General features: G+C 44.1%; 1 long non-coding RNA gene across 1 annotated transcript; it reads right to left on the minus strand.

Moving 5' to 3' along the window:
• Positions 1 to 7,019: 7,019 nt before the first annotated feature.
• Positions 7,020 to 111,366, minus strand: LOC140104347 (uncharacterized). The gene is made up of 3 exons (XR_011850298.1): positions 111,058 to 111,366; positions 80,284 to 80,399; positions 7,020 to 7,223 (listed from the first exon to the last, which is right to left on the minus strand). It is a non-coding gene; the product is annotated as an uncharacterized lncRNA (long non-coding RNA).
• Positions 111,367 to 144,179: the final 32,813 nt, after the last annotated feature.

Consider the following 144,179-nt stretch of genomic DNA (forward strand, 5'->3'; position numbering starts at 1 on the left):
GGATTTGTATAAGGGCAGAACTATGTCTTTATCATGAGAATCTATTCCTCTCTTGATACATCCCATTATTTTATTTGCTTTAGCAGCAGCCGCCTGGCTCTGGTCACTAAAATTAAGTTTACCATCCACCAATACGCCCAAGTCCTTTTCAGCTTCAGTTTTTGACCGTTTAGTAATTGACCGTTTAGAACATAATTATACTTTTTGTTTCCATGGCCCAAGTGCATAACTTTACATGTATCTACATTAAACCTCATCAACCATTTCTCTGCCCATCCCTCAAGCTTCCACAAATCCCTCTGTAATGCTAAACTATCGACCTCAGTATTTATTACTTTACATAGCTTAGTATCATCTGCAAATATTGAAACTTGACTGTGTAAACCCACTGCAAGGTCATTAATAAAAATATTAAAAAGAAGTGGCCCCAATACTGACCCCTGTGGCACTCCACTGGTAACGTCAACCTAATCTGAGAATGTGCCATTAATGACCACCCTCTGTTTTCTATCACTAAGCCAATTATTTACCCAGATACACAGATTTTCTCCTATTCCCAGCAGTCTCATTTTATATACCAACCTTTTATGTGGCATGGTGTCAAATGCCTTTGAAAAGTCCAGATATACAACATCCACAGCGTCCTCCAGATCCAGTCTTGAACTTACCTCCTCGTAGAAACCAATCAGATTAGTCTGACAGGACCGATCTCTCATAAACCCATGCTGACGCTGGGTTATAAGGTTGTGCACAGTGAGATACTCCAGGATAGCATCTCTAATAAACCCCTCAAATATTTTCCCCACCACAGCAGTTAGACTTACGGGTCTGTAGTTTCCAGGATCGCTATTTGATCCTTTTTTGTATATTGGTACCACATTTGCTATGCGCCATTCCTGTGGAACATAACCAGTCCTCAGTGAATCTTCAAATATTGAAAATAACGGTCTGTCTATCACCGTACATAATTCATGCAGAACCCGGGGGTGTATGCCATCTGGCCCAGGTGATTTATCTATCTTAGTGGTTGCGAGGCGGCGCCGTACCTCTTCCTGGGTTAAACTGTTGACATTATAAAAAGAATTTACATTATTCCTCATTGTGTCTTCCACCAGGGGATTTTCCTGGGTAAAGACAGTTGAGAAGGCGACATTCAGTAGATTGGCCCTTTCCTCATCTCCTTCCACCATGACCCCCATGTTATTTCTAAGGGGACCCACACTCTCTGTTTTTAGTTTCTTATCATTTATATACTTGAAGTGAAACTTCTGTGGCGAGGGCTAGATTTTTTGAAGTCTGGAGGTTCTTTAAAGAAACACCGGATGACCGACGGACTGTGGTGTGAAACCTGTGCCAAACCAGGATCAGCAGGGGTTCCACCACTACCAGCTTAACCACCACCAGTATGCGCAGGCATATGAATGCTTCCCAGGCATATGAAAACACCCCACTCAATGGAACCAAGGCCGTTCACCTCCGACCGGGCACACCACTGCTCCTTCCCCTGTTTCATTTGCTGCCTCTGCTAGTCAGCCCCTGTCCAGGACCCCGGCACAAACACCTCCCGCTCAAAAACCACACCTTCGCCTCCTAGATGCTTCACAGCGTCCATCAATATCTCCATGCGCAGCGTTAAGCTGTCTATACCCCAGACGCTGGAGCGCAAGAGGAAATACAGTTCCATACACCCAAGCCCTCAATGTCCACATCTCCAAATTACTGAGCACGGCGATGCTGCCCTATAGGCTGGTAGAGACCGAGGCCTTTCGCAACCTCTTGGCGGTGGACGCCACCCCTCGTTTTTCGGTCCCCAGGCGCAACTACTTTTCCCAATGTGCCATCCCAGCCCTGCACCAGCACGTGTCAGACAACATCATCCGAGCCCTGACCAACGCCATTTCAGACAAGGTCCACCTAACCACAGACACGTGGATGAGTGCTGCCGGGCAGGGCCACTATGTATCGCTGACAGAACATTGGATTAACTTGGTGGAGGCTGAGACCAAGTCTGACCTTGGGGCTGCTCATATACTGCCGACGCCAAGGATTGAGGGACCTACCTCGGTCACGGTCTCTCAGGCCTACTATGCCTCCTCCTCCTCCTCCCACCCCTCTTCCACCTCCTCCTCCGAATTACCTTCCGTGGGCATGGCGTCATCAGTCGGTAGCTCTAGGCCAAGCAGCAGTGCCGTTGCTAAGCGACAGCAGGCGGTGCTCAAACTGCTGAGTCTAGGCGATAGAAGGCACACTGCCCAAGAGCTATTACAGGGCATCATGGCGCAGACCGATCTGTGGCTGGCACCGCTGACCCTGAAGCCAGGCATGGTTGTGTGTGACAACGGCGGTAACCTGGTGGCGGCTCTGCAAATCAGCAGACTGAGACATGTGCCATGTCTGGCCCATGTGTTCAATCTGATTGTTTGATTGTTCAGCGGTTCCTCAAGACATACCCCAATCTGTCTGATTTGCTCATAAAGGTGCGCCGCATCTGTGCACATTTCAGAAAGTCGACCACAGATGCCGCCACTCTCAGGGCAGTGCAGCGCCGCCTCCAACTGCCCACTCACCGACTGTTGTGCGACATGCCCACGAGATGGAATTCCACATTAACCATGTTATCCAGAGTTTACCAGCAGCGCAGAGCGATTGTAGACTGCCAGATGTCAACTTCCACCAGAACTGCTAGTCAGGTCAGTCAGCTTCCTAAAGTCTCCAATGAGGAGTGGACGCGGATGTCTGATATCTATCAGGTGCTGAGTAACTTTGAGGAGTCAACACAGGTGGTCAGTGGCAATGCCGCCATCATCAGCCTCACCATCCCGCTGCTTGGCCTGTTGAAAAACTCTCTGGCCAGCATGAAGTCGGAAGCTTTGCACTCGTCACATGAGACAGGGGAAGAAGATTCCCTTGTTGATAGCCAGAGGACCCTCCGCTCTGTTTCTATGCGCGTATCGGAGGAGGTGGAAGAGGAGAATGTCGGCGAGATAGAAGAGGGGACCATTGCTCAGTCCTTAACTCTTCAGCGTGTATGGCCCGAAGAAGAGGAGTTGGAGGAGGAGGAAATGGAGAGTCAGGCCAGTGAGGGGAGTTAATTGTTGCGCGTTTGGACTCTGGCACATATGGCAGATTTCATGCTAGGCTGCCTATCCCGTGACCCTCGCGTTCAAAGAATTTTTCCCTGCACCAATTACTGGGTATTCACTCTCCTGAACCCACGATACAAGCAAAATCTTTCCACTCTCATCCCTGGAGAGGAATGGAGTGTGAGTGCATGAATACCAGCAAACCCTGGTGCACAAGCTGAAACAGTCTTTCCCATCTGACAGCGCAAGCGGCAGAGGGCGTACTTCTGCGGGACAAGTAGCGAGGGAGAGTAGGCGAGCAGGCAGCTTGTCCAGCACTGGCAGGGGTACGCTTTACAAGGCCTTTGCCAGTTTTATGTCACCACAGCAAGACACAGTCACCTGTCCCCAGTCTCGGCAAAGTAGGGCTGATCTTTACAGAAAGATGGTGAGGGAGTACGTAGCTGACCATACCATCGTCCTAAATGATCACACAGCTCCCTACAACTACTGGGTTTCAAAGCTGGACATCCGGCCCAAACTAGCGCTGTTCGCCTTGGAGGTTCTTGCTTGCCCTGCCGCTAGCTCATTGTCAGAGCGGGTTTTCAGTGCAGCTGGTGGCATCATCACCGATAAGCGTACACGCCTGTCGACTGACAGCGCTGACGGGCTGACGCTTATCAAGATGAATCAAGCCTGGATTTATCATGATTTCCATTCTCCACCAGGTGACAGCAGCTAAACCTGAATATTTCTCATGTGTGCACTCCTCCTCCTTATTCTCCTCTTTCTCCTCCTCTTTGTACACTAAAGTAGAGGCAACTGGCTATTTTTTGCCAGGGCCAACTGGCTCTAGCTATAGTACTCTATGTACCCTATAGTTGTTAGGATTGGGTAACACAAAAGACAGGGGATAGTGTGCCCTGAGCTTGCCCCAACCTCTGTCCCTTCCTATAGCCCCCCCCACGCTAAACCGTGGGGCGACTACTTGAAGACTCGAAATACACTGATAAGTGTGGGAAGGGAAACACAAACAGACTGACAAACATAAAACACAAAAGAATGGTAAACTAGCCGGAGTCACAACGAGAGGGTACGTTAATAGCAAAATCAGTAGGCAAAGAGTCAATGTCAAAAACGAGCCGAGGTTAACAACGATACAGATACAGATATAGAGCAAGTCAAACCTAACGCTGAGAGCGAGTGGAGAAGGGATTTCAAACACTGGCACAGGTGACTAGTGAAGCTGCAATTTATGCAGCCGGAACCCCACCTCCAGAACCTGATAGGAGCTGGACAGCTTCTGGGAATTAACCCCTCATGGTGCAGAACAACCAGGCACCAAGCAGAGGTAGAACAATTCCCAGCAGTTCCGAACACAACTCCTAGACAGCGCGGGATCTTACCAGCCGCTGCCCGGGACGAGAGGTGGAGTTTGCGCGGATATGCGCCGGGGTTCGGAGAACGCTGCTGGCACCACCAGAAGAACCAGAAGTCCCAGCATTTTCCCTAATGAACCTGACAATAGTACTCTAGTACAAAAAATTTTTGGGAGTGCCACATACAGGTACTCTATGTATTTATTTTTTCTGGAGGGCCACCTACCCGGTCCTCTGTTTTAAAAAATTTTTTCGGAGTGCCACATACCTGCTCCTCTGTTTTAAAAACTTTTTTGGACTGCCACATACAAGCACTATCCAAATGTAATTGTCTCCATGGCAGCCTCACTTGGTCATTCCGCCATGCTGTTGCCCATAATTTTGGCATAATGATGCGATTATGCTGCCTCAGAGGCATCCATGCATGCGGCCCCTGCTGTTTACTGTCCATTTCCGTGGTGTTGCCATCATTCTCTGAGGTTTCCAGGTGTTTGGCCAAGCTTCCCTGTGCAGAGCATTGGTCCCCTTGAAATGCTCGAGTCTCCCATTGACTTCAATGGGGTTCTTTATACGAAACGAGCACTCGAGCATCGAAAAAGTTCGACTCGAGTATCGACGCGTCCGAAAATGCTCGATCTATCAAAATATAATAACTTTTTTTCACTGCGTTTAAGTAGGAGCACATTGCATAAATGTATAATAAAGGGATATTATATTTAGAATAATTAGGACAGGGGTTAAAAAGGTGATCAAATAATTGATTCGGCAGCATTAAATAGGTACATTTAAGGGGCATTAAATAGGTAAATTAATTCATTGAATGGGGCTGTGTATAAAAAAATACACAATCATTAAGGTTGGTAGAGGACCCTGGGTGGAAAATTTGGTGAGGCCTCCTGTTATGATTCATACCAGCAGAACCTCAGAAAACACACCTTGGCTGATGCAGAACCTCATTATACAAACATCAGCTGCTGCAGGACATCATGATAAACACCAGTTGCTGCAGAATTTCTTTATAGAATTTTGTCAGCTGCTGCAGAACCTCCTTATACACAGCTCAGCTTCTGCAGAACATCAGTACACAAACATCAGCTGCTGCAGAACCTCATGATACAAATGTCAGGTGCTGCAGAAGTTCCTAATACATACCTCAGCTGCTACAGAACTTCATTATACAAATGTCAGCTGCTACAGAACCTCCTTATACACAACTCAGCTGCTGCAGAATCTCATACAAACGTCAGCTAATGTAGAACCTCATGGTATTCACCTCAGCTGCTCTGCCCGTATACACTCACCGGCCACTTTATTAGGTACACCATGCTAGTAACGGGTTGGACCCCCTTTTGCCTTCAGAACTGCCTTAATTCTTCGTGGCATAGATTCAACAAGGTGCTGGAAGCATTCCTCAGAGATTTTGGTCCATATTGACATGATGGCATCCAGGGCCGGATTAAAGGAGGGGCTCCTGGGGCTCTAGCCCCGGGGCCCCCACCACTTTCACTTTTTAAGTGGCCCCCACCAGTTTCCAACAGTCAGCGACTCAGCGGACTGTCTCTGTGTGCAATGCACAGCGGCCTGTGGCCGCCCCCATCACACGTAGGGGTCTAGGATGTCAACTGTGTCAGTGAGACACAGCTGCCATCACTGGGGGAGTTCACTGATGCGCTGTTTTGTCGGCAGCAGGTTGTGATGGGACGCCGGCGGCGAGTGATGATGTCACGCTGTCAGCATCCGATCACTACAAGCTGCTGCCAAAACAGTGCATCGGCGATGTCCCCCAGCGATAGCAGCTGTGTCTTCAGTGGCCGGCGGCTGCCTGAAGAGCGAGGAAGAGCCTGCAGCATCATGGGATCACTGGATGGGAAGGTGCGGGTAAGTATGAAGTTTATTATTTTGTGGCCATTTACTACAGGGGACTGGCAGCTAAATTCTACAGGGGGCTTGTGGCTGTATACTACAGGGGCTGGCAGGCCATACACTACAGGGGGCTGGTGGCTGTATACTACAGGGGGCTGGTGGCTGTACACTACAGGGGGCTGCAGGATATAAACTACAGGGTCTGGCAGGCTGTATACTACAGGGAGCTGTCAGGCTATATACTACAGGGAGCTGTCAGGCTATATACTACAGGGGGCTGGTGGCTGTATACTACAGGGGGCTGTCAGGCTATATACTACAGGGGGCTGCAGGCTATATACTACAGGGTCTGGCAGGCTATATACTACAGGGTCTGGCAGGCTATATACTACAGAGGGCTGGCAGGCTATATACTACAGAAGGCTGGCAGGCTATATACTTCCAAAAACATTGTTGGAAGGGCCCCCACCAGTTTGCGCCCAGGGGCCCCCACCACCCTTAATCCGGCCCTGATGGCATCACACAGTTGCCGCAGATTTGTCGGCTGCACATCCATAATGTGAATCTCTCGTTCCACCACATCCCAAAGATGCTCTATTGGATTGAGATCTGGTGACTGTGGAGGCCATTTGAGTACAGTGTTATAAAGAATATCCCGGCACTCGCCAAATCCGTGCAAGTAAATTTTATTGTAAGTACAACTTACAGCATGCTGTGCAGGGACACATGAAAAAACTGGGAACGCTTTTTCGGCTCGACACGTGAGCCTTTATCAACCACATTGTATCACCGGACATAACAAACTTAAATACAAAGTAGCAAACTAAGTCCTGCCCACTGACGTCACATCCTACCGGAATCCCATCCTCCAGGGTGTGACGTAGTGGCTTCAGGTATTTTCCTCATTCTGGTTGCGCTTCTGAAAGAAAGATTAAGACAGGGTAAGATAATTAATACTGACAAAGAACATTGACAAAAGATATAAGATAATGAGAACATGAAGATATCTCTAATGAACTAAAAATCATGAGAAGTTGCTCAGATCGTAATCGCGATTTAACGCTCGCGGTTCAAGGGTCCCCAGGCCTGTTAAATCACGTATCAATAAACATAAATCAACCATCAGATGCAACAATAGGCTATTACCCATTCCTAAACAAAACCTTAAAGAACTCATGAGTGATATCCGGTCCACATAAACTAGATTACACCATTTAGAATTAAAAACTTCTTTTAATAATCCATGACATTTAAAAACATCAATGTGACAGTATGACTACAATATATTGTCCTCGGGATTCCACTATTGCATCCACGCAACACAAATCAGCAATTTAAGCACTATAAACCCAGGCATCTTGATGTATATACATTGATAGAAAAATCTTATAAAGTGCCTGTGCAAAGGAAGTTATTAGTGATCCAACCTAACATAGAGTTGTAAAGTTATGGTAAAGTGCTAATTGCTTAATCTAACAGGATGATAGCAGGATCAGCTTACCCATGCTGTGTGTAGCGGGGACGCCAGTACCCCGACGCGCGTTTCGCGTTACCGCTTCCTCAGGGTCATCCTGTTAGAATAAGCACTTAGCACTTTACCATAACTTAGAGTTGGTGTTCTGGTATAAGGGTAAAACTGAACTGGAATAGGATGTGGGTATTAAAATGTTAATTGAGTAAATTAACAGGGAATTGAGTAAATTAAAGGTAAAAAAAGTCCTCTGGGCTGGACGGTAAAGTGCTAAAGTTTTGCGCACCTGTGCGAGGGAACTTAGTCCAGTTTACTGGGAATTATTTAATAGAAGATTGTCTACAGCAATGGTGCCCTGGCTCTGGAAGACATCTAGCATAGTGCCTGTTAGGACAGTTAAAGCCCCTAGGGAACATAAAAATTTTAGAGCAATAGCACTTACTCCAATAATAAAATAATGAAGGTGCTTTATTCTACAGCATCCGGCTAGTATAATGAAGCCATATTTTGACCCCCTTCAATTTGATTACCAACCTAGTTTGGAAGTGAATGACGCACTTCTACGCTTGCTTCATAGGGTCTATTGTTACTGGACAAATCGGGGTCACGGATCAGGATAGCGTTTTTTTACTTCAGAAGTGTTTTTAATAGAATAATTCTAGAGAGCTTATGCCATAAAATGCAGAGTATGTTGGTGGAACCTAATTAAATACAGTCAATTTTTGACTACTTAACATCAAGATCACAAAGGGTGCAAATTGGTAACTGTATCTGTCATGCAGACAACAGGAAAGTACCTCGGAGTACCCGGGAGGGAAATCCCCTATGGGAAGAGTCCGGAGGGAGGAGTCTGTGGACCAGTGGACCCTCTGGACCACCACGGGAGATGGTATGATTCCCGCGGTGGCAGCCAAGGTACAGGGTATGCAGGAAACTGTCCAAGCCTGGGATGACAGCAGGAACACGGAGGAACACTGTTGACGCTGGCACAGAGTAAAGATACTGCTGGACTGGAACCCTGGAAGGCACAGCAGGAAGCATATGGGAAAGCTGGAGACAGGAGACTTGGAGGCGTCTGGAAACGCTGGAAGACAGGACACACCAAAAGCATATGGGAACGCTGGAGACATGAGAAATGGAGGCGTCTGGAAACACTGAAAGACAGGAGCATCTGGGAATGCTGGTTGGCAATCACTTCAACAGGAACCGCTGTGGGAAGCGAGGTGTGTAAACCTTGGAAGTTCCATTGGAATGCTGAAGATCCAGCCAGGAAGGAAGGGAGGTACCGGATTATAAAGGGTGAGCCGGATTAGCCAGCGCCAATCATGCTGGCCCTTTAAATCTTGAGAAGTCCGCGCTCCCCTACACACCGGGACCCGGAGCACAGCCAGGAGAGGTAAGTGTGGGCAGGGGGGCGGTGACAGGCATATATAGCGGAGCACGGGTGCACCCGCGATCCGCGACATGGATTGCGGGAGCACCCGTGACAGTAACATTAGGCCTGTAGTTGCTGTGAATAATAATGGAGCCCCACAGGGGACTGTATTAGCTCCATTTTTGTTCACCATTTACTCAGATTTTCAAAAGAACAGTAGTGAGTGCTTCATGCAAAAGTATTCAGATAACACTGCAATTATTGAGTGTATTAAGCGAGGTGAGCTAGAAGAATATAGATCGACTATGGACTTATTTGTGACCTGGTGTGGAGCTAACTGATTAGAATTAAATTTAACAAAAACAAAAGAAATGGTGGGCCCTAAATATGAGGCATGAGCAGATCAGGGATGCTAGCAATAAATATTTGAGAGTGTATCTGGATAACAAATTGTCTTGGCATATCATTTCAGAGAAATTATATAAGAAGGCATCTGGTAGATTCTTTTTTCTTAGATTATTAAGTTCTTTTGATGTGCAGTGCAGGATGCTAATTGCTCTTATCAGTTGGTAGTAGCGAGTGCTGGGGTAACAACTTAAGACTATAGCAGACTCAACGTTTCGATTCTAATGCGAATCTTTTTCAAGCAATGCTTCATGCTTGAAAAAGATTCGCATTAGAATCGAAACGTTGCTCTTTTATGCCTGGATGATGTACCAATAAAGACTACTTCGCATTTTACTCCGTGGTGCTGTGGCTTTCTCCTTCCAATATGCCGTCTTTGAAGCTTTGAACGCCTGAACTTCTGGCTGCGAGCACCAACTTCTAAGAGGAACTACTGTGGATTGCTGTCCTCTTTCTCTATTTTATAGCAGACTCAATAGATTCTATTCTACTCTTCCCCATACCTCCTGTGATTTCACGTGATCAGATACATACGTGGAGTACATTTTTTTAATTTTAGTGGGTAAAGGACTTTAGATGACATCACCCTAGTCACAGACATGAAGTGCTGAATAGTAAAAAGGTGCCATGGGACAAGGGAAGGAGCAACTGAACTCGTCCGAGCAGGACCCACCATCTTTAACTCACAGCTGTATGCCAGGTTGATTATATGTAGACGTGAGGGAAACAATTTTTTGATAAAAGAAGGGTGTCATTTAGTTAATAGGACTTTAGTTAAGGGTGGGTAAATTTGACCTTTAGTTATAAAAGAGTAAAGATAATGAAATACAGAAAATCTTCTCCCTTCCTTGGTACCATGTACAGAATAATAGCTTCTGTCATTAATTTGATATTTATAGTGGAAAAATCTTCTGCTGTGACAATTTTTTTGCCTATAAATAATGGAAGGTATGGCGGAAGCTGCTGTGAGCTTAGTATAACATGTGTTATCAGCAAAATACCTTTCACATCAAGTTCCCTTTATTCTGGTTTCCTAGAGGTAGAGAAACACTATTGGTATGGATCATGAGTGCTATGGAAGCACCACAGGGATCCTAAGTGTGCAGCCAGTGCTTAGCTTCAGTGTGCAAGGAGTCTATTTGATGTGAATTTAAGTTTAATATAGAGTCAGCCACTTATGCCTCATGCTGCTGATTTTAGCATAAAGTATGCAAGGAAGCAAGCGTTCAGTCTGTGAATGTCTATTAAGTACAATACTTTATATTAAGTGGAAGTAGTTTGATCATTATGCTAAGTAAATTTATTTTAAACATGTTCATATCTGTGACAGAGTAAAGCATGACCGCAAATCCCAGGAATTCTTTAGCTCACACAGACTGGAAATAACCTGTACAGGTTAGTAAATTTTAAGGGTGTGTAATAGGTAATAAATAAGTCATTTCCTTTGAATGTAATGAATGACAGCCAACAGTTATAGAAGTCATACTCTTTCTATTCCTAGAAATAGGACATGTATGTATTAAAAGATATGCCGAGGGGTAACTATTGACTGAGTGCAATAAGACGACTTGAACTAGACAAGCTGAGTCACAGTCCGTTCATAGTGATGGTGCATAGAAGAATGAGTAAGGAAAGCCATGCTGATGACGCTGACTTCAGAAACTCTTTATGCTTGCCCAGGGAAGCACAAAGCAATGGGGGAGATTCATTTTCCTTTGCTACTATGCAACTACGTCAAACAAACAAAAACATTCATGCTGCAGAAAACCTGCAAGGGTTGCAAAGGGTTGGGTTCCCTCCTTGTAATCCTACCACTTTAGGTCATAAGACATACTTTATGCTCCAATAAGCACTCATATTGTTGTGGATAATTTTCTCTTGCTCATGGCAACTCCATCAGAACACTTGATATTTACTTGTTTTCTTTTGACTTAATGACCCAGATGCATTAATCTGGCTAAGCCTGTTTTCTGTCTGACTTTGCGCTGAAAAGTCTTTGGAGCTTGCACAGGTATTTATAAAGTGTTTGCACCAGTTTTGTGTCAAAGCTGCACTGTGTCCGACACTTTAGAAATGTGCACCTAAATTAGCGTGTTAGCGGAGTTTGTGACACATTTATTACAGCCAATTTGACAGAAAGCAAAAAGTGTCGCAACAAATGACCATAATCAAAGTTTATTAAGTCATACAAAAATACATAATGCAAAAACACACAAGAATAAAACCACTAACAAGGTGCACACATGATCAGCACCTGCATGAGGACAAAGGAACTACACACATGTCCTACATGAATACTCACCATACCCTGCCTAACTCAATATGGTGGGTAGAGGGTTTGGGGGGAGGGGGAATGAGGGTGTGACTTAGTCCTTCGCTTTAGCCACCATATGGTTGAATTGCCTTTGTGGTTGAATTGCCTTTGCCTTTGGGATGAAGGAGTTGTAGAACCTCCTTGGTACGGAAATACACCTGTCGGTATGGATAGCTTTTGTCGCTCCGTTGCTGTAGTAGTATATAGCATCTATGCACAATGCAGGGATACATATGGCGTCAAAACCTTTTCCAACCCATCAAAAAAATCATCATACATAATCTGGAGGAGTGGACACTCCAAAAGAACAAATACCACTTAAGAATAAAGCATACAATACCAACATGAAGTCATGCTGATGTAGAAAAGTATGATGAAGAGTGTGGAATGGAGATGCGGCTAATAAAGAGGCTCAGGGTGGGGGGAGGCAGACCCCACACGTTTCGTCACGAAGTGTGACATCCTCACGTGTAAGTGAACAAGAAATGGCATGGTTGCACTTTTATAGTGCCCGTGCCTACTCCTCCAGGAGGCAAATCCCTCCCCACCCCACACAAGCAATACCCCTCATACAAAAATAACGCCTTAAGAAATCACCTGCACCTGTAAGGTCATGTAGGTGTCGGCGATTCTCCCACAATCTGAGGATCGAAAAAGGTGATACATCACCGGAACTGACAAACCACAAGTGTTGCTAGGAGATGAGAACGCTGGAAAAAATGATTATATATGCCTGCGCAGTCTTGTCTGTATACCAGCAAAGCCTAAAGAAAGAGGTTAAATGCAAACTGACTTATAGTATTAATATTATAGTTGTGCAAAAACATAAAAGTCGCATTGGCTTAGATAGCCCAATGGGTACGCAGCTTAAATGTTACATAAAGTTACTAGAAGCGGCATAGCTACCTCGGGTAGCAGATTAGCAATGTCCATTTCCTAAAAAGGAATTACATGCTCTCTACAGTATGAGTCCTTTGGTGAGGTAGATCTGTGTCAGCAGAGGTGGGTGCTATCATAGCACAACTGGGGAAAAGTTCAGGACACTTTCTGACTTTATTAAATAAGGTAGAGTCCCAGGAAAGTTTCTGGCTCAATAGCAAGGGTTGGTGGGCTAAGCCTAACTGGGAGTAAATCAGCAAAAATATATACAATAAAGCAGTACCTGTTATGGGCTACAGCCCATCAGGGGATTAGTCTTGCTGTTCAGGAACAATAGCTGCAGACATGGGAGCAGGAACTGCAGCATGGACATCATCAGCCTGTATGCAATCAGCAGTGTTGGGATCTGTCGCCTGGAGACCTCTGGTGGTAGAAAATGGAGCTACAGAGGTAGGTGCTGAAGCAGCAGGGATGTCTTCTGGCGCAGCTGTGGCTGTAGCAAGGCTGCAGGTCGCGGGAACAGATGCTACAGCAGGAACGGATGATGCTGGAACACATTCCGATGCAGCTGGAGGATCACCCTGAGAAACAAACTCTCACCACCTGGAGATAGTCCACTGAAAAGATCGACTTAGCAGGAACCTCAGGAACACTGGTGGGCTCTGGATCTGCTGACAAATAACACCCAGAAGCTGGAACAGCGGGAAGGTCCTCTGCAGCTTTAGGCATCTCAGCGAAGAAGGGAGGCAGGCACTTCGCTGACCATCCTTCAGTAGGTGGGGCGCTGTAGAGCGCATGATGATGACTGCCGGACCTTTAGATTTTTCTTCATGGCTGACAGTTGGAAGAGTGTAATTACCGGACTGACCTGCAGCTGTTAGGGGTGCTGCTGAGCTGGCGGTGGTAACCTCAGTAGCTGGCAAGGCATTCTCACCGGACAGCATGGGTCTCTTGGCAGGTGGTCCAGGGGACTCAGCAGGCTGGTCAGCATCTTTAGAGAAGGGTTAAGGCCCCTTTAAGAGAATCCCTTTTGTAACCAGGCCTCCCAAGGGACAATGGCGGTACTCTGCTCGGAGGCCAGACTGTACCCCAGCCAGGGCTCAGGGAGAGATGGAAACAGTCACTGTGATATGGGGCCTGCGGGCCATGGTACTCGCATCAGGGGTGGTCTTCTGGAGGTCCGTAAATCAGAGCACCGATAACAGAAAGGGTCATCTGTAGGGGTGGATCCAGAGTCCCAGCCGGAGAGGAGCAGTGCGGGTAGAGAGCCACGCCCCATTACTGACCAGAGATAAGGGGTTCTCCTTTCCTTATGCTGAAATCCAAGATGGCCGATTAACCTCTGTTATGCTGGATGGCAGCTGCGCTGGCTCTGAGGTACCTTGTGGACTCTCACTGGTGTTGCAGCGTGGGAGAGTTTCGCACCAGAGGGTGGAGCTTGAGTCCTTCCCGCCAGGAGCTGTGGCGGGCTGAATTTTCTCCTGCGCCACAGAGCTCTGAGGTTGGATTTCTGCCATTCACGCAGGGGGCAGAGATTAGTCCATGCAGACTGCAGATTTTGCCCAGTGAGTATTGGCAGGCTGGAATTTCTTGCTTTGTTTTTTGCAGTGATTAACCCCTTCAGTGCTTCAGCGGCGCTCTTCAGCAGATGTAGCAGAGCTGACAAAGTTCTTTGCAGGGATTAACCTTGTAGGTCTCGGAGCAGAGCTCTACAGCACGTGCCGATGCAATAACACAGCCTATCTTTTAAATCACAATGACTTGGGCCTTAACCCGGATGGCAGCAGGGTTAGGCAGCACAGACTTTTAATAAAAAGACAGTAAAAAGTGCCAGTTTAAGGCACAGAAGTAAATATTCTGTTTGTGACGCCACTTGCCTTTTCTTGTGGCCTGGAGGCAGCCAGGGCCCATAATACTGGGGTGGCTGGCGGTTGCAGCCTAGGGCGCGCTGATGTCACAGTACTTGGAATGGGGACCAGATGGCTGTCCTACAGTCTGGCAGGTCTCCAGCAGGTGGTGTGTGCAAGAAATATGGAGGGAGAGGCTGATGTACTGGTTCTCCCTGGGGCAACCCCTGAGTCTCTGTAAGATAGGTCCCTGGGTAATGGATGGGGAGCCAGTGGTGGTATACAGCCGTATCCAGGGATGAGACGGAGGCAACGTTGTGCAAATGAACTCATCGTTCTTTATTGAACAGGTAGCAGGCAATTGGGCCTAAACAGTCAACACCAGATTCTTGTACTGGAGTGGTCATGGTGAGTGGTACTCAGGAGTAGTGCACCAGCCTGGTAGTAGATGCAAGCTGGGAGAATTTAGATGGAGCTGTGTCCAAACTGTGGAAGCTGTAGCGCTGCATTTGAGTCTCCTGACTCTGGTCCTGGGATTGGATTAAGTGTCAGCACTGAAGGTGAACTGAACACTGTCTCTCTCTTCACTCAGTCCATTTGCTGAGAGACTTGGTGGTAAGAGCATGTGTTCTCCAAGAGAGGTGGTGGTCCAAGAGGCCTGTGCTTCCACTGCACAGGGGTTTTATCCTCCCCTGGTCAGGTGGTAGCACCTCTCCAATCACACTCAATTTTACAATATAGCCAACTCATTTAAACCACTTAACTTAACTGTTCAGGCAGGATCTACAGCTGCTATTACCTAAGATATCCCTGCATTATCCCTTAGGTGAGTTGATCAGACTCACTAGATGGAACCTAACAGGTAGAAGGCCTTATTCGCAAACTACTCCCTTGCCTATACATTGGCAGGAGTGTTGCAGATAGATATATAGATATGGGATAGATATATAGATATGAGATAGATAGATAGATAGATAGATAGATAGATAGATAGATAGATAGATAGATACCGGAGATATAGATACCACCAAACAAGCGAAATCCAGACACACACCGCTGAGAGCAGTGACTCTGGAAAGAAAAACCTAACAGTAAATATTTTGTCAAAAATCCTTACTAATGCACAGTTAGACATTCTCAATAGGGCACTATCATTCTGTCCTAATAGTCATGTTGACTGGTTTCAGCTGGAAATCGAACTTAGTCATTTTTTTTAGGTCACTTAAACTAAAAAGTTGGTTTTAAGGTCAGATACTTCATCTTAGACCTGAACAAAAAACAATCCTAACTTTACAACAATTCGATTTATATGTAAAGAGTCAGTTTACACCATCTACCTCTAGTCCAGGCATTGAGGCATTTATCAATGCTGTCCAGAGGGACATTAGAATTTTGAGAGAAAGAATGTCCAATCAGCCATTTACTCGCCCCAATTTACATTCCAGCGAATTTTCTGCTCTACTTGAACTTGTCCATGACGGCGACCTCACAGTCAAACCCGCTGATAAAGGGGATGCGGTCGTCGTCATGGACACTACTGCATATTTGGAGGAAATTAAGTCTCAACTTGATGATACAGCCGTACATACCAAACTAAATGATTATCCCAAATTTGAGATACTAAGAAAATTGAACGGTATTATCGACAATGCTAGGGACAATAGCCTTATTGATCAAGATCTGTATAATTTTTTGAAGGTGAAAAATCCGGTAACTCAGTGATATATTGCCTTCCTAAGATTCATAAAAATCTTTCTAAGCCTCCTGGAAGGCCTATAGTTGCCAGTACAGAATCCCTACTATCTAATGTTGCTTTCTTCCTGGATAGAGCATTGAGACCATTTGCTACCGAAGGTGCGTCATATGTTCGTGACACATCCGTTTTTTTAACAAAATGAAGTACATTGGATGATGTTGATTTGAGTAATGTCATACTGGTTTCGTTTGATGTTACATCATTATATACTTCCATTTCCCATGAACAGGGTATTAATGCTGTATCAAAAAAATTGGAGGAATTGAGCTATTCAGAAGAGTCACGTACTTTGACTGTGTCATTACTATCCCTTGTGTTATATAATATCTACTTCCTCTTTGGGGATGATTATTATTTGCAGAATTGTGGTACGGCGATGGGGGCGAATATGGCCCCCACATATGCCAACATCTATATGACGGTTTTGGAGGAAGATTTCGTCTATTTGCCCGGTGGTGGCGATACATAGACGAAATCTTCCTCCTATGGAAGGGCACAGAGTTGCAATTGGAAGCATTCTTTCAGTATCTGAATACAATAGACCAAGGGTTTACAATGGTGAAATCGAAGACTGAAATCCAGTTTTTAGATGTGACAGTTGAAATTGACAATACTACATTAAATACTGACTTATACACCAAGCCCACGGATAGGAACCAATTATTAAGATATGAGAGCCACCATCCAAGACCAATGGTTAACTCACTTCCTTTTAGTCAGTTTCTAAGAGTCAAACGGATCGTGAGCAACGAAGAACAATTAGAACTCCAATTAGATAAAATGACAGAAAAATTCTCAGATAGATGCTATCCTCTATCTAATTGATAGTCTTTAATTTTTAATTAACAAACAAAGAGAGGCAACAAACAAACCTAAGCGTATACATTTTATTTCTACCTATACTAATGAAAGTCCTAATATTGCAAAAATTATACGTAAACATTGGCACATACTTGAAAGCTATAACCCTGATGTTGATGAATTTAAGAATCCCCCACTTCTATCCTATAAAAGATCTAAAAATTTTAAAGATTTTTTGGTAAAGGCAGATGTCGGCTCTTTGAAAAAAAACAGACAAAGCACACTTACAGGGAGATCACGTAAGGGTAGTTTCCCCTGTCTGTCCTGTACACTAATGATCAAAGGGGAGAACTTTATACATTCAATGACTAACAAAATTTATCGAATTAATCATTTTCTTAAATGTGACAGCACTTTTGTAATTTATGTACTCTCTTGTCCCTGTAAGCTACTATATGTAGGAGAAACTAAATGGGACTTTAAAACCAGAATAAATCATCACAGATATACTATTCGTAGCAAAAGAAAGGACCTACCCGTCTCTAGACATTTCTTGGAAGCCAAACATACTGAGGGGCAATTGAGATTCTATTAGATCACGTTCCACCAATGAGACGAGGGGATGACAGACAGGCTATTCTAAGACGTAGGGAGCTTGAATGGATCCATAAACTTAACACTTTAAAACCCAACGGATTGAACGTGGATTTTTCATTAACAGGTGTCAGATAGTAGGAATACACCTTCCAGACTTCCAACCGTGTAACAGATTCACTGAGTATGATTTGTGCATTTTTTGAACCATCTTAAATATATTGAATATTAATACATTGCCTTTTTACTCTCTTTTAGAAAAAAAACACTGCTGAAATTGAGAAACACAAAGGCGATCCTGTTCTTTAATTTTATTAATTAAACTTATAAATTTACTGTTTTTCTGTTGATTTTTCCATATATTTAAGAATCTTCATCAGTATGCCTAGCATAAATCGTAACACTCCAGGTACTATGTTACTTTTTAAAGATAATTTCTCTTTTCAATACATTTATTGAGGTGTATCCCATTGGCAGCCATAGCACATATAATGGGTCTCGGAGATTGTTCTGAGCGAATTTTGGTGCTTTTATGCCTGGTAGACTTACCTATTATTAGCTTCTTCTTGCCCTCAAATAATATGGCGCCCGTGTCGTTGGATGGGTACTGCGCATGTCCGGAGCCTAGTCACGTGTCCTGATGTCAGTGGTCACGTGAGGGACCACATGACGGGCCGGGTGTGACGCGGACGGCAGTCCCTCCATGCACAGGTTAGCGACTTGAGGGGAAAGGCGTTGACTTTATTAGGGGCGGTATCGCTCTATGCAGCCCTGTCAGGATTGGATAAATTTACCAGGGGTGTTGTTCGAGCATGCGCAGACCGATTTGGAAGACGCCGCTATACATATGAATTGAACAGGATCGCGATGTGAGATGTATGTTATTGTTTTACACATGCACATTGGATTTTATGGCTTCACTGTAAAAGTATTAACCCCATAGTGCAATAAGACGTACCCTTACGTTTTGCTGCGCATGGGGGAGTATGAAGAGGGCTCACGGGCTGAGCCCTCTTCATACTCACCGGGCATTTGCTTCATGATGAAGCAAACGCCCGTCGCTGACACTGATCGCGGGTGTTAACCCTTCTTTGCTCCGATCGTCACTCCCCGTGACGTCACCGGGGAGCGGCGATCCGTTGTCATGACAGCCTCGGATCACATAAAGATCCGAGGCTGTCATGATCGAGGCTATCTATTACAATGTGCGATCTGCACATTGTAATAGATGGTATGCAAAATCCCCATATACTGCCATACTGTAGTATGGCAGTATATGATAGGATCAATCAGACAACCTAGGGTTAAAGTACCCTAGGGAGTCTGAAAAATAGTAAAAAAAATAAATAAAAGTAAAAAAAAAAAAATTATATTAAAAAAACATAAAAATTCAAATCACCCCCCTTTCCCTAGAACTGATATAAATATAAATAAACAGTAAAAATCCTAAACACATTAGGTATCGCCGCGTCCGAAAGTGCCCGATCTATCAAAATATAATAACCGTTTTTCACTGCGTTTTACCCCGTAGCGGAAAATAGCGCCCGAAATCGCAAATTGCATTTTTTTGCCATTTTGAAAAATAGAAAAAATTCTATAAAAAGTGATCAAAAGGTCGCACAGTCCTAAAAATAAAAGCGTTGAAAATGTCATCAGAAGTCGCAAAAAATTACACCACCAACAGCTCTGTACACTAAAGTATGAAAAAGTTATTAGCACAAGAACACTGTAAAATGAAGAATTTTTTTTCTGTACAGGAGGTTTTAATTTTTGTAAATGTATGAAAACATATAACCTATACAAATTTGGTATCCCCGTGATCGTATTGACCCAATGAATGAAATAGACCTGTCATTTGGGGCGCACATTTAAAGCTGTACAAACCAAGCCCACAAGAAATGGCGCAAATGTGTTTTTTCATCATTTTCACTGCATTTACAATTTTTTTCCCGCTTCCCAGTACACGTCATGGAATATTTAATACCATCACTACGAAGTGCAATTTGTTACGCAGAAAATAAGACATCGCACAGCTCTGTACATGGAAAAGTAAAAACATTATAGATTTTTGAAGGTGGGGAGTGAAAAATAAAAACGCAAAAAAGAAAAAGGGCCTGGTCCTTAAGGGGTTAATTTGACTGCACTTTATAGCTGCATCTTCTGTATTTTGATGCATCCTGTTATTTATATACTATGGATCGTTTTATTCAACATTATGTACAACATGTCACTTAGCTCCACCTTCTATGTATTGACCACTTCCTATATAAACTTGTTGTATGCACTTAGACATTTGCTTGAGAAAGGCTTCGGATGAAGCTGAAACGTAGCAGCTTGGGAATAAACACCACTTGAATTATTCCACCATTTTGGAGTGCCATGTTTTTCTATATTTGGCAGGACGTGGCTGTCTGGTTGCAGCGTGCACCCAGCTCTTATTCTATTGCAGTGCCGCTAAAGAAATCCTCTTTGTTCATAGATAGATAGATAGATAGATAGATAGATAGATAGATAGATAGATAGATACAGTAAGAAAAGATCCAAGCATCAAAACACACCTTGGGTAAACAAGGTCCTTCAGTTATAGAGACAAAGGGAAAAAAGGCAGCACACCAGATTGTAGTAAAAAATACCTTAGTGGATTTATTCCATGTGAAAGAGCAACATTTCGGCTCCAAACAGTGAGCCTTTCTCAAGCTTCAGAACTGGCACTACTAACTTTCTCATACCTTGGTGTACGGAGCTGTGGGTGGTGTCATTTTTTGCGACTTCTGATGAAGTTTTCAATGCTAGCATTTTTAGGCCTGTACGAAATTGTGATCAATTTTATTGAATTTTTTATGTTTTTCAAAATGGCAAAAAAGTGCCATTTTCAAATTTAATGCTATTTTCCGTTACGGAGTTAACGTAGTGAAAAAACATTATTTTATTTTGATAGATCTGGCATTTCAGATGATACCTGATATGGGGGGTGATTTTAATTTTTAGGGTTTTTTTATTATAAACTTTTTAAAACTTTTTTATTTTTACTTTTACTATTTTTCAGACTCCTTATGGTACTTTAACCCTAGGTTGTCTGGTTGATCCTATCATATACTGCCATACTACAGTATGGCAGAATATGGGGATTTCCATCCTCATCCATTACAATGTGCAATTAGCATATTGTAATGAAAAGGTCAAATCCAGACAGCCATCAGGTCTTCGGAAGACCTGAGGCTGTCATGGCAACTGATCGCCACTCCAAGATGACGTCACAGGAAGCGACGATCTCCAACAAGATGGCGGCGCCCATGTGGCACCATCTGTTTGAAGCCACCGGCAGCCTTGCCGGCGTCAATGTGCGGTTTAGCACCCGCGATCCTTGTTAGCAATATGCAGCCAAGACTTACAGGCTATGGAGAGGGCTCAGACCGTGAGCCTTCTACATGCACCTGCAGCCCTGACATGCTATTACGTCATGAGTCATGAAAGGGCTAATAAAAGTTTTGCTGTTTTTCACAATGTGTAGGGAATGTGATAAGTGTATTTTATTAAATTCCTATATTAATGACTTTTGCTTAATTTTATTGGCCCACATTTATTAATTTGTTTGAACCTGTTTTCTGTCTGACTTTGCATTGAAAAGAACATCTTTGGAGCTTTCACAGGTATTAATAAAGTGTTTCCGCCAGTTTGGGTCTGATACTTTAGAAAAATGTGAACCTAAAGGGGCCTGTTACTGCCAAGTCACAGTTTGCAACACATATATTACAGCAACTCAACAGAATTGTGTCGCACATTGTGCACAAAAAAAGGTGAACACTTCCTGAGCTATAGACCAGATAATTGAAGATCTTGTGCCAGTATTCAATTATCTGGCGCACCCGGCACAATCGAGAAGCAAACTGCACAGTTTGCCTCACTTTTGATAAATCTGGGCCAATGAGTATTCTAATTTGCACTCTGATACCTTTACTATAAAAGATGAATTCACGTAAATGCTTTAATTATCCAGAGAATGTGTAGTCGGATTAACTACCGACAGGACCTTTTGTATTTCTATTAAAACACAATAAGTTATATTCCTTTGTTACCTGCTGGTGTTATCATGTAAGTCAGCTGTAGACACATCCCCCCCCCTTCCCAGAAGGCGTGGAATTTCCACGCCGGAAACCCGCATGTGCACACCATTGAATATGCTATTTAATCTTGCTGCGGGTTAGAGTCAGTTAGGTATGACTAAGGACTAACACGCAAAAAAGTCCGAAACGCGTTACCTCTGCCAATTTTTGTGTCTCGCACTGCTTGTTTCCATGTGCCCATGTTCCTGCACAAGCACTTTTTTGTTATCAAGTTTTGGAAATGTTTTAACAGTTGTCTACCTTGGATTCTCTTTTGTATGGATGCCGGATTCCCCTGCTGTTCCCTTTGCTTTTTATGCCTCTTCCCATTACTATGCATCACTGTGAATTTCCGGACCAGTGATAGGGGAAACACCGTGCACCTGGCCTGGATTTACAGACCGAAAAGACTGCAGTTGTCAAGGGGTGAGCTGTTACCAGACTTTTTTCCTTCTTACGTCTACTGTAGTCGGATTATAACTCCCTTCGTTTTCCATGTGTATTTAGGAGTTTACTCCATCTGTAGGTCTGGTCTATAAAGTAGAAGGAGAAGGGAGATGGTGGCTGGTTGGGAAAGATCCTGGAATGTAAGGTTTCCTCCATTAGACTTCCCCAATTAAAGCTGCCTCTTTTGTCCATAGCAAGAGAAGTTGGTTGTTTCATGACTGTAATTTCTAGAATATTGCATATTTACGACATTACAGGACATGATAATGCAAAGAATCTCCGTGGATAATCGTTTCAACAATGCAGCTGAAAATCTTTAATGAGGAGTATTTTGTGTGGACAGAGGTGAACTGGTCAGCAGTTGATTTAAGTGATGAGAGCAAGATTAATTTATTTGAATCTGATGGGAAACATTATGTTTATCAACAAACTTGGGGAAATACTGAACCCAATGTGTAAAAGGAAGTCAGTTAAAGCTTGTGGAAGAAGAGTCATGGTTTGGGGAATATTTAATGCAGTAGGAGTTGGACCTCTCATAGAGCAACATGAGTGAATGCAAGTGTTTATCATAATAATCTTTAACAATAATAGTAAACAACACAAAAACTGTAAATAAGGGGAGGGTGGGTGAATATGTCTTAAACCTGGAGCAGTCCAAAGAGACTTGTGTATAAGCTTATGTAGCCTGAGGATTGTGCTTTCCTGTAGCCAAAGCCACATTCCTGTAACAGGATATCAAAGCAGACATACAAACATCCATTGCGGCCAAAAATAAACAAACAATAGAGGAAAAAAATTTGGGACACCAGTAGAGATGTGCGAATCAATTCTAATGAAATGGAATTCGTTTAGAATTTCAGAAAAACTTTGGTTCCACACCACACCTTCCACACCCTTTGCTGCCAACACCTCCATACTCTGTCATTGTGCCACACTGTGGCCTACCATGTTGCTGTCACCATCAGAATTTGTCATTGTGCCACTCTCTGGCCTCATGCGGCTGCTGCTACTGCTGCCACCCACCCACACACACTGTGATTGCGCACTTTCTGACCTCCTGCTGCCGGCAACTCCACACTTTGTCATTGTGCCACTCTGGGGCCTACTCATGCTGGGCCAAATGACAGCTGTCTCCCTGGAATACCCTGTGATTTCCATAATGCTGTTTTCACCCTCCACCACTCTATGACGTTGCCACTATGTTTGGTTTTCCCCTTCATTTCTTCTGTCAGAAGGAATGAAAAGCTTCAGGATTGCTAGGCAAAAGCTGGAGTCTATCTAGTGATAGATTATTGATCAATTGAAAGGGGACACTGATGGATGAAAAGAAGGCCAAAATGATCAGTGACATCAATGCAAAATAACAGACAACACCCTCTCCACTTTCTTGGGGGGTTTCTACGTGTATCCGCATTTAACAGAACAGGTTGCACTCTTTGATGTTATAGTGGGATCTTGGCCCTCAGCTCAGTCCTTTCGAGCTGGAACAGACGTTACCTTGTCAGACTGCGTTCCCGCTTTACTTATTTGGCCAAGTTGGCCCCTGTAAGTGCACATGGAATTGAAGAGTGAAGTGATTCTAAGAGCGCCGGCTGTCATGTGTTTGTCATACTAAAACACAGCATTGTTTGAAGACCAAACCATGCATAATTGAGTATGACACAATGTTTACAAAAACCTACAGGCTCTCTGCAGCCAGGAAATACCTGTTTTTGAACGTGATTTGATTTGGGTCGAATTTTGTCAGAAAATTCAGCGAACTTGGCGGATCAATTTAAAAAAAAAAAAATTTGCCCTTCTCTAGACACCAGTCATCCAGTGTCGGGTCACTTCTGCAAGCTTTTAGCAGCAAGAGAACTGAAAAATATTTTGTCACATCCTGAAAACCCCACAAATTTTATACAAACAATACCCCTGCCAAAAGCATTCTTCCCACTCCAGCAGACAAACCCTGAGATGGCAGATAAGCTAAATACCAACATGTAGTGTCCTGAGCAGCCAAACTCTTTTCCCCATGCCTTGCCATCATCAATACATGTGCTAGACGATATTAATGACTGCCACAGTACTGCAAAGTCAGATGGACATCAAATTGGAATCGTTATCACCACCAGGAACATGCCTAGCTTTTAACAGCACATTAAGCTGTAAATAGTGGACAACTAATTGATACAATAGTAACAATACTGACAGAGTACTGGAGTACTGGACAGTTCAGACAAGAGCAAGAGCACTACACAGGCTTTGAACATTGTCCTCTTATTCCCCACCTCTTATACCACAATTCCACAGCAACTAAAATAGAGAAAAATTCAAGGAGAGTCAGATTCTTTGTCAATGGCATCTTAGCACAGGATAAGGACCAGCGTTCTTGAGACCACTTTTTACAAAAAATTCCACCTTAACCAAGTGACCCATCTGTTTGGGTATATACAGTAACTGCAATTCTGAATTGCCAATTTCTGGTTCAAGGATATAACTATAGTCAACTACAGGAATGATGTGGAAAAGCAGATTCATTATCTGATTTGGCCACAAGGGCCCCATGGCCGTAATTATTGACCAAAACTACAGTTTGGTCAAATTGCGTGTACTATACAGACATTGAGGCATACTGTCCCTGCTGCCGGCGACTTTTCAAACCTGAAAAGTCGCCGGCTGCGTTTTTTTCTATGCCAGGCCCTGGCCTCCATCAAGAGGCGTAAACCTCTTGATGTATCGGGCTGCGAACTTGCATAGGCGGGGCTATCATACACTGGCGCACGAGCTCCAGCGTATGATAAATATTCCCAATTGCCTTCCAAGAGGACAAAACAGATGATAAATCACTCTAAATTAATAACAAAATGAGAGACCTGTAGGTTCGCCAGAGGGGGAGATGGGAAAGGGCCTACCTAACTTCCTAGCTTGACTTCCTTCATCAAATTTTTCCAGAGCCGAGGAACATTATCCCTAACAAATTTCAAATTGTATGACAAGAACAAACCAGACAGGTGAAAAAGAAACCTCGGAAATAAAACTTTCAAACAGTAACCTTACCTCCTGTCAAATGGTACTTGTCTAACTACAGACTTCTCCTTCGTAACTAAACCAGATTCTTTTGCCCTACTACTTGTTGCTGATTGTTTAAAACAGTGGAGCACTTAGTCTTAGTCTCCGAGAGTGTGGGCCCCCTTAGGAATAACATGGGGGTCATGGTGAAAGGAGATGAGGAAAGAGCCAATCTAATAAATGTCGCCTTCTCAACTGTCTTTACCCAGGAAAATCCCCTGGTGGAAGACACAATGAGGAATAATGTAAATTCTCTTTGGAATATCAACAGTTTAACCCAGGAAGAGGTACGGCGCCACCTCACAACCACTAAGATAGATAAATTACCGGGGCCAGATGGCATACACCCCCGGGTTCTGCATGAACTATGTACCGTGATAGTTATTTTTAATATTTGAAGATTCACTGAGGACTGGTTATGTTCCACAGAACTGGCGCATAGCAAATGTGGTACCAATATACAAAAAAGGATCAAAAAGCAATCCTGGAAACTACAGACCTGTGAGTCTAACTTCTGTGGTGGGGAAAATATTTGAGGTTTGTTAGAGATGCTATCCTGGAGTATCTCACTGTGCATAACCTTATAACCCAGCGTCAGGATGGGTTTTTGAGAGATTGGTCCTGTCAGACTAGTCTGATTGGTTTCTACAAGGAGGTAAGTTATAGACGGGATCTGGGGGACGCTGTGGATGTTGTATATCTGGACTTTTCAAAGGCATGACTCTGTGCCGCAAAAAAGGTTGGTATATAAAATGAGACTGCTGGGAATAGGGGAGAATCTGTGTATTCTGGTAAGTAATTGGCTAAGTGATAGAAAACAGAGGGTCGTCATTAATGGCACATTCTCAGATTGGGTTGACGTTACCAGTAGAGTGCCACAGGGGTCAGTATTGGGGCCCCTTTTTAATATATTTATTAATGACCTTGTAGTGGGTTTACACAGTCAAGTTTCAATATTTGCAGATGATACTAAGCTGTGTAAAGTAATAAATACTGAGGTCGATAGTTTAGCATTACAGAGGGATTTGTGGAAGCTTGAAGAGTGGGCAGAGAAATGGTTGAGGTTTAATGTAGATAAATGTAAAGATATGCACTTGGGCCATGGAAACAAAAAGTATAATTATGTTCTAAACAGTCAATTATTCGGTAAAACTGGAGCTGAAAAGGACTTGGGGGTATTGGTGAAGGGTAAACTTAATTTTAGTGACCAGAGCCAGGCGGCTGCTGCTAAAGCAAATAAAATTATTGGGATGTGTCAAGAATCTATGGGAATAGATTCTCACGATAAAGACATAGTTTTGCCCTTATACAAATCCCTGGGCAGACCACACATGGAATATTGTGTACAGTTTTGGGCACCAGTGTATAAAAAGGATATAGTAGAGCTTGAACGGGTGCAAAGGAGAGCAACCAAGATTATTAGGGGAATGGCGGGATTAGAATACAATGACAAATTACAAAATTTGGGATTATTCAGTTTAGAAAAAAGACGACTGAGGGGAGACCTCATTACAATGTACAAATACCTGAACGGACAGTACAAGGATCTCTCCAAAGATCTTTTTATACCTAGGCCTGTGACCAGGACAAGGGGGCATCCTCAGCGCCTAAAGGAGAGGCGATTCTACCATCAACATAGACAAAGGTTCTTTACTGTAGGAGCAGTGAGACTGTGGAACTCTCTGCTGCAGGAGGTTGTTATGGCGGACTCAATGTACGTGTTCAAGAGAGGGGCAGATTTACTTACTCCGTCCTGCGCGTTCACAGCTGTGTGTTGTCCGACAAGAATTAACTTTGCTACGATTCACAAAGATTGTACCCCCGATATCCTACCTGTGTCGCTTCCTTGCTCCGGTCCGCCGGAGTTCAACTTCTTCTTCCTAGTGCATATAAGTGCATTGGTTGCGACACAATTTGAGTGTTAAATCCTGCGCTCAATCCGAATCAGTCGGATCGTCTGACGGCACACCCCCCGATTTCTGTCGCATGAAAGCCAGCGCAATTGCGCCACAATCTGATCGCGTGCGACAATCCCCAGTGAAATACCTGTCACAGCGGCGCAAATACAGAACATTTTTAAAATCCAACGCAATTGTGGTCTGATTAGTAAAGAAGCCCCAAAGTCCTCAATAAATGTACAGCCCCAGTAATATACATAGCCCCCAGTAATTAATATATACAGCCTCCCAGTAATAAATATATAAAGTCTCCAGTAATTATTATATACAGCCCACCAGTAATTAATATTTAGTAATAAACTACCCCCAGAGTTATGATTTACGCCTTTTGGAGGTGGACTATAGATATTACAAGCTTGATCACTGAAGTCTCCAATTGGACTATACACCACACATTGCAGGCAGTTACCTGTGGCCTGTACCCTTTAAATAGTTTCAGTATAGGACTAAATGGTTGCTACAGGAGTGGATATCACTATTTTTTTTCCACACTACTGACCACTTTAAGTTTATCTGCAGCATTGATGTTTATCTGGATTTTGATTCCCCAGAAAAAAGTCTCACTAAAGCTGGTACACGCATTGAAAACGCTGGAGTAATAGGGCTTACTAGGGTATCCCTGCTAATAGGAATAACCTGGGACTGTCCTTGTTAGTAAGTACTTGTAAGTCCCGACATGAGGGTGAGCTGAGTTAAGACATACTAGGGGCAGTGCTTCTATCCTTTTCCTGACCATTTTCCTGAACATTTTTATGCTGCACTGTTGTAACCAATAGTGTCACTATCTGTTGTATAACTTGCATGTATTTACTAGTCACTTTGTCATACTGAGATATAGTTTGATGTAGTTAAGATTATAACTTGGTGGTTAATGTTTTCTATGCTTTTAACTTGTATCTATTAAAAGTTATATTTTATATGCCCTCACCGTAATTTGTATACTCTGATTATAATGGTTGGTGAACTTGTGAGCCAATAATTGTGCTGCTGGCAGTATATGTTTTGAGACTGCTACCTTTTTTAACTTTACAAGTAATTAATGTATACAGCCTCCCCAATAATTAATATATACAGCCCCCATAATATATACTGACCCTCAGTAATTATACAGCCCCCCAATAATTAAGTCCCCCAGTAATATATACAGCCCCCCGGCCAATGAGGTTTCTTTCCACCCCCATCTCTACTCCGTGTGCAGGCGGAGAAGCGCCTGTAGGTGTGCCCCGCTCTGCCAATCACGTGAGTCATGGTGGAATATCCACCTCCCTGCATATTCAACAACAAAGTCCAGAATATGTAGTTTGCATGTCCATTGTCCAGAACAACAATACATGGCAGAACATACCGCATATGTATTATTGTTGTTCCCGATGTGGACCCCAAGTATGCCAGAGATCAGATAGAGAGAAGAGAGGGATACAAATAGCTTCTCTAGGGTGCCATTTAGAGATGGGCGAATTTGATAAAATTCGTTTCGTGCCGATTTGCCGAATTTTTCGAAAAAAAATTAGATTCGACCCGAATCGAATCAAAAAGAATCACGTTAAAAAACAGGCATTTCCTGGCTGCAGAGAGCCTGGAGGGTGTTGTAGAACGTTGTGCCATGCTTAAATATGCATAGGGAGCGTGGTTTGGTCTTCAAATAATGCTGTGTTTTAGTATAACACTAGAGATGAGCGAGCACTAAAATGCTCGGGTGCTCGTTATTCGAGACAAACTTTTCCCGATGCTCGAGTGCTCGTCTCGAATAACGAACCCCATTGAAGTCAATGGCAGACTCAAGCATTTTTCAAGGGGACCAAGGGTCTGCACAGGGAAGCTTGGCCAAACACCTAGAAACCTCAGAAAATGATGGAAACACCACAGAAATGGACAGGAAACAGCAGGGGCAGCATGCATGGATGCCTCTGAGGCTGCTTAATCGCACCATTATGCCAAAATTATGGGCAACAGCATGGCCATGACAGAGTGACCGAATGAGGCTAGATAGCATCTAAAACATCCAATAATTGACCCTGACACTATAGGGGACGGCATGCAGAGGCAGCGGCAGCAGCGGCAGGCTAGAGAGTGTCATGGCGACATACCCTAAATGGACTCAGGCTTCAAACCAATGGGTGGCAGAGAGGAACCAAAGGAGGTGAGTAAGAAGCGCTGAAATGATTTCCTATGTGAACAAAAGGTTGATAGTATATTTAGTCGATAACACAGCATGGTGGCGACATAGTGACCAAGTTCCATAACGTATCTGGTGAAACACCTGAAAAATGAGCCTGACACAGCTCGTTTGATAAGGGGACGACATGTGGAGGCAGCCATGGAGACGACTTCCATGATTAAGAGTGACAGTATGAGGCATCCATATTGCTTCTATGATTGCAACTTCAGGTCTCCAGCATGGCGGCGACAGATGGGCCGAGTTCCATTATGTATCTGGTGAAACACCTGAAAATTCTGCCTGACACAGCTCGTTTGATAAGGGGATGATGTGCTGTATATCCTCTCGTGCTCCAGCGTCTGGGGTATAGAGAGTTGAAAGTTGCGCATAAAGACATTGGTGGACGCTGTGGAGGATGGTGGAGGCAAAATGGACAGGAAACAGCAGGGGCATTATGCATGGATGCCTCTGAGGCTGCCTAATCTTGGGAAGGAGCTGGCGGTCCGCTGCCAGGCGAGTGAAAGCCTGTCCAAGCCCCTGTCTCTCGGCTCATCCCCACCCAAAATGGGCCTGGGAGCCAGAAGCGTTTACTTTGAAAATTATAATTTTTTCAAAGCAGACGGGGTCGTTTGAATATTTCACCTAGCAATAATGGAATAGCATAAAGGTTCTAATTTTAATTGTTTTTTCGTAAATGGTTCCATGATTAAGAGCGACAGTATGGGGCATCCATATTGCGCTGCTATGATTGCAACTTCAGGTCTCCAGCATGAAGGCGACAGATGGGCCGAGTTCCATTATGTATCTGGTGAAACACCTGAAAATTCTGCCTGACACAGCTCGTTTGATAAGGAGACGATGTATGGAGGCAGTAAAGTAGTAGTAGATTAAAGGTGCTGCAGTTAAAACTAGGTTAGTTGGATCTTGGGATGGAGCTGGCGGTCCACTGCCAGGCGAGCTTTCGCCTGTCCAAGCCCCTGTCTCTCGGCTCCTCCCCAAACAGCACTTCTAAGAACCTTTTGTATAAGATCAAGTGTAGTAGTGTTCTTATAAGTTTGGGTTATGGAGGGTGAGGGGAATGTAAACAGATGCGCAAGAAGCGCTGAAATAATATCAGTAAATGATAAAAGTTTGCCAGTGTATTTTGTGGATAACACAGCAGGGTGGCGACAAAGTTAACAAGTTTGATGTGGAAGCCATGAAAACAACCCAAAGTTCTGCCTGACACAGCTCGTTTGCTAAGGGGACGATGTATGGAGGCAGCTATATGGATGACTTTGGGAGGCAGCTATGGAGATGATGTGTGGAGGTAGCAATGGAGACAACGTGTGGAGGCAGCAATGGAGACAACGTGTGGAGGCAGCTATAAAGACGACGTGTGGAGGCTGCTATGGAGACGATTAAATTTGGATAGTGCCTGTATGTGGCAGTCCAAAAAAAATTTCAAACCAGAGGAGCAGATAGGTGGTCCTCCAGAAAAAATAAATAGATTGAGTGCCTATATGTGGTACTCCCAAAAATTGTTTAAAACAGAGGACCGGGTAGGTGGCCCTCCAGAAAAATTAAATACATAGAGTACTATAGCTAGAGCCAGTTGGCCCTGGTAAAAAATAGCCAGTTTTCTCTGCTTTAGTGTACAAAGAGGAGGAGGAGGAGGAAAATGAGGAGGAGGACTGCATACATTATTCAGGTTGAGCTTCTTTCACCTGGTGGAGAATGGAAATCCTGAGAAATCCAGGCTTTATTCATCTAGATAAGCGTCAGCCTGTCAGCGCTGTCAGTCGACAGGCGTGTACGCTTATCAGTGATGATGCCACCAGCTGCACTGAAAACCCCCTCAGGCAACACGCTAGTGGCAGGGCAGGCAAGAACCTCCAAGGCGTACAGTGCCAGTTCGTGCCACATGTCCAGCTTTGAAACCCAGTAGTTGTGTGATCATTTAGGAAGATGGTATGGTCAGCTACGTACTCCCTCACCATCTTTCTGTAAAGATCAGCCCTACTCTGCCGAGACTGGGGACAGGTGATAGTGTCTTGCAGGGGTGACATAAAACTGGCAAAGGCCTTGTAAAGCGTACCCCTGCCAGTGCTGGACAAGCTGCCTGCTCGCCTACTCTCCCTCGCTTCTTGTCCTGCAGAAGTACGCCCTCTGCCGCTAGCGCTGTCAGAAGGGAAATACTGTTTCAGCTTGTGCACCAGGGCCTGCTGGTATTCATGCATTCTCATACTCCTTTCCTCTCCAGGGATGAGAGTGGAAAGATTTTGCTTGTACCGTGGGTCCAGGAGAGTGAATACCCAGTAATCGGTGCTGGAATAAATTCTTTGAACGCGAGGGTCACGGGATAGGCAGCCTAGCATTAAATCTGCCATATGCGCCAGAGTCTCAACTCGCAAGAATTCACTCCCCTCACTGGCCTGACTCTCCATCTCCTACTCCTCCAACTCCTCTTCTTCTGCCCATACACGCTGAACAGTGAAGGTCTGAGCAATGCTCCCCTCTTCAGTCTCGCCAACATTCTCCTCCTCTTCCTCCTCATCCTCCTCCACCTCCTCCGATATGCGCTGAGAAACAGACCTGAGGGTGCTTTGGCTATCAACATGGGAATCTTCTTCCCCCGTCTCTTGTGACGAGAGCAAAGCTTCTGACTTCATGCTGGCCAGAGAGTTTTTCAACAGGCCAAGCAGAAGGATGGTGAGACTGATGATGGCGGCATCGCCACTGACCATCTGTGTTGACTCCTCAAAGTTACTCAGCACCTGACAGATATCAGACATCCACATCCACTCCTCATTGTAGACTTGAGGAAGCTGACTGACCTGACTACCAGTTCTGGTGGAAGTTGACATCTGGCAGTCTACAATCGCTCTGCGCTGCTGGTAAACTCTGGATAACATGGTTAATGTTGAATTCCATCTCGTGGAAACGTCGCACAACAGTCGGTGAGCGGGCAGTTGGAGGCGGCGCTGCGCTGCCCTGAGAGTGGCAGCATCTGTTCTGGACTTCCTGAAATGTGCACAGATGCGGCGCACCTTCTTGAGCAAATCAGACAGATTGGGGTATGTCTTGAGGAAACGCTTAACTATGAGATAGTGGCACCATGATATAGTGTGGAGGTGGCGGACAATTCCAGTCCCTGGTAAAGATGGTAGGAAGCAGATGGTGCAACTAGCAGCACATGTGTGGCATCAGGCGGGTGGCAGCATCAGAATAGTAGCTGAGGCAGGTAGTTAAACCCCGACTCATTTCTCAACGTATGGAGGAGGCGTCATGGCTGATCGAATCTGATGCATTAGGCATTGGTGAGTTGAAATCCTGGCCGATCCAAGCCTGATTCATCTTGACAAAGGTCAGTCTCTCCACATTACAAGTGGACAAGCGGGTTCTCCTGGGGGTAACGATGGCCCCCACCACACTGATCACCCGCTCTGATGCCACGCTACTGGCCGGGCAGGACAGCTTCTCAAGTTTGGCTGCCCAGTAGTCCATGGGATCCTCTACCTCAGGTGGTAAAGTGCTGTCTAAGTAAATCACCACCTGCTGGTGCAGGGTCTGCTCCATATCCTGCTGCTGCTGGTGGCGGCTACCCTTCTCCCTCTCAGCAGCTGTAAAAAAGTCACCCATTTTTGACCGGTAGTGAGGGTCCAAGAGAGTGGAGAGCAAAAACTCATCCCTGTGCTGGAAGTTGACTATTCGGCTGTCACTGGTTACGCAAAGCAGCATGCTGCGGGCCATCTGCGCAAGTGACTCTTTGGGACTCCTGGCCTCCATCTCCACTGTATACTGCCACAGTGCATCTGGGTCATCTGCCTCATCTTCTACCTCCTCCGGATGCTCTTGCTCCTCCTCTCTTGTTACCTGAGTGGAAAAACCACAGATTTCAACAGACTCTGCTTTTGCTCCAATGTTCTCATACTCCTCCAGTTCAGCCCCCACCGGACTCATGTGGCCATGTGGCCTCTTCACAGGGCCTGAGCAAATGGCAGGTGTCACGCATGAGCCGTTTGGCTCACGTCCTCGCACTGCTCCCACCCTGCTGACTCATAGCCACAGTAGCGACTAGCTGCCTGCTTCGCTGCTTGACGCGTAAGCTGACACCCTCTTCTCCTGACAATGATGATGAATCCAATATAATGTAAACAAAAAGCGGATGTCCAAAAGGGATAGGGTTAAGTATGCAATCCTTAGTATTGTATCTATTCCAAGTATAGCCTGTCTTACCATTTATCCTTATTTATTCTTATTTTTACTGTTACACTGGCGACATTAGTTTGTGTATAGAGCTTAAATGTGCTTTTTTAAATGTTTTTATCCCTTCTTATCTTGATGAGTAAATAAAGTGATTGTACTTAATCCTATTCTCTGTGGACATCCACTTTTTGGTTAAATTATATTATGTTCTATACTGGATGTGTAAAATACTACTTTTGACCCAAACCCCTGTACATAGATGATAATAAATCCCTGACTTCACCCGGCTCTCAAGTGCAATCAGCTACATCACCACTGATTTGTGTTCCCCTGTCACTGCTATTTCCTTAACGGTCTCCGTATGCACAGCCTAACTACTTGCAAGTGCAACATGACCTCCCGTGCCACTCTCCACATCTCTACTTTTCCGCCTACTGCACAAATCAGCGAATGTCCTTCCCACCTCTTAACTGCCAAGCAGCTGCTGACTTTCCTCAAGGAGTTTGTCCTCACTGTATAGTGGCGCTTAGCCCAGACCACCTAGTAGATCTGTGGCTGATTGAAATGAACAGGAAAGAGGCTGCTTGAGGGCAGGAGAGCGCCGCTGACCTGCTCCTGGGCCATGCCAACAAAGGGTTGTATCTGATGAACCCACATACTCTTGGCTGGGGTTGTCAGTTGTCATCTGGGAGAAAGTGGATGACCTAGTCAACCAATTTGACAACCTTTGGATTGTTTATCAGATGACATTGGTGGAAGCCGAGGGTGGGAAATGCATTGGTCACAGCCTCCCAGTATATAACCAGCCAGTCCCCTGTAGTATACAGCCAGTCCAGCCCCTGTAGTATACAACCTGCCCAGCCCCTGTAGTGTATAGCCTGCCCAGCCCCTGTAGAATACAGCCTGCCCAGCCCCTGTAGTATACAGCCTGCCCAGCCCCTGTAGTATACAGCCTGTCCAGTCCCTGTAGTATACAGCCTGTCCAGCCCCTGTAGTGTACAGCCTGCCCAGCCCCTGTAGTGTACAGCCTGCCCCGCCCCTGTAGTGTACAGCCTGCCCATCCCCTGTAGTGTACAGCCTGCCCAGCCCCTGTAGTGTACAGCCTGCCCAGCCCCTGTAGTGTACAGCCTGCCCAGCCCCTGTAGTGTACAGCCTGCCCAGCCCCTGTAGTGTACAGCCTGCCTAGCCCCTGTAGTGTACAGCCTGCCCATCCCCTGTAGTGTACAGCCTGCCAGCCCCTCTAGTAGGAAAAAAAAATACTGTAAAAAATAACACTGTACTCACCTTTCCAACGTCCCTCCTGGGTCCTCTTCTGTCTCTGATGCTCCAGTGCCTTGGGTCCTTCGGTCCTCTTCGTATTCTTCCCTTCCTCTTTGGGATGTTCCGCTCCTCTTCCATCGATGGAGGAAGCCACAGCACGCCGGAAAATCCAAAGTATAAAGGCTTTATTTACATAGAAGGCATAGAATTCGCAACGTTTCGATTCACAATGAATCTTTCTCAAGCATTCATTGTGAATCGAAACGTCGCGAATTCTATGCCTTCTATGTAAATAAAGCCTTTATACTTTGGATTTTCCGGCGTGCTGTGGCTTCCTCCATCGATGTCCTAGACTACAGGTTCAGGTACCAGAACCTTTGGCTGCGAGCACTCAACTATTTTGAACTCATGTGCAGATTTTTGATTGCTGTCTTACTTTCCTTCTTTTTTCCGCTCCTCTTCCAGTCTTCGCTCTCGGCCAGCACACGGAATGACGGTTAGCCGTTTGTCGACGTCATTGTTTGTGAGCTGATGGCACCGCAAGAGGACCCAAAGAGGAGTGGATCTTCCCATAGAGGAGCCGAAGAGGACCAGAAAAACCCAAAGAGGATCCAAAGGACCCCGCAGCGCCACCGGAGCATCAAAACAAGCATAGACAGAATTCTTCCTATTCACTTCAGCAACAAAAAAGAACTATTTGGGCTATACAGACCCCCAAAACGGACACCCTTGGATCGAAAATCACTACAGCACAGTACAGTACATGCAGCTAGACGCTACATGCAGCACATGCAGTGTGAAGTGCCGAGATTGAAAATGGCTGGCTGTATTTATAGGGCTCTGAGAAATCACATAAGCCTGCCGGTCGCCGATAGGCTTACAGGTCTGCACATGTGATCGAGCGTTTTCCTTTCTCCTTCCCAGAGTTCTCTGCCCCATGTAACACATTGTACTCACGCCCATTTTAATAATGAAGGAGGAAACTTTGTTCCCACAATTCACCATAAATTTTGGATTTGTGACGTATCAAAGTTTTCCTGAAATTCTAACTGAATTCTGATTCGTTAGAATCGATTCGCCCATCTCTAAGAGTAAAACGATTCTAAGAGCGGCGGCTGTCATGTGCGTGTCATACTAAAACACAGCATTGTTTGAAGACCAAACCACGCTCCCTATGCATATTTAACCATGACACAACTTCTACAACACCTTACAGGCTCTCTGCAGCCTGAAAATACCAGTGTTTTAACGTGATTCGTCGAACCCAATTTCAATTCGTCCATCTTGAATGTTAGGTATTGATATCACAAAAGATTAAAATGTGACAATGGTTTTTACCGGTGGTTGAACCATGTAATGTAAAAATCTCTGAAATACCTTTTTTTTCCATTTTGCAACACATAAAATTTGGAATTTAAAGTGATCAAAAAGTTGTCTGGCGGAAAAAGTAGATAACTTGAACAACAGAATGAGCCGCAGCAATCTTCGAAGGGTTACATTGCCTAAATCAGTTATATCAGCGGTTATCATTGGTAGTCTCTAAGACTCTACCAAATCCACTAGGACTTTCTGGCCTATTCAAGGTTGAACAGTAACACAGAATAGGACCACCAGGGAACCAGTCCAAAGCAAAATATTTGTTCTATTCAGAAAAAAATGGCAATATTGCGTGAATACAGAAGGAGGGGGAACCTCCAAATATAAAAATCTCTACCTTCCTACTCGGCTATAACTATTTAGCCAAAACAATGAGAAAGTGTAGAGCATTTTGTCCATCATGCTCTAAATTATTTATGCACAAGTAGAAATTTCAATAATTTTATCCGACAGAGTTAAAAGCCACACATCCGGATGGCCAAAAGTAGACCTTCACTGACCTGGTTTTGGCGGAATTTACAAGCGACAGCCTTCAGTAGTGGAACATAGGATCAGGACAGACAAGCTCCCCATAACAAGCACCTGCTCCATCCTCATTACGTTAAGCACTTAGACGGAAAAAAGGCCACAACCAATGGACAAACGCTAAAAGATTGAAATTGTCTATAAAGGACAAGGAGACATTTACGTGGTTGTGGTTATTTATCCTTAAATGCTAACAAACCTTGAAGAAGGAACTTCTTCACAAGTAGGAATGTTGATCTTCTCACATGTTGGAAAATAGAAATTCTATGACAGGTTGTATGTTACCGCCAGCAGACTCTATGGGGAATGTGGCTGGCAACTGTTTTATGCTTTGTTTGTTTATCATTTATACTGTCATTTTATCCCTTCTCCCATTTAGCCCCTTTTGGAAGCTCACATATTAATATATTCTTGTTTTGCAGGATCGTTTGACTTGTGATATAGGGTAAAAATTCAAAAACCTAGTGGGGCACATTTACTAAGGTCCGCGGACCGCATTTTTGTTGGGCTTCCCGACGATTTCCGTATTGTGCCGAATTTAACAGGGGTTTTTTGGTGCACACGATTGGATTTTGGTGCAATCAGGGTGTGGCCGCCGGACAAGCCGACGGATTCAGGCTACGCGCGGGATTTAAAATTCAAATTGTGTTGCAAGAGACACACTTACAAGCACTGGGAAGAAGAAGGTGAACTCTGGCGTACCTCAGCGGGGAATCGACACATGCCGATCTCGGGTGGATGAGCTACGTGAATTGGACTTCATCTTCATCGGACTGTCCGGATCAGGGATCGCGACAGGACGGGCTAAGTAAATGTGCCCCTTTGTTGTGAAATGTTAAAAGGCCTTCAGGCCTATATCAGAGGATCACGTGTCCTCCATGCAGTATGAGGTATAAATTGTGGCAAGTAACTTTAATCAAATAAGGAAAGATCTGGAAGTCAGATCATTCTATAGGATTGATTCTATATTTTTTACCCAAGCACCAGGGGTGAACAAAGTTTTTCTGCTACCTGAGGCGAAAATTGAAAATGCGGCCCCTAACTTGACACCCCATAATTTACATATTTTTCACATTATAATTATAATCAGTGACTCATAGACCCGTTTCAAAGGCTGACAACAGTGCAGAAGAAGGGATTTCAAGCATCCAGTGGCATGCAAGGAGCCACTGCTTCCTAACAAAACATGTATAGATCTAATGCAGACATGGAGACAAATGGCATATACCTTCTAGTGGCTAAGATACATGTTGTTCAAGGATTGAAGAGGGAGGTGGTAACAAATTACACATTACCTATCAGAGGATTGTGCTATACTGATAGGATAAAACATAATTAAGAATAACATCAATACATTATTGGATGCGAAAGAATGTGTAGAGACAAATCAATTCATCCTTTAGATGAAGGCAACACGCTGGGGGTTCTAAACAAAAAATAATTACACTTCCTAAAAGGGATCGGAGCCGGCCACAGTATTTTACCATTTAGTGCACACAAACCTCAGTAATACACCAGGAATCCCAATGATTTTGGGGATAAATTCTGTTACCGTAAATCTCTCTCAATATGCAGATATATTCCTTCAGAAGTATATCAGAAAGCTAGTATCATTCATATAGGATCCTTTGACCTAGTGAGACATGTTTTACAATTTACATGGGATAATTCTTATATGTGAAAATAACATCTCTTTTTAACAACATACCGCATAACTTTGGTGTTCATGTGATTTCTCAGTTCTTAGGAAATGACTTGAACAGTTTTAAGTTAAATGGTTTAAAAGGTAAGTGTTTAAAGTCTCCCCCCTTAATTTCACCATTTTGTTTGAGGGCAGGAAAATTAATCCAAGGGAAGTGCCTTAAAACAGAGCAATAAACCAATGACAACTGTTCAAATTATGTTAACTTCATCACTACTTTCTCCCATTAAGGATAGCAGGTTTAGGAGTATACTAACATTATAGTATTGGAATGTATTACTCCATGGCCCCTATCTTGGAGATACCATGCCACCTAATCCCAAGTCTTGCAAGCAAAAAAGATCCATACCAGTAGAGCATCTTCTAAAGTTCCACGTACTTATTCATATAGCATATATAGAAATATAGTTGTCAGAACTCGCAAATTGTTCTGATGGGATCAGGTTTCAGGCTTCTTGCTGGTAAACCACACCCAGTGCTGCCTGTGATTGACAGCTGCATTTCTGATCCTGGGAAAGCTGGGTTTGAGTGATGGACGGCTGAGCCAGTCAGTGCTGGAGGTAGTGTCCATTGCTGCCTTATATTCTGCCCAGCCCTTCATTGGGTGCTGGTTATTGCCGTCTATCTGTGTATCTATTGCAATTGCAATTGCGTTTCTTGCTATTCTGTGTATTGACTTCTGCTTTGCCTACTGACCATTCTGTTTTCTATACTATTCTGTACCTTTGCCGCCATCTTGGTTTTGACCCGGTTCGTTTGACTCCGCTTATCTGTCTGTATCTGTTTGTCCCTCAGTATCGTTTATCTCCTAGTGTGACCCCTCCGGTCTTGTGTCGGTTTCTGTTACCAGTGTGAACACTGACCTATATCTGGATTCCGGTTACCTATCCGCTCCAACATCCAGCTCCTGCCAGATGAAGTGAGTTTTCTCTGTCATCTTGTAGGGTCATTCAGGGACCGTCAGGTAGGTTCCTGATAGTGGGTTCGCTCTTACCAGGGCAGTTCATCTGCTTTAGGCAGGGCCTTTGCCCGCAGGGACGTCGCAGGGTGAGTTCGCCAGCACTTACTTAGTCTGACAGCTAGCGCCAAGCCTGATTGTGGTTGCGCGTTTGCTGGACAGGTACTGACAATAGTTATAAAACAATGCGTTTCGGCATATGATATATATATATATATATATATATATATATATATATACGCATAAATATATATATATATATATATATATATATATATATATATATTTATTAAAAACAATGAATAATAGAAAGCTTAGAGTATTCCTTTTATACATACAACTCTGAGTAGCGAAGCATAATCTGTGTGCACTAAATAAAAGAATTAATATTATTGTTATTATTATTGTTATCATTATTATTATACAAACAGAACCTCATTTTCACTCTAGGAAGTACCGTATATACTCGAGTATAAGCCGACCCGAGTATAAGCCGAGACCCCTAATTTCAACACAAAAAAAACGGGAAAACATATTGACTCGAGTATAAGCCGAGGGTGGGAAATGCATTGGTTACAGCCTCCCAGTATATAGTCTACCAGCCCCTGTAGCATACAGCCTACCCAGCCCCTGTAGAAGGAAAAAAAATAACACTGTACTCATCTTTCCGACGTCCCCCATAGGTCCTCTTCTGTCTCAGACTGTCTCAGACAGAAGAGGGCCTATGGGTGACGTCAGAAAGGTGAGTTTTGTCTTTATGTTTTTAGTTGACTCGAGTATAAGCCGAGTTAGGGTTTTTGAGCACATATTTTGTGCTGAAAAACTAGGCTTATACTCGAGTATATAAGGTATGTCAGATTCATTGAGCCCTGACATAGGATAGTATACCTTTCTATCTCTGTAGTCTCGGGTTCAATTATTATAGCTATAGGTTAAAATACCGTTACTATATGTAGATAAAAAATTTATATATAAAGAAATGGTAAATAGTAAATCAAAAAAAGAAATTGATTACTAAATTATGCATCTTACCCAATTATAAAATTACTAAATTTGTACCTGTCTGTATATAAATACACAAGAGGACTGTATCTAGGTATAAGTGGTGTTTACTAAAGGATACTAGCTGATAAAAGTGCATTGCATTCCTTACCTTTCCGAGCAATATCAAAATGGAAAGAGGTAAAGGGTATATCATTTTCTGGCTCCAAAAGTTGCTCAATCCGAGACACTACGGAAGCCAAGAAAGACCAAATCCAAAACGCTTCGGGATGCGTTATTCACAGATACAAGTTGTCTCATCTGGTCTAGGTTTAGGCGAAAGCTTACGGTTATATGCATCGCTTGTAGCTATAATAGTGCAATCTTCATCTTCAACTTATATATTGTAGGTAACATTTATCAAGTATGGTTGGTTAGTACATTTACTTACAAATATAAACATTGTTCTGATATATGTATAAAGTTTTATAAATAAGCACATCGTAGGCTCATTTATAGAAATGGCTGTCTTCATTTTTAATTGTTTCTATGGCCTCGTTCACACCTTCTGGTGTAAGGGTATGCAATGTATATATCTAGTACGATTCCTTTTTGTTTAAAGCTGCAGCACTGTTAGAGATGTCCACAGGGATCTGTTCAATTGAGGTGATCTTATTTCAATTGAAATCCTTAGCATGAACCATGAATAGATGTTTTGACAGACTCTGATGTAAAAAGCTATTTTGGTTTTGTGTCTGTGCCCATTTAGTCTTGTTCGTAAAGATTGTGTGGTCCGACCCACATATGGTAATCCACAGATGCAGTTGATTAAGTATATTACAAAGGACGTGCAACACCCCTGCCAATGTGCATGGCAGTGGAGTAGTTGCGAATAAGCCCCTTGTACCATTTAGTACATTCAGAGGTAATTGTGCAGCGGTAGATTCTGCCTGGATAGGCAAAGGTTAACATAATTTAAAGTTTATCATCCAATGATGTTCCACTACTGTAACTGGAGTGTGATTAGAGAGGGAGAACACCTGACCAGGGATTAACTAAACCCTTAGTCAGGGGAGGAGTCAAGTCAGTGTGAGGGAGGAGAGAAAAGAGTTCCAGGCCCTCTGGTCAGGAAGCAGAGCTCTGTGTAGAGAGCACACCTGTTTCTAGCCTAAAGTGAGAGACCTGGTATCAATCCTGATACTGAGCAATACCCAGGATTAAAGCTGCAGCTTCCAGAATTGGACACAGCTACATCCCAGCCTGCCCCTGCATCCAGGCTGGTGACCCAACTCCTGAGGATCCCTCTCCAAGATCACTACAGTAACCCGCACTTGTACAGAATAGTTTGGCCTGTTGCTGCTGTTGGTTCGAATATAGAACGGCAAGTTAATTTTATGCACAACATTGCCTCCATCTGGTCCCTGCTATGGCTGTATAACCATCACGGGCACCCCATCCACCATCCAGGGACACATACTATAGATTCTAAGGGTTGCCCCAGGGAGAACCAGTACCACAACCTCTCCCTCATCTAATTTCTTGTACAAACCACCTGCTGGAGACCTGCCAGGCTGTGGGACAGCCCTCTGGTCCCCATACATACTAAGTATCCTATTCAAGTATTCTCCTATAATAACATTCAGTAAATCACAAACTATAAAAAACATTATTGCACCAAGCAAATTAAAGAATTTTGAGAAAAGAACGAGAGCTGGAAAATGTCTCCCAAAAGGTGCTTTTACATGCTGACATATAGAATACCAATGCTGTACAGTGATCACGAATAAAAGTACACATTTTTTCTCTAATAGTACAAAGGAGTCCTTTTCAATCAAGCAAAGAATGACTTGCGATTCATCCTTTCTAACATACTTAATCAACTTCATCTGTGGATTACAGTATGTGGGTCGGACCACACAATCTTTAAGAACAAGACTAAATGGGCACAGACACAAAACCATCAGAATCTGTCAAAACATCTATTCATGGTTCATGATAAGGATTTCAATTGAATTAAGATCACCCTGATTGAACAAATCTCCGTGGAAATCTCTGACAGTGCTGCAGCTGCAAACAAAGAGGAATCGTACTGGATTTATAAATTGCATACCCTTTCACCAGAGGGTCTTATCAAGAGCATATAAACAATTGAAAAATAAGACAGATATTTTTATTTCTGTAAATGAGTCTAGGATATGCTTATTTATACAACTTTATACATTTATTGGCACAACGTTTATATTTGATAAGTAAATGTACTAACCAACCATACTTACAATACTTGTTACCTATACAGGTTGAGATTGAGATGTACTCAGCACTATTACAGCTACAAGAGTTGCATATAAACAGTAAGCTTTCACCTTACCCCAGACCAGAAAAAATAATCAGCAATAGAGATGAGCTAACACACTCGTCCGACCGAACTTGATGCTCGTTCGAGCATTAGCGTACTCGTAACTGCTCGTTCCTCGGACGAATACTTCGCCAGCTTGAGAAAATGGCATCTCCCGCCGTTTTGATTTTTGGCGGCCAGAAACAGAGCCAATCACAAGCCAGGAGACTCTGCACTCCACCCAGCATGACGTGGTACCCTTACACGTCGATGGCAGTGGTTGGCTGGCCTGATCGGGTGACCCTGGAATAGACTATCCCCCGCCCGCGCTGCTCGCATCATTCTCTGTCTGGATGCCGTTAGGGAGAGAGCTGGTGCTGCTGCAGGGATAGCGTTAGGGTGTTATATTAGCTTACTGTTAGGCAGGAGTGAGTCTACAAGAACCCAACAGCCCTTCTTAGGGCTAGAATAGCGTTATATATATATATATATATTTTTGTTTGCTTTTGGCTGGGCTTGCTGGCACTAGTAGTGCAGCTAGTACCATATTGTGAGGAATTTGCAGGGAGACTTGCGAACTTTATATTCAGCTCTTAGTGACACACACATCTCAAACACCTAAGTGAGACAATTTATTAGGGGTTTGATTGAATTAGGCACAGTCTGACGATTTTTTATTTTTATTTTTTCAAAACTTAAAGTGACTTAAAATCCAGTTCTTGTGTGCTGTTAGAAACTAGGCATACAAGAACCCAACCGACTTTCTTAGGCCTACAATAGCGTTATATATATATATTTTGTTGATTTGCTTGTGGCTGGCCTTGCTGGCACTAGTAGTGCAGCTGGTACCATATTGTGAGGAATTTGCAGAGAGACTTGGGAACGTTCTATTTAGCTCTTAGTGACACACACATCTCAAACTCCTAAGTGGGGCAATTTATTAGGGGTTTGATTGAATTAGGCAGTCTGCTGATTTTTTTTTTTTCACTTTTCTTTTTTTTTATAACTCAAAGTCATCAGGCACAGCACAAAATCCAGTTGTGTGCTGTCAGTGTAGGTTAGAAACTAGCCATAGCAATAGGATAGCATCGTTTTGTAAAAAAAAAAAAAAAAACAGTTTACACATGAATTTTGAAAATGTTGATCCCGAGGGCTAGGGGTAGAAGACAAGGGCGTGGACGTGGGCGTGGACGTGGATGGGACGTGGTCCAGGGGTCAGAGCCCGTGGTCCTGGGCGGGGTGAGACACCACCGGCTGATGAGGGAGCAGGGGAACGCCGCAGAGCTACACTCCCTAGGTTCATGTCTCAAGTTACTGGGACTCGTGGTAGAGCACTGTTGAGGCCAGAACAATGTGAACAGGTAATGTCGTGGATTGCGGACAATGCTTCTAGCCATTTGTCCACCAGTCAGTCTTCCACGCAGTCCACCCATGTCACCGAAATCAGCACTCCTCCAGCTCCTCCACCTCAGCCTCCTTCCCCCCAGTCTGCCCCCTCCCATGAAAATTTGGCATTTGAACCGGCGTACTCTGATGAACTGTTTTCTGGTCCCTTCCCAGAGTCACAAAACACTTGTCCGGTTGCTGCTGAGCTCTTATCCGATGCCCAGGTTTTCCACCGGTTGCAGTCTGCGGGTGATGATGACATTGTTGACGTAGTGGAAGAAGTGTGTAAAGAGGTGTCGGACGATGAGGAGACACGGTTGTCAGACAGTGGTGAAGTTGTTGTCAGGGCAGGAAGTCCGAGGGGGGAGCAGACTGAGGGATCGGAGGATGATGAGATGACAGACCCAAGCTGGGTTGATAGGCCGGGTGAACACAGTGCTTCTGAGACGGAGGCGAGTCCTCGACGAGAACAGGTTGGAAGAGGCAGTGGTGGGGTCAGACGGAGAGGCAGGGCCAGAGCTGGTGCATCAGCGCCAAATGTTTCACGTAGTGAAGCTCCCGCGGCCAGGGCTAGATTTTCAGAAGTCTGGAGGTTCTTTAAAGAAACACCGGATGACTGACGGACTATGGTGTGCAACCTGTGCCACACCAGGATCAGCAGGGGTTCCACCACTACCAGCTTAACCACCACCAGTATGCGCAGGCATATGAATGCTAAACACCCCACTCAATGGAACCAAGGCCGTTCACCTCCGGTCGGGCACACCACTGCTCCTTCCCCTGTGTCACCTGCTGCCTCTGCTAGTCAGCCCCTTGCCCAGGACCCCGGCCCAAACACCTCCCGTGCGAAAACCACACCTTCGCCTCCACGATCCTCCACAGCATCCACCAATGTCTCCATGCACAGCGTTCAGCTCTCCATACCCCAGACGCTGGAGCGCAAGAGGAAGTACAGTGCAACCCACCCACACGCCCAAGCCCTCAACGTCCACATCTCCAAATTGCTTATCCTGGAGATGCTGCCCTATAGGCTGGTAGAGACCGAGGCCTTTCTCAACCTCATGGCGGCTGCCGCTGACTCTGTGCCCCTAAAAAAATGGGGGCCGTTGTTAATGGAGTAGGTGGTGGAGGAGCTGACGCAGTCATATTTTTCATAGGAGTCTGGAGATTGGATAATGTCTGACTTTGAGCTTGACCCATATGACCAGACTGTCCCATCATAACAGTCATGGACGTGGCTGGCCCTGGTTGAGTTGTATGTATGGGTAAAAATTGTGTATTTAGACCTGAAGGTACTGATGTGGAGGACAAAGAGAACGAGGGGAAGGGCATAGGTCCACATGATGTAGCTGGCAAGCTGGTTTGTGTCGTAGATTCAAAAGGTCTCCTGCTGTTGGGATTGTTAGACTGTTTGGACCGTTGTTGTGGTCCCCTGTTTTTAAATTTGCACTTGGTGTTCCATGAGTTATTAGATTTAGAGGATGTACTGGACTCAGTGCCAGAATAGTCAGACTCAGAAATGTCCGTTCGGGTATTGTCAGTATAGGGGCGGGAGAAACGTTGTTTCCACATGTATACTTGTCCTGTATCAAAATCTCTACGATCTCTCAGGTATTTGCGATGCTTTTTTTTCGCCTGTCGACTGAGAGCGCTGACAGGCTGACGCTTATCAAGATGAATAAAGCCTGGATTTCTCAGGATTTCCATTCTCCACCAGGTGAAGGAAGCTCAACCTGAATAATTTATGCACTCCTCCTCCTCATTTTCCTCCTTCTCCTCCACTTTGTACACTAAAGCATAGGAAACTGGCTATTTTTTGCCTGGGCCAACTGGCTTTAGCTATAGTACTCTATGTATTAGATTTTTCTAGAGGGCCACCTACCCGGTCCTCTGTTTTAAACAATTTTTGGGAGTGCCAAATACTGGCACTCAATCTATTTAATTTTTCTGGAGGACCACCTACCTGCTCCTCTAGTTTGAAAACTTTTTTGGACTGCCACATACAGGCACTATCCAAATTAAATTGTCTTCATAGCAGCCTCCACACGTCATCTTTTTAGCTGCATCCACATGTTGTCTCCATTGCTACCTCCACACGTCACCTCCATAGCTGCCTCCAAAAGTCGTCCATATAGCTATCTCCATACATCGTCCCCTTATCAAACGAGCTGTGTCAGGCAGAACTTTGGGTTGTTTTCATGGCTTCCACATCAAACTTGTTAACTTTGTTGCCACCCTGCTGTGTTATCCACAAAATATACTGGCAAACTTTTATCATTTACTGATATTATTTCAGCGCTTCTTGTGCATCTGTTTACATTCCGCTCACCCGCCATAACCAAAACTTATAAGAACACTACTACACTTGATCTTATACAAAAGGTTCTTAGAAGTGCTGTTTGGGGAGGAGCCGAGAGACAGGGGCTTGGACAGGCGAAAGCTCGCCTGGCAGCAGACCGCCAGCTCCATCCCAAGATTAGGCAGCCTCAGAGGAATCCATGCATGCTGCCCCTGCTGTTTCCTGTCCATTTTGCCTCCACCATCCTCCACAGCGTCCACCAATGTCTCCATGCGCAACTTTCAACTCTCTATACCCCAGACGCTGGAGCGCGAGAGGATGTATAGCACATTAACCCCCTTATCAAACGAGCTGTGTCAGGCAGAATTTCCAGGTGTTTCACCAGATACATAATGGAACTCGTCGCATCTGTCGCCGCCATGCTGGAGACCTGAAGTTTCAATCATAGAAGCAATATGGATGCCCCATACTGTCACTCTTAATCATGGAAGTCGTCTCCATGGCTGCCTCCACATGTTGTCCCCTTATCAAACGAGCTGTGTCAGGCTCATTTTTCGGGTGTTTCACCAGATACGTTATGGAACTTGACACTTTCTAGCCTGCCGCTGCTGCCGCTGCCTCTGCTTGCCGTCTTCTATAGTGTCAGGGTCAATTATTGGATGTTTTAGATGCTATCTAGCCTCATTCGGTCACTCTGTCATGGCCATGCTGTTGCCCATAATTTTGGCATAATGGTGCGATTAAGCAGCCTCAGAGGCATCCATGCATGCTGCCCCTGCAGTTTCCTGTCCGTTTCCGTGGTGTTTACATCATTTTCTGAGGTTTCCAGGTGTTTGGCCAAGCTTCCCTCTGCAGACCCTTGGTCCCTTTGAAAAATTGACTTCAATGGGGTTCGTTATTCGAGTCGAGCACTCGAGCATTGGGAAAAGTTTGTCTCGAATAACGAGCACCCGAGCATTTTAGTGCTCGCTCATCTCTAATCAGCAACATATAGAAATGATAACATTTAATTGTACATTTAAAAATGCGGAAACTACCACAAAAATCACACAAAAAAAATATAGTGTCCCCAAAATTGCAAGGCTTATATGGGAAACTTAGTTTCCCTTTCTACATATAACAAATGAGACCACATAGACATCATACAACAAGACAAAACTGTTTCTTCTGCTAATCCAGTCTAGGTTCAAGTTTGACTGGACTGGTCCATAAAAAGAACCTATGCGTTTCACCGAACAAATAACAGCTCCTCATGGGTACAAATGCAAAATTGTGCATCAAAAACAGTCTCACAAAAAATTACATACACAAAAAGGATATCAGATAGATACTGCCAATTAATTACAGCTGTCCGAACACTTAAATATTAAGTATTGTATAATGGGTCACCAGATATATGTTCGTATGATGTAGTATTTTTCGGAATAATGCTGTCTCACATGTGTCTCTTTTCTACTCAAGACTCTATATATTGCAACTTTATCCATCGAGGCGCCACCTGTTGTGTCGAATAACTATTTTGCTACTTCCTGACAAGATAAGTAACCCTGTATCTGTATTGTGGAAAACTCTGTTCCATCTGAAGACCAAGTTCAAATTTTGCACAGACTACTATGTCCACTGTCAGGGTGAATCTGTGCACTCTATATAAATAAAGAATTATTATTATTATTATTTTATTGAAGGATTAAGTTGCAATATACAGTCCTGAGTAGAAAAGAGACATGTGAAACAGTATTATTCCGAAAAACACTGCACCATACGAACATATACCTAGTGACCCATTACAAAATAGTCAATATATAGGTGTTCAGACAGCTTTAAGTAATTGGCCGTATCCATCTGAGGTATATTCTTTTTGTGCATGTCGTTTTTTGTGAGACTGTTTTGATGCACAATTTTGCATTTCATTCAATTGTTAGGGAAACACGTAAGGTCTTTTTCTGGACCAGTCCGGTCAAACCTAGTCTGGATTACCGGAAGAAAGAGTTCTGTCTTGCTGTATGAGGTCTATGTGATCTCATTTATTATTTGTTATATGTTGAAAGGGACACCAAGTTTTCCCATTTAAGCCTCATAATTTTGGGGAAACTATTTTTTCGTATGATTTTATTGGTAGTATCCTCATTTTTAAATGTACAATTAAATGTTATCTTTTATATTATGTTACTGATTCTTCTATGATTATACTAATGCATCCTCTCTTAATGTGTCACATACATATGCATATAAACACAAAATATATTAAACTCACATTCACAGGAATATAGTGGGGGAATTCATTATTACAATTTGTCATTGACTTGGTCGTCTATGTTCAATTCCACTTTTTGTTTTATCTGAATTCATCAAGTTTTGTTTTATTGGGCTTTTAATTTTTGGTTTCTCTCATAATATTGGGGTTTCTTTTTTTTGGAGCACATGTTCCTTGAGGTCTTGGTGAATTTGGTAGTGGTTTTTCTTCTATTTCTACTCCAGGGAGTGACTGGAGTTATTTTGCGCCAAAACTTGCACCTACACAAACATTTGCTCCAAATCGCAAATCATGAATTCAATTAAACTTTGTGAAAACCAGTCTATGCAATTAATGAATTTGGCCCAAGCAGGGTCTATGTCAAAAGTGACTTTGCACTGTCCTATGTTCAATTGGTGCAATGGAAAGTCGCCAAACAGCATTTGTACCACAGATGCGGCAAAAAAATGACAAACAGACAGAAAACCATAATGATAAATCCTCCCCCCAATGAATATTATATACACATGTAGAGACACAACGCATACATTTATACACACATAACACATGCTACACACACATATATATAGTACGCAGTTGCAATACACATTATAATACACATACAATGCACTTTTTACTCTCACATACATACACAGGTATACAAATACATATTGAACATATCTGCAGTTATACATTAAATCCCACTTACACTATAAAAGTCAACTTTTTTGAAGCTTCTTGATTCCTGGTCCCAGAAGATTCAGAAGAACACTCTAGCAAAAGGATCTGACAGGTCGAGTAAACTCTTAATTCCAGTGCAGGCATCCCTCCCCAATACTGTGTGTCCCGACAGTAAGCACAGTAAGTGAACAACAACCAGAGGCAGATTATATTGAGACATATATATCGAAGGAAGACACCTTTGTTCACCATCCCCTGAGTAGTTGCAAAGAGTAGGAGTTCAAGATCTTGGACAGACAGCATTCCCATCTTACTACTGGGAAATAGCCAAAATAAAACTCAGGAGCGTGGACTTAAAGTGACCCCATGTTGTGGGTTAGTCCAAATTCTCTGAAGGTGGAGTCCCCAAAATTGGGGCAGGGCCAGAATATTACCCACAGCCACATTTATGGTAGGTTGGCTAATGCACTATGCAATGATGATGTTTGATATTCTGCAACAGCTGGGGTGTGTATTATGATGTTCTGCAGCAACTGAAGTGGGTATTACAAGCTTCTGCAGTAGTTGAGGTATGTATTATGAGGTTCTGCGGTAGCAGAGGTGTGTACTATGTAGTTCTGCAGCAGCTGAGGCGTGTTTTGTGATTTTCTTCAGCAGCTGATGTGTATATTATAATGTTCTGCAGCAGTCATTGTAGTCAGTTTATCAGTCAGGTTATGGCATTCTGTAGCAGGTGTTCATGATAAGGTACATGATAAGCAGTGGTGTGTAAAATTGTTTTCAGTGGCAGATTATGTGTCCCATGGGCCCCAGGCTGCTCACACGACTAGGCTCCACCCAGCGTCCAACATGTGCCCGGATGTTAGGACTAAATTACTACTCTATATCCTTAATCGTATAATATTCAAATTAAAGTAAAATGTTTATTTAGTTAAATTATCACCTTCAATCATGCTCTAATAACCCATCTATATAGGAAAGCCAATCACATTCCCTAACTGCAAGAAATACTCCACCGCATCTACTGTTCAGACAAGATCCCCCAGACATTGTAGGACAGTGGTGGCGAACCATTGGCATGGGTGCTAGAGGTGGCACTCTGAGCCCTTTCTGTGGGCACCCAGGCCTTCACCCCAACACAGAGTTTGCCAGATAGGACTCAAGGCTTTCTCATGTGATCCAATACAGCCAAGGACACGCCAAGCTCAGCGCTATTTTAAACCGACACATCCTTAGCTGCCCAGACTACAGGAGGAGTAAGAAGGTGTGGATAGAGATGGATTGGCATTGGAGCTCCTGCTCTGGGTCCCCTGATCCTTCCTCTTCAGGTGACCCTGGAGGGAAGCTACAGTCCAAATTTCTCCAAATTGGATTCACGATCTCAGTGAATCTCAGAAGACCCGAATCCTCGCCAGACAATGCACGGCAGGGATCGTGACGGGACGGGTAAGTAAATGTGCCCCAATATGTATATTTTGACTGAAAAATACCACTGAACAAAGACAACACTCTTAGCTATAAAAACACTGCCATACTGTCACTAATGAACACCATCCCAGCATATCTGTATAATAGCACCACCTAAGTTTGACAATATACCACAATGCAGTGGCCGACACTAGGGGGGTATAACATCTAAACATAGAGGAAATTGTGACTGACACAGAGGAAGACATGGAATTCTTCGTGGCATAGATTCAACAAGGTGCTGGAAGCATTCCTCAGAGATCCATATTGACATGCTGGCATCACACAGTTGCCGCAGATTTGTCGGCTGCACATCCATGATGCGAATCTCCCGTTCCACCACATCCCAAAGATACTCTATTGGATTGAGATCTGGTGACTGTGGAGGCCATTTGAGTACAGTGAACTCATTGTCATGTTCAAGAAACCAGTCTGAGATGATTCCAGCTTTATGACATGGCGCATTATCCTGCTGAAAGTAGCCATCAGATGTTGGATACATTGTGGTCATAAAGGGATGGACATGGTCGGCAACAATACTCAAGTAGGCTGTGGAGTTGCAACGATGCTCAATTGGTACCAAGGGGCCCAAAGAGTGCCAAGAAAATATTCCCCACACCATGACACCACCACCACCACCAGCTTGAACCGTTGATACAAGGCATGGATCCATGCTTTCATGTTGTTGATGCCAAATTCTGACCCTACCATCCGAATGTCGCAGCAGAAATCGAGACTCATCAGACCAGGCAACGTTTTTCCAATCTTTTACTGTCCAATTTCGATGAGCTTGTGCAAATTGTAGCCTCAGTTTCCTGTTCTTAGCTGAAAGGAGTGGCACCCGGTGTGGTCTTCTGCTGCTGTAGCCCATCTGCCTCAAAGTTCGATGTACTGTGCTTTCAGAGATGCTCTTCTGCCTACCTTGGTTGTAATGGGTGGCAATTTGAGTCACTGTTGCCTTTCTATCAGCTCGAACCAGTCTGCCCATTCTCCTCTGACCCCTGGCATCAACAAGGCATTTCCGCCCACAGAACTGCAGCTCACTGGATGTTTTTTCTTTTTGGGACCATTCTCTGTAAACCCTAGAGATAGTTGTGCGTGATAATCCCAGTAGATCAGCAGTTTCTGAAATACTCAGACCAGCCCTTCTGGCACCAACAACCATGCCACGTTCAAAGGCACTCAAATCACCTTTCTTCCCCATACTGATGCTCGGTTTGAACTGCAGGAGATTGTCTTGACGATGTCTACATGCCTAAATGCACTAAATTAAGTGTTAACGAGCAGTTGGACAGGTGTAGCTAATAAAGTGGCCGGTGAGTGTATATCATGGTAAATCTTTGCCCAATACAAACAAAATAAAAGTGACAAAATAAAATTTCTACATTTTACCATCAACAACTATAAGGACCCATATGGGACTCCCTGCACAATAATCATTGAGGTCACGCTCCCCTGCAGGGACTTTTTTACAGTGGTATATAGTATTATTAGTTTAGTATAGGGTCATAGCAGTGATGCAGGGAGGTCTGATCAGTATGATCCCAGGGGTCCGGGGAACATGGCTGCCATCTGCTCCTTATTTTATGCATTGAATTTGTCTGTGTAAAGCTGCATAGCCAGATATAACTTATCAAAATATCATCACTTTTTGTTTTATGTAGATTGCTTACATTTTATCGCTTTTCTCATAATGAACTTGTGTCCATTATTGTTGTTGTAATAAATGAAAATTTATTGGGGCTTTAGGGCCCGTTCACATCATATTAGCAACCCATCCCATACGTATCATAGTATATAAGGCTGGAAAAAGACGCAAGTCCATCAAGTCCAACCTTTAAGAATTAAATAAATGTTTTATCCCCATAACCCGTGATATTTTTTCTCTCCAGAAAGGCATCCAGGCCTCTCTTGAACATGTACATAGAGTCCACCATAACAACCTCCTGTGGCAGAGAGTTCCATAGTCTCACTGCACTTACAGTAAAGAACCTTTGTCTATGGTTATGGTAGAATCGCCTCTCCTCTATGCGTAGAGGATGCCCCCTTGTCCTGGCCACAGGCCTAGGTATAAAAAGATCTTTGGAGAGATCTTTGTACTGTCCGTTCAGGTATTTGTACATTGTAATGAGGTCTCCCCTCAGTCGTCTTTTTTCTAAACTGAATAATCCCAAATTTTGTAATCTGTCATTGTATTCTAATCCCCCCATTCCCCTAATAATCCTGGTTGCTCTCCTCTGTACCCGTTCCAGCTCTACTATATCATTTTTATACACTGGTGCCCAAAACTGTATACAATATTCCATCTTTGAATTTTAAGTGGGCTAATTTCCAAAAATTCAGGGCTGCAATACAGGATATAGACTGGGATCAGATACTGTCACATGGTGATACTAATGTTAAATGGGAGAAATTCAAATCTATCCTGGGTTTTTATACTTCTAAATTTATTCCAATAGGTAACAAGTAATAGGTAACAATATAAATCTGATGGGTCACCTGAGGCTTTCAATACTTACAAAAAACTTACCAAAATCTGTAAAAAGGAAATCAAATCAGCCAAAATACAAAATGAAAGACAGGTGGCTAAAGATAGCAAAACAAATCCCAAAAAATTTTTTAGGTATATCAATGCAAAAAAAATGGGTCACAACAGGTTGGACCCCTTTATTCTGAAAACGGGGCATCGGTAACTGGAGACCAAGAGAAGGCGGAGATAATTAATAGGTTTTTTAGCTCCGTTTATACAATAGACGAGAGAACTTCCGTCTTGGGTGGTGCCAGTGCGGGTCATGCACCCTGTAATATAGTAGACTGGCTGAATGTAGGCATTATCCAATCTAAGCTCAATAAAATCAATGTGTACAAAGCTCCTGGACCAGATGGGTTACACCCCAGAGTTCTTGAAGAACTCAGTTCTGTTATTGCTGTACCACTGTCTAAAATCTTCAGGGATTCCGTAATGTCTGGTGTGGTGCCAAGTGACTGGCGCAAGGAAAATGTGGTGCCAATATATAAAAAGGGCTCTAGAACTTTGCCAGGCAATTACAGGCCTGTAAGCTTAACTTCCATTGTGGGGAAAGTGTTGGAAGGGTTAGTAAAAGACTACATACTGGAGTATGTGACATCAAATAGAATAATAAGTGATAACCAGCATGGGTTTACTAAGAATAGAAGTTGTCAAACTAACCTTATCTGCTTCTATGAAGAGGTGAGCAGGTGCCTGGATGGAGGAGCAGCTGTGGATATTGTGTTCTTGGACTTTGAAAAGGCATTTGACACTGTCCCTCATAGACGCCTGATGGGTAAAATTAGGGCTATTGGTTTGGCAGAAATCATTTGCAATTGGATTGAAAACTGGCTAAAGGATCGTATCCAGAGAGTTGTGGTCAATGATTCCTACTCGGAATGGTCACCAGTTATGAGTGGTGTACCCCAGGGTTCTGTGCTTGGCCCATTACTATTTAATATATTTATTAATGATATAGAGGTAGGAATTAATAGCACTGTGTCTATTTTTGCAGATGACACCAAACTGTGTAGTGTAATACAGTCTATGGAGGATGTTCATAGGCTGCAGGGTGACTTGGACAAACTGAATGTTTGGTCATCCACTTGGCAAATGAGGTTTAATATGGATAAATGTAATGTTATGCACCTGGGGGCCAATAATCCAAAGGCAAAATATGTCCTTGGGGGAGTAAATCTGGGAGAGTCCCTTGTTGAGAAGGACCTGGGGGTACTAGTAGATCATAAATTGAATAACAGCATGCAATGTCAATCAGCTGCCTCTAAAGCTAGAAGAATCATGTCATGTATCAAAAGTGGAATGGACTCTCGTGATAGGGATGTAATATTACCACTATACAAGGCACTGGTTCGGCCACACCTGGAATATGCTGTCCAGTTCTGGGCACCGGTCCATAAAAAGGATGCCCTGGAGCTGGAGAGGGTTCAACGTAGAGCCACAAAACTGATAAGGGGTATGGAGGGTCTTAGTTATGAGGAAAGATTAAAACAACTAGATTTATTTAGTCTGGAAAAGAGACGACTACGAGGGGACATGATTAATTTATATAAATATATGAATGGTCCATAAAAAAATATGGTGGTAAGTTGTTTCAGATTAAATCAAATCAAAAGACGAGGGGGCACTGTCTCCGTTTGGAGAAACCAAGGTTTAATCCCCGGAGGCGACAGGGCTTTTTTACTATGAGAACTGTCAATCTGTGGAATAGCCTGCCTCTGGCGCTGGTCACAGCAGGGACAGCAGAGAGCTTCAAGAAGGGTCTAGATGCCTTTTTACACCTAAATAACATTGATTGTTATGCTATATAGGATCCCTTCCTCATCCAATCCCTACCCTCCTTGGTTGAACTTGATGGACAAGTGTCTTTTTTCAACTGTATAAACTATGAAACTATGATCTGTGGTCTGACCAGGGATTTGTATAAGGGCAAAACTATGTCTTTATCATGAGAATCTATTCCTCTCTTGATACATCCCATAATTTTATTTGCTTTAGCAGCAGGCGCCTGGCTCTGGTCACTAAAATTAAGTTTACCATCCACCAATACCCCCAAGTCCTTTTCAGCTCCAGTTTTAATAAGTAATTGACTGTTTAGAACATAATTATACTTTTTGTTTCCATGGCCCAAGTGCATAACTTTACATTAATCTACATTAAACCTCATCAACCATTTCTCTGCCCACTCCTCAAGCTTCCACAAATCCCTCTGTAATGCTAAACTATCGACCTCAGTATTCATTACTTTACACAGCTTAGTATCATCTGCAAATATTGAAACTTGACTGTGTAAACCCTCTACAAGGTTATTAATAAAAATATTAAAAAGAAGTGGCCCCAATACTGACCCCTGTGGCACTCTACTGGTAACGTCAACCCAATCTGAGAATGTGCCATTAATGATGACCCTTTGTTTTCTATCACTAAGCCAATTACTTACCCAAATACACAGATTTTCTCCTATTCCCAGCAGTCTCATTTTATGTACCAACCTTTTATGTAGCACTGTGTCAAATGCCTTTGAAAAGTCCAGATATACAACATCCACAGCGTCCCCCAGATCCAGTCTTACCTCCTCGTAGAAACCAGATTAGATTAGTCTGACAGGACCGATCTCTCATAAACCCATGCTGACTTTGGGTTATAAGGTTGTGCACAGTGAGATACTCGAGGACAGCATCTCTAACAAACCCCTCAAATATTTTCCCATAAGGTATGTGTTTCTCACAGGACTATTTCAGAATATATGAGAAAAAGTCCCATTTTTTTGGGGGGGGGCTTTTGTCTTTGAGAAAATTATCCCAGTCTTTGTGTAATGGCAGGACACAAACAAGGACAGTGAGCCCTGACACTAAGACCCCAATCTGTCCCTACCTACTTATTGGGTCCCCCTAAACGGAGGCCAATAACTGGGCGGCGTTCCCTCCCTGGGTAAGGTGTGAACACGTAACAAAACAGACAAACAAACACAATAAGGCGAGGTAAACAATCCGAGTCGGCAACAGCGGGAATATCAATAACCAAATCACAATCCAAATAGACTAGTCAATAAACAGGCAAGAATTCAGAAACCAGGAGTCAGAAATCAGAAATACAAGAGAGCTAGACACACAGAAAGATAGCAGTTTGACTAGCAAGGAGTCAAAGCAACACTGGAAACTTATAGGGAACTCAGCCCTGCCACAGGTGGAAGGAGCAACAATTACAGATCACAGTGTTAACTCTTGCAAGACAGACTCAGTGAGGGGAGTGGCAGACATTAGGTCAGACAGCATAGGACCTAGTTCACACTGCAGAATGATGATAAACTCAGTATCTCCTAATCCTACCAGCACGGTTAGAGGAGACAGCAGGCGCATACGTGACACTATGCCTTTAAGGTGAAGACCTTAAAGGCATAGTGTCACGTATGCACCTGCTGTCTCCTTAGTTGCAGAAAATTTGCCCTCCTGAAGTTTAGAGTGTTGGTTGCCCCTTCCCTAATGTTCTTAGTAAAGCGTAATACAAAATCAATGATATTATGATCAGTATTCCCCAGGTTCCCCCCAACCTGTAGTTTTGATACCCTATCAGGTCTGTTGGTAAGGATAAGGTCCAGCAGTGCCCCCCCTCTTGTTAGCTCCAGGACTATTTGTGACAGGTAATTGTCTTTTGTTGTTGACAAGAACCTGCTGCCTTTGAAGGACCTGCATGTTTCTGCCCCCCAGTCAATATCTGGGTAATTGAAGTCCCCCATGATAAGTACTTCACCATGCTTTGAAGCCGCATCCATTTCACTTATGAGCATTTCCTCTGCTGCCTCCAATATATTTGGAGACTTATAACAAACCCCTAGTAATATTTTATTATTCTTTTTCCCTCCCCTTCTCTCCACCCATAGGGACTCCACATTTGCATTTGCATTACTGATGTAATCTCGCAAGACAGGCTTGAGGCAAGAATTCAAATATAAACATACCCCCCTTTATTATTTATACGATCCTTTCTAAAAAGACTATAACCATCTATAGTAACCGTCCAGTCATAGCTACTGTCCAGCCATGTCTCGCTGATTCCCACTATATCATATTTCTGCTCCAACATCAAGAGTTCCAGTTCCTCCATTTTGTTTGTGAGGCTTCTGGCATTTGTGTACATACACTTTATATGGTTTTCCCTGTCCGTATTCCTTTTGTTCTTATTCCCCAATCTCATTCCAGCCCCCCTTCCTCCCCCATGGACTATGACTCTTCCCAGCTCTCTATCTACACTGTCTATTTGCCCTGCACAAGTGTAGTTGCCCTCCCCCCAGGTCTCTAGTTTAAACACTAGTCCAACCTTCTAGCCATTTATTCCCCCAAAACAGCTGCACCCTCCCCATTGAGGTGCAGCCCATCCCTACTGTAGAGCCTGTAGCCGACAGAAAAGTCAGCCCAGTTCTCTATGAACCCAAAACCCTCCTTCCTACACCAACTTTTGAGCCACTTATTTACATCCCTGATCTCCCGCTGCCTTTCTGGTGTGGCACGTAGTACAGGTAGTATTTAGGAGAAAACTACCTTTGAGGTCCTTGCCCTGAGCTTATGGCCTAAATCCCTGAAATCATTTTTAAGGACCTTCCACCTACCTCTTACTTTGTCATTAGTGCCAATGTGGACCATGACCGCTGGTTCCTCAGCAGCCCCTCCCAGTAATCCGCAACATGCCGAACCTGAGCACCCGGCAAACAACACACTGTTCGGTATGCACGGTCTTTGTGACAGATTGCCCTGTGTGTTCCCCTAATAATTGAATCTCCCACTACCAGCATCTGTATGACCTTGCCTGTGCTCCCATTACCCTTCTTACTGGAGCAGACAGTCCCCTGGTTGCTAGAGGCCATGTCTTGCTGCAGCATTGCTACCCCAGAGCTGATATCCCCCTCATCCGCCAGCCTGGCAAACTTATTGGGGTGCACCAGATCAGGACTAGACTCCCTGCAACTCTTCCCTCTACCCTGCCTTCTACATGTAACCCAACTAGCTGCCCCCTCACTCTGCACCTCCATACTTCCATCCCCACACCCATCTTCCCCAGAGAGTTTGTGCTTCATGTTGTCAATTGCCCGCAGCCTTGAAACTTGCTCATTTAGATCCAGAATCTGGGCTTCCAGATGAGCAATTTTCGCACATCCCACACAGCAGTATTCCCCCTCGAACGGCTGTTCAAGGAAAGCTTACATGGCACAGGATGTACACCATGTAGCAATGCCACTTATGGAGTCCATTGTTCTAATGGGGATCACAATAGAAATATGCACGGAAAGAAGATTTTACAGTCAAAGTAACAGAAAATACAGCAGTTACCTGCTAAAGTCCCTCAAACTTAAGTCCCTTAAAGGTAAGTCACACTTAGGATACTGCATACACTTCAGATCAATGCACACTCGCTTTTCTGATGCTTTTTTAAAGGTTATGTGCCACAAAACTCTGCTGAGCTCACTGCAATAACATCTGGATGCAAACCACCAAACAAACTAACCACAGAAGTATATAAAGGATGCTAATTAGATAACCACACCTCACTATTAATTGGGCAGCACCTGTGACTATACTGTCTAGATAAGCAAGATCTAGACAGTATAGATCCCTATACCCCCCACACAATATACAGATTATGCAAGTAAAATACCTTCAGATCTATTCGGTTGCAATAAGACTCATACAATGAATATCAGGAAATAAAAATGTAGATGCACTTATCTATTTGTTGCTGGATCCAAAAAGTACTCCTTCCCTTAAACGTAAGTCACACTTAGGACTCTGCACACACTTCGGATCAATGCACACTCGCCACCAAGCTCCCACACTCGCTTTTCTGATGCTTTTTAAAAGGTTATGTGCCACAAAGCTCCGCTGAGCGATCTGGCTGTCGCAACTAGTCCTGGAGCCAACGAGAGGGGGGGGCACTGCTGGACCTTATCCTAACCAATAGACCTGATAGGGTTTCAAAACTGCAGGTTGGGGGGAACCTGGATAATCATAATATCATTGATTTTGTATTACGCTGTACTAAGAGCATTAGTGATGCGGTAACAAACACTCTAAACTTCAAAAGGGCAAATTTTCAGCAATTAAGGGAGGACCTTACAGGCATAGACAAGGACAATGTTCTCAAAGACAAAAGCCCCCCCCCCCAAAAAAAAATATGGGACTTTCTCAAAAAGTCCTGTGAGAAACACATACCTTATGGGAAAAAGCATACGAGGAACAAGAAAAAGCCAATGTGGCTAACTAGTCTTGTAAGGAAAGCAATAAGCGAGAAAGATAAGGTGTTAAAGGTGCTAAAACGGGAAGGTAGCTATGAGGCATTACAGGATTATAGAGAGAAAAATAAATCCTGTAAAACGCAGATAAAGGCCGCAAAAATAGAGACATAGTAATATTGCCAGGAAGAGCAAAATTATATAAATGATAAGAAACTGAAAACTGAGAGTGTGGGCCCCCTTAGGAATAACATGGGGGTCATGGTAAAAGGAGATGAGGAAAGGGCCAATCTACTGAATGTCACCTTCTCTACGGTCTTTACCCAGGAAAATCCCCTGGTAGAAAACACAATGAGGAATAACGTAAATTATATTTGGAATTTCAACAGTTTAACCCAGGAAGAGGTTCGGCGCTGCCTCACAACCACTAAGATAAATAAATCACCAGGACCAGATGGCATAAACCCCCGGGTTCTGCATTAACTATTTACTGTGATAGACAGACGTTATTTTTAATATTTGAAGATTCCCTGAAGACTGGTTATGTTCTACAGGACTAGCGCATAGCAAATGTGGTACCAATATACATAAAAGGATCAAAAAGCGATCCTGGAAACTACAGACCTGTGAGTAACTTCTGTGGTGGGGAAAATGTTTGAGGGGTTTGATAGAGATGCTATCCTGGAGTATCTTACTGTACATAACCTTGTAACCCAGCGTCAGCAGGGCTTTATGAGAGAACGGTCCTGTCAGACTAATCTGGTTTCTACGAGGAAGTAAGTTTCAGACTGGATCTGGGGGATGCAGTAGATGTTGTATATCTGGACTTTTCAAAGACATTTGACACAGTGCCACATAAAAGGTTGGTACATAAAATGAGACTGCTGGGACTATGGGAAATACTGTGTACTTAGGTAAGTAATTGGCTTAGTGATGGAAAACAGAGGGTCATCATTAATGGCACATTCTAGGATTGGGTTGACGTTACCAGTGGAGTGCCACAGGGGTCAGTATTGGGGCCACTTCTTTTTAATATTTTTATTAATGACCTTGTAGTGGGTTTACACAGTCAAGTTTCAATATTTGCAGATGCTACTAAGTTGTGTAAATTAATATATACTGAGGTAGAAAGTTTAGCATTACAGAGGGATTTGTGGAAGCTTGAGGAGTGGGCAGAGAAATGGTTGATGAGGTTTAATATAGATAAATGTAAAGTTATGCACTTGGGTCATGAAAACAAAAAGTATAATTATTTTCTAAACAGTCAATTACTTGGTAAATCTGGAGCTGAAAAGGACTTGGGGGTATTGGTGGATGGTAAACTTAATTTTAGTGACCAGAGCCAGGCGGCTGCTGCTAAATCAAATAAAATTATGGGATGTATCAAGAGAGGAATAGATTCTCATGATAAAGACATAGTTTTGCCCTTATACAAATCCCTGGTCAGACCACAGATGGAATATTGTGTACAGTTTTGGGCACCAGTGTATAAAAAAGGACATAGTAGGGGCGTGGCCTGGAAGCTGAGCCGAATGGACGTGTGAGGAGAGAGCTCCCATGTCAAACCCTGCATCCAGTGACTTTTCATAGCTTCTGACATAGCTACATATCGCCAAACTAACCTGCAATCACGGAGAATCAAACTAACCTGCAATCACCACCAAGAATGACTAAGAGGAGGAGGAACGTCTCCAAGCCAAAGAAATTGATGGACTTTTACTTTGGTCCCGCAGCGGACCTCAGCCAAGATGGTCATTTATGTCAATGCAAGTGAAGGGGTTAAACAGCCCATATAAAAGAAATAAAATGTGGGCTGAAGCTAGATCCCTGTCCTGCAATTTCTTATTTATTCAGGAATCAAATGTTGTGAAAAAGGATGCACACAGGATCAGGAACCAAGCTTTCCCCCATATCTATTTATCACATTATACAAGTAAAAGCAGAGGAGTCTTAATTGCCATTAGAAATACTCTCACTTTTCAAGAAACGGATGTCACAACAGATGTAATGGGAAGATACATTATCCTCAACTGCCTACTTAACAATGTCCCACACACTCAGTTTCAGCATATGCTCCAAACAACAGACAAATTAGATTCACACGCAAGCTAGGGAGATTGGTAAATAAGCATAAGAAAGGAAATCTGATAATAGGAGGAGACCTAAACATGACCAGCGATCCAACGTTGGGCTGCTCCCCTCCCAGACATAATCGAGTCAAAGAACTTGAGAGAGAGTGGGGAACACATGACTTATTTGATGTGTGGAGGGCACATCACAGTACTTAACGGGACTACACCTATCATTCCATGGTCCACAACTCTTACTCCCGCATCGACATGTTCATTGTTGACCGGGAAGCCCTATTAAGAGCTACCAAGACCACTATCGAAACAATTATGTGTTCAGACCACGCTCCCGTTACCATGTCCATGGGGGAAGGGGGGACTCGACATATCCCACAACATATCTCTGGCATTGCAGCCCTAGACTGCTAAACAACCCCGAAAACAAAAAAATATTAGAAAAAGAATTGAATAGGTTTTTTGAACAAAACCCACCCGAGAACCAATCTAAGGCCACTCTCTGGAATGCACACAATGTTCATCAGAGGCATAGGGATTAAGCTAGGTCATATCATGAAAAATAAGAGGGAAACCCAGATCACCTGTACCCTTGCTGACATCCAACAGCTGAAGGATCAAAACAAAAAGACCCCTTCTGTGGAAATGGCGGACAAACTTAGGCTAAAAAGAGATCAATTGCGTTCTCTACTACTCTACGAGTATGAGAAAAAACTTCAAACTAAGGCATGGTAATGCTCGCAAGGAAATAAAGCATGGAAGCTGTTAGCATCCCAACTTAAAGTGAAACACGCGAAATCTAAGATAGCATACCTAAAGCATCCAAAAGAAGAAGGCAAAATAACCCACCCTGTGGCCATAGCCAACAGTTTCAAAGACTTCTATGCCGGCCTGTACAATCTGAAAAGTGATCCACATATATACCAACCTCACGACCAGATCTTCTTAGGAATATACCTTGGGTCCAAGCTGAACAAGCACTCTCGGGACAATTCAACCTCAAGAGCCAACTAATAGCCAACACATGGCAAATAACCCTAAAACCCAAAATATCCCCCTTAACCAAAGCCATAATTACCTGATGGAGGTAACAAAAAGTACGGGGGCCCTTAGGGACCATATCAGACGTGGGAATATACCGATAGATGTTATAGAAATTGGCATCGGAAAGCACTCCTTGAGATCGTGGAGGGATAGAGGTATCTTCTCATTGTCTCAGACAGTATCTAACCAAAAACATCACATCATTCCCAGAACTACAAAGATTTGAACTGCCTAATAGAGACATATTTTTGAATCTTAGAGCAAAACACATAGTAGAATCGACCAAACAACAAAAAGTACTCCATGACCCCAAAATACAAACATTATTATCTGCTAAATCAAAAGGGCTAAAACCAACTTACAACTACATTTCAGAGTGCAGCACATTCAAAAGAACACAGTCGAAATGGGAAGACCACCTCATAAACACATATGATGATCAAGAGTGGGAAAAAGCAATAAAGATATCCCATACTGCACTCAAATGCACATCACATATAGAAAATTTTCTCAAGACCTTACTACATTGGTACCTTACACCGGACAGGCTCCAAAAAAATACATCCTGGATCCTCCCCTCTTTGGTGGAGAACATGCGTCGAGAAAGGCTCCCTATATCCCCTTCTTTGGGGGTTTCCAATTCTCCAGAAATTCTGGAAAGGAGTATACAAGGTCATAGAACAAATATTCTAACAACCTATCCAAAGCAATCCAGCACAGACACTCCTACACTTAGGATTAAATGAATACCCCTTTCCAAACGAGTCCTACTATGCAAACTATTCATTACTCGCCATTGGAAGAAAGGTGAACCCCCATCTATGACAAAGTACATAAGGGAAATCAATACAGTTTTTAAATATGAAAAATGTTTGGCACATAGTTTACTAAAACCCCAACGAATAACCCTCATTTGGGCCCCATGATCTTCACATCCATCTTGTGAGACGTTACCACCATAATAGAAAGTGAAATATTGGAACTTTACTCAAGAAATCTGATCCATTTTGACACAGGTGGCGCCATGTATACCCCCCCCCCCCCCTTCTGGGTTGAGAACTTATCGATTGAGAACTTATGTTAAAATATTTAAAAAGTTATGAGTCAATAATGGATACAGGCTAAATTATCCAACAGATACAAGAAAAGAACACGAACAACATAAGATATCTAATGCTTGCAAATGTATGTAAAGTGTTCTATGATGACAATTGTTAAACATTGCACCTGTATATCCTTATAATCTGTAAATTGTTATGTTTGAAAAATCTTAATAAAAAAGGACATAGTAGAGCTGGAACGGGTGCTGAGGAGAGCAACCAAGATTATTAGGGGAATGGGGGGGGGACTGGAATACAATACAGATTACAAAATTTGGCATTATTCAGTTTAGAAAAAAGGGGAGACCTCATTACAATGTACAAATACCTGAATGGACAGTACAAGGATCTCTCCAAAGATCTTTTTATACCTAGGCCTGTGACCAGGACAAGGGGGGCATCCTCTGCGCCTACAGGAGAGGCGATTCTACCATCACCATAGACAAAGGTTCTTTACTGAAGGAACAGTGAGACGGTGGAACTCTCTGCCGCAGGAGGTTGTTATGGCGGACTCTATGTGCATGTTCAAGAGAGGCCTGGATGCCTTTCTGGGGAGAAAAAATATCACGGGTTATGGGGATAAAACATTTATTTAATTCTTAAAGGTTGGACTTATTGGACTTGCTTCTTTTTCTGGCCTTATATACAATGAAGTCGATATTGCAGGAAGTTGCATAAAATGCCCTGAAACTTTTTTTTTCAATTTGTAGGTTTGTTTAAAGATATCTATGAAGGTATCTATAAACGTTTCTAAAATAGAACAGATCAATCTTTTCATACAGATCTCTCTCTCATAAGATAGATAGATATTGTATGCGGTATATCTGTGGGCTATACCATTTATTGTGCTAGAGTCATTTGCATTTGTGTCAGAAATTTTTTGTACCCAATTAGAAAATTGCATGACACCATATTTTACAAATCAGTGCATTTACAAAAATTAAATCTTGGTCAGAGAATGAAATATTATTGCTTTCACATGTATAATGTGTGTCTTTCATATTAGTAACTGGTAAAAATGGTTAAAGTTCATAGTGAATTCAAGGCATGTGCCCCCAGGGGTGAAACATGTGTGTGTTACACAGGTATCACCCCTGGGGGCACATGCCTTGAATTCAGTAATGAAAGTTAAACCTTTTTTTCTCAAATGCTCTCATTGCAATTTCCTGGAATTTTTCTTCACTTTTTCATCATCCCCAGAAATACCAGAATAGTGGAAAATTAAATCTCAGATCAGCTTTATGCATTGACGTCTTTATAACTTCTACTGTACTTTGCTGGTTTTCAAGGGTTTCCATAATGTTGTTTAATTATAAAAGAGCATAATGAGAACTAAATACAGGATATGAACAGAAGGTCCTCATACGGGTCCATATACAGAAGGGTAGCCTCCATCGTGCTTTCTTTATTTATAGTGGAAAAGATAATATAGACTGCTGTTGCTTTGCATCAGTGAAGCCCAACATTTAGGCACAAGACATATCAACCACTTGGCCAGGTAAAGTTAAACAAAAGTGCCTAAACAAATCAGATATATTCATCCAATATGAGCTACATTGGTGCCTTTGGATTAATAGTGCTTGGTGAAAGTTTACTGTGTCTATATATTGGATTACATTGGTAAATCTGTACATTGCTTTCAACATATATTTATTAGATTTATATAATTGTATATTGTGGAAAGTCTATAAATGTCCTGTTTCAGAGTAGTCCACGGTATACTTGTAGGAGTCCCAGGACTTTACAGTGATTGCAGTGTTTTACCTTCCTCTATATGTATGAGCTCTGTTAAACTGTCTGGATACAAGTCTTAGCAAGCAACTATGAAACTACCCCCAAGAATCTTTTATGTACTCAGATGAAACCACCTCTAATTACAGACCATAGTATTTTTCACAGCAAGGGAATTATACCTCTATAATGACTTTATAAAACAACATTATACATCTATACCTTGAGATAGAAACATTATGCAAGACAATGAGATAAGAAATATGAATAGCAGAGAATAAATCAAAGTAGTGAGTCATATTTCCTTGAGAAAACCCCATAATGGATAAAGTGAGGCAACGGTCAATGTAAATGGATTGTAACTGTATTTATAACTCGTAGCAAAGGTCAAAAGAGTTGGCATTCAAAAATGAATAATACATGATGAATAAATAGTTTTTAGACTTTATTCTGTCAAACAATGAATAAGAATGTATAATCAATACATTATGCAACCTGTGAATATGCAATGCCTTAGTGCCATGGTATCAATGATACTTTCTCATTTCTGACTCAAGCAAAACGTGTTTCTTTCATTAAACTCTTTGCTTAATATGGTTTATCCTTCCAAGATCTCAATTTTATTTATATGTTCAGAGTACATAACATGAAAGCTCCTGGCATATATGTTTATCCATAATACCTGCCTCTTTCTGCACAGTATATATTACATCCAGCACAAAACACTGGAAGAAAAAACATAGCAGGCTTTTTTTTCATCTTGGTTTTCTGCTGAATATGTGTATATGCTCAGAAAACACCATGAAAGCATATAGGGGATGTATGCATCTGACCTCCACTGAGCATATACTCTGGGTGTTTCCTACGTGAACTGTTTAACTGTCCATGTAAGGACATATAATTCTTCCAACACATTTTTACATCATTTTGTAATATGTCCAAGTTTCAGTACTAGTAACTGAAGCCACCACATATACATTACTGTATCATAAACAGCCATCCTGATTTTATTTCATTGTTCACCTTTGGAAAGTTTACAAAAAACATTAACATATAGCAGTAGAATAAGGAAAATCAATCTTTTTTCCTCAGATCAGAAATTATGGTTTCATAAGGACCTGGAATGTGTATTTCTGTATCGTATTGGCAGCATTTGGCATATGTGTTAGATCCCTTAAATTAATTATTATTTAAAATCTTAATAATTATTTCTGGATGACTTAAGAAAAAAAATCTAAAAGCTTTTACAGGCAAATTGATAAATACTAAAAATGTCAAATATTGTAGTTAGCGGTGGGGAGACCAAACTGCAATGTTCCGGTTTGTACTGAGCCGTGCAGGTTTGGCTCACAGAACACAAACACGGACATCTGACTGACATCTGGCTGTTGGGTTCATCCCCCCTTCCCAACTGATTGGTGCTGTGAGCATGTCCGCTCATAAATAATTGTAGGTGATTTAAGTAAACAGCTTAGAATACTGATGGTCAATAGCCAATGTAGAATGAAAAGAATTGAAATTGGAATAAATATAATAAATAAACAAGCTTTTTAAAAAAATAATGGAAACTTTCATTTTTGTGGAAATTGAAAACACAAAAATTGAAAAAGGGCGTGGTCATTATGAGGTTAAGCCTCCGTGCACAAGATTGTATTTGTACTTGTATTGTACTTTTGTTGTAGGCAAAGCTCATACAAGAGTTGTGCACAAACATGATACTAAACATGAGTCATGGCTTTAACATTCAAACACTGAGGTATGGCAGATTCATTGTGAGAAAACTTAGGGTGTAAGCAGAAAGTACATTGAATTTTCTATAGTACCTGTAACATCACTGGCAGGTATTGGAAGCAATATGCACCAAAAATACTTCTGCAATGAGGGTAACTCCGAAACCATCTGTTTGACTTATCTTAGATATCTGTTCACCTATACAAAAGGAGTGGTGTCCCACTGACTATTTTACAAATGTAACACAGAACCAAAAAGTCCATAATACGTTAAGCTTTATTAGTGAACCCTTTGAGGATCACGATTTTTTTATTATTTCACTTTGCTTATCCCTTTTCAAAAGCCATAACATTTGTCATTTGCCAAACATTTTTTTCACCATTGCCTTGCCAATCTACAAAAAAGAGTTACAAGACTCACCCTCCAGTTCATCCGTGTAAATATGCAGAGGATCTCTTTCCCCTTCAAACTTGTATAGATTGATGCGGCATTGTAAATCAATATTTCATTATTCCTTTATTTTTTCATTTTTTATTTAACCATTTTGTAGCTTAAGGCTCAGGCCCATTTTTTTGTATTCTGACTTGTCAATTTATATGTTTATAACTTTTGAACACTGTTACTTATCAAAGAGATTATGAGATGTTTTTTCCTCACATGTTGTACTTCATTTTAGTGGTAAATTTTTAATAAATAAATAAGTTTTGCGCTTATTTAAAAAAACATATGTCGGTTTTACATTTTCATAATTTTTAAAATGTCTGAGTCAAATAAAATATCGGTTTTTGGTATTTTCAGAATTGACTATTTTGGGGATAATTACGGTTTTTAATGAAATTTTAAATATAGAACATTAAAAAACCCCTATATTTTAACCCATTTTCAAATCTGCACCCCTAACTATCAGAAACAGCTTTTATGAAGATTGTTAACCCCTTGAGATCTTCATAGAATTTAAATCAAAATGGAGGTGAAATTTTGAATAGTAAAATTTTGTCGGCAGTACGTTCATTTAGCCCTAAAATTTAGCAGCAAAAGATAAAAATAGAAAACCCAACTAGAGATGAGCGAGCACTAAAATGCTCGGGTACTTGTTATTCGAGACAAACTTTTCCCGATGCTCAAGTGCTAGTCTCGAATAACGAGCCCCATTGAAGTCAATGGGAGACTCGAGCATTTTTCAAGGGGACCAAGGCTCTGCACAGGGAAGCTTGGCCAAACACCTGGGAACCTCAGAAAAGGATGGAAACACCACAGAAATGAACAGGAAACAGCAGGGGCAGCATGCATGGATGCCTCTGAGGCTGCTTAATCGCACCATTATGCCAAAATTATGGGCAACAGCATGGCCATGACAGAGTGACCGAATGAGGCTGGATAGCATCTAAAACATGCAATAATTGACCCTGACACTATAGGTGACGGCATGCAGAGGCAGCGGCAGCAGTGGCAGGCTAGAGAGTGTCATGGCGACATACCCTAAATGGACTCAGGCTTCACCAAAGGAGGTGAGCAAGAAGCGCTGAAATGATTTCCTATGTGAACAAAAGGTTGACAGTATATTTAGTCGATAACACAGCATGGTGGCGACATAGTGACCAAGTTCCATAACGTATCTGGTGAAACACCCGAAAAATGAGCCTGACACAGCTCTTTTGATAAGGGGACGACATGTGGAGGCAGCCATGGAGACGACTTCCATGATTAAGAGCGACAGTATGGGGCATTCATATTGCGCTGCTATGATTGCAACTTCAGGTCTCCAGCATGGCGGCGACAGATGGGCCAAGTTCCACTATGTATCTGGTGAAACACCTGAAAATTCTGCCTGACACAGCTCGTTTGATAAGTGGATGATGTGCTGCATATATCCTCTCGTGCTCCAGCATCTGGGGTATAGAGAGTTGAAAGTTGCGCATGGAGACATTGGTGGACGCTGTGGAGCATCGTGGAGGCAAAATGGACAGGAAACAGCAGGGGCAGCATGCATGGATGCCTATGAGGCTGCCTAATCTTGGGATGGAGCTGGCGGTCCGCTGCCAGGTGAGCTTTCACCTGTCTAAGCCCCTGTCTCTCGGCTCCTCCCCAAACAGCACTTCTAAGAACCTTTTGTATAAGTGTAGTAGTGTTCTTATAAGTTTGGGTTATGGCGGGTGAGGGGAATGTAAACAGATGCGCAAGAAGCGCTGAAATAATATCGGTAAATGATAAAAGTTTGCCAGTATATTTTGTGGATAACACAGCAGGGTGGCGACAAAGTTAATAAGTTTGATGTGGAAGCCATGAAAACAACCCAAAATTCTGCCTGACACAGCTCGTTTGATAAGGGGAAAATGTATGAAGGCAGCTATATGGACGACTTTTGGAGGCAGCTATGGCGATGACGTGTGGAGGTAGCAATGGAGACAATTTAATTTGGATAGTGCCTGTATGTGGCAGTCCAAAAAAGTTTTCAAACCAGAGGAGCAGGTAGGTGATGCTCCAGAAACATTAAATAGATTGAGTGCCTGTATGTGGCAGTCCAAAAAATTGTTTAAAACAGAGGACCGGGTAGGTGGCCCTCCAGAAAAATTAAATACATAGAGTACTATAGCTAGAGCCAGTTGGCCCTGGCAAAAAATAGCCAGTTTCCTCTGGCTAGTGTACAAAGAGGAGGAGAAGGAGGACAATGAGGAGGAGGAGTGCATACATTATTCAGGTTGAGCTTCTTTCACCTGGTGGAGAAATCCAGGCTTTATTCATCTTGATAAGCGTCAGCCTGTCAGTCGACAGGCGTGTGCACTTATCGGTGATGATGCCACCAGCTGCACTGAAAACCCACTCGGACAACACGCTAGCGGCAGGGCAGGCAAGAACCTCCAAGGCGTACAGCGCCAGTTCGTGCCACATGTCCAGCTTTGAAACCCAGTAGTTGTAGGGAGCTGTGTGATCATTTAGGACGATGGTATGGTCAGCTACGTACTCCCTCACCATCTTTCTGTAAAGATCAGCCCTACTCTGCCGAGACTGGGGGCAGGAGACAGTGTCTTGCTGGGGTGACATAAACCTGGCAAAGGCCTTGTAAAGCGTACCCCTGCCAGTGCTGGACAAGCTGCCTGCTCGCCTACTCTCCCTCGCTACTTGTCCCGCAGAACTACGCACTCTGCCGCTAGCGATGTCAGAAGGGAAATACTGTTTCAGCTTGTGCACCAGGGCCTGCTGGTATTCATGCATTTTCACACTCCTTTCCTCTCCAGGGATGAGAGTGGAAAGATTTTGCTTGTACCGTGGGTCCCCAGTGAATACCCAGTAATCGGTGCTGGAATAAATTCTTTGAATGCGAGGGTCACGGGATAGGCAGCCTAGCATGAAGTCCCAACGCGCAAGAATTCACTCCCCTCACTGGCCTGACTGTCCATTCCCTCCTCCTCCAACTCCTCTAAATCCTCTTCTTCTGCCCATACACGCTGAACAGTGAAGGACTGAACAATGGTCCCCTCTTCTGTGTCGCCAACATTCTCCTCCTCTTCCTCCTCATCCTCCGATATGCGCTGAGAAACAGACCTGAGGGTGCTTTGGCTATCAACAAGGGAATCTTCTTCCCCCGTCTCTTGTGACGAGCGCAAAGCTTCTGACTTCATGCTGACCAGAGAGTTTTTCAACGGGCCAAGCAGCGGGATGGTGAGGCTGATGATGGCGGCATCGCCACTGACCATCTGTGTTGACTCCTCAAAGTTACTCAGCACCTGACAGATATCAGACATCCACGTCCACTCCTCATTGTAGACTTGAGGAAGCTGACTGACCTGACTACCAGTTCTGGTGGAAGTTGACATCTGGCAGTCTACAATCGCTCTGCGCTGCTGGTAAACTCTGGATAACATGGTTAATGTTGAATTCCACCTCGTGGGCACATCGACCAACAGTCGGTGAGTGGGCAGTTGGAGGCGGCGCTGCGCTGCCCTGAGAGTGGCAGCATCTGTGCTGGACTTCCTGAAATGCGCACAGATGCAGCGCACCTTCGTGAGCAAATCAGACAGATTGGGGTATGTCTTGAGGAAACGCTGAACTATGAGATTTAACACATGGGCCAGGCATGGCACATGTGTCAGTCTGCCGAGTTGCAGAGCCGCCACCAGGTTACGGCCGTTGTCACACACAACCATGCCTGGCTTCAGGTTCAGAGGTTCCAGCCACAGATCAGTCTGCGCCGTTATGTCCTGTAATAGCTCTTGGGCGGTGTGCCTTTTATCGCCTAGGCTCAGCAGTTTGAGCACCGCCTGCTGTCGCTTAGTGATGGCACTGCTGCTGTGCCTAGAGCTACCGACTGATGGCACCATGCCCACGGATGGTAATTCGGAGGAGGAGGTAGTGGAGGGGTGGGAGGAGGAGGAGGCATAGTAGGCCTTTGAGATCTGGACCGAGGTAGGCCCTGCAATCCTCGGCGTCGGCAGTATATGAGCAGCCCCAGGGTCAGACTCGGTCCCAGCCTCCACCAAGTTAACCCAATGTGCCGTCAGTGACATATAGTGGCCCTGCCCGGCAGCACTCGTCCACGTGTCCGTGGTCAGGTGGACCTTGTCAGAAACGGCGTTGGTCAGGGCACGGATGATGTTGTCTGACACATGCTTGTGCAGGGCTGGGACGGCACATCAGGAAAAGTAGTGGCGGCTGGGGACCGAACACTGAGGGGCGGCCACCGCCATGAGGTTTCGAAAGGCCTCGGTCTCTACCAGCCTATAGGGCAGCATCTCCAGTCTAAGCAGTTTGGAGATGTGGACGTTGAGGGCTTGGGCGTGTGGGTGGGTTGCACTATACTCCCTTTTGCGCTGCAGCGTCTGGGGTATGGAGAGCTGAACGCTGGTGGATGCTGTGGAGGATCGTGGAGGCGAAGATGGGGTTTTCGCACGGGAGGTGTTTGGGCCGGGGTCCTGGGCAGGGGGCTGACTAGCAGATGACATAGGGGAAGGAGCAGTGGTGTGCCCAGCCGGAGGTGAACGGGCTTGGTGCCATTGAGTGGGGTGTTTAGCATTCATATGCCTGCGCATACTGGTGGTAGTTAAGCTAGTAGTGGTGGTACCCCTGCTGATCCTGGTTTGGCACAGGTTGCACACCACAGTCCGTCGGTCATCCGGTGTTTCTTTAAAGAACCTCCAGACTTCTGAAAATCTAGCCCTCGCCACGGGAGCTTGACTATGTGAAACATTTGGCGCTGATGCACCAGCTCTGGCCCTGCCTCTCCGTCTGGCCCCACCACTGCCTCTTCCAACCTGTTGTGGTATAGGACTCGCCTCCGTCTCAGAAGCACTGTGTTCACCTGGCCTATGAACCCAGCTTGGGTCTGTCACCTGATCATCCTCCGATCCCTCGGTCTGCTCCCCCCTGAGCCCTGACAACAACTTCACCACTGTCTGACAACCGTGTCTCCTCATCGTCCGACACCTCTTTACACACTTCTTCCACTACGTCAATAATGTCATCATCACCCACAGACTGCGACCGGTGGAAAACCTGGGTATCGGAAAATAGCTCAGCAGCAACCGGACAAGTGGTTTGTGACTGTGGGAAGGGTCCAGAAAACAGTTCCTCAGAGTATGCCGGATCAAATGCCAAATTTTGCTGGGAGGGGGCAGACTTGGGGGAAGGAGGCTGAGGAAGACTGACTGGTGGACAAATGGCTAGAAGCATTGTCCGCAATCCACGACATCACCTCTTTGCACTGTTCTGGCCTCAACAGTGCTCTACCACGAGTCCCAGTAACTTGAGACATGATGAACCTAGGGAGTGTAGCTCTGCAGCGTTCCCCTGCTCCCTTATCAGCAGGTGGTGTCTCACCCCGCCCAGGACCACGGCCTCTGACCCCTGCAGTAGTTGGACGCCCACGCGTTTTTTTTGTTATTTTTTTTTAAAACAAAACGATGCTATCCTATTGCTATGGCTAGTTTTTAACCTACACTGACAGCACACAACTGGATTTTGTGCTGTGCCTGATGACTTTGAGTTATAAAAAGAAATAAACGTAAAAAAAATAAATCAGAAGACTGTGCCTAATTCAAATCAAACCCCTAATGAATTGTCCCACTTCGGTGTTTGAGGTGGATATGCGTGTCACTAAGAGCTAAACACAACGGTCGCAAGTCTCCCAGCAAATTCCTCACAATATGGTACTAGCTGCACTACTAGTGGCAGCAAGCCCAGCCACAAGCAAACAAAAAAAAGTAAATATATAACATTATTGTAGCCCTAAGAAGGGCTGTTGGGTTCTTGTAGAATCATTCCTGCCTAACACTATTCTAATAGAACACCCTAACGCTATCCCTGCAGCAGCAGCAGCTCTCTCCCTAGCGGCATCCAGACAGAGAATGATCCGAGCAGCGCGGGCAGGGGCTAGTCTATTCCAGGGTCACCTGATCAGGCCAGCCAACCACAGCTATACCATGTCATGCTGGGTGGAGTGCAGAGTCTCCTAGCTTGTGATTGGCTCTGTTTCTGGCCGCCAAAAATCACAACGGCAGGAGATGCCATTTTCTCGAGCTGGCGAAATACTCGTCCGAGCAACAAGCAGTTTCGAGTACGCTAATGCTCGAACGAGCATCAAGCTCGGATGAGTATGTTCGCTCATCTCTAAACCCAACCTAAATTTGTTATGTAATTTATCTCAAATACAGAGACCCCCACATTTGGCTGTGGAGTTGCTTAAGGGAAGGAGCGCCCTGCAGCTGCCTGGATTTTAGTTTTCTCATTGGTCCCTTTTGTAGGCTAGCCAATTTTAGCTTTTTCGTTATTCTGGCCATATTATGGCATTTTTTTTGCAGGATGAGGTGCATCTTCTAGTGTTACCATTTTGGTGTTGGTATCCCCTTTTGTTAAAAATGTATTACTGTATATATACATGTATAAGCCGAGTTTTTCAGCACATTTTTTGTGCTCACCTCGGCTTATACATTGAGTCAATAAAAAAAGAAACATATACAGGCGGTCCCCTACTTAAGAACACTCGACTTACATACGACCCCTAGTTACAAACGGACCACTGGTTATTGGTAATTTATTGTACTTTAGTCCTAGGCTACAATAAACTGCTGCAACAGTTATCAAAGGTGTCTGTAATGAAGCTTTATTGTTAATCCTGATTCTTATGACAAACCAACATTTTTAAAATCCAATTGTCACAGAGACCAAAAAAGTTCTGACTGGGATTACAATGATAAAATATACAGTTCCGACTTACATACAAATTCAACTTAAGAACAAACCTACAGACCCTATCTTGTATGTAACCCGGGGACTGCCTGTACTCACCCTCCGGCGGCCCTGATGCTCAGCTCGGCTCCCCGCACCCTCCCTGCGGCTGCTGCTGACGTCATATAAGGCGCCTGTTGGCAGATAACATGGCCGCGACTATGCCAGCTGTTACAGAAGACCCAAGAAAGAAGAGGAGCTGCGGGGAAGACGGAAGAGCAGCCGTGCTGACATCGGGGAGCCACGATGAGCATCGGGGCAGCCGGATCGAGTATATAAGTTTATTTATTTTACATGTTGGGTGAGCTGGCTGTATATTCCATGGGGCAGACTGGCTGTATACTACTGGGGGTGGCTGGCTGTAAAAAGCATCAATTCTGTACCGGATTTTTTACCTTTTTTGGTGTTCACCATATAGCTTAATAACCATATTGGGGCATATTTATTAGGACCTCTGTGCGATGCCAGTGGCACAGAGGCCCTGAAATAATCACAAATGCTAGCTTATTGCTAGCTTTTGCAATTATTTGCCCAGATCGCCACCTTCACGCCAGTGGAGCGTGAAGGGGGCCGCGGCCGGACGAGCCGAGGGCACGGCCGCCGCTGGCGCGGGGTGTTACTGTCTGGCCCTGCCTGGCGTAGGATAAACACTGCACAGCCAGCTGCCCCGATACATCTAGAGGCGGAAGCTCCCCTTTGTATGCCGGTGCGAACATGCAGCGGCGGGGCTATCACGAGCGCCAGCATATGATAAATATGACCCATTATCTTTATTCAATGGGTCAATACGATTATGTTGATACCATACTTATATATTTTTTCTTACGTTTTACTAAATTTGCCAAATAAAACTTAATGTGGGGGAAAAAAAAATCTATCATTTTTACATTGCCAACTTCCAAGTGGCAAAACATTTTTTTGGCTATGTAGCTGTTTGATGGCTTGTTTTTGTGAGACATATTGTACTTGTAACTGTATTATTCTGGAGTACATACCGTATATACACTCGAGTATAAGCCGACCCGAGTATAAGCCGAGACCCCTAATTTTACCACCAAAAACTGGGAAAACCTATAGACTCGAGTATAAGCCGAGGGTGGGAAATGGATTGGTCATAGACCCCCCCAGTATATAGCCAGCCAGCCCCCTATAGTATACAGCCTGCCGCCAGTAGTATACAGCCACCCCAGCCTGCCCCCAGTAGTATACAGCCTGCCCCCAGTAGTAACCAGCCTGCCCCCAGTAGTATACAGCCTTCCCCCAGTAGTATACAGCACTGCCCAGCCTGCCCCCAGTAGTATACAGCACTGCCCAGCCTGCCCCCAATAGTATACAGCACAGCCCAGCCAGCCCCCAGTAGTATACAGCACAGCCCAGCCAGCCCCCAGTAGTATACAGCACAGCCCAGCCAGCCCCCAGTAGTATACAGCACAGCCCAGCCAGCCCCCAGTAGTATACAGCACTGCCCAGCCAGCCCCCAGTAGTATACAGCACTGCCCAGCCAGCCCCCAGTAGTATACAGCACAGCCCAGCCTGCCCCCAGTAGTATACAGCACAGCCCAGCCAGCCCCCAGTAGTATACAGCAGTGATTTTTAACCTTTTTTGAGCCGCGGCACACTTTTTATACTTAGAAAATCCTGGGGCACACCACCAACCAAAATAGCACAAAATGAAAACAGTCATATTATACATATAGTTAATAATATAGATTCTAAATTTATTTTACTCACTCAGTGTGAAACCTGGGCCTGTTTCAATAAACACAAAAGGTATATCCTGGCAGGAATGGTGGAAAGACACACACAAAGCTCTTCCTCAACAGTTCTCAGTTTATCCCTGTTTTTAGTATATGGTGCTGATTATTATGTGGCTCATATACTGCAAAATAAAGGGGTACAATGAGAAGTACTATGGCCATGAGGCCAGAGTACAAGTGCCAGCTCATATACTCAGCATATGAGCTGGTACTTGTAGTACTCCAGCCTCATGACTATAGTATTGCTCATTTTACATTTCTCATTGTTATATGCAGTATACTGCTGGAGTACTAAAAGTACCAGCTCATATGCTGAGTATTCTGCCAACAGTTCATATACTCAGGCTAAAGCTCATATAGTCAGCATTATTGGTGGGCATTACCTTGGGGGTGGGCAAATGTGAGAGTCTCTCTGCTCTCAGGATGATGCCCCAGCCTCGGTGACGTCATTTTGTCATGCGAGGTTCAAAGCTTGCGCATGTGTTATTGTACACGTCTCCTACATTGTAAGAAGCCGTGACTGCGCATCGCTGCGCATTGCCGGGAAACAAAATACAGGGGGCACCATAGTTTGGGTAACTTTCCCCGCGGCACACCCGACCATGTGTCGCGGCACACTAGTGTGCCACGGCACACTGGTTGAAAATCACTGGTATACAGCACAGCACAGCCAGCCCCCAGTAGTATACAGCACAGCCCAGCATTAAAAAAATAATAAACTTATATACTCACCCTCAGGTGGCCCTGATCTGCAGCGCTGGTCCCCCGATGTCTGCGCGGGTCCTCTTCTGGCTTCCGCGCCTGTCTTCTATCTTCTGTACATCGCGCTGGGTGCCGCCATTGCTCTCTCCCGGGCCACCGGAGGGTGAGTATATAAGTTTATTTTTTTAAAGTATTTTTTAAGTGACCTGTGACTCGTGTATAAGCCGAGGGGACGTTTTTCAGCACATTTTTTGTGCTGAAAAACTTAGCTTATACACGAGTATATACGGTATGTTTTTTTTATTGCATGTTTTGTGGGATTAAATTGGTAACAAATTATAATTTTTTTATACATTAACATTTTTTTTTACAGTGTGCATTATGCAGGTTCAATAATGTTTTTTTGTGTTATGATTTAGACTTGTATGCGTTCTATGTCTCTTTATATGTTTATGGAGCTTATGGGCATTTTTATTAATTAATTTATTTTTATTTAAAAACTTTTTTTTTGCCATTTTACTTATTCCACCATGGGAAATGAAAATTAAATCATCTGATTGCTTGATCATGATAATACACTGCAATAATGATATATTTTGCACATGCATAGGTTGACACTGTGCCTTTAACCCCTTCCCGCCGAGGCCCTTTTTCGTTTTTGCGCTTTTATTTTTCACCCCCCACCTTCAAAAATCTTTAACTTTTTTATTTTTCCATGTACAGAGCTCTGTGATGGCTTGTTTTCTGCATAAGAAATTGCACTTCATAGTGATGGTATTTTATATTTCTTGTCATGTACTGGTAAGTGGGGAAAAAAAATCCAAATGAAATGAAATTGGTGAAAAAATGCATTTGCAACATTTTCTTGTGGGGTTATATTTTACAGATTTCCCTCTGTGCCTCAAATGACATGTCTTCTTTATTATTTGGCTTGGTATGATCACGGGGATACCAAATTTGCACCAAATTCCAAATTTTTTTTTTACCATATTTTGGGGCAATTAACTTTTTGATACTTCGGTATACAGAGCTGTGGGTGTGTAATTTTTTGAGACTTTTGATGATGTTTTCAATGCTACCATTTTTAGGACTGTATGACCTTTTGATCACTTTTTTTTTGAATTTTTTATATTTTTTAAAATGGCAAAAAAAGTGGCATTTGGGTGCATGCTCCAAAGACGTACTTAGGGCACACGCTGGCTTCAGGAAATTTAAAGGGCCAGAGCACTGTTTATTGGCCCTGGCCATTTCCCAGAAATCTATTTAAACCTGCCTCTCCCTGCAAACCCTGCCGGGTCTTTGTGCTCAATGCCTAAGAGAAAGTGGTTTCCTGTGAATTGACCTCCAGTTTGTGACATGTTGTACATCAAGTTAGTGGCCAATTTTGCTTTATATATATATAGCATTTTTTTAATTAAAAATTTATGAAAAAATTAGCTATTTTCATAATTCAAAATGTTCTTTTTTTTCAAATTGATAGTCCTACTGCCCAAATTAGTTACTAACTAGTATTAACCATAGCTCAGCTTTGTGTTGGCATTATTTTATAAATCGAACAGCATCTCAAATGTTTCTCAAATTTTGAAGAAAATTTTAGATTCAATTATTTTAAGGAAAATGTTATTTATATAGGGGTTTTCGAAAGTTCTATTAATAGAACCCCTCCCCCCCACACACATATCACCCCATTCTAATAACTTAACCGCTCAAACAATTCAAAATAGCACATAGGAAGCTTGTTAACCATTTATGTATTTTACAGAACGTTAAACAAAATGATGCATTAATTTAGAATTGACTAGTTTTTATCATTAATACTTCATTTAGCCATAAAATTTACCCACATAAACTAAAAAATACTCATATTGTGAAGTTTCTTATGAGTAAGAGGGCACCCTACATGTCAGAGCATGGAAGGAAAGGAGCTTTCGTAGGGCAGAATTTGATAAAATAGTTTTCAGGTGCCATGATGTGTGCAGAGTCCCGCAGGCCGCATTCTCAAGTGGCATTTTGGTTATTTTTGAAACGCAATCCAAAGGATCCACTTTACCATTTTCTGACTCCAATAACTTTTTCATACTTAGGATGGATTTAAGGTGTAATTTTTTCCTGAAAGAGCTGAAGTTTTCATTGCTAAGCACATTTTGTCCGTTAAGGGGATCATCTCCAGGAATAACCTTTTTTATAGATTTTATATTTATGGAGGGGTTTTTTTTTTTTTACTTTTTTTCAACTTTAAAATTATTGATTGTTTTATATGTGTTAGGGGGTATTGTAACATTTTATTGAAATTTTAAATTTTTATTTTTATCAGGTGTTATGTGGAAAGATTCTAACTATTAGATTTATTTGGTTTCAAGAAGACACAACTAAGGGGGGACATGATTAATTTGTACAAATATATGAATAGTCCATACAAAAAAAATTTGGTGGTAAGTTGTTCCAGGTTAAATCAAGGTTTAATCACCAGAGGCGTCAGGGTAAATCTGTGGAATAGCCAAGCTCAGTTGCTTTTCACAGTAGGGACAGCAGAGACCTTAAAAAAGGGTATAGATGCCTGTTTACATAAAAGAACGTTGACGGTTATGTTGAAATATAGAATGGTTTCCCTGAAATCCCTTCCTCATCCAATTATTGCCCTTGATTGAAGTTGATGGACATAAGTCTTTTATAAACTTTATTAACCAAATAACTTGTCACATTTCTTTGTCACTTTGACGGGCTGCCCAAAGAAGTAGGAATCCAAACTAAACCTGCTTTTAGTCTACATAGGGGTAACAAGACAAAAAGAAGATGCTCTCACACTCCCTAAAGAACAGTAGAGAAGGTTGGCTAAAGTGACTCTGAAACAACCAGTGCTAAAAAGACTAAAATCCATGCTGTTATAGATATAAGTAATAAAATAATATCGTGTGAATGTCAGAATATCAGTTCTAGAGTTCTTATTATAACTTTTTAATTTTTTTAAACTATTTTACAGACCCCACAAGGTACTTTAACCCTAGGGAGTCTAATTGATCCTACCATACTAAACTATGGCACTAGATGGGGATTTTACGCATGATCTATTACACTGTGCTTTTGACTGCGGTTGGCAATCAAAGGATTAACACCTGCAATTGGTGCTAGCAAAAAATAGTCAGAATACTATAAGTTAAATTTTAACTTTTACAAAATGTACGTAGACAGTTTGTGTAAAAAAAATAAGAGGTTTAATCTGCGTTTCCAGACTTCCGAAATTCGTCCAACTCATTTCCTATTGTTACTGCCAGTAAATGATTACTTAAAATCTTTCTATAAATACTTGCCAATTTCTCACATTGACACAAACATTTTCTTTATTTGTTTTGGGCAATTCAACTTCCACTCTTCAACACGAAGTTAAGCATCTGATTTCTTGTCTCATTGCAAATGTTCACAGAACCTAGAAAAATAAATGACGACATGGGTAAAGAAAATGCTTTCCATCAACTTAGGTTTCCAGCAGAGAAAATATGTCCGTTGAAACAGGAAGTTCAACAGTTTGTTGTTTATAGACATTAGGAAACAAAACGTGTCAATCTATAGGTTCCAGTCAGACATCAAAGATATTGAATTTATTATGTGATCAAATATTGCTTCTCCTTTTGATTGTTGTGCTATAGAGATGAGCGAACATGCTCGTCCGAGCTTGATGCTCGGTCGAGCATTAGGGTACTCGAAACTGCTCGTTACTCGGACGAATACTTCGCCCGCTCGAGAAAATGGCAGCTCCCGCCGTTTTGCTTTTTGGCGGCCAGAAACAGAGCCAATCACAAGCCAGGAGACTCTGCACTCCACCCAGCATGACGTGGTACCCTTACACGTCGATAGCAGTGGTTGGCTGGCCAGATCAGGTGACCCTGGGATAGACTAGCCGCTGGCCGCGCTGCTCGGATCATTCTGTCTCTGGATGCCGCTAGGGAGAGAGCTGCTGCTGCTCAGGGAAAGCGTTAGGGTGTTCTATTAGCTTACTGTTAGGCAGGAGTGATTCTCAAAGAACCCAACAGCCCTTCTTAGGGCTACAATAACGTTCTACTTTTTTTATTTTAATTTGCATCTTTTACCATTTTGTGAGGAATTAGCAGGGGGACTTGCTACCGTTGTGTTTAGCTCTTAGTGGCACACATATCCATAGCAAAGACCGAAGTGGGAAAATTCAGTAGGGGTTGGATTTCTATTAGGCAATAACTCAGTGTCATCTCATCTGGCATAGTAGTGTGCTTCCTTTGATACTTGGCTAGAAAATAGCCATAGGAGAATACAAACAGCTTCTTGAAGCCTACAGTAGCGTTCTATATATTTGATTTCTGGTTGATCTGCTGGTGGCTGTAGTTTCTGCAGTGCATGTACTTGCCAATTCTGAGCAATTTGTAGTGAGACTTGCGACCGCTGTGTTCTGCGCTTAGTGGCGCACATATCCATAGCAAAGGCCGAAGTGGCAAAATTCAGTAGGGGTTGGATTTCTATTAGGCAATAACTCAGTGTCATCTCATCTGGCATAGTAGTGTGCTTCCTTTGATACTTGGCTAGAAAATAGCCATAGGAGAATACAAACAGCTTCTTGAAGCCTACAGTAGCGTTCTATATATTTAATTTCTGGTTGATCTGCTGGTGGCTGTAGTTTCTGCAGTGCATGTACTTGCCAATTCTGAGCAATTTGTAGTGAGACTTGCGACCGCTGTGTTCTGCGCTTAGTGGCGCACATATCCATAGCAAAGGCCGAAGTGGCAAAATTCAGTAGGGGTTGGATTTCTATTAGGCAATAACTCAGTGTCATCTCATCTGGCATAGTAGTGTGCTTCCTTTGATACTTGGCTAGAAAATAGCCATAGGAGAATACAAACAGCTTCTTGAAGCCTACAGTAGCGTTCTATATATTTGATTTCTGGTTGATCTGCTGGTGGCTGTAGTTTCTGCAGTGCATGTACTTGCCAATTCTGAGCAATTTGTAGTGAGACTTGCGACCGCTGTGTTCTGCGCTTAGTGGCGCACATATCCATAGCAAAGGCCGAAGTGGCAAAATTCAGTAGGGGTTGGATTTCTATTAGGCAATAACTCAGTGTCATCTCATCTGGCATAGTAGTGTGCTTCCTTTGATACTTGGCTAGAAAATAGCCATAGGAGAATACAAACAGCTTCTTGAAGCCTACAGTAGCGTTCTATATATTTGATTTCTGGTTGATCTGCTGGTGGCTGTAGTTTCTGCAGTGCATGTACTTGCCAATTCTGAGCAATTTGTAGTGAGACTTGCGACCGCTGTGTTCTGCGCTTAGTGGCGCACATATCCATAGCAAAGGCCGAAGTGGCAAAATTCAGTAGGGGTTGGATTTCTATTAGGCAATAACTCAGTGTCATCTCATCTGGCATAGTAGTGTGCTTCCTTTGATACTTGGCTAGAAAATAGCCATAGCAATAGGATAGGATTGTTTGGTTTTAAAAACTCAAAAAAAAACCAAAAAACACAAAAAAAAAAAAAAACACAAAAAAACACCAAAAAAAACAAAAAGAAGTAAAAAAAAAAAAAAAGTTATAACTCTCATTTTAAAAATGTTTAACCCGAGGGCTAGGGGTAGAGGACGAGGGCGGGGACGTGGGCGTCCAACTACTGCAGGGGTCAGAGGCCGTGGTCCTGGGCGGGGTGAGACACCACCTGCTGATGAGGGAGCAGGGGAACGCCGCAGAGCTACACTCCCTAGGTTCATGTCTGAAGTTACTGGGACTCGTGGTAGAGCACTGTTGAGGCCAGAACAGTGCGAACAGGTGATGTCGTGGATTGCTGACAATGCTTCGAGCAATTTGTCCACCACCAGTCAGTCTTCCACGCAGTCCACCCATGTCACCGAAATCCCCACTCCTCCAGCTCCTGCACCTCAGCCTCCTCCCCCCCAGTCTGCCCCCTCCCAGGAAAATTTGGCATTTGAACCGGCATACTCTGAGGAACTGTTTTCTGGACCCTTCCCACAGTCACAAACCACTTGTCCGGTTGCTGCTGAGCAATTTTCCGATGCCCAGGTTTTCCACCAGTCACAGTCTGTGGGTGATGATGACCTTCTTGACGTAGTGGAAGTGTGTAAAGAGGTGTCCGACGATGAGGAGACACGGTTGTCAGACAGTGGGGAAGTTGTTGTCAGGGCAGGAAGTCCGAGGGGGGAGCAGACTGAGGGATCGGAGGATGATGAGGTGACAGACCCAAGCTGGGTTGAGAGGCCGGGTGAACACAGTGCTTCTGAGACGGAGGAGAGTCCTCGACCTGAACAGGTTGGAAGAGGCAGTGGTGGGGCCAGACGGAGAGGCAGGGCCAGAGCTGGTGCATCAGCGCCACTGTCAACTAGTGAAGCTCCCGTGGTGAGGGCTCTTGCGGCGAGGGCTAGATCTTCAGAAGTGTGGAGGTTCTTTAAGGAAACACCGGATGACCGACGGACTGTGGTGTGCAACATTTGCCAAACCAGGCTCAGCAGGGGTTCCACCACTACTAGCTTAACTACCACCAGTATGCGCAGGCATATGAATGCTAAGCACCCCACTCAGTGGCAACAAGCCCGTTCACCTCCGGCCGTGCACACCACTGCTCCTTCCCCTGTGTCAGCTGCTAGTCAGCCCCCTGCCCAGGACCCTGGCACAAAAACCCCATCGTCGCCTCCACGATCCTCCACAGCATCCACCAGCGTTCAGCTCTCCATACCCCAGACGCTGGAGCGGAAACGCAAATATAGTGCAACCCACCCGCACGCCCAAGCCCTTAATGTGCACATCTCCAGATTGCTTAGCCTGGAGATGCTGCCCTATAGGCTAGTAGAGACCGAGGCCTTTCGCAACCTCATGGCGGCGGCCGCCCCTCGGTATTCGGTCCCCAGCCGCCACTACTTTTCCCGATGTGCCGTCCCAGCCCTGCACCAGCACGTGTCAGACAACATCATCCGTGCCCTGACCAACGCCGTTTCTGACAAGGTCCACCTGACCACGGACACGTGGACGAGTGCTGCCGGGCAGGGCCACTATATATCGCTGACGGCACATTGGGTTAACTTGGTGGAGGCTGGGACCGAGTCTGACCCTGGGGCTGCTCATATACTGCCGACGCCGAGGATTGCGGGGCCTACCTCGGTCCAGGTGTTTCAGGCCTACTATGCCTCCTCCTCCTCCCACCCCTCCTCCACCTCCTCCTCCGAACTACCATCCGTGGGCACGGCGCCATCAGTCGGTAGCTCTAGGCACAGCAGCAGTGCCGTCGCTAAGCGACAGCAGGCGGTGCTCAAACTGCTGAGCCTAGGCGACAAAAGGCACACCGCCCAAGAGCTATTACAGGGCATCACGGCGCAGACTGATCTGTGGCTGGCACCGCTGAACCTCAAGCCGGGAATGGTTGTGTGTGACAACGGCCGTAACCTGGTGGCGGCTCTGCAACTCGGCAGACTGACACATGTGCCATGCCTGGCCCATGTGTTAAATCTGATAGTGCAGCGTTTCCTCAAGACATACCCCAATCTGTCTGATTTGCTCACGAAGGTGCGCCGCATCTGTGCGCATTTCAGGAAGTCCAGCCCAGATGCTGCCACTCTCAGGGCAGCGCAGCGCCGCCTCCAACTGCCCGCTCACCGACTGTTGTGCGACGTGCCCACGAGGTGGAATTCAACACTGACCATGTTATCCAGAGTTTACCAGCAGCGCAGAGCGATTGTAGACTGCCAGATGTCAACTTCCACCAGAACTGGTAGTCAGGTCAGTCAGCTTCCTCAAGTCTACAATGAGGAGTGGACGTGGATGTCTGATATCTGTCAGGTGCTGAGTAACTTTGAGGAGTCAACACAGATGGTCAGTGGCGATGCCGCCATCATCAGCCTCACCATCCCGCTGCTTGGCCTGTTGAAAAACTCTCTGGTCAGCATGAAGTCGGAAGCTTTGCGCTCGTCACAAGAGACGGGGGAAGAATATTCCCTTGTTGATAGCCAAAGCACCCTGAGGTCTGTTTCTCAGCGCATATCGGAGGAGGTGGAGGTGGAGGAGGATGAGGAGGAAGAGGAGGAGAATGTTGGCGAGACACAAGAGGGGACCATTGTTGAGTCCTTCACTGTTCAGCGTGTATGGGCAGAAGAAGAGGAGTTGGAGGAGTTGGAGGAGGAGGAAATGGACAGTCAGGCCAGTGAGGGGAGTGAATTCTTACGCGTTGGTACTCTGGCGCATATGGCAGATTTCATGCTAGGCTGCCTATCCCGTGACCCTCGCGTTCAAAGAATTTATTCCAGCACCGATTACTGGGTGTTCACTCTCCTGGACCCACGGTACAAGCAAAATCTTCCCACTCTCATCCCTGGAGAGGAAAGGAGTGTGAGAATGCATGAATACCAGCAGGCCCTGGTGCACAAGCTGAAACAGTATTTCCCTTCTGACAGCGCTAGCGGCAGAGTGCGTAGTTCTGCGGGACAAGTAGCGAGGGAGAGTAGGCGAGCAGGCAGCTTGTCCAGCACTGGCAAGGGTACGCTTTACAAGGCTTTTGCCAGCTTTATGTCACCCCAGCAAGACACTGTCACCTGTCCCCAGTCTCGGCAGAGTAGGGCTGATCTTTACAGAAAGATGGTGAGGGAGTACGTAGCTGACCATACCATCGTCCTAAATGATCACACAGCTCCCTACAACTACTGGGTTTCAAAGCTGGACATGTGGCACGAACTGGCGCTGTACGCCTTGGAGGTTCTTGCCTGCCCTGCCGCTAGCGTCTTGTCCGAGCGGGTTTTCAGTGCAGCTGGTGGCATCATCACCGATAAGCGTACACGCCTGTCGACTGACAGCGCTGACAGGCTGACGCTTATTAAAATGAATAAAGGCTGGATTTCTCAGAATTTCCAATCTCCACCAGGTGAAGGAAGCTCAACCTGAATAATTGATCCACTCCTCCTCCTCCTCCTCATTTTCCTCCTTCTCCTCCTCTTTGTACAGTAAAGCAGAGGAAACTGGCTATTTTTTGACAGGGCCCACTGGCTCTTGCTATAGTACTTCATGCATTTAATTTTTCTGGAGGGCCACCTACCCGGTCCTCTGTTTGAAACAATTTTTGTGAGTGCCACATACAGGCACTCAATCTATTCCATTTTTCTGGAGGGCCACCTACCCGGTCCTCTGTTTTAAAAAATTTTTGGGACTGCCACATACAGGCACTCAATCTATTCCATTTTACTGCAGGGCCACCTACCTGCTCCTCTGGTTTGAACAATTTTTGGGACTGCCACATACAGGCACTCAATCTATTCCATTTTACTGCAGGGCCACCTACCTGCTCCTCTGGTTTGAACAATTTTTGGGACTGCCACATACAGGCACTCAATCTATTCCATTTTACTGGAGGGCCACCTACCTGCTCCTCTGGTTTGAAACATTTTTGGGACTGCCACATACAGGCACTCAATCTATCCCATTTTACTGGAGGGCCACCTACCTGCTCCTCTGGTTTGAAAAATGTTTGGGACTGCCACATACAGGCACTATCCAAATTAAATTGTCTCCATAGCAGCCTCCACACGTTGTCTCCATTGCTACCTCCAAAAGTCGTCCATATAGCTGCCTCCATACATCGTCCCTTTATCAAACGAGGTGTGTCAGGCAGAAATTTGGGTTGTTTTCATGGATTCCACATCAAAGTTGTTAACTTTGTCGCCACCCTGCTGTGTTATCCACAAAATATACTGGCAAACTTTTACCATTTAGGGATATTATTTCAGCGCTTCTTGCGCATCTGTTTACATTCCCCTCACCCGGCATATCCTAAACTTATAAGAACGCTACTACACTTGATCTTATACAAAAGGTTCTTAGAAGTGCTGTTTGGGGAGTAGCCTAGAGACAGGGGCTTGGATTGGCGAAAGCTCGCCTGGCAGCGGAACGCCAGCTCCATGCGCATCATGCGCTTCTTGCGCATCTGTTTACATTCCCCTCACCCGCCATATCCCAAACTTATAAGAACGCTACTACACTTAACTTGGTGCAGGCTGGGACCGAGTCTGACCCTGGGGCTGGTCATATACTGCCGACGCAGAGAATTGCGGGGCCTACCTCGGTCCAGGTCTCAAAGGCCTACTATACCTCCTCCCACCCCTCCTCCACCTCCTCCTCCTCCGAATTACCATCCGTGGGCATGGCGCCATCAGTCGGTAGCTCTAGGCACAGCAGCAGTGCCGTCGCTAAGCGACAGCAGGCGGTGCTGAAACTGCTGAGCCTAGGCGATAAAAGGCACACCGCCCAAGAGCTATTACAGGGCATTCCACATCAAAGTTGTTAACTTTGTCGCCACCCTGCTGTGTAATCCCCAAAATATACTTGCAAACTTTTACCATTTAGGGATATTATTTCAGCGCTTCTTGCGCATCTGTTTACATTCCCCTCACCCGGCATATCCTAAACTTATAAGAACGCTACTACACTTGATCTTATACAAAAGGTTCTTAGAAGTGCTGTTTGGGGAGTAGCCTAGAGACAGGGGCTTGGATTGGCGAAAGCTCGCCTGGCAGCGGAACGCCAGCTCCATGCGCATCATGCGCTTCTTGCGCATCTGTTTACATTCCCCTCACCCGCCATATCCCAAACTTATAAGAACGCTACTACACTTAACTTGGTGCAGGCTGGGACCGAGTCTGACCCTGGGGCTGGTCATATACTGCCGACGCAGAGAATTGCGGGGCCTACCTCGGTCCAGGTCTCAAAGGCCTACTATACCTCCTCCCACCCCTCCTCCACCTCCTCCTCCTCCGAATTACCATCCGTGGGCATGGCGCCATCAGTCGGTAGCTCTAGGCACAGCAGCAGTGCCGTCGCTAAGCGACAGCAGGCGGTGCTGAAACTGCTGAGCCTAGGCGATAAAAGGCACACCGCCCAAGAGCTATTACAGGGCATTCCACATCAAAGTTGTTAACTTTGTCGCCACCCTGCTGTGTAATCCCCAAAATATACTTGCAAACTTTTACCATTTAGGGATATTATTTCAGCGCTTCTTGCGCATCTGTTTACATTCCCCTCACCCGGCATATCCTAAACTTATAAGAACGCTACTACACTTGATCTTATACAAAAGGTTCTTAGAAGTGCTGTTTGGGGAGTAGCCTATAGACAGGGGCTTGGATTGGCGAAAGCTCGCCTGGCAGCGGAGCGCCAGCTCCATGCCAAGATCCAACTAACATAGTTTTAACTGCAGCACCTTTAATCTACTACTAGTTCACTGCCTCCATACATGGTCCCCTTATCAAACGAGCTGTGTCAGGCAGAATTTTGGGTTGTTTTCATGGCTTCCATGTTAACTTTGTCGCCACCCTGCTGTGTAATCCACAAAATATACTGGCAAACTTTTATCATGTACCGATATTATTTGAGCGCTTCTTGCTCACCTCCTTTGGTTCCTCTCTGCCACCCATTGGTTTGAAGCCTGAGTCCATTTAGGGTATGTCGCCATGACACTCTCTAGCCTGCTGCCGCTGCCTCTGCATGCCATCCCCTATAGTGTCAGGGTCAATTATTGGATGTTTTAGATGCTATCTAGCTTCATTCTGTCACTCTGTCATGGCCATGCTGTTGCCCATAATTTTGGCATAATGGTGCGATTATGCAGCCTCAGAGGCATCCATGCATGCTGCCCCTGCTGTTTCCTGTCCATTTCCGTGGTGTTTCCATCCTTTTCTGAGGTTCCCAGGTGTTTGGCCAAGCTTCCCTGTGCAGAGCCTTGGTCCCCTTGAAAAATGCTCGAGTCTCCCATTGACTTCAATGGGGTTCGTTATTCGAGACGAGCACTCGAGCATCGGGAAAAGTTCGTCTCGAATAACGAGTACCCGAGCATTTTAGTGTTCGCTCATCTCTATTGTGCTATTATATTCGTACTTGATATCAAACTATATGCATAAAAAATTTAGGAAAGATGTAAGCTATATATAAGAAATATAGTCTTTATTAATCATAATCAACACAAAATCAATAGAAATTCATAGGCACATAACATAGGAACAATTTAAAAACAAAGAAGCAATGCATGAGAGTAATAAATAGTTGTAAACAAGTAGATATAGGTAAAGGGTAAGGTGGTAAAGTGCTGAGGATCCAGCAGGAGTAAACAACATATCATAGATACATAGTGAAACAGTGGGTACACGTAGGGCATAATTACCATACCATACAATCAGACACTGCACGACTCCGACACGTGTTTTTCGCTAAGGCTTTCTCAAGGGTAGTATCTGGTAATGGGAGGAGGGAGTATATAAGGATCGACTAACCAATAGGATGGAATCATCAATCAGTGGACGTTGCAGAGATGGGAGGTGACAAAATGGGCTGCTCCAATAGGGAGCGTGCGTCTAAATTGGTCGCACCCAGTATGCTGCGCATGCGAACACCACGTCATGCCAAGGGGGCACATACATAGCTCAAGGTATCCTCGTCATGAAGTATCGCGAGATGACGGGCATCAGCGCAGCCGGAAACATCGCGATATGGTGACGTTGCCTGAGAGCCGGCGCCTGCGCCGTACTGAGGTATCGGGAACAGGGGATGAGGAGTGCGCGTGCGTTCATCACAGCCAATAATAGGTGGACTAAAAATACTGCTAGGAAAAAGGGTTTTTAACCCCTTCAGGTGAGTATAGGGCTCCAAAACAGGGCGAAAAATTATGACAAGTATAAAAAAGTGCAAAATGCATAAGGGATGGAAGGTACCTATCAAAGGTATATAATAACACATCAAAATACAAAACATGAATACACAGTGATGAAAGGATGATCAGTGATTGAAAACAAATACATATATACAAATAAAGTAAAATTACAAGTATACACGCTTATATATATCCTATAAAATATGTAATAAAAATGTATGATGATGACCATATAAAGTGAACAGTGCCAAACCAGTGCAAAAAGTGCAAATAAGTGTAAGTGCAGTGACATGCAAAGTGAAAAATGCAGCGAAAAAAGGGGGGGTAGGTAATTTGGAAGATGCGAGCAGTGCTGGGGGGGGGGGGGAAGGATGATCAGGCGTCTACATGATGGATAGAGGATACCGAATATCTGTAAAACAAAAAAGTAAAAAAAACTGTGACAGACACAGAACTATATACAAACATATTTGGTTCCAAAGGCCCCAAATGGGGCAGTCGTCCATGTGGAAATTGTGTTGCATGTCCCAATATGGAGAAAACAACAACCTTTTTTAATTCTGACAGGCAAAAGGAATATGTGATCACACAGTCAATCACCTGTACTACAATCGGAGTTATATACTTTGCTACCTGCCCATGCGACTTGATATATGTGGGACTAACCTCCCGAGAACTTCACCGTCGCGTTCGCGAACATGTCCTTGGGATCGAGGCGGCAAAAGAGGAAAGTGACCTGTCTAAACTCAAAACTATTCCATGCCACTTCAGGGAACACCACGGATGCGATGGCTCCAAGCTTAAGGTAAGGGGCATTGATAAAGTGGTTGTCGATATTCGGGGTGGGGATTTGAGACGTACCTTGGCACAAAAAGAAACACGATGGATTTATCTATTAGACACTGTGTCACCCCGAGGACTTAATGAACATCTTAGCTTTTCATCCTTCCTTTAAACTCATGAATGTCCTCTAATTTTTAACGTATTATTATCTGGTTTGTTATAATTTATGTGATAGTGTTTCTACTGTCATCCCCTGTGGGATCACACTGTATATTTTGTATATAGTTCTGTGTTTGTCACGTTTTTTTTACTTTTTTGTTTTACAGATATTCGGTATCCTCTATCCATCATGTGGACGCCTGATCATACTTCCCCCCCCCAGCACTGCTCGCATCTTCCAAATTACCTACCCCCCCTTTTTTTGCTGCATTTTTCACTTTGCCAAACCAGTGCAAAAAGTGCAAAGTGAAAAATGCAGCGAAAAAAGGGGGGGTAGGTAATTTGGAAGATGCGAGCAGTGCTGGGGGGGGAAGTATGATCAGGCGTCCACATGATGGATAGAGGATACCGAATATCTGTAAAACAAAAAAGTAAAAAAAACTGTGACAGACACAGAACTATATACAAACATATTTGGTTCCAAAGGCCCCAAATGGGGCAGTCGTCCATGTGGAAATTGTGTTGCATGTCCCAATATGGAGAAAACAACAACCTTTTTTAATTCTGACAGGCAAAGGGAATATGTGATCACACAGTCAATCACCTGTACTACAATCGGAGTTATATACTTTGCTACCTGCCCATGCGACTTGATATATGTGGGACTAACCTCCCGAGAACTTCACCGTCGCGTTCGCGAACATGTCCTTGGGATCGAGGCGGCAAAAGAGGAAAGTGACCTGTCTAAACTCAAAACTATTCCATGCCACTTCAGGGAACACCACGGATGCGATGGCTCCAAGCTTAAGGTAAGGGGCATTGATAAAGTGGTTGTCGATATTCGGGGTGGGGATTTGAGACGTACCTTGGCACAAAAAGAAACACGATGGATTTATCTATTAGACACTGTGTCACCCCGAGGACTTAATGAACATCTTAGCTTTTCATCCTTCCTTTAAACTCATGAATGTCCTCTAATTTTTAACGTATTATTATCTGGTTTGTTATAATTTATGTGATAGTGTTTCTACTGTCATCCCCTTTGGGATCACACTGTATATTTTGTATATAGTTCTGTGTCTGTCACGGTTTTTTTACTTTGTTTTACAGATATTCGGTATCCTCTATCCATCATGTGGACGCCTGATCATACTTCCCCCCCAGCACTGCTCGCATCTTCCAAATTACCTACCCCCCCTTTTTTCGCTGCATTTTTCACTTTGCACTTTTTGCACTGGTTTGGCACTGTTCACTTTATATGGTCATCATCATACATTTTTATTATATATTTTATAGGATATCCCTTATGCATTTTGCACTTTTTTATACTTGTCATAATTTTTCGCCCTGTTTTGGAGCCCTATACTCACCTGAAGGGGTTAAAAACCCTTTTCCTAGCAGTATTTTTAGTCCACCTATTATTGGCTGTGATGAACGCACGCGCACTCCTCATCCCCCGTTCCCGGTACCTCAGTACGGCATAGGCGCCGACTCTCAGGCAACGTCACCATATCGCGATGTTTCCGACTGCGCTGATGCCCGTCATCTCGCGATACTTCATGACGAGGATACCTTGAGCTATGTATGCGCCACCTCGGCATGACGTGGTGTTCGCATGCGCAGCATACTGGGTGCGACCAATTTAGACGCACGCTCCCTTTTGGAGCGGCCCATTTTGTCACCTCCCATCTCTGCAACGTCCACTGATTGATGATTCCATCCTATTGGTTAGTCGATCCTTATATACTCCCTCCTCCCATTACCAGATACTCCCCTTGAGAAAGCCTTAGGCCTCTTGCACACTAGCGTTGCGTTTCACGTGCGGGTGCAATGCGTGAAAAACTGACGTTTTTGCTGCGTTTTTGTTTCATTTTTGTTCGCGTTTTTTTGCGTTTTCGGTGCGTTTTTCACGCGCGTTTTTTTAAGTCAATGGGACTTTTTCAAAGGGACCAAGGTTCGGGAATAAAATGTTTTATTTAATTGAAAAATAATGTCTTCTGATAAGTTGCAAACATCTGCGATCTATTCTTCACTGTTCCGCGCGCGCATATTATCTCCCGACAAGTTAGCAGATGTGAAGAACAGTGAAGAATAGAATAAAACCAGTGAACACAGTGAAAACAGTGACCACAGGATCATTTAAGATAAAAACACAGTGCAGAACACAGTGCAGAATAGATTACAGATGTTCGGCACATCTGCTTACTTGTCGGGAGATACGCGCGGAGCGCTGCGAACAAAATAGCATGTGAAGAACAATATATATGTGTGAAGAAGACATTGCAGATGTATGGAAACATCTGCAATGTGTTCTTTACACACATATATATTGTTCTTCACATGCTATTTTGTTCGCAGCGCTCCGCGCGTATCTCCCGACAAGTAAGCAGATGTGCCGAACATCTGTAATCTATTCTGCACTGTGTTCTGCACTGTGTTTTTATCTTAAATGATCCTGTGGTCACTGTGTTCACTGTGTACAATGATTTTATTCTATTCTTCACTGTTCTTCATTGTGTTTTTTTAATTAAATGCTCGATCGCGAGCAGGGGAAATAATGTTATTCTGGTCACCTAGCAACCCTTACGTTTAAAACGCATTGCACTCGCATTGCACTTGCAATGATTGCGAGTGCAATGCGTTCTTGATGCATCTCCATAGACTTGAATGGGGCGTGAAAAACGCGCGTGACCCGCAAAAATAGAGCATGCTGCGATTTTGACGCGCGTGCAAACGAACGCAAGCACGCGCGTTAAAAACCACGCTAATGGAGAAAGACCCATTGAATACAATGGGACAGAGTGCAATGCGAGTTCTGAGCGTCAAATGCACGCGCAGAACTCGCGCGTGAAAAACGCCAGTGGAGAAGGGGCCTTAGCGAAACACGTGTCGGGGTCGTGCAGTGCATGTCTGATTGTATGGTATGGTAATTATCCCTACGGGTACCCACTGTTTCACTATGTATATATGATATGTTGTTTACTCCTGCTGGATCCTCAGCCTATTGCACTTTACCACCTTACCCTTTACCTATATCTACTTGTTTACAACTATTTATTACTCTCATGCATTGCTTCTTTGTTTTTAAATTGTTCCTATGTTATGTGCCTATGAATTTCTATTGATTTTGTGTTGATTATGATTAATAAAGACTATATTTCTTATATATAGCTTACATCTTTCCTGAATTTTTTATGCATATTGTTTGATATATGGTATTTTGAGTGACTTGAGTCAAGTTTGTAAATATTTATAAAAAAACAATGCACTTAAAGGGGTTGTGTCACCATAGCACATAGCTGTAATTAAGCATTGTGACAAGTACTTTCACCATTTACACTTATTACAAAATCTGCAGCCTTACTGAGATAGCTCCTTTTGTTCTGGTTTCTGGCGCCCCCTGGTGGTAGCTGTGTCTTGTCCTGAGCAACAGCTGATCTGGCCGAGTCTACACACAAGGAGTCAGCCTGCTGCTCTGCACTAAAGATCACTCCAGGGGCTCACAGCTCCTCTCCACACTGAGAGATCAGCTGACTCACTGCAGCCAATAGGGAGTGAGAAAGGAGGAGGGGCAGAGAGCTTAGCTGTATACTCGAGGTGCCTGTGATCTCCACTGCTTACTGTAAGCCTCAGCTTCACAGGTGCTTACAGTGCACATCCAAGGTAACTGCAGCCTGCTGTACAGAGGGCAGTCCTCACCTAATAAAATGGCTGTAACCTCATTGCTGTGTAGCAGCCCTTTCCTTCCCCCTAAGTATCCACCATTAGTCAGTTCACACAGTAGGCTGCAGAGATTAAAAAAAAAGCATCAGGCTGAACGGTGATATCTAAAAAGTTTTTCCCTCTGCATCCACGTCTTTCAAATATTCTATATCGATGTGGTAGCACTTCCAAGGAGAGACAGTACCTTAAATCCGGTAAGCAATGAAGTGGAAAGGTAGAGTCATAAGGTTCTCCATATTTCAAATACCGCAAAGCGAGCGACATATGGAGAACCTGATGACTCTACCTTTCCACTTCATTGCTTACCGGATTTAAGGTACTGTCTCTCCTTGGAAGTGCTACCACATCGATATAGAATATTTGAAAGACGTGGATGCAGAGGGAAAAACTTTTTAGACAATTTGTGACCATAAGGAATACCGGACCCCCATTCCTTCCCTTCTCTCATTGCGCCATTTCTAAGCAACTAGTTTGATTTTTAGTTTCCAACTACTGTTTTGTTTTGAACAGTGATATCCCCCGAGCTCCAAAACCACCTGCAGTCCTCCTGTAAGTCTCCACTTCTTACTGTCCCCCCATGCTACACTGCTGTCCTGCCATCCTCCTGTAATATCCACTACTGACTGTCCCCCCATGCTACACTAATGTCCTGCAGTCCTCCTGTAAGTCTCTACTTCTGACTGCCCCCCATGCTACACTGCTGTCCTGCAGTCCTCCTGTAAGTCTCCACTACTGACTGCCCCCCATGCTACACTGCTGTCCTGGAGTCCTCCTGTAATATCCACTACTGACTGTCCCCCCATGTTACACTGCTGTCCTGGAGTCCTCCTGTAATATCCACTACTAACTGTCCCCCCATGCTACACTAATGTCCTGCAGTCCTCCTGTAAGTCTCTACTACTGACTGTCCCCCCATGCTACACTGCTTTCCTGCCTTCCTCCTGTAAGTCTCCACTACTGACTATCCCCGCATGCTACACTGCTGTCCTGCCATCCTCCTGTAATATTCACTACTGACTGCCCCCCCCATGCTACACAGCTGTCCTGCCATCCTCCTGTAAGTCTCTACTACTAACTGTCCCCCATGCTACACTGCTGTCCTGCCATCCTCCTGTAAGTCTCCACTACTGACTGTCCCCCATGCTACACTGCTGTCCTGGAGTCCTCCTGTAAGTCTCTACTACTGACTGTCCCTCCATGCTACATTGCTGTCCTTGAGTCCTTCTGTAAGTCTTCACTACTGAGTGTCCCCCCATGTTACACTGCAGTCCTGCCATCCTCCTGTAAGTCTTCACTACTGACGGTCCCCCATGCTACACTGCTGTCCTGCCATCCTCCTGTAATATCCACTACTGACTGTCCCCCCATGCTACACTGCTGTCCTGCCATCCTCCTGTAATATCCACTACTGACAGTCCCCCCATGCTACACTGCTGTCCTGGAGTCCTCCTGTAAGTCTCTACTACTGACTGTCCCTCCATGTAGAAAGTTTAGCATGGCAGCGCCGGGGAGAAGAGGAGGGGGTGAGTGTTGCACACCCCTCTCCAAAGTGATATATGGCACATGGTACCGTATTCCGGCGAATAATAGGATATGTCCTATCTTTTCCCAGCTATGAAACGGTACCGGCTCCATACGATGCTGTGCGCCCATTGCCGCCCCATGGGGGACGTATCTCCGCTGTATATACGGCGTGTGAATAAGTGTGAATAAGTCCTTAGACTGTTTTACAGTTTTTATAAATGAGGCTGATATGAACGTTTCAGGGTGTAAATATTATTGAATATATAGGTGTGCATATAATATAAATATATTTTATTTTTCAAGTATATAGTGGAAAGGATTAAAACATAAAGGAATAGCAATGTCAGGGCCTTGAAAGGTAACACACAGAATCCTGTCGTGCTGGGGATCAGTAAATGCAGGGACTACTTGAAAACCACATGTGGAAGGAGACTCTAAAGTCAGTGATGTGAAATAACTGCCGCTGTCAGTGCTATGCATGTGCGTGCTAGACCCCTCCCACATCTGCTTCTGTGTGGAAAAGAATAGAGTCTGAACACACATCATAATAACAAATAAAAAGTTATCTTTCATTCCAGGTTACCATTATAAATGGCTTTAAATATTTTAACCTCTTTGAGAGTTTTGTGAAGTAATTTGTTTTGTGGCATAACCCCTTTAAGATATTTTATTCCACACCAGTTTTATACTTTATGTTTTCTGCCATTTTAGGGTGGTCCCCATGGTAAATATTAGCAACTGGACCCTAGCCTAACTTCTTGTTGGAGTATATTTTAGTTTCTGGATCCTGGACTTAACAGATTGTGCTGTGTCTCTTAGTAATTAAATTGTATCTGATGTTATCACACTATAAAATGTTTCTCCTATTGAACGTGCCCTATTATATAACACATATACAGTGGCATAACAACAGCCTTAACAGCTGCTATGGGACCCGCCCTGATCTGGGGCCCGGGACGGCAGAACCAAAATGCTATTATCCCAGGCCAATTTTCTCTGCTGATGCCGTCGCCTATAGCACAGGAACTTGCAATTTAATGGGTCCCCGCATGCTGTGCTGACCTCAGGTCAGCCCACCTTTTGTGACCTCCAAATTACTCACCCACCGTGCGCCCGCCTAAGCACCCAAACGACCTCCGGCCTCACTCCCTCCTGGCCGACGGCGCATCTGGACCGGCAGGACCACATCCCCAACCATCCGCCCTCCAACCCAGGGACATATGCTGTATGAGTATGTGGTGTGTATACAGTATATATGCTCTATATGTGCGTTTATGGTGTATATACTGTATGTATGTGTGTATATGCTTTATGCATGTGTATATGGTGTGTTTATACTGCATATATATACAGTGAGTGTATACTGTATGCATAAGTATATACTATTTGCATATATGTGTGTATAAGTGTATGTTTGTAAACATACTGTATAATGTACAAGTTAGTATATACTGTATGTATTAGTATATAAGTGTATATATGAGCACATAAATGTGTGCGTATATGTGTATACATGGGGGGCATGGCCTGACTACCTTGCGGCCTCCCCGTGCCTCAGCGAAGATGGCGCGGAACAGCGGGAAGCGGGATCTCCAAACTGCAGGCAGCAAATAGAAGAGAAAGATGGCGACAGCGTATCATCGTGATCCGGACGGAGATCCAGCTCGGCTCCGGCGTCCCCTGTCTCAGAGCCAGCTAGAGAAGGAGCGGATGCAGCTATCAATCCAGACCTGAGCCGGGACAGGCCGACAAACAATGGGGAAGGTAGGAGGTGCAGTAACTCATGGCCCCTGCCCGCGTCGGCGTCACAAAGCCCAGCTAAACAGCGCGCCCGAATCTCCTCTGATCGGGAAGAACTAGCAGAGGACTCAGAACATCCAAAAACTGGCAATGTTTCACCACAGGACTCATTTGAACTGTTTCCTGCCACTGATAATGTTCTCACTGAGAGCAAGATGAAGAATATACTTACAGCATGGAGACAGTCCTTTCAAAGTGACATAAACATAATACTGGCCCCCATTAAAGCAGAGACACATGCTCTAGGAGATAGAGTTACTCACATTGAAGATAAAATGGGGGACTTTGTCAAATCTCATAATGATCTCATTGACGCACACTACGAGCAGGAAGATATCATTAAACAAATGCAAGTAAAATTAGCAGATCTCGAAGACCGCTCAAGGCGGAATAATGTCAAATTCCGGGGAATTTCAGAGGTTGTGCCCCAAAGCGGACTTACCTCATATCTGCAGAGCATCATTAAAGCATTGCTCCCCAATTGTACTGCACAAGACCTATGCATAGACAGGGTGCATCGAAAAAGAGGTAAACTTCCCCAACCATTTCAAGATGTTATGCTGTTTACAGATCTTTCAGCCACTACTCTAAGACTCAGGAAAGCTGATCCCTGTAACTACAAATAGCCTACAAATGGGGATTCCCAACAAAACTCCTAGTCTCCCGAAATGGCAATACCTCACTAATCAAATCAGTGGAGGAAGGTATCCAACTACTAAAGAGATAGGGAATAACAGTCCCTGAAGATTCTTCAAGCAACAAAACATCCCACAGCAGGTTGGAGGAAGAATGGCAGAGAGTGGGCTCCAAGACCCAGCAACGCTGAGTGATGCTCGGTGAGAGAGGACTCTCACAGTCCACGGTATATACCATATGAACTGGTAGTCAGTTACTTGAACTGTTCTTTGTTTCCCCCAACTAAGCAGCACAGGCTGCTATTTTGTGTAATATACATATGGTTTAGTCATGTTTTGTTTACGTTTAAAGTTGTACCAGATTTTAATTGTCAAAGTAATAGGGCTTCACTATAAGTCCAGGGAAAGATGCAAATCTTCCTAAACAAAGCAGGGAACCCCAATAATAAACATGTACACAGAAAACATGGGGATTAAACTCCTATCTATGAACGTAAAAGGGCTTAATAGCCCATATAAAAGGTCACAGTTCTGGAAAGAGGCACGACAACAATCGTGTGATATCGTGTATTTACAAGAAACTCATCTAACAATTGAGGATGGGCATAGAGTTAAACACTCCAATTTCCTTAACATATACCACTCCCATTATCATAACAAAAGTAGAGGTACGTGCATAGCCATTAAATCATCTGTAACTTTCCAGGAGATTAAGGTGATATCAGATCCAATGGGACGATATGTCCTTCTTATATGCACCCTAAACAATGAGGTATACACATTGATGTCGGTATACGCCCCGAATAAACACCAAATTCACTTTACTCGTAAGATACTCAAAAATACTCCCAGGGGGAAATAATACTAGCAGGGGATTTTAACATAGTCCCAGACCCAGATATGTATAGTTCTTCCAGAGCTACACGTCGCTCCCCAGGTATTGCACAAGAGCTATGGAAATCTGACCGGTATGATATCTGGAGAGCTCAACATAGCTCCGAAAAAGATTATACTTTTTACTCGGTGGTACATAACTCATACTCCAGAATTGATCTATTCCTAATTAGTAAGTCCCTGTTAGGGAGAACATCAGAATCAGATATAGGCTGCATAAGCTGGTCAGATCATGCCGCGATCACTATAAATATCTTAGAGGATCTAGACCAATCCCCAATCTATATCTGGAGATGTAATGAATATATCCTACAACAACCAAGATACAGAGAAATATTCAAAAGAGATCTTATAGAGTATTGTAAATATAACCAACCATCCGTGAATGAGCCTACATTGTTATGGAATGCCCATAAAGTTTATATCAGAGGGACATTTATTAAACTAGGCATTCAGGATAAGAAATGGAGGTCCCGAGAAATTGAATCGATTATGACAGAACTAAATAATTTAGAAGGATTAAATAAACAAACCCCAAACGTAGCAACCGCAGAAGAACAAACACTAGAGAGAAACTTCGACTACTATTAATGCACTCATATGACAAACGTTTACAGAAAAATGGGGCAATGTATTACTCTCAGGGTGATAGAGCAGGGAAACTCCTCGCCAACCGTTTCAAGAACAGACACCTAAAAGCCAAAATCCCATACTTACTCACAGCTGAAGGAAAACTCATAGCTCCCTCCGATATAGCAAATAGACTGAAAGATTATTATGCCTCCCTATACAATCTTAAAGAGGACCCCTTTACCCATCACCCTAACTTATCTGAAATTGATACACAAATAGAATCTTTAGATAGCCCAATTACTCAGGATGAAGTGCGAACGGCCATCAAAACATTACCGGCACAAAAGGCTCCTGGAGCAGATGGCATAATTGGAGAGTACTATAAGTTGTATGCAGGACACATTGATAAACACCTTGCCAATATGTTTAATCAGGCGATGCTAGAGGGAAAAATCCCCAGAAAAAACAAAGAAGCATTGATTGTTACCATCCCCAAACCGGGCAAAACCCCTGATGTACCTCAAAATTTCAGACCACTAGGCGGTTGATTGACCTGGTCCATTATGTGGAGCGGGTGAAGATCCCGTCGATTTTGATGGCATTAATACGCCATCTCGGTCCTTGAGAGAATGGGATTTGGGGACAACATCCTGAGAGCCATTAAGGCCCTATATTCTGCTCCATCAGCGAGTGTGTATGCTAACAGTAATCTATCAGAACCTTTCAACATTACGAATGGTACGAGACAAGGGTGCCCCCTCTCTCCATTGATATTCATATTATCACTAGAGCCCCTCTCATATTTACTTAAAAATAACCCCTCCATTAGTGGAATACAAATAGGTGATAGTAAACATAGTATATCACTTTATGCGGATGACATCGTCCTATCACTAACTAACCCAGGAGACTCCATCCCCGCAGCAATGGAGATAATACAAGATGGAGTCTCATATTACAAACTAAATACTGCAAAAACTCAAGCTCTCCCAATGTTCTTATCCCAGAGTACTCTGTCTCTATTAAAGCACAAATTCTCATTTAATTGGAAATCACATAACATACAGTACTTGGGAATCCAGGTAACACATCCATTGACTAAAATGTCTCAGGAAAACTATGAGGCAATCTTAGATATACTAGAAAGAGAGACCAAATCTATGCTAAATATAGAGGTGTCATGGTTGGGAAGAATTGCAGCATATAAAATGATGTTACTCCCCAGACTTTTGTACCTGTTCCGTACTGTCCCCATCTCCTTACCAGAGAGGTTCTTCGCAAAAGCCCAAAAAATACTATATGGTTATGTATGGAAAAATATGAAACCTTGCCTTACTCACAAAATAATGTCCAAACATAAAACAATAGGTGGACTCGGAGTCCCATGTATTAAAAGTTACTACCTAGCTATGATCCTACAACAGATTTTCCAGTGGCTGACACCTACAACCCCACTACCGTGGATGCACATTGAACAAGCCATAGCTTCTATTGTAGATCCGAAAACCCTATTCACTGCAAGCCTATGGGAATTAAAAAAAACAACAAACCCATGCTCCCCCTAACTCGAAACATGACCCAAATATGGGAACGTATCCACAGAAGGGAACAGGATGATTCCACAACCTTACCCCTAAAAGAATTATCAATAGAAACAGTTGCATACTCTATTCAAGACATAGACCTCCGTAGCTGGAAGAAGGCTGGGATTAAGATAGCAGACCAGCTAGTAAAAGAGGGAACAAATATATCATTTGGCGATCTACAACAACACCAACTCCCAAACAATGATATCTTCTCATATCTTAGAGTAAAACATTTCTTGGACACCATTAGGAACAAGCCTCTCACATATGACCATAAGCTACTCCGCATGTCCTCCGAGAAAAGGAAAGGTCTAAGACCAATTTAGCAGCATATTTCAGACACATCCCGATTTCAGAAGCATTATACACTTTGCCTATGGGAAAAAGATCAAGGGTGCAGTATATCCCCTATACAATGGGGTAAAGCGTTCTCTAATATCCACAAAAATTTAAAATGCACAGCTCATGTAGAAAATGCATTCAAAACTATACTAAGGTGGTACTATACACCATATCGCCTACATAAAATTTACCCCAACACATCCCCAATGTGCTGGAGGGGTTGTGGAGGCTTAGGCACTCTCATATACACTCTATGGGATTGCCTCACCATTCAGCCATACTGGACAGAAGTTTATAATCTTTTAGAGCAATTGACAGGACGCACTCTAAATAAAACGCCTGCCCTGACACTAATAGGTGTAGGCAGGGCCGCATCTGCCATGAGGCGAGATGAAAATCTCGCCTCAGGCGGCAGAATGCGGGTCCCTGTAAAGGGCGGCGAAATTTGCCGCTCTAAAGTGGGCGATTCGGGCGTCCATTAACGCCCGAATCGCCCACCAGCTAAATAAATCGCGCCTGTCTCTTTAAGACACAGGCGCGATTTATATGCGGAGCGACGCAGCGCCTTTCCGGCAGCTGCGCGCTCCGTCCTACGCAGTGACACAGGCGTCATGACGTCATGCGCCTGTGTCACTGTGCGGAGCCGCGGCACACAGGAAGACCGGAGTGAAGGCCGCGTGAAGACCGGAGCCGCGCCGAGGGAGCAGCTGCCTGCAGGTGAGTATGATTTTATTATTTTTCATGTACTTTAATTAAATGTGGGGAGGTTTCATGTTATAGGGCTAGAAAACGTTTAATACTGGGGGAGAGGGGGACGCTATAGATATCATATGGGGCCATAATTATTTTATACTAAGGGGAGGGTGCTATATGTATTATTTGGGGCCATACTTATCTTATACTAGGGGGGGGATGCTATATGTATTATTTGGAGCCATACTTATCTTATACTAGGGGGGGGGGTGCTATATGTATTATTTGGGGCCATAATTATTTTATACTAGGGGGGGGTGCTATATATATTATTTGGGGCCATAATTATTTTATACTAGGGGGGGGGGGGTGCTATATATATTATTTGGGGCCATAATTATTTTATACTAGGGGGGGGGATGCTATATGTATTATTTGGGGCCATAATTATTTTATACTAGGGGGGCGATGCTATATATATTATTTGGGGCCATAATTATTTTATACTAGAGGGAGGGGATGCTATATTTTATTTGGGGATTTGGGGCTATAATTATTTTATACTGGGGGGATGCTATATATATTATATGGGGCCATAATTATTTTATACTGGGGGGGATGCTATATATTATATATCACTAAGCTGGGGGCTGTATATGGGATACAGTATATTACTAAGCTGGGGCTGTATATGGAGTACAGTATATCACTAAGCTGGGGGCTGTATATGGGGTACAGTATATTACTAAGCTGGGGGGCTGTATATGGGATACAGTATATCACTAAGCTGGGGGCTGTATATGGGGTACAGTATATTACTAAGCTGGGGGGCTGTATATGGGATACAGTATATTACTAAGCTGGGGCTGTATATGGAGTACAGTATATCACTAAGCTGGGGGCTGTATATGGGGTACAGTATATTACTAAGCTGGGAGGGGACTGTATATGGGGTACAGTATATTACTAAGCTGGGGGGATATATATGGGGTACAGTATATTACTAAGCTGGGGGGCTGTATATGGGATACAGTATATTACTAAGCTGGGGGGGGATGTATATGGGATACAGTATATTACTAAGCTGGGGGGCTGTATATGGGATACAGTATATTACTAAGCTGGGAGGGGACTGTATATGGGGTACAGTATATTACTAAGCTGGGGGGATGTATATGGGGTACAGTATATTACTAAGCTGGGGGGATGTATATGGGATACAGTATATTACTAAGCTGGGGGGTGTATATGGGGTACAGTATATTACTAAGCTGGGGGGCTGTATATGGGATACAGTATATTACTAAGCTGGGGGATGTATATGTGGGGCAAGATTTTATTTAAGCTGTAGGGGATCTGTATATGGGAGCTGTATATAATTTAATTGGGTGGTGAATAACGAGGCCTTTAAATATATGAGAGCAGGGATATTGAAGGGATGTGTTATATGTGGGGAGAGTGCAGTCAGTTGTGTTGTGAGGGGTATATATTATTTAGGAGCGCAGTGTTGTTATCCAGGAGACTTCATACTGTAAGTGACTGTGGTATTTTTAGGGACGCCGGGTGGAGATGCTGCACGGAGCTGAAGATATCCGGCCGTGAATTCAGCAGTGATATGTAATGGATTGGAGAACCCGGAATAAAGTCCTTCTGATGGAAGAGATTGTCATCTATAAGGTACTAGATGCCACTAATGCCTCTCAGATCCTGTAGTCAGTCACACAGTGTCAGGGAGCTGTCTGTAGGGTTGTTAGTAAAGGTAAAGTTTAAGGATTTACTTAACAGGGAGCGGGGGGGGGGGGGGGGGGCAGCATTTTAATATTCGCCTCAGGCAGCAAATATGCTAGAATCGGCCCTGGGTGTAGGTTTACATACTTTCCCACCGCTACATAGAGCTTTGATTTATAAGATTCTGACTCTAGCTAGAATAGTTGTAGCCAGCCACTGGAAATCCCCTATATGCCCACCAATAACTCAACTAATTAAGAAAATAGAGACAACTCATGTATACGAGAAGGCACTTACTTATGGTTTCCTTAAATCCCAACCTATCAAATGCATTTGGGCACCCTGGTGAAACTCAGAAGTAATAAGTAAAATCAAGAATAGGAAACCTCTCTGGGGAGAAGATAGAGAAATGGTTCCTACACATCCAAAAGAATCTCTAAATCCCTGGTGATATGCAAATGCTTATGAAATGAAAAAAAAAAAAAACCCTATCTAAGCTATTACTTACGGAAAAGATCTGATTGTTAGTTTTGCTACCTAATGTTTGTTCCACTTAGAATGTCAAAAGGGCATGTAAGTAGATTAACTAGCAACCCTATGGAAAATCAAGAATGAAACTAAAACCGAGACAATGGCCCATTTGCATGCTAAATCTAAACACTGCATCTACAGCTACTATGTAAGTCAGACTCATAGTTATATATGCTTCATATAAGGAATATAATATTACTATGTGGAACTGTTATGTACACTGTTTGTACAAATGTTGCATGTATGAAAGAAATACTTAATAAAAAAAATTTCAACAAAAAAATATGTGTATACATGTATGTATATGTGTGAATATACAAACGTGAGTATGAATCTAGAACTTTATGTCTGCATGTATAACAGTTTGTAAATGAATATGATTGTATAATTGTGTCTGTTCAAATATGTATATATTTTTTTTTAAGGGGAAAGGGGGCCCATGCAGAAATTTGCTATGGGGCCCAAGCTCTCCTAGTTACGCCCCTGTACATATATATATACACATATATTTATTATAAGCATGTTTTGAAATGATCATGGAAATTGCAGTAAAATTGCAGTAAGCGGCTGGTCCTCTTAATAAAATTGCTTAAGCATGTAGGATATAACAAATATAAAATTCTGTGATAAATCTTAGATAAAGGTTTCTAGATGATCTAGATGAACTCATAACCAGTGTTCCCTTTAGGAAGGGCACTCAAACAAACATTAACGTGTCAGAAATTTTCATTTGGGTCATTCACAAAATATATCACTTTATTCCTCATCTGTTTTTAGGCCCTGATTGTTTATTTTATTTTCCGCCCATGATCATGAAAGCTAAGTATTTTGCCTAAGTACCAGTAAAATCATTTAGTAATTTGCTAAACAGCAACCACATGGCTATTGCAACAATGATCTGAATAAAACATATTCTACGGCGGCGCGTCAGAAGAAGATTTCGGGACATCGGGTCAGTAAAGTGCCGGTGTCGGGCTGTGAGATCACATCCCAGACCCGGCACTAACACCCGGGATCGGAAAAACTCCGATCCCGGGTGTTTAACCACTTACACGCCGCGATCAAGTGTGTCCCCCGTGGATCGGACCCCCCCCGGTGTGCTTACCGGGGGATCCGATCCCTCCTGCCGCTGCCCCGGGTCCCGACGAGTGACCCGAGGCTGTACCCCTGGCAGGACCCGGCTGTAAGTAACTGAGCATGCGCAGCATGCTCAGTTACTTACACTATACACTGCAATACAAGTGTATTGCAGTGTAAAGGCTTGAATAAGCGATCGGATGATCGCTTATTCAAGCCAAGAATTAGAAAATGTAAAAAAGTTTTAAAAAAAAAATTAAATCTTTTTATAATATAATTAAATAAATAAAATAAAAGTCCCATAATCTCCCCAGTAACACATAAAATGCAAATACAGTAAATAAAACACAAAAACATACATATTTGGTATCACCGCGTCCGTATTAATCTGTACAATAAATCTAAATCAATATTGAACCCGCTCGGTGAACTACGTAAAAAAAAAAACTCGGAAAACTTCCCATAATATACAATTTTTCATCAAACACCATCACAAAAAATGTTCTAAAAAGTGATCAAAAAAAGTTATGTTCCCTAATATGATACAACTGAAAAGAACAACTGTTTTCGCAAAAAATAAGCCCTCAACCAGATCTGACAACAGAAAAATACAGAAGTTATGGCCATGAAAAGTTGTCAATAGTAAAAACAATGCGATTTTCTCCAATATTGGTTTTGCTCAGGAAAATTGAGCACAAATAAGAAAAACTATATAAATGAGATATCACCGCAGTCGTACTGAACCAGAGAATAAAGATAAAATATTATTTTTACATTGCGGTGAGCGGGGGGAAAAAGATGCTAACAATCCAAAATAAAAATTGATGATTTTGTTTGTGTCCCCCTTGAAATAGTTAATAAAATCTCAAGAATAAGCTTTAGACTCCCAAAATGAATTATCTATACATTGTATATCATCCCGTAAATAATAAGCCCTCATATGTTTGCATTACCAAAAAAAATAAAAATTTATAGGTCGTACAATGTGACAATACAAATCTGCTCCTTTCATCCTATGCCCGGCCGTGCATCCGTACAGCAGTTTACCACCACATATGGGGTAACAGTAAACTTGGGAGGAATTGGGCATCAAGCGTTGCAGTGCGTTTCATCATTTAATTTATTCTGAAAATTTCAGTTTTGGCCTAAATGAATGTATTTTCCAAAAAAATTCTATAGTTTCTAAATCGCAAGTCCATATTTTTTAACCCATGTGAAACACTTAAAGGGTTAATAGACTTAATAGAAGTTGTTTTACATACGTTGAGGGGTGAAGTTTCTATAGTGGGGTAATTTATGGGGTTTTACTATTATTTAGGCCTCTCAAAGTCACTTAGAAGCCGAGTTGTCCCTCAAAATGTGAGTTTTGGCAATTTTCATGAAAATAAGAAAAATGGCACCTAAAGTTCTGCACCTCATAACATCCTAGAAAAATGACCGGAAGCATAAATTATCATCCCAACATAAAGCAGATATTCTGTAAATGTTAATTATCAAACTTTTTTAGTAGTTTTACATCTTGTGTGGAAACCAGAACATTTCGAACTTGGAAAATGAAGAATTTTTACAAACTTTTGCCAAATTTTCACTTTTTTTCAGAACAAAATGCAAAACTTATCACTTAAATTTTATAACTAACATGAAGTACAATGTGTCACGAGAAAACATTCTCAAAATCACCCGGATATGTTAAAGCGTTCCGAAGTTATAACCAATTATCGTGAGACTTGTCAGATTTGAAAAATCGAGTCTGGTCATTGAGCTGAAAACTAGTGTCGGTTATAAGGGGTTAAGAAGTGTGTGTGCTGTGATTGTGACGCAGCTGTACTGGCTTCCATGTGCCACAAATTAGGGGGCGTGAACATGAGCGGGGGAGCGACACATTCATAATTTCAGGTGCACAATCTTAGTGAATAGCTGCACGCTGCATTATAGATGGACAATGCACTTTTAGTGAACTCCAGTGACGGTAAGTAAATGTGCCCCATTCAGTTCTCTGGAGAGTTTTCTTGACATGATCTCTGCAGATAGGTGGTATGGATAAGATGTGACATCTTTTTGGGATTTTTACAGCACATTGAATGGAATATGAAATTATGGCTGGAATGCAAGGAATAATAGATATGGAAACACAAAAATGTTCAAGCTAAAGGTCAAGATTCCTAAAATTAAAATTTTCTAAAAATAAAATTGCTGAGTAAATATGTTAATTGTGGTTTTAGGAGGCTTCTGGTTGCATTGGTGGTTTCTGCAAATAGGGGAATTGCTAGTTTTTAGTTTTGTTTTAAATGAATATTTTAGTTTGCTTTGTGAGTGTAGCTCCTAACAGGGCAGTGATTCAAATTCCCAAAACTAGTGTGTGGATTTTTCTGTCCTCATCTTAGACTTCCGTGTCATAGTAATGTCTGACTCAGAGTTAACACACAGCGTCTATGCATCGCCCAGCACATAGACTTCATTCACTTACCAAACTTTATGTCATTACTAGGGAAAATATGATCAAGTGCAATTTAACTAAACTGCAGATGTGATTTCCTAGGATGAATCAGCTTTTACTTCTACTTCCAGGGATTCTTTTGGGATTTCTGATCAAAGGAATCATTATAAGCTCACTTAACTGATAGGTTTAGTAGGTTTTCCTTTTACTTCCTTATGGAATACTAATTTTTAATATTTTTATACAAATTTGATTTGTTTTATACATCTTCATTAAGTCATCTGATTTATAATTAGAAAATAATTTCTTTATTATGAGAACTCTAGTTATGGAATCTTCTGTTACAAGACTTTGTAATTATCAAAAGTATGGGTACATTCAAGAAACAGCTAGACCTCTTCTCTGAGAAATGCAAATATAGAAATACTGGCAATAATATACATGGTTGATCTAAGGATTTGTTTGACTGCCGATAGAGATGAGAAAGGAATATAGAAGGTTATGTAAAAAGGCTGTAAAAAAAATCCAAGCTATTGCCTTAAAAGTGATCCCTATTTTTTTCCTTTAAAAGTATTGTCAGTACCTGTCCAGCAACCGCACAACCACAACCAGGCTTGGCGCTAGCTGTCAGACTAGGCAAGTGGTTGCGGACTCACCCTGCGACGTCCCTGCGGGCTAAGGCCCTGCCTAAAGCAGATAAGCCGCCCTAGTATTGGCGAACCGACTATCAGGAACCTAACTGACAGTCCCTGAGTGACCCTAAAAAGTGACAGGAATACCTACTTCGTCTGGCAGCTGCTGTATAGTGGAGCGGACAAGTAACCGGAAATACAGATATAGGTCAGTGTTCACACTGCTAACAGAAACCGACACAAGACAGACAGGAAGGTGTGGTCACACTATGAGATAAACGATACTGAAGGACAACAGATATAGACAGACAAGCGGAGTCAAACAAACCGGGTCAAAACCAAGATGGCGGTAAAGGTACAGATTCGTATAGCAAATAGAATGGTCAGTAGGAAAAGCACAAGTCAATACACAGAATAGCAAGAAACGCAATGGCAAGAGCACTAGATAGACTGCAATAACCAGCATCCAATGAAGGGCTGGGCAGAATATAAAGCAGTAATGGACACTTCCTCCAGCACTGACTGGCTCAGCCGTCCATCACTCAAACCGCAGCTGCTGGCAAAACGATTACAGAGACACAGCTTTCCCAGGATCAGAAATGGAGCTGTCAATCACAGGCAGCTCTGGGTGTGGTTTTCCAGCAAGAAGCCTGAAACCTGATGCCATCAGAACAATTTGTGAGTTCTGACAAGTATATTGTACAATCGTATACAGAATATATACTGTGTCAAAATATTGTACAATATAAAAGGTTTGGTTAGTACCTTGTATATTTTATTCTTATTTATAATTTAACAATTTATCATTAAAGCTTGAATCCAAGTGGACCATGGTGCAAGGAGAGCTTTTTTATGCCCCCTTTCTACTTGGCAGACAAATAAATTGTACAACTTTTAATATTCTGGCATACTGTAGGTCTTTGCAGATTAGTACTCACATATATGTTATTTTGTGCATGGATATATATTAAATTGGAAATTGAATGACTATATACCATTGAATGATAACACACCTTAAACAATCTTTGGGTTTATAGATAAAAAAAATCTACTTCCCGAACAGACATTGACCAAGACAATGCAGAAAAAGGTTTCATAATATAATGACTGTATAACATTCTTCATTACTATTATTATTTTTATTCTCAGTACATATTGTATATGCAAATTCTAAATCCCATTTTATATTTAACTTCACTTTGGAAATTCCACATTGTTGAGGTGATGAATAAACATACATCAATGATATTGCATTTAGATTTTTTCCATGATGAATGTCTCAATTCCCAAAAATTACATGTTGGCATTACATGCAAAGATTAGAGAGTTGTGATGTAGACGACTGCTGTAGAACGGGAAAAAATAGTCAAGAATTCAGAGAATGCAATGTTGATATAGTCCTCATTAAAAGTACAGTTTATGGTCTACTAGAGTTAATAGTTTGAAAACACAGATATCATAAAGTAAACTATAAGATTTATGCTCTTATCATCTGAAAAATATCTTATTGGATGTTGCAATGTTTTTTAAGTATTCTGGGCAAGACCTACAAAGAACTGAACAAATTCAGTTAAAATTACTGATCAACTATTACAATTAATCTGATTTAATAGGTAGGTTCTATTTATACTTGTACTTATGTACATTTGACATACCCCTTGCTAAATATTCCAAATGGATATAGTAAGCAAGACCCAAAGTCTGCCTTTTCTAGCACAATTCTGATTGTGAATTTCTTTATGTATGCAAAATTTAGGCATCTCTCTCAGAAAGTGCATACCTCAAACTATGTTAAAAAATACATTTCCTCAAAACAGTATATGGAGTAAATATTTAATCCTATTCCCATGTATAAATACAACAGTAGTGTGCTGTGTGGCTGCCACTCTGTTCACAATACTGAGACAGTTTAGATAATTAATGTATAAAGGGTGGGAATCCAATTCTGAGAATGAGGCCCCAATTCCCCTAAATAAATAAAACATTAGTTTGTTGTGTGACTACCTTTCATTTACTATAGTGGGATAGCCATGTTGCTGTACTCAGCTATCCACCTCAGTCCAATATGTAGTGCTATATATAGCAGCGTGTGAACCAAATAAAACCAAATAGATAAAACCATGCATGCACAAAACAAAAATAGTCACTAAATAACTGAGATCCAGACCAGGATATGGGACATGTTACTGCAGTACTTCCAAACATTGGTAAACAACATATTTGCTATCTCGATAGATTGTTTCACACAACTTAGCATATGTCTCTTAGGTCACTTTTGGTTATTCCAGTTGGGTAATATCCTTATAGGTTATGTATTACCTGCATCTGTTTTTTGCTGGCACAATGCCTCCACTGTGCTACGCCACTGTGCAGACCTGGGACACTGTATACTCATGCTCTCCTTACTATTCCCACGTTCTGATAGACTGCATGTGTCTTGGAGCGTCCCAGAGCATACAGATGAATTCTTCAGGGTCTTAGTGCTGGTGTCTGGTGTGATGGAAGCCGGCTTCCTTTTGAGATAATTGTCTCTCTCTTGATTTACCGCATCCACCGGTACTCGGAGATAAAACAATGATAGGTAGGTCTGTCTATATTCATTGCTAGATGCATTTCGGGGTGTCTAACCCCTTTTTCAATAGCTATGTCAATACAGGGTTTATCCTGGTATATAAACATGTTCCAAATACCAAAACCTGGTCTGGATTGACTTCTTGATTGGTCTAATTGGTTAAATCCATATCATGTTTTACTGCTTTGCTAAAATGTTTTTTATATGCTGATCGTGCTTTGCAGTCCCTAAAGGGGTACTGATCCAATTGTTGCAATTTTAACTTATTGCAACAAAACAAATCAAACTAAACTTTCATTTTCCCTTATGACTTCCAATCTTTAAAGGGGTTTCAGTTCTATATGCTTAGTGTGGTTCTAACATATATAACCCAATTGTCCATAATGTGTATACAGTTGATGTACTCAGTTTCAACATTGTGATTGTTCATATGTCTTGTCCACCTCTCGAATAATGGTACCTGCTACCATATAAATCTATTTTAACAGAATGGATAACTTTAAGGAGATGGGTGCTGTTGTTATAGGAATATATAATAAACAACGTGAATATCTGTTGTTTAGATATATATTAATATAGGTATTCAAATGATGTTTAGGTATTTGAACAATTTGGATACTATGAACTATTTAAATAACATTCAGACGACCTTTACATTGTTACACACTACTTATACTACTGTTATATTTCTATTGTAAATGTTTAGAAGAAATTACCAAATTGTTTATAGAAATGTTTACAAAAATGTTTAGATCCGGGATCATGAGTGGAATCCAGTGGGTCCCGTGCTGGGTATGCAGCCTGACGGGAATCTAATGGATATCCACCCATGGTCCTTTCTATAGAAAACCAAATAATTAAAGTTCAACATTTAGTCCTTTTGAGACGAGGGTGTCAAATTAAAAAATTAATCTAGATTCCATCCTGGACATTTTAGCGGTGAAATCTCCTCCCCACCATTCCCTTTTCACCGATTGAAGAGCACAAAACAGTATCTTTATTATGAAATTTTGAGAAATAATCTGATAGGGCGTGATTTTTGGAGACCATTAGATATGTTCCTAATATGTTCTCTTATTCTTGTTTTGAGTGCTCTGCCTATTCTGCCTAAATACTGTTTGCCACAAGGGCATTGAAATAAAACACAACCCCAACTTTGTAATTGCCTTGTACAACGATTGCTGCCACCATGCATAGCGAGGAGCAAGAGCATCTGGACCAGGAGATGATGTCAAAGATAAACACCTCCCTTCGGCAGAGGTAATGGATACTTGACTGGCTGAAATGGCATGTGTGTCCTAGATGCTGCTGCTGTGGTGGCAGGATGGATGGACCTCCACATCTGTTCAACGTTTCTCCCAGGCCATTGGATGGTGACGCTGCATGTGTTGACACAGGGCAGTGGTGCCAACATTAGCTCCCTGGCCACACTTCATTTTCTGCCCATAGATTCTACATATACACCTCCTCTGGTGTCTTAGCAAAAAACTGCCACACCGTCGAGGTGGTGATTTTACTGCCAACACTCTGCACTGAGTGGCTACTAACGGCACCGCCTCGCTGAGCCCCTGTGCTACTGCTTACTTGGACCTGCGCGGATGGGTTTGTACCCCGCGGCCGTTGTGCTTCCGTCCTAGCACTGCAGCCACCCTGCTGACTCACAGCCACAGTTCGCTGCCTAATCCACAAGCTGACAGCCTCTTCTCCTGATGATGATGATGGATCCCTGGCTTCACCCGGCTCCCAAGTGTCTGCCCCACCTCTTCACTGCCAAACAGCTGCTGACAGTCCTCAAGGAGTTCGTCCTCGCTGTATAGTGGCGCTGAGCCCAGACCACCTAGTAGTATCTCTGGTTGAGTGAAATGAACAGGACTGAGGCTGGTTGAGGACAGGTGAGCGCCGCTGACCTGCTGCTGGCCAACTAAGGGTTGTATCTGACGAACCCATGGACTCTTAGCTGGGGTTGTCAGATGTCATTTGGGATGAAGTGGATGACCAGGTCAACCAATCGATAAACTTTGGGTTGTTTATCAACACACTGCCACTAGATGACAATGGCAGTTCTGGCCTCACAGTGTCACCCCTACTGCGACGTCCCCTTACTGTGCTGCTACCTGTGCCTGTACCACCTGCCACATCTCTGTCTGACATATTGGTTAAATCAAATATGTTGATTTGACACGGATCTACTTTATATACCAAAAAAACTTGAGGTATACAGAAGCACAAGAACTGACACCCTAGAATAGGAGCAAAAATCACTCCAGCAATTCTTCCTATTCACTTCAGCAACAAAAGAAGAACTTCTATTTGGGGTATACAGATTCCCCAAAACTGACACCCTGGGATTGAGGCAGAAATTACTACAGAAAGTATGTGGATTTTACACAGATTTCTTCCTATTCACTTTAACAACAGAAAAGAACTGCTATTTGGGGTATACAGATCCCCCAAAATGGACACCCCAGGATTGGAGCAGAAATCACTATAGCACAGTACAGTACAAGCAGCTGGATGCTACAGGCAGCACATGCAGTGTGAAATGCCAAGATTGAAAATGGCCTGTTTTTAAAGGGCTGTGTAACATCACATAAGCCTGCAGGTCGCTGATAGGCTTACAGGTCTGCACATGTGATTGAGGGTGTTCCTTTCTTCTTGCCAGAGTTCTCTGCCCCATGCAACACTTGTGCTTGCCCCCATTTTAGGAGGGGAAAAAAAATTTGTTCCCACGAATCAATGTAATCTTCCGATTCTTGACGAATCAAAGTTTTCCTAAAATTCTAACCAAATTCCGAATCATTAGAACCGATTCGCCCATCTCTACTGTCAGGCTTCAAGGTTATGGATCCTCTGGACCACTGCGGCCGATGACACAAGCCACTACCTGGAACCGAAGTCTAAGTGGTACCCGGTTTTCACCAGAGCCCGCCGCAAAGCGGGTTAGACAAGCTGCGGCGTGGTACCACCAGGTCGTTCCACAGGCGTGACTTGTCCGCAGTGGCAGCCAAGGTCGAGGTACAGAAACCGCAGGCAGTCTCGTAGTCAGGGACAGGCTGGAGGTCAGGACAGGCCGCACAGGATCGGAGTCAGAGACGTAGCAATAGGTCAAGGCAGGCGGCAAAGGAGCGAAGTCAAAGGCAGGACCGGGGTCACAACGGGAATACACAGAAATAGCACACGGCATAAACAAGCTTTCTCTAGGGCAATAAGCACAAAGATCCGGCAGGGATCACAGGAAGAGGCAGGATTAAATAGATTACCTGGAATGGCCAGCGCCAATTAATGGCGCGCTGGCCCTTTAAATCTGCAGAAGCAGGAGCACGCGCGCCCTAGGAGTCGGGGATGCGCGCGCACGGCCGAAGATGATGGAGCAGCCGCGATGTGACATCTACTCAGCAACATTTAGACAAACTTAAAAAATACTAGAATACAGTCTGGTCAAATAGGAGCAAAACTGAACTCTTTGGATGCCATAATACACAAAATATTTGGAGAGCAAGATTCAATGTGTATCAACCCAAATTATCGGAGTAATAGTGAAGTTTGCAGCAACATCGTGGTGAGTGGCTGTTTTTCACCACTTGACACCGGCAAAATTCAATTGCTTTAAGGAAGGATAAATGGAAGATATAGCAAGGCATTATTGTTAATAATCTGCTGCCATCTTCCAGGGTAAAGACATGAAACATGGGTGATCTGTGTCTAGGAAAGCTGGGTATTCCTGCAATAGGGAAGGAAAAAAGTGCTAAATATTCAAATGTAGCATTCCAGTCGTCAGAAATACTGTGCAGCAAGACACCCTTTCCCCTTATATACAGATTTTTCAAGCGTACAGTATAAAAAAGTTATTTGTCCAGCTGTAGGAGACTGCTGCTGGCTTCAGCCTCTGTTGTGTTGTCCCAGGGGCACAATCACTTGAAATTCTTGTAAGCACAAATGAAAATCGATGAACTGAGTAAGAAGAGGTGCTGCATCTGCATGCTATATTAAAAGTGGTAAACTTTTTTTGCATCAAGGTTAAGTGAACAAAAGGGAGATGTGAGGGTTACTCTTGGTCAATAAATTATAGGAGTGATGCAAATGTATAAAACAAATGTTATCTCATCACATTAAAAATACATTAGATGTGCAAACTCATAGTTCACATATGGTATAATTATTCAACATATGGATGTCAGAATTCTCTGAATGTGTTCTAGTTGCAGGTTTCTGAGCTTGTGAGCCACATCCAAGTCTGCCTTGGTGGGATCAGTGATCTATAAAGTTGGGTGGTTCATTGTGGAGCTCAGTGTTAGGCCCCTTCCACACTTGCGTTTTTCACGTGCGTTTTCTGCGCGTGCTTTTGACGCGCAGAACTTGCATTGCACTCTGACCCATTGTAATCAATGGGTCTTTTCAGACTTGCATTTTTTTTCACGTTTAAATCTTGACATGCTCTACTTTTGCAAGTCACGCGCGTGAAAAACGCACCATACAAGTTTATGGAGATGCATCAAAAACGCATTGCACTCTGAGACACTTGCAAGTGCAATGCAAGTGCAATGCGTTTTTCACGCAGCAATTGCCATAGAAAAGATAGAGCTCAGTCCTGAGTCCTTTCACATGCATTACATGCGCGTGAAAAACGCATTGAAATTGCATTGAAAACGCGCATGAAAAACTGAGACACTGAAGAAACTCTGACTGAAAACTGATTGAACTCTGATGCAAAACGTCAGTTTCTCACTGACCAAACCCTGATCGCACCCTGATCAAACTCTGACATGATCTGCAACGCAAGTGTTGAAGGGGCCTCAGTCTCATGTGTTGAGGTTGAGTGACGCAAGACCTGTCCGATCCTGATCCTCAAACATGTACCTGTGTGGTCCATTATGGATCCAGTGTGATCCATAATTTTGAACCCCAATCTGATCTGGAACCCGGAACCCATTCCTGAGAGTCACAGAACGCACTTGTAGGGACAAGTGTGTAAGGGAAAAGTCTTTTTGGGAAGAGTCTGGGCCCTCTGGACCACCGCGGGAGGTGGAGCTACACGCAACCCGGGATGGTCTTCGCCAGAGCCCGCTGCAAAGCGGCATGGTCTTGCTGTGGTAGGCCCTGGCCACCAGGTCATTCCACAGGCAGGGCCGGATTATAGGCGGGGCTCAGGGGGCTAGAGCCCCGGGGCCCCCACCATCTTGCTCCCCCTAGGGGCCCCCACCAGATCGCACACCCCGCTCCTCCCCCGCACCCCTTTCTGACCCGCCCGCCGCCCCGAGACACAGGGGACCGCCTCCCTGCCACGGCCTTCCAGCTTGCCCATCCCCCTTGCATGGCCTCCCCGCCCGTCCATACAGCTGCATGGCGGAGCCGCCCGCCCATCGCTGCCCGCCCCGCACGGCACAGGTGACTCCGCCTCCGCAACCTCCCTCCCCTCCCCAGCACAGGTAACTGCTTCCCCATCCCCCTGCATGGCCTCCCCGCCCATCCCCGCTTGGCGGAGCCGCACGCCCTGCACGGCACATGTGACTCCGCCCCCCCCGCGCTCGCCCCAACCCCCCCCCCAGCGCTCGACCGAGCAAGCAACCCTCTACCCCCCCCCTGTGTGTGTATATATGTGTATATACTGTGTGTGTATATATGTGTATATACTGTGTGTGTGTATATATGTGTATATACTGTGTGTGTGTATATATGTGTATATACTGTGTGTGTATATATGTGTATATACTGTGTGTGTATATATGTGTATATACTGTGTGTGTATATATGTGTATATACTGTGTGTATATATGTGTATATACTGTGTGTATATATGTGTATATTCTGTGTGTATAGATGCGTATATACTGTGTGTGTATATGTGTATATACTGTGTGTGTATATGTGTATATACTGTGTGTGTATATGTGTATATACTGTGTGTATATACTGTGTGTATAGATGCGTATATACTGTGTGTGTATATGTGTATATACTGTGTGTGTATATGTGTATATACTGTGTGTGTATATGTGTATATACTGTGTGTATATACTGTGTGTATAGATGCGTATATACTGTGTGTATAGATGCGTATACTATATTTACATAAGCATATATGTGTGCACATTTATATATATGAATGATGTGGTTTTTGTATATGCTGTGTATATGGTATGTATGTATATGCTCTGTATACTGAATGTGTGTGTATATATGGGTGCAAGTATACGTGTGTAGAACTTTATTTGTGTGTATATAAGTACCGTATATACTCGTGTATAAGCCGAGTATAACCCCTCGGCTTATACACGAGTCATACAGTCATAAAAAATCTTTAAAAAATGATAAACTTATACACTCAACCTCCGGTGGCCCCGACCTGCAGCGCCGCTCCCCCGATGTCTGTGCGGGTCCTCTTCTGGCTCCCGGGGGGCGTCTTCTGTCTTCACTAACTTCGTGTCGGAAGTTAGTGAAGAAAGAAGACCGTCGCCGAAGCCAGAGGAGGACCCGCGCCGACATCGGGGGAGTAGCGCTGCGCATTGGGGCCACCGGAGGGTGAGTATATAAGTTTATTATTTTCTTTTAATGCTGGGCTGGCTGTATGTTACTGGGGGCGGTGCTGTATACTACTGGGGGCAGTGCTGTATACTACTGGGGGGCACGCTGTATACTACTGGGGGCACACTGTATACTGCTGGGGGCAAGCTGTATGTTACTGGGGGCGGTGCTGTATACTACTGGGGGCAGTGCTGTATACTACTGGGGGCTGTGCTGTATACTACTGGGGGTAGTGCTGTATACTACTGGGGGCTGTGCTGTATACTACTGGGGCCAGTGCTGTATACTACTGGGGGTAGTGCTGTATACTACTGGGGCCAGTGCTGTATACTACTGGGGGCTGTGCTGTATATTACTGAGGGCAGTGCTGTATACTACTGGGGGCTGTGCTGTATACTACCGGGGGCTGTGCTGTATACTACCGGAGGCTGTGCTGTATACTACCGGGGGCTGTGCTGTATACTACCGGGGGCTGTGCTGTATACTACCGGGGGCTGTGCTGTATACTACCAGGGGCTGTGCTGTATACTACTGGGGGCAGTGCTGTATACTACTGGGGGCTGTGCTGTATACTACTGGGGGCAGGCTGTATACTACTGGGGGCTGTGCTGTATACTACTGGGGGCTGTGCTGTATACTACTGGGGGCTGTGCTGTATACTACTAGGGGTAGTGCTGTATACTACTGGGGGCTGTGCTGTATACTACTGGGGGCAGTGTTGTATACTACTGGGGGCAGTGCTGTATACTACTGGGGGCAGTGCTGTATACTACTGGGGGCTGTACTGTATACTACTGGGGGCTGTGCTGTATACTACCGGGGGCTGTGCTGTATACTACCGGGGGCTGTGCTGTATACTACTGGGGGCAGTGCTGTATACTACTGGGGGCTGTGCTGTATACTACTCGGGGCTGTGCTGTATACTACTGAGGGCAGGCTGTATACTACTGGGGGCTGTGCTGTATACTACTGGGGGCTGTGCTGTATACTACTGGGGGTAGTGCTGTATACTACTGGGGGCTGTGCTGTATACTACTGGGGGCTGTGCTGTATACTACTGGGGGCAGTGCTGTATACTACAGGGGGCAGTGCTGTATACTACAGGGGGCAGTGCTGTATACTACAGGGGGCAGTGCTGTATACTACTGGGGGCTGTGCTGTATACTACTGGGGGCTGTGCTGTATACTACTGGGGGCAGGCTGTATACTACTGGGGGCTGTGCTGTATACTACTGGGGGCTGTGCTGTATACTACTGGGGGTAGTGCTGTATACTACTGGGGGCTGTGCTGTATACTACTGGGGGCTGTGTTGTATACTACTGGGGGCAGTGCTGTATACTACTGGGGGCAGTGCTGTATACTACTGGGGGCTGTGCTGTATACTACTGGGGGCAGGCTGTATACTACTGGGGGCTGTGCTGTATACTACTGGGGGCAGGCTGGGTAGTGCTGTATACTACTGGGGGCTGTGCTGTATACTACTGGGGGCTGTGCTGTATACTACTGGGGGCAGTGCTGTATACTACTGGGGGCTGTGCTGTATACTACTGGGGGCAGTGCTGTATACTACTGGGGGCTGTGCTGTATACTACTGGGGGCAGTGCTGTATACTACTAAGGGCTGTGCTGTATACTACTGGGGGCTGTGCTGTATACTACTGGGGGCAGTGCTGTATACTACTGGGGGCAGGCTGGGTAGTGCTGTAAACTACTGGGGGCAGTGCTGTATACTACTGGGGGCTGTGCTGCATAGTACTGGGGGCTGTGCTGTATACTACTGGGGGCAGTGCAGTAAACTACTGGGGGCAGGCTGTATACTACTGGGGGCTGTGCTGTATACTACTGGGGGCTGTGCTGTATACTACTGGGGGCTGTGCTGTATACTACTGGGGGCAGTGCTGTATACTACTGGGGGCTGTGCTGTATACTACTGGGGGCTGTGCTGCATACTACTGGGGGAAGGCAGGGTAGTGCTGTATACTACTGGGGGCAGGCTGTATACTACTGGGGGCTGTGCTGTATACTACTGGGGGCTGTGCTGTATACTACTGGGGGCATTGCTGTATACTACTGGGGGCAGGCAGGGTAGTGCTGTATACTACTGGGGGCAGGCTGTATACTACTGGGGACTGGCTGTATACTACTGGGGCAGTGCTGTATACTACTGGGGGCTGTGCTGTATACTACTGGGGGCAGTGCTGTATATTACTGGGGGCAGTGCTGTATACTACTGGGGGCAGGCTATATACTACTGGGGGCAGTGCTGTATACTACTGGGGGCAGTGCTGTATACTACTGGGGGCTATGCTGTATACTACTGGGGGCAGGCTGCATACTACTGGGGGCTGTGCTGTATACTACTGGGGGCTGTGCTGTATACTACTGGGGGCATTGCTGTATACTACTGGGGGCAGGCTGGGCAGTGCTGTATACTACTGGGGGCAGGCTATATACTACTGGGGGCAGTGCTGTATACTACTGGGGGCAGTGCTGTATACTACTGGGGGCTGTGCTGTATACTACTGGGGGCAGGCTGTATACTACTGGGGGCTGTGCTGTATACTACTGGGGGCTGTGCTGTATACTACTGGGGGCATTGCTGTATACTACTGAGGGCAGGCTGGGTAGTGCTGTATACTACCGGGGGCAGGCTGTATACTACTGGGGACTGGCTGTATACTACTGGGACAGTGCTGTATACTACTGGGGGCTGTGCTGTATACTACTGGGGGCAGTGCTGTATACTACTGGGGGCTGTGCTGTATACTACTGGGGGTAGTGCTGTATACTACTGGGGGCTGTGTTGTATACTACTGGGGGCTGTGTTGTATACTACTGGGGGCTGTGCTGTATACTACTGGGGGCAGTGCTGTATACTACTGGGGGCTGTGCTGTATACTACTGGGGGCAGGCTGTATACTACTGGGGGCTGTGCTGTATACTACTGGGGGCAGGCTGGGTAGTGCTGTATACTACTGGGGGCAGTGCTGTATACTACTGGGGGCTGTGCTGTATACTACTGGGGGCAGTGCTGTATACTACTGGGGGCTGTGCTGTATACTACTGGGGGCTGTGCTGTATACTACTGGGGGCAGTGCTGTATACTACTAGGGGCTGTGCTGTATACTACTGGGGGCTGTGCTGTATACTACTGGGGGCAGGCTGGGTAGTGCTGTAAACTACTGGGGGCAGTGCTGTATACTACTGGGGGCTGTGCTGCATAGTACTGGGGGCTGTGCTGTATACTACTGGGGGCAGTGCAGTAAACTACTGGGGGCAGGCTGTATACTACTGGGGGCTGTGCTGTATACTACTGGGGGCTGTGCTGTATACTACCGGGGGCTGTGCTGTATACTACCGGAGGCTGTGCTGTATACTACCGGGGGCTGTGCTGTATACTACTGGGGGCAGTGCTGTATACTACTGGGGGCTGTGCTGTATACTACTCGGGGCTGTGCTGTATACTACTGAGGGCAGGCTGTATACTACTGGGGGCTGTGCTGTATACTACTGGGGGCTGTGCTGTATACTACTGGGGGTAGTGCTGTATACTACTGGGGGCTGTGCTGTATACTACTGGGGGCTGTGCTGTATACTACTGGGGGCAGTGCTGTATACTACAGGGGGCAGTGCTGTATACTACTGGGGGCAGTGCTGTATACTACTGGGGGCAGGCTGGGTAGTGCTGTAAACTACTGGGGGCAGTGCTGTATACTACTGGGGGCTGTGCTGCATAGTACTGGGGGCTGTGCTGTATACTACTGGGGGCAGTGCAGTAAACTACTGGGGGCAGGCTGTATACTACTGGGGGCTGTGCTGTATACTACTGGGGGCTGTGCTGTATACTACTGGGGGCTGTGCTGTATACTACTTGGGGCAGTGCTGTATACTACCGGGGGCTGTGCTGTATACTACCGGGGGCTGTGCTGTATACTACTGGGGGCTGTGCTGCATACTATTGGGGGCAGGCTGGGTAGTGCTGTATACTACTGGGGGCAGGCTGTATACTACTGGGGGCTGTGCTGTATACTACTGGGGGCTGTGCTGTATACTACTGGGGGCATTGCTGTATACTACTGGGGGCAGGCTGGTTAGTGCTGTATACTACTGGGGGCAGGCTGTATACTACTGGGGACTGGCTGTATACTACTGGGGCAGTGCTGTATACTACTGGGGGCTGTGCTGTATACTACTGGGGGCAGTGCTGTATATTACTGGGGGCAGTGCTGTATACTACTGGGGGCTGTGCTGTATACTACTGGGGGCAGTGCTGTATACTACTGGGGGCAGGCTATATACTACTGGGGGCAGTGCTGTATACTACTGGGGGCAGTGCTGTATACTACTGGGGGCTGTGCTGTATACTACTGGGGGCAGGCTGTATACTACTGGGGGCTGTGCTGTATACTAATGGGGGCTGTGCTGTATACTACTGGGGGCATTGCTGTATACTACTGGGGGCAGGCTGGGTAGTGCTGTATACTACTGGGGGCAGGCTGTATACTACTGGGGACTGGCTGTATACTACTGGGGCAGTGCTGTATACTACTGGGGGCTGTGCTGTATACTACTGGGGGCAGTGCTGTATATTACTGGGGGCAGTGCTGTATACTACTGGGGGCTGTGCTGTATACTACTGGGGGCAGTGCTGTATACTACTGGGGGCAGGCTATATACTACTGGGGGCAGTGCTGTATACTACTGGGGGCAGTGCTGTATACTACTGGGGGCTGTGCTGTATACTACTGGGGGCAGGCTGTATACTACCGGGGGCTGTGCTGTATACTACCGGGGGCTGTGCTGTATACTACCGGGGGCTGTGCTGTATACTACTGGGGCCTGCTGTATACTACTGGGGGCAGTGCTGTATACTACTGGGGGCAGTGCTGTATACTACTGGGGGCTGTGCTGTATACTACTGGGGGCAGTGCTGTATACTACTTGGGGCTGGGCTGTATACTACTGGGGGCTGGGCTGTATACTACTGGGGGCAGTGCTGTATACTACTGGGGGCTGGGCTGTATACTACCGGGGGCTGTGCTGTATACTACCGGGGGCTGTGCTGTATACTACTGGGGGCTGTGCTGTATACTACTGGGGGCTGCTGTATACTACTGGGGGCAGGCTGTATACTACTGGGGGAAGGCTGTATACATACTGGGGGGTGTCTGTGATTAATGCATTTCCCACCCTCGGCTTATACTCGAGTCAATAGGTTTTCCCAGTTTTTGATGGTAAAATTAGGGGTCTCGGCTTATACTCGGGTCGGCTTATACTCGAGTATACACGGTATATAAAGGTGTGTAAGTATCAGTTTATAAATGTGTGTAATTGTATCAGGGTACATTCACAAGAAAGTATGGGGGGCGTATATCTGGCCGCAAATTTGGTACCGGATATACTTCCCTCATAGGCATCTATAGTGCATGGGCTCAGTACGGTGAGCACAACCAGTGCTCACTGTTTCGTGCTGTGGTCGCAAAAGAGATAGAGCCTGAACTATCTATGGTTGTAAGAACGACCATGCGGCTCTATTCTCTATGGAGAGGGGAGGGGTGAGCCGCGATCACCTCTCCTCCTCTCAATAACGTCACCATACGTTTATGTGAATGCAGTCGACATATGTATATATTTTTTTAAGAGGAAGGAGGGCCCCATGCAGAAATCTGCCATGGGGCCCAATCTCTCCTAGTTACACCACTGCTTGCGGGCTGAGGTGTATGTTACATTGGCCTGCATGGCTGGTGTGGCTGCTTGTCTGATGCAGGCTGAGATGTTTGTTAAATGGGACTCATGGCTTTGCAGGCTGAGGTGTATGTTGTATGGGACTGTATATCTGGTACGTGTGAAGGATGTAAAGATGAGTGACTGGGGCTGTATGTAGCTGTGTTACTGGGGGTGAGGCGGCTGTATGTAGCTGTGTTACTGGGGGTGAGGCGGCTGTATGTAGCTGTGTTACTGGGGGCGAGGTGGCTGTAAGTAGCTGTGTTACTGGGGGCGAGGCGGCTGTAAGTAGCTGTGTTACTGGGGATGAGGCGGCTGTATGTAGCTGTGTTACTGGGGATGAGGCGGCTGTATGTAGCTGTGTTACTGGGGGTGAGGCGGCTGTATGTAGCTGTGTTACTGGGAGCGAGGCGGCTGTATGTAGCTGTGTTACTGGGGGCCAGGCGGCTGTATGTAGCTGTGTTACTAGGGATGAGGCGGCTGTATGTAGCTGTGTTACTGGGGATGAGGCGGCTGTATGTAGCTGTGTTACTGGGGATGAGGCGGCTGTATGTAGCAGTGTTACTGGGGATGAGGCGGATGTATGTAGCTGTGTTAATGGGGATGAGGCGGATGTATGTAGCTGTGTTACTGGGGCTGAGGCAGCTGTATGTAGCTGTGTTACTGAGGATGAGGCAGCTGTATGTAGCTGTGTTACTGGGGGCGAGGCGGCTGTATGTAGCTGTGTTACTGGGGATGAGGTGGCTGTATGTAGCTGTGTTACTGGGGCGAGGCGGCTGTATGTAGCTGTGTTACTGGGGATGAGGCGGCTGTATGTAGCTGTGTTACTGGGGATGAGGCGGCTGTGTGTAGCTGTTACTGGGGATGAGGCGGCTGTATGTAGCTGTGTTACTGGGGATGAGGCGGCTGTATGTAGCTGTGTTACTGGGGATGAGGCGGCTGTATGTATTTGTGTTACTGGGGATGAGGCGGATGTATGTAGCAGTGTTACTGGGGGTAAGGCGACTGTATGTAGCTGTGTTACTAGGGATGAGGCGGCTGTATGTAGCTGTGTTACTGGGGATGAGGCGGCTGTATGTAGCAGTGTTACTGGGGATGAGGCGGATGTATGTAGCTGTGTTACTGGGGATGAGGCGGCTGTATGTAGCTGTGTTACTAAGGATGAGGCGGGTGTATGTAGCTGTGTTACTGAGGATGAGGCGGCTGTATGTAGCTGTGTTACTGAGGATGAGGCGGCTGTATGCAGCTGTGTTACTGGGGGTGAGGCGGCTGTATGTAGCTGTGTTACTGGGGGTAAGGTGACTGTATGCAGCTGTGTTACTGGGGATGAGGCAGCTGTATGTAGCTGTGTTACTGGGGATGAGGTGGCTGTATGTAGCTGTTACTGGGGATGAGGCGGCTGTATGTAGCTGTTACTGGGGATGAGGCGGCTGTATGTAGCTGTGTTACTGGGGATGAGGCGGCTGTGTGTAGCTGTTACTGGGGATGAGGCGGCTGTATGTAGCTGTGTTACTGGGGATGAGGCGGCTGTATGTAGCTGTGTTACTGGGGATGAGGTGGCTGTATGTAGCTGTGTTACTGGGGATGAGGCGGATGTATGTATCTGTGTTACTGGGGATGAGGCGGATGTATGTAGCTGTGTTACTGGGGTAAGGCGACTGTATGTAGCTGTGTTACTAGGGATGAGGCGGCTGTATGTAGCTGTGTTACTGCTGGGATAGTGGAAAGGAAGCAGGAGGACGTTTATGTAAGGTACACTCAGTGGGGGCCTCCACCAGATTTTGCTCCCAGGGGCCCCCACCAACCTTAATCCAGCCCTGTCCACAGGTGAGACTAGGCCCGCAGTTGCAGCCAAGGTAGCAATGTAGGAACAGTCCAAGCCTGGGGAAACAACAGGAATACAGCACTGGAAGCAACCTTGGAACTTCATAGCTGGGACACAGAACAGGAATGCAGGAGCACGATGACAGGAACATATGAACAGACCACGGGAGGCAGAACCACAGTAGCAGGACACAGGAATGGACCACAGGAGCAGGGCACAGGAACGGACCATAGGAGCTGGACACAGGAACGGACCACAGAAGCCGAACACAGGAACGGACAACAGGAGCTGGAAACAGGAACGGACCACAGGAGGTGGACACAGGAACGGAACACCAGAATGGCAGGACCTCAGGAGCCGCAGGACCACAAGAATACCACAGGAATGCCACAGGAAATTCAGGAGCACTGGAGACATGGAGGAACCTTTGGAAGCCAGGAACACGGAGGAACACTGGAAACATTAGAGATAAGGGGTAGGCAATCGCCTAGGGAGCCATTATCTCCCTGGGGTTTGGGTAAAGTGCTTAAAAATGCAGGTCATAGCCTCAAATCCAAAATTTATAGTAGTGTCCACTACTGTTTATAATCATCTCAAATGGCTTGTGTCCATGTGTGTTTGCGACATTTGCAACAAAAAGTCTCCAAAAAATTCCAAAATTTGCACTTTCCAGGACAGGAAAATCTAAACATGTTTCACATAAAAAAATAGACAAAATCTCAATTATACAGCGAAGAAAAAAAACATGATACATGTCCCCCATTAATAAAAGTTTACAGTTTTAATTTAGTCTTCTTCCTATGTTCTCATTTTCATCATTTTCTGTTTGTGTTTCCATTAAACAAGGGTGGACATTTTGGCAAGACAATAATCCCAAACACATAGGAAAGGAAACTCACAATTGGCTTCAGAGAGAGAAATGAAAACATCTTTAATGACCCAGCCAATTTCCTTAAATTAAATAGAAAGTCTGTGGAAGTAAATTAAAGCAAACCTGTCAGCAGGATTTTCAGCTGGTGGCAGTTTCCAATAGCCTATGCTATGATGATTTTATAAAGGGGGTAACTGCACCCTATGTGTGCCTGTGTCTTCTCATACATTCCTCCACACCATCCCCCTCCACTGCCTGCTCAATGCACATACTTATATAAAAAGAGATGCACTACGCTTCCGACAAGGCAATATGTTGGTGGTAAGTTGGTGAGGTTCGCTGGTTGCTGCATCACCTCGTGTCACACTGTGTCCCAATGTACAGTGCTCAATACAAATGACAGAAAGTGGAGTAAACTGTCAGAGGCACACACAGGCTGCAGCTTCCCCCTTGGAACTCACCACATGCTGATGGCAGGAAGTCTTACAATGCAAAAAAAACTATTATAAACTACTAAAATGATTTAGAATACTGACAAAGAAAATTGCAGATTTTTAAATGTTAAAAAATGCTATTGCAACATGTCACCAGCTGAAAATCACTTTCCTGACAGGTTCCATTTAAGCCCAGAGTAAGTTGAAGGAACCCATGGATCCTCTAGGGGTTGAAGAGATTTTTTTTTAAGGAAGTGCAACACCCCTGCCAATGTGCAGGCAGAGGAGTGTTGCGAATAAGCCCCTCAGTCTGTGTCTCTCCCCAGCAGGTGATCCTGCACAACTCAGGGATTATATAGTTTATTAAAGGTAATTAGCAGTTGTAGACCCTGCCTGTGCAGCAAGGGTTAACAGGGTATGTATTTTGATTTACTGTTATCCAATGATATTCCTTCGTGTGAACTGGAGTGTGAATGTAGAGTGAGCACCACCTGACCAGGGGATGACAAAACCCCCTGGACAAGAAGGGGCAAGGCCACTTGGAATACAGCTCTCTTACCAGAGACCATGACCACTCCAGTAATCCGGAATCTCCAACAATCCGGCATCTGTTACAAGATCGTTTGGCACATTGCCTGGAGTTGATCGAATAAAGAACCTTGAGTTGTTTTTCACAACGTTGCTTCCGTCTGTTCCCTGAATACGGCTATAACACCAAGGGCACCCCATCCATTACCCAGGGACTCATACTACAGACATTAAAGGGGTTGCCCCATGGAGATTCAAGTACATCAGCCTATCCCTCTACATTTTCTTGCACACACCACCTGCTGGAGACCTCCCGGGTTGTAGGTCAGCCCTCCGGTCCCCATATCAAGCACTGTGACATCAGCGTGCCTAGGCCGCAACCACCAGCAACTCCAGTATTCTGGGCCCCGGCTGCCTCCAGGCCCCAAGGAAAGGCTAGGCCCCGTTGGGGGATGTTGCAGAAGAGTGGTCCATAATCATTACAGGAGGCATCTTGAAGTAGTCATCACCAACAAAAACTTTTGTACAAAGTATTAAATGTATTTCAGTAAGCATGCTCACTACTTTTGCCCTTTGTAATTTTCCTTAATACACATAACTTAATTTATGGAGTCTATGGGTTGATTTCTGACATGGGTTTAAATAAATGTGTACAGTTTTTAAAAATATATTTACATAGAGAATTGTTTCACTTGCCATTTTTGCCATATGAAAATCATATAATATATAAACCTCTCATTTTTCACATTTTTTATAGATGACTGCTACATTATGTAACTTGGACCGAACCACACGTGAGAAATGTCAAAAAGTCGGCTGTACACATTTATGCTGTTTTGCACAATAATCCATTATGATCAGTGTCATGGTGTGTCATTGATGGTCTGAGGAGGTATGTACTTGGAGGGTCAATTAAAGCGCCATGTGATAGCCAACAGTATCTTGACTTCTACTAGGTACCAAAATTAATTCCTCTTGCCTTTTACTGGAATAGTCAGCTACTCCCTCAGTCACCTGTTCTTGCACTTGAGCTCAATGCCAGCAGTGACTGTATTGTTCCAGCCTTGATGCCGCAGTCACCACCGGTATCTAGCACGATGATGGGAGTGGCATTTTGGGAAAAGGGGAAGTGTCTGGTCAGTTCCCTTATGAATACTTATGAAAAGCTATTCTTTTGACAGTGAGAGAATTGGAAAGGGGCAAGGGAGAGACTTTCAGTAGTATGTGCTTTTAGTCCTTTTTTAACTTAAAAGGGGTCCTTAAAGTCAGCAATATGTTCAATGCATTTGTAACTTTTATTTTCATTTGTTATTATCATTATATTATTTAGCAGATGTATGACAAGAGCACATTGCCATACTACTTCTCTATACAAAGAATAGGAGTTTCCATTGAAACCTGGGTAACAAGATATGAAACCTGGGGGTGACTTCAGAGAATCTAAAAAATACATATATTTTTTAAAAATAGGTATGTTAAATATATTTTTTCTTACCACCGTACAGGGTGGAGCAAAATGGTTTGGACAGTGGAATACACATCAGATTGAAAAAATATATAAATTAAAAAATATATATATAATAAATAAATGTTTCAAATATTTTTTTAAAAACTATCGAATGATACCAATCTCAGCTTTATTAACTTAAATCTCCTCTCTTCTGAAGATGAGGATTTTTCTTGTTGCCTACAAAGTTTTCAAATGTTAAATGCTCTACATTAAGTGCTGGAATATGGTAACATTGAATAGCTTTTAGAAAAATATTGCATATGTATATTTTCAGATTTTGGATCTGATGTATATTTAGAAAAATAATATTGAATTTATTTTTCTTTTAGTTTTTTGCAATTACAGTTCCATGTCAACAAAATTAGAAAAAATACCAAGGTCTCTTTTTCCTCTTTTTCCATAAAAAAATGGGGCTTCCCAGTTAAATTTTTTAAGTTGCCTCCCTACCCCAGGGGGCCAAGTTTGGCATCATTAGATAGATTTTTGAAAAATATTTGACGCCTATTTTAAAAATGTTTTATTCAATGTGTATTTTGTGAGATATTCCACCACCCCAACCATTTTGTTAACGTCCTCAATGCTTCAACTTTTAGGACTGTACAACCTTTTGATAGAATTTTTTATATCTTTCAAAATGGCAAAAAAAAGTGTCATTTTTTACTTTGGGTGCTGTTTTCTGTTGCAGGGTTAAAAAACATTATTATATTTTGATAGATCGGGCATTTTTGTGTTCACTGATCCGGAGTGTGTGATGAGAATGCACTATGCCGCGATTCACTTACATTTTGCACCCGATATCCTGCATGTGTCGCTCACTGCTCAGGTCCACTGGAGTTCACCATCTTCTTCCTGGTGCATGTAAGTGCTTGGGCTTGTGACACAATTTTAAAGTTAAATCCCGTGCTCTGTCCGAATCAGTCGGATCCTCCGACGGGCCGCCCCCCCCCCCATTTCTGTCGCATGAAAGCTGGCGATTAGAGATGAGCGAGCACTAAAATGCTCGGGTACTCGTTATTCGAGACGAACTTTTCCTGATGCTCGAGTCCTCGTCTCGAATAACGAGCCCCATTGAAGTCAATGGGAGACTCGAGCATTTTTCAAGGGGACCAAGGCTCTGCACAGGGAAGCTTGGCCAAACACCTGGGAACCTCAGAAAAGGATGGAAACACCACGGAAATGGACAGGAAACAGCAGGGGCAGCATGCATGGATGCCTCTGAGGCTGCTTAATCGCACCATTAGGCCAAAATTATGGGCAACAGCATGGCCATGACAGAGTGACAGAATGAGGCTAGATAGCATCTAAAACATCCAATAATTGACCCTGACACTATAGGGGACGGCATGCAGAGGCAGCGGCAGCAGTGGCAGGCTAGAGAGTCTCATGGTGACATACCCTAAATGGACTCAGGTTTCACCAAAGGAGCTGAAATGATTTCCTATGTGAACAAAAGGTTGAGGGTATATTTAGTCGATAACACAGCATGGTGGCGACATAGTGACCAAGTTCCATAACGTATCTGGTGAAACACCCGAAAAATGAGCCTGAAAAATGCGCTCTTTTGATAAGGGGACGACATGTGGAGGCAGCCATGGAGACAACTTCCATGATTAAGAGCGACAGTATGGGGCATTCATATTGCGCTGCTATGATTGCAACTTCAGGTCTCCAGCATGGCGGCGACAGATGGGCCGAGTTCCACTATGTATCTGGTGAAACACCTGAAAATTCTGCCTGACACAGCTTGTTTGATAAGGGGATGATGTGCTGCATATGCTCTCGTGCTCCAGCGTCTGGGGTATAGAGAGTTGAAATGAGACATTGGTGGACGCTGTGGAGGATCGTGGAGGCAAAATGGACAGGAAACAGCAGGGGTAGCATGCATGGATGCCTCTGAGGCTGCCTAATCTTGGGATGGAGCTGGCGGTCCACCGCCAGGCGAGCTTTCGCCTGTCCAAGCCCCTGTCTCTCGGCTCCTCCCCACCCAAAATGGGCCTGGGGGCCAGAAGCGTTTACTTTGAAAAAATTATAATTTTCAAAGCAGGCCGGGTCGTTTGAATATTTCACCTAGGAATAATGGAATAGCATAGTGGTTCTATTTTTAATTGTTTTTACGGAAATGGTTCCATGATTAAGAGCGACAGTATGGGGCATCCATATTGCGCTGCTATGATTGCAACTTCAGGTCTCCAGCATGGCGGCGACAGATGGGCCGAGTTCCACTATGTATCTGGTGAAACACCCGAAAATTCTGCCTGACACAGCTCGTTTGATAAGGGGACGATGTATGGAGGCAGTGAACTAGTAGTAGATTAAAGGTGCTGCAGTTAAAACTATGTTAGTTGGATCTTGAGATGGAGCTGGCGCTCCGCAGCCAAGCGAGCTTTCGCCAATCCAAGCCCCTGTCTCTAGGCTACTCCCCAAACAGCACTTCTAAGAACCTTTTGTATAAGATCAAGTGTAGTAGCGTTCTTATAAGTTTAGGATATGGCGGGTGAGGGGAATGTAAACAGATGCACAAGAAGCGCTGAAATAATATTGGTAAATGATAAAAGTTTGCCAGTATATTTTGTGGATTACACAGCAGGGTGGCAACAAAGTTAACAAGTTTGATGTGGAAGCCATGAAAACAACCCAAAATTCTGCCCGACACAGCTCGTTTGATAAGGGGACGATGTATGGAGGCAGTGAACTAGTAGTAGATTAAAGGTGCTGCAGTTAAAACTATGTTAGTTGGATCTTGAGATGGAGCTGGCGCTCCGCAGCCAGGCAAGCTTTCGCCAATCCAAGCCCCTGTCTCTAGGCTACTTCCCTAACAGCACTTCTAAGAACCTTTTGTATAAGATCAAGTGTAGTAGCGTTCTTATAAGTTTAGGATATGGCGGGTGAGGGGAATGTAAACAGATGCGCAAGAAGCGCTGAAATAATATTGGTAAATGATAAAAGTTTGCCAGTATATTTGTGGATTACACAGCAGGGTGGCGACAAAGTTAACAAGTTTGATGTGGAATGCCCTGTAATAGCTCTTGGGCGGTGTGCCTTTTATCATCTAGGCTCAGCAGTTTGAGCACCGCCTGCTGTCGCTTAGCGACGGCACTGCTGCTGTGCCTAGAGCTACCGACTGATGGCGCCATGCCCACGGATGGTAATTCGGAGGAGGAGGAGGTGGAGGAGGGGTGGGAGGAGGAGGAGGTCTAGTAGGCCTTTGAGACCTGGACCGAGGTAGGCCCCCCCGTCTCTTGTGATGAGCACCCGTCTCTTGTGAGGAGCACCCGTCTCTTGTGACGAGCACAAAGCTTCCGACTTCATGCTGATCAGAGAGTTTTTCAACAGGCCAAGCAGCGGGATGGTGAGGCTGATGATGGCGGCATCGCCACTGACCATCTGTGTTGACTCCTCGAAGTTTCTCAGCACCTGACAGATATCAGACATCCACGTCCACTCCTCATTGTAGACTTGAGGAAGCTGACTGACCTGACTACCAGTTCTGGTGGAAGTTGACATCTGGCAGTCTACAATCGCTCTGCGCTGCTGGTAAACTCTGGTTAACATGGTTAATGTTGAATTCCACCTCGTGGGCACGTCGCACAACAGTCGGTGAGCGGGCAGTTGGAGGCGGCGCTGCGCTGCCCTGAGAGTGGCAGCATCTGTGCTGGACTTCCTGAAATGCGCACAGATGCGGCGCACCTTCGTGAGCAAATCAGACAGATTGGGGTATGTCTTGAGGAAACGCTGAACTATGAGATTTAACACATGGGCCAGGCATGGCACATGTGTCAGTCTGCCGAGTTGCAGAGCCGCCACCAGGTTACGGCCGTTGTCACACACAACCATGCCTGGCTTCAGGTTCAGAGGTTCCAGCCACAGATCAGTCTGCGCCGTTATGCCCTGTAATAGCTCTTGGGCGGTGTGCCTTTTATCGCCTAGGCTCAGCAGTTTGAGCACCGCCTGCTGTCGCTTAGCGACGGCACTGCTGCTGTGCCTAGAGCTAGCGACTGATGGCGCCATGCCCACGGATGGTAGTTCGGAGGAGGAGGTGGAGGAGGGGTGGGAGGATTAGGAGGCATAGTAGGCCTGAAAGACCTGGACCGAGGTAGGCCCCGCAATCCTCGGCGTCGGCAGTATATGACCAGCCGCAGGGTCAGACTCGGTCCCAGCCTCCACCAAGTTAACCCAATGTGCCGTCAGCGATATATAGTGGCCCTGCCCGGCAGCACTCGTCCACGTGTCCGTGGTCAGGTGGACCTTGTCAAAAACGGCGTTGGTCACGGCACGGATGATGTTGTCTGACACGTGCTGGTGCAGGGCTGGGACGGCACATCGGGAAAAGTAGTGGCAGCTGGGGACCGAATACCGAGGGGCGGCCTCTACTAGCCTATAGGGCAGCATCTCCAGGCTAAGTAATCTGGAGATGTGGACATTAAGGGCTTGGGCGTGCGGGTGGGTTGCACTATATTTCCATTTCCGCTCCAGCGTCTGGGGTATGGAGAGCTGAACGCTGGTGGATGTTGTGGAGGATCGTGGAGGCGACGATGGGGTTTTTGTGCCAGGGTCCTGGGCAGGGGGCTGACTATCAGCTGACACAGGGGAAGGAGCAGTGGTGTGCACGGCCGGAGGTGAACGGGCTTGGTGCCACTGAGTGGGGTGTTTAGCATTCATATGCCTGCGCATACTGGTGGTAGTTAAGCTAGTAGTGGTGGAACCCCTGCTGATCCTGGTTTGGCAAAGGTTGCACACCACAGTCCGTCGGTCATCCGGTGTTTCCTTAAAGAACCTCCAGACTTCTGAAAATCTAGCCCTCGCCGCGGGAGCCCTCGCCTTGGGAGCTTCACTACGTGACACATTTGGCGCTGATGCACCTGCTCTGGCCCTGCCTCTCCGTCTGGCCCCACCACTGCCTCTTCCAACCTGTTCTGGTCGAGGACTCTCCTCCGTCTCAGAAGCACTGTGTTCACCCGGCCTCTCAACCCAGCTTGGGTCTGTCACCTCATCATCCTCCGATCCCTCATTGCTCCCCCCTCGGACTTCCTGCCCTGACAACAACTTCACCACTGTCTGACAACCGTGTCTCCTCATCGTCGGACACCTCTTTACACACTTCTTTCACTACGTCAAGAAGGTCATCATCACCCACAGACTGCGACTGGTGGAAAACCTGGGCATCGGAAAATTGCTCAGCAGCAACCGGACAAGTGGTTTGTGAGTGTGGGAAGGGTCCAGAAAACAGTTCCTCAAAAGTATGCCGGTTCAAATGCCAAATTTTGCTGGGAGGGGGCAGACTGGGGGGGATGAGGCTGAGGTGCAGGAGCTGGAGAAGTGCCGATTTCGGTGACATGGGTGGACTGCGTGGAAGACTGACTGGTGGACAAATTGCTCGAAGCATTGTCGGCAATCCACGACATCACCTGTTCGCACTGTTCTGGCCTCAACAGTGCTCTACCACGAGTCCCAGTAACTTCAGACATGAACCTAGGGAGTGTAGCTCTGCGGCGTTCCCCTGCTCCCTTATCAGCAGGTGGTGTCTCACCCCGCCCAGGACCACGGCCTCTGACCCCTGCAGTAGTTGGACGCCCACGTCCCCGCCCTCGTCCTCTACCCCTAGCCCTCGGGTGAAACATTTTGAAAATGAAAGTTATAACTTTAATTTTTTTTTAACTTTTTTTTGTGTTTTCTTGTGTTTTTTCGTTTTTAAAACCAAACGATGCTATCCTATTGCTATGGCTATTTTCTAGCCATGTATGAAAGCACACTGCTATGCCAGATGAGATGACGCTGAGTTATGAAAAAATAAACGTAAAATAAAAAGTAAATGGCAGACTGTGCCTAATTGAAATCAAACCCCTAATAAATTTTCCCACTTCGGTCTTTGCGATGGATATGTGCGTCACTAAGCGCTAAACACAACGGTCGCAAGTCTCACTACAAATTCCTCACAATATGGTAGTAGATGCACTGCAGCAAGGACAGCCACCAGCAGATCAACCAGAAATAAAATATATAACGCTATTGTAGGCCTAAGTAAGCCGTTTGGATTCTCCTATGGCTATTTTCTAGCCAAGTATGAAAGCACACTGCTATGCCAGATGAGATGACGCTGAGTTATGAAAAAATAAACGTAAAATAAAAAGTAAATGGCAGACTGTGCCTAATTGAAATCAAACCCCTAATAAATTTTCCCACTTCGGTCTTTGCGATGGATATGTGCGTCACTAAGCGCTAAACACAACGGTCGCAAGCCTCACTACAAATTCCTCACAATATGGTAGTAGATGCACTGCAGCAAGGACAGCCACCAGCAGATCAACCAGAAATAAAATATATAACGCTATTGTAGGCCTAAGTAAGCCGTTTGGATTCTCCTATGGCTATTTTCTAGCCAAGTATGAAAGCACACTGCTATGCCAGATGAGATGACGCTGAGTTATGAAAAAATAAACATAAATTAAAAAGTAAATGGCAGACTGTGCCTAATTGAAATCAAACCCCTAATAAATTTTCCCACTTTGGTGTTTGAGGTGGATATGTGTGTCACTAAGAGCTAAACACAACGGTAGCAAGTCCCCCTGCAAATTCCTCACAATATGGTGCTAGCTGCAAATAAAAAAAAAAAAAAGTATAACGTTATTGTAGCCCTAAGAAGGGCTGTTGGGTTCTTGTAGAATCACTCCTGCCTAACACTATTCTAATAGAACAGCCTAACGCTTTCCCTGACCAGCAGCAGCTCTCTCCCTAGCGGCATCCAGACACAGAATGATCCGAGCAGCGCAGGCAGGGGCTAGTCTATTCCAGGGTCACCTGATCTGGCCAGCCAACCACTGCTATCGACGTGTAAGGGTACCACGTCATGCTGGGTGGAGTGCAGAGTCTCCTGGCTTGTGATTGGCTCTGTTTCTGGGCGCCAAAAAGCGAAACGGCGGGAGCTGCCATTTTCTCGAGCGGGCGAAGTATTCATCCGAGCAACAAACAGTTTCGAGTACGCTAATGCTCAAACGAGCATCAAGCTCGGACGAGTATGTTCGCTCATCTCTACTGGCGATCATATGTGACACAATTCCCTTAGAAATCCCTGTCCCAGCTGCGCAATCCCCAAAAATGTCAGAAAACCCGACGGAAATGTGGCCTCAGGACCCTTAGTAAATAAGCCCCAATGTGTTTTTTTACGATTGTTACTGTTCATTTATATCTATATCACTTCTATGCAGGGTGATTTGTATTTTTATTTTTTTTTATTATAATTGACTTTTCAACTTTTTTTATTTTTATTTTTACTAATTGTCAGACCTCCAGGGAACTTTAACCCTAGGTTGTCTGATTGATCCTACCATATACTGTGATACTACATTATGGCAGAGGATTTTCCTCCTCATTCATTACAATGTGCTAATTGCACATTGTAATGAATGGGTTAAAAGGAGACAGCCTTGGGTCTTCGGAAGACCCAAGGCTGGCATAGCAATGGATCGCAGCTCCCTGATGATGTCAAGGGAAGCAGCGATCTTCACCAAGATGGCGGCGCCAGTTTACCTCATGTTTTTTGTAATGTGTGTGTAAATGTGGGGGGCAGAATATTAGGCAATTTAAAAATTTTAATCTATTAATAGTTTTGAATCACTTTTGTGATATCTAAACCTGCTGTCTTTTACCTTATCAGCCTGAGTTTCCTGTCCATTAAATGGCCACAGATGGAGGGTCATGTGATCTCTAACTGGCAACTTTTCATGGGCAGTTAGAGATCACATGACCCTCCATCTGTGGTCGTTTTGGGACAGGAATGTCTGGATGAAAAGGTAAAAGACGGGTTTCACTTTAAATATCAAGAAAGCGGTGCAGAATGATTAATAGATTTAAATTGGTAAATGACCTAATATCCTGCCCCTCATACATTACAAAAAACATGAGGTAAAGTGGCCAAATCCTTTAACTCTAAATGAAATAGTTTTAAAGGAGAAAAACATCTCTCATGTTTTTATGTATTTATGTACTGCGGGTTGAAAGCCTTTCCAACCAATGCTCAATAAATGTTTGATTTTTGCCAATTATGGTAGCCAGGCAGCTGTTGTTTCAGGAGCATAGATTACAGCCAGCAATGTTTAGATCAGTGGGACATCATGCACAATCCACTGAAAAGAGTTGTCTACTGATAAGAGGTTGTCCAAGCGAATGATCTCCAATGCCAGGTGGTGTATTTGTGAAGTAAATTCCTTCATTATGGAGTGAGTTGCAGAAATGTTTATTTTTGATGTTTAATGTTGTGTGATTTTGAATTTCTAATTTACAGCAAGAAGTCTAAAGAGTGTAATTTATGCATTCCTTACTTACTTAAAAGCTATGTAATATATAAACCATTACCAATGATATTTTGAATTGCTATAACAGATTTAAGATATATATATATATATATATATATATATATATATATATATATATATACAAGGCCGGCTCCAGGTTTCAGTAGGCCCCTGGGCAAAAGAGCCTCAGTGGGCCCCTTTGCAGTGATTGATATCCAGCTTAGTTTATCTGCCGGCCAGTCAGCTATTCTATAAAAACAGTATAACAACACAGACGGGCAGCTATGTGTTTTATGACCCAACAGCTTATCTGATCTCCCGCTGTCTTGGCCGGAAGATCTATTACACTGACACTTCTGCAGGACGGCACATGGTAGTGTTTAGCTCAGCTGCTTGTAAATTATACTAATTTGTGCGGTCGCACATCGATATTGGGTGCTGTTAAGGATTAGGGTTCCCACCCCGATAATATCCAAGTACAAGTAAATCCAAGCACTCCGTACGTGTTTTTGATGCCAGAAAGTGATACTTTATTATATTTATACGGAAGTGATCAAAAGGTGTGACGTTTCGACCTACACTCAGGTCTTTGTCAAACACGATCTGGATGGAAGACAGGGTTAGGCTGGCTGTGCTGGTGAGCGTCCGGTATTGACACTATGTGTCTGTAGGCAGTTCTGTAGTGCTCCGAGCCGCAATGTGCCGTAGAGCAGTGCAGCTGATTGAGTGCCCCGCTCGGTCACAACACTGCCTGCACACACTGAGAAGTGTGTTGAAGCTCAAGCAATACACGGATCTCACCCTGCTGATTTGAGTTAACTGGTGAATGGAATCTTCCCCTGCAGTGTGTAGCTCTCGTCCCGTCCAGGCAGTTTCACAGAGGTATAACTTTGCTTGTTGTGAACCCTTAACGGTGGCAACGCCCCCCGTCACTGAGAGACAGCAACCCCCTCGCTCTGCAATGGCATCTGCCGAGCAGCCCAGTTAAGAAGAGAGTGTGAGTAGAGTGCCGTGGACCCCTCTGGAAGCTCTGGGCCCCGGCACTTGCCCAGGTATGCCGGGTGCTGACGCCGGCCCTGTGTATATATATATATATATATATATATATATATATATATATATATATATATATATATATATATATTGTGGATTTTAACCCAGTTGCACTGCAAATGTATAAATAAAAGAACAACCCTAGAGGAAATCTTGTTGAGACCTACACCTGCCTGTAGCCACGGTTATGATTTCCATGTGATGTCATTCATCTGTGAGCACATGTCTAGATCATTTGTAACAAACAATAGGATTGCCATAACATATTAAATTGCAATGGCTGTGTAAAAATGTTTAAATATTAATGTAATAAAAATTTCTGCTATAGCTAATAGGACTCTCTAATTTTTCGGGATCGGCGCATCCAGTAACTTCATCTGAGAGTGTCAATTATTTGGAATTGCAGCCTACAGTCTCATAGAGACTTGTAGGCTTGCCACAGATAGTGATCTCTCATAGTGATCTCTAATATTAGAATTCAATGATTTAATTAAACCCCTTTGCTTAAACGTTATTGTAACACAATTACCGTATATATACTTAGCATAAGCCTAGTTTTTCAGCACAAAAAAATGTGCTGAAAAAATCGAATCCGCCTTTTACTCTGGGCTGTTTTTTCTCATAGGCTGATCAGTCATCCGCTGGCAGCTGTGTTAGGTTCTGAGGTCGGGTTTGATGGTGGCACTTAACAGGTTAACTGCCGCAATCAGTGCCAGCACTGACAGCTGCATTTACAGGGAGGTGTCAGCTGTGTTATACAGCCGACAACCGCTGTGTATGGAGAGAGCTGAGGACATGAGCTCCAGCGCCAGTACACAATAATAAAATATGAAATCACTTTACAAAAAAAAGAAATGGCAGCTGCAGCCGTGATGTGTTAAAAAATGTGAACGTTATGATGGCAGAAGTTGTTTTTTGAGAAAAAATATTGGGTATGCTACATGAACTGTGTAAATACACTATTTGCATTTTACATGTGCTTCTAGCATACCCACAAAATTGTATAATAAAGAAGCCAAGCAAGAGAAGTTGTGTCCTCCGCAGTAATATACCGCAAGATGGCAAAACAAGTATATCTAGCCACAGATCTCAACAAGTTCATATTGGCACGTTCATATTAGGTAATTCAGTTTCTAAATACAAACTATTCATTTTAGGAAGTCATATTCATATTTGAAGTTCAGGAAACAAAGTTCAAGCTAGAACTAAAATAACAAATAGGAATACATTTGAATATGTCATTACATTACATAGGACCAGGAACTTAGGAAATATTTCAAACTGTTTTCATTATAGAAGTTTTGCAACAGACCTGCTCCACTGACTGCTTGTAATATCCGTTCTAGAATCATTCAAACCGGATTTTTCTTTCCACAAAACCTACAATACATCTGATATAGATTATGTATTATGTCCGACCTCATGAGTGAAGGTGGGAACAGCCTCCAGGACAAAAACCTTTAATTTTTTCTAAAATCATGAAACAAAATATTTTTATGCTATTTAAAGTCAAGACATAAGGAAATGATTACTTTCAGCAAAAGGAAAACTTAAAAAGAAATCTTTATTTATTATTGTTTGTTGACTGCTTGATTAGGTCAACAATGAAAGGTGGCAGTGAGCCCTGTGCAACATTTCCCATCAGGGCCTAGCCTTTTCTTGAGGTCTGGTGGCAGCTGGGGCCCAAAATACCGGAGTGCTTGGTGATTGAGGCCTAGGCACACTAATGTCACGGTGCTTTATATGGGGACCAAAGGGGTGACCTACAACCTGACAGGTCTCCAGCAGGTGGTGTGTGCAAGAAATATGGAGGGAGAGGCTGAAGCACTGGTTCTCCCTGGGGCAACCCCTGAGTGTCTGTAAGGCAAGTCCCTGGGTAATGGATGGGGAAGCCCGTGGTGGTAGACAGCAGTATCCAGGGATCAGATCGTTGTGCAAATCAACACACGGTTCTTTATTGAACAACGGGTAGCAGGCAACGGGCAAAAACAGTCAAAAAGCAGATGGTGCTGGAGTGGTCGTGGAAAATGATCCTCAGAAATAAAGCACCAGCCTGGTAGAAGATGCAGGCTGGGATAAGTGAGATGGAGCTGTGTCCAAACTGTGGAAACTGTAGCTCTGGATTAGAGTATCCGGATTCAGTTTCTGTGGCAGCACTGAAGGTGTGCTCCACAGTCCCTCTCTCTCTTCACTCAGACCATGTGGTCTGGACAGACCAGCTAAGACTGGACTATCAGGTATGCACCATGTGCTCGCCCTGCACAGGGGTTTTATACTCCCCCCTGGTAAGGTGGTAGCACCTCTCCAATCACAATACAGCCACATATTTGGTTAACATCTTACACCAATTTAACTATTGCCTTTCCAGACAGAGGCTACGGCTGTTATTACATAATGACAAGGTTCTGGAACCTTCATAGAGGGTTTGCGACTCCCCCTAACAGATGCCGACTTGGAGAGGGTGCTATTCGCAACGACCAGCCTGCCTATGTATTGGCAGGGTTGTTGCACATGCACAGTTGTAACTATGCACGCTTTGTGGGGCTGATGATCCAGGATTTGATTAGTCATTACTAGAGATGGGCGAATTTGTTAAAATTTGGTTTATCCCGATTCTCTGGATTTTTTGAAAAAATTTGATTGGACTCAAATCGAATCATGATGAATCACGTTAAAAAACCGGGTATTTCCTGGCTGCAGAGAGCCAGTAGGGTGTTGTAGAACATTGTGCCATGCTTAAATATGCATAGGGACCATGGTTTGGTCTTCAAACAGTTCTGTGTTTTAGTATGACACGCACATGACAGCCGCTGCATAGGCCAACTTCACCAAATAAGCAAAGCGGGAACGCAGCCTGACAAGGTAACGTCTGTGCCAGCTCAAAAGGACTGAGCTGAGGGCCAAGATCCCACTATAACATCAAAGAGTGAACTCTTTTTACATTGACATCAGATAATTCCATATATATTACGACAGAACCTGTTCGGATACATGTAGAAACCCCCAAAAAGAGTGCATAGGGTGTCAGAAGTAATTCTGCATTGACGTCACTGATCATTTTGCCCTTAATTTCGTCTATCAGTGTCCACTTTCAATCAGTCAATAATCCATTATCAGTATTGCTAAAGCCAAAATAAAACAGGAGTGGATCCAAAACAGAGATGACCGGTAAATGGGACATTTGCATGTCCTCTGTTTCTGTATCCACTACTGCTTTTGGCTATCAATCCTGAGGCTTTTCATTCCTTCTGACAGATGAAACGAAGGGGGAAACTAAACATAGTGGAAATGCCATAGAGCGATGGAGGGTGAAAACGGCATTCTGAAAATCACAGGGTGTTCCAGGGAGACAGCGGTCAGTTGGCAGCGGCATGAGTAGGCCGCAGAGAGGCACAATGACAAATTATGGAGGTGGCGGAAACATGGTAGGCCAATGAGTGGCAAAATGATAAGTGTGTGGATGTGGCGGCAGCAGAAGCAGCAGCAGGAGCCACAGATGGTAGCAACATGATGGCAGCAACATGGAAAGCCACAGAGTGGTCCAATGACAGAGTGTGGAGATGGTGGCAGCAGCAGCAGCAACAGGAGGCCACAAAGTGGCCCAATGATAGAGTCTGGAGGTGGGGGCAGCAGAAGCAGCAGCAGGAGCCCACAGGTGGCAGCCACATGGTGGCAGAAAACAGGGAAAGCCACAGAGTGGCACAATGATATAGTGTGGAGGTGGCGTCAGCAGCAGCAGGAGCCCAAAAAACCCACAGCAGAGGAAGCCACTTTGTGGCACAATGATGAAGTTTGAAATGCATTTGCATTCAAAATATATTCAATTTAAATTTAAATTTGTAGATTCGAGATGCCACATGCATAATACATTACAGTTTCCTGAAAATATCAGGTCTTTGCCAAAAAAGAACTGCAAAGGGTGCACCAGCAGCAGCATGAGATCAGAGGTGTGGAGGTGGCGGCAACATGGTAGGCCACAGAGTGGCACAATGATATAGTGTGAAGGTGGCATCAGCAGCAGCAACAGGAGGCCATAAAGTGGCACAATGATAAGAGTGTGGAGACAGCGGCGGCAGCAGAAGCTGCAACAGGAGCCCTCAGGTGGCAGCAACATGGTGGCAGCAACATAGAAAGCCACAGAGTGGCCCAATGATATAGTGTGGAGGTGGCGTCAGCAGCAGCAGGATCCCACAAAACCCACAGCAGAGAAGCCCACATTGTGGCACAATGATGAAGTTTGAAATGAATGAACTGTGAAGCTGTCAAAGGGTAAATAAGCTTCAGTTTCCATTTTTCACTCCCCACCTTCAAAAATCTATAACTTTTTTATTTTTATAATGGTGAAATTGGTGAAAAAATGCATGCCCCAAATGACTTGTCTCCTTTATTCTTTGGATTAGTGCAATTGTAAGGATACCAAATGTATATAGGTTTTATAATGTTTTCATACATTTACAAAAATAAAAACCTCCTGTACCAAAAAAAAAAAAATCTTCTGGCGCAAATAACTTTTTCATACATCTGTGTACAAAATACACAGAAAGAAATGCAATTAACGGCCCCAAAGTAACATACAAAAATACAAATGTTTATTAGTAAACGTCATAAAAACAACTAAAAAGGTCCATGTTATTGCACCTAATTTTGTACAATCAATGTATACAAGTAGAGCAAAACAATGTATTCTCACCTCATCATGGTTGGACAGTAAAGTGTAAAAATGTCTGAGGTCTAGAAAAATGCAGGGACGGCAAACTCCATGCATATCCTCACTTCAAAGTGACTTCCTCAGGGGTAAGTGTCACTTTGGAGTGACGATACGCGTGGGGTTTGCCTCCCCTGCACCCACCTAGACTTCCGCCATGCACATGTCAGCCTGACCGACCATGATGCTGTGAGAATACATAGTACATGTGTACTATGTGCAGTGTCCAGTGTAGTGTGCAGGGGGCGCCGGATTCAGGATTTCTGGCACACGTTCTTCATGAATCTGGTTCCCCTTGCACTTCTTTGACAGACTGCACCAACTTTTTTTAGTGCACTTTTAACATGGGGAGTATGACACATTTCTATTGGACGTCTATTGGATCAGTAAATGCAGGGACTATTTGAGCACAGCAGGTGGAAGGAGACTCTGAAGGCTGAGCGCTCTGTAGTGCTGAGGTGTGCAATAACTTCCACTGTCAGTGCTGTGCATGTGCCTGGCTAGGCCCCTCCCACATCTGTTTCTGTGTGGAGCAGAATAGAGGCTGAACAAGCATCATAATAACAAATAGAAAGGTATCTTTGATTCCAGGTAACCATTACAAATAGATTTTTGAAATATTTTAACCTCTTTGACAGCTTTTTGTAGTCAATTGTTTCATGGCATAACCACTTTAAGTAACAAAATGGCTATGTCCTTAAGGGGTTAAAGTCTTAACAGACCAGAAATAATCTAAAGCATATTTCTTCGTGAAAAAAGCATGTTTGTGATAATACTGAATAAGAGATTTTAGCTCCAACCAATGTCCTGTGTAAGCATAGTGCACCATCTGGAGGAGACAATGTATAATGGCACATATACAGAAGCACATTTAAAGGAAACCCACCACTTCCGATGGTGGTTATAAGCAGCAAATGCCGTGCACCAGCTCAGGGTGAGCTGGTGCCGGCACTTATTTTCGTTTTGTTTTTAAACCGATATAAAGCGTTTATTAATCTTTATATACAAGTACCTTCACCGCATCGAGGTCCGCGCTACCACTTCCTATTCAGGCGCACAAAGAGGTCGCGCGCACAGTGCGCCGAGCGCGGACCTCGGTGTGGTGAAGGTACTTGTATATAAAGATTGATATAGCATTTAAACACTGTATATCGGTTTAAATCAAAACGAAAATAAGTGCTGGCACCCTGAGCTGGTGCACGGCATTTGCTGCTTATAATCACCATCGGAAGTGGTGGGTTTCCTTTAATGAATTGACATTTTGGCAATCTGCAGTTGTTGTAAGAACTATGTTTATTATGTGTATTTCTGAAGGAAAATCAAACAAGAAAAGAATACAAGAAAACAGTGTATGTTAAAGATTGAATGGCTAAAATTATATTTACCAGAGTCTAATCAAATATTTTTTA

The sequence above is a fragment of the Engystomops pustulosus genome, chromosome 10 (assembly GCF_040894005.1).
Source record: "Engystomops pustulosus chromosome 10, aEngPut4.maternal, whole genome shotgun sequence".
NCBI classification, from domain to species: domain Eukaryota; kingdom Metazoa; phylum Chordata; class Amphibia; order Anura; family Leptodactylidae; genus Engystomops; species Engystomops pustulosus.